The sequence below is a fragment of the Vulpes lagopus genome, chromosome 12 (assembly GCF_018345385.1).
Source record: "Vulpes lagopus strain Blue_001 chromosome 12, ASM1834538v1, whole genome shotgun sequence".
Taxonomy (NCBI): Eukaryota; Metazoa; Chordata; class Mammalia; order Carnivora; family Canidae; genus Vulpes; species Vulpes lagopus.
The window spans coordinates 26,736,024-26,880,202 of NC_054835.1; the positions used below are offsets into that span (position 1 = coordinate 26,736,024).

At 36.8% G+C, this 144,179-nt stretch overlaps 1 protein-coding gene across 2 annotated transcripts; it reads right to left on the bottom strand.

Annotated features, from left to right (window-relative positions):
- Nucleotides 1–1,127: 1,127 nt before the first annotated feature.
- MED13 (mediator complex subunit 13) lies at nucleotides 1,128–104,807 on the bottom strand. 2 transcript variants are annotated; one of them, XM_041724380.1, is made up of 30 exons: nucleotides 104,556–104,807; nucleotides 102,457–102,691; nucleotides 94,474–94,642; nucleotides 73,269–73,414; nucleotides 72,248–72,445; nucleotides 70,568–70,762; nucleotides 69,843–70,005; nucleotides 69,540–69,650; nucleotides 57,239–57,922; nucleotides 45,576–45,789; nucleotides 43,899–43,980; nucleotides 42,107–42,228; nucleotides 39,991–40,081; nucleotides 39,647–39,861; nucleotides 37,987–38,183; nucleotides 36,340–37,253; nucleotides 27,235–27,396; nucleotides 23,925–24,148; nucleotides 21,610–21,799; nucleotides 20,223–20,685; nucleotides 18,436–18,655; nucleotides 17,184–17,375; nucleotides 16,781–17,004; nucleotides 14,302–14,444; nucleotides 13,438–13,596; nucleotides 13,164–13,349; nucleotides 10,679–10,827; nucleotides 8,766–8,939; nucleotides 6,093–6,193; nucleotides 1,128–5,143 (listed from the first exon to the last, which is right to left on the bottom strand). In XM_041724380.1, the coding sequence occupies exons 1-30, from the start codon at nucleotides 104,619–104,621 to the stop codon at nucleotides 5,011–5,013; spliced, it is 6,522 nt and encodes a 2,173-aa protein (XP_041580314.1). In that variant the 5' UTR covers nucleotides 104,622–104,807; the 3' UTR covers nucleotides 1,128–5,010. The 2 variants fall into 2 exon arrangements, with proteins under 2 accessions (XP_041580314.1, XP_041580313.1); XM_041724379.1 differs by having other exon boundaries at nucleotides 36,340–37,256.
- Between the last annotated feature and the right edge of the window lie 39,372 nt (nucleotides 104,808–144,179).

The window sequence follows — 144,179 nt, forward strand, 5'->3', positions numbered from 1 at the left end:
AAGAGGTTTTGATGTTTTGTCTGTAGTCACCAGCTAGAAGATGGCAAACCTAAGAGCACAGGAATCCTAATCTAGTGATCCTAAACTATTTCTAATAGTGTGAAAATAGTCCTAAGTAATTAGAATTATAAAAGTTCATTTAAATTACTTGCAAAACTCAGGGCACCTAGGTGGTTCAGTCAGTTAAATGTCTGCCTTCGGCTTGGGTCACTGATCTCAGGGGTCCTGGGATCAAGCCCCACATGGGGCTCCCTGCTCACCCAGGAGCCTGCTTCCCCTCTCTCTCTGCTACTCCCCTACTTGCGCTCTCTTGCTATCCCCCTCAGATAAAGTCTTTAACAAAATAAATCACTTGCAAATCTCACACTACAACTAAGTACCATAGTTTGAGGTATTTACTACAAGAAGTCAACTCAAATATTTCAATGCTCTACTAATGTGCTAGATGTTGTATTGGATTCTAGATGCAATAGTAAGCTAAACATCCAATTTCTGTCCTCATGGGGTTATTTTGTAGGAGACAAATATTCATACAAACTGAAAAACACTATGAAGGCTTCATATGGAATATTATAATAAAGGGATATAGGGACATCTGGGTGGCTCAGCAGTTTAGCGCCTACCTTCAGCCCAGGGTGTGATCCTGGAGTCCCGGGATTAAGTCCTAGGATCAAGTCCTTTTTTTTTTTTTTTTAAAGATTTTATTTATTTATTCATGAGAGACACATACAGAGAGAGAGAGAGGGGCAGAGACACAAGCAGAGGGAGAAGCAGGCTCCATGCAGGGAGCCTGACATGGGACTTGATCCTGGGTCTCCAGGATCAGGCCCTGGGCTGAAGGCGGCGCTAAACCGCTGAGCCACCTGGGCTGCCTGTAGGATCGAGTCCTATAGCAGGCTCCATGCAGGGAGCATGCCTAGGTCTCTGCCTCTCTCTCTCTCTGTCTCTCATGAACAAATAAATAAAATCTTTAAAAATAAATCAATACATGAATAAATAAAATACTTCAGATGGAGAAATTAAAAGTCCAATTAATTTTTAGGTTACTAGCCCCCTTTCCACTTATGAAAAAATATTTTTACATGTGTTTAGGATAGAAATATTTTTAACAGAATGAGACACCACAATGAAGGCTTCATGAATAATTTATTCCATTTGAAGTTTTGTTTTTTGTTTTTTTTTTTTTTAAAAAGTATAAACCTTTTCATTTCCTCAATCACAATTTGTACAACTCAGTGTTATGGCATTCGGCAGCAATAGTGTTTGTTCCTTATTCTTTTTTTTTTTTTGTCACATTAAAAAAAAAAAAAAGCAATTGGACCATATTAAATGTCACTGCTAAACAACAACTTTAAAACGCCCCTTCATAAAGTGACCAAGCTATTTTGAGAGAGTTGATGCTGACATGTCCAGTAATGACGTTACAATTTGTAGTTTAAACTCAGTAACTTTACGGTCCACAAATCCAGTTTACTTTGAAAACTAAAGCTATTTTAAAACTTCATGAATACATCAACCTGAGGAGTATTTTAGGTCCCAAATCCAGTTTTTTAATTAATACTCCACAAAAGAGAAAACACATATATGAAATTTTAAACCACAGTTCTGGGCCCATTAAAACACCAAGAAAAACCGGAAGGTTAAGATTTCCAGCTGATTGGGGGGGGGGGGGGGGGTGTAAAAAAAAAAAAAGTATGCCAAAAACATTTTTCCTTAATTTAGACAAACTAAAATCTTAAGAGGAAACCCAGACCAAAACATTACTCATGCAACATTAAATGTATTAATAGACTGATATGCGATGCCATAGTGGATGAATAGCAAATTATATGATGCAAGAGCATTTAAAAACTTCCTTTTAATGTATTCAATTTGAACATTTTAAATAATGCAACATAGTATTTTGATATTACAGTATTAACATAGTGCTTGATTAAAGATCTGCAAATCTTTGTAGTAACACATTAAGTTAAAAAATTACCTCAGAAGGTAAATATGAAGACGAAAGGAGAATATTTTAATACAGTAATCTGTGCCATACTGACAATTGAGTACGAATACAGCTGAGGATAGTTGACTAAGTAGTAAGAGCTTAATTTTAGTGGTTTAAGAAAAGTTTAGAAAGATTTAAAAATTACAGCTACTTTAAAATTTAAGGATTACATATAAGTACACTTGGTGGCCTTCTGGCCAAACAATAAGGTGTACAGAAATTTATTCATACAGTGTTAATTCACAGTCCTGATAACTGAATGGCTTGCATAAGAAAGTATGGCTAGATGTTTCTCACTGGCTGGAAGCAGACATTATATAACTAATCTTTTTAAATGCCAAAATACTGAACTTCCACCCTGCTTTGTAATGGATAACTGCACAAAAAACAGACATTAGCACTGTAACAAAGAAGTCAGGTGTTGGTGACCAACTGGTATAAAGTATATATTACTTTGCTTACCATTTAAACAAACAAAAAAAACTACCCATACTTGTCTGTGACAGTACATTAGTAAGTCAGATCCATCATCCTGCATAAAAGGCTTAATTTTTTTTCTGAAATAAGTCTCTTGACCTTTTCTAATGGCTATTTTATAATTTTATATTTAAGTATGAACTTATATATGAAGGGCAGAAAAAAAACTATCAGCAAATCCTGTGTATTTGGGAACTACTCCCTGATTCCCAGATAAAAAGGAATTATTATACTGGGTTCCTTCCTAATGGCTCCATATAAAAGAAACTGTCAGGGAATAATTTTTTAAAAATCTATTTTCAAACTGAGGTGTGGTTACAATAAGCTAGTGATATTAAACAACTGAGAATATAGCTTTTATTTTTAAAAGTCACTACTGAGCTAAGTATATAAAAAAGAATACTTTTTATAGAAATTCCAAATAAGCATCTTTCCCTCAAATCTCAGACAAGTTTTTTAAAGTACAGAACAAACATGCCAACATAATCTGTAGTGTGCTAGCATAATTTAAAAATGAATGCAGAGATGTGATCTTTAAATTTTAATGTCAAAAATGCTGACCATTGGAATTGCATTATAATTTTGAAGAAGTGATTGAAAACCTTTGTCACCAGTTGTGTGTTCTTTATAGAAAAAACAAGACTTGCTAATGTTTAATATACACAATTTGAAGAAGTTATATTGTTCATAAGAAAGTGATATTTAAGCTAAGCATATAGTATTTACAAAACAAGTTTCAGTAAAAACAAAACAAAACATACCGAATTACAGTTTTGTAAATACAACTGATTTTGTCCTTGTGGAGAATTAGTGACTGTACAAATTCGGAATTTTGCTACACTGCTTCCAAGAAAGATAGGTAGACTTGGTGACTGTGAATTCAAGTCAGCAATATAGGTAGGAGGCTAACTTGGACTCTCTTGTGAGCAGCACTGTAGAAACATTTTAAGGGGGTAAAGCCTGCATAAAAGCATTTTTCTTGGCATGTGCAAACAAGAAGGGGGAAAGCTGTATTGAAGGAAGGGGTGAATTAAAGTCCCTAAAATTCAAGTCCCTTCTTTAGGGAGGTGAGAACCTCCTTGGCATATGCCCTGCCTTAATCTGAGCTGTGTTATAGAAAAGTACAGACTCTGGTGTTTGGGACTGCCATCTCCAAACCAAGAAAATTAAATAAATAAAAAAGGCAAAAGGAAACAGGTTAAGTTTAGAAAATGATTCTTTAACTAGTGGAATAGAGTCTGAATACCAGAATTCACTGAGAATCTATATACACCACAGTCTGATTGCACACACACACCCATACATATGCATACTCTCACACACATTCCCAATCTTTAATTTAAAAAACAACAAAAAAAAAGTCAAACAATCAGAGTGACTGTTCTTAAAATAATTTGTAAAATGCCTAGAGCTGGGCTAAATTTCAACCTCATAGCAGATCCTGAAGATAATTTTCATAATTAATAATATTCCCATGCCTAGATGTGCCACTGTCAAAACTGGAAAAAAAAAAAACAAAAACATTTAAGCATGTAACATTAAACACCAAAATTAGTTTAAGCATTCAGTAGCAAATGTTTTTCTTGTAAAACTAAGTTTCTTTCACTGGAAATGGCCTGAAATATTAGTCATAGCCCTAAACCATAGTACAAAATATAACTGAAGAATTCTCATTTTATTCTAAGTTAAACCACCCAACAATATCACTTGTATATTGCCATCATGTTATTCTGTAAAGGTGTGATATATAAAATGCTGTAAGACCCGGTACCTTTTCAATTTATAAACACAGTGAACTTCATTACTGTACATGTACTCTGCAACTACAGCTTAGCTGTAAATCCTCCACACACAATGGTATGGACATTATTCCCCCTCTATCCCCATTAAACTGTACATTGAGACAATACAAATTTACTGTCCCACCCACCCCCTTACAAAAAAATAATACTCTAAAAGCAACCCTACTGCAACTTTTTAATTAAGACGATTACATATATTTTAGACCAATTGCTTTAAAGCAAGAAGGCAGTATAAACCTTCTAGGAAAATTTTTATAAAAGAGGTTAAGAAATATAAGACAATTTATACATTTAAAAACTTACAATAAATAAGAGATGCAGGCATTTTTGAATACTAGATACTATAATCCAATACAAGAACATCTTGATGTTCTGAAGCCATATGTTGAAATTCATTGTTCCTCATGTTTCCTCTCCATGCTTTTAATATTCATTTAACATGACTGGGTACTATGGCTCATTACTTTTCACAAATACTGTGACTGGAAAAAAAAGGTTAATTTTGCTACGAAAATGTTATAATACGTTTTGTATGATCAGTCATCATCCTAAAGAGTTCAGTATAGTCAATGAAAAATATCAGGGTTATAGCCCCTCCCCCCAAGTCAAAACAATATTTGTTGAAGTAATAAGTATTAGACCCCATCACAGATGACTTTCACTGAGAAGATAACTTAATCTTGCAGCGAAATATCTTTTTTCCTTGTTCTTTTCTTGCACAGTTCTGTCGAATGAAGATCACAGCATATTCATGATAAAGTTATATAACTGATTCAGCACCACAAAATGAATTGGGAGACATGAGCGTCTGTCCTGGATTGCAGGGTCACAGGTTAGCCAGGAGAGTGCATTGTACTGTTCCAAAACAAACCTGAAAAGTAGAAGTCGTGTATTTACTTTCACTGTAGATTAAGGAAGCAGTTCCCAATGATGGCATCTAAGATTCAAAGTCACTTTAAAAAAATGGTGGAAAGTATGGAATAGAGTCCTTGGGGAGATTAAAGACTAATTTTCATAAAAAGTACTTTCAAAAGTAGATTACACATGCTAGAAAGGACTCATTCTTTTTTTTTTTTTTTTTTTCAAATTTTTATTTATTTATGATAGTCACAGAGAGAGAGAGAGGCAGAGATACAGGCAGAGGGAGAAGCAGGCTCCATGCACCGGGAACCTGACGTGGGATTCGATCCCGGGTCTCCAGGATCGCGCCCTGGGCCAAAGGCAGGCGCCAAACCGCTGCGCCACCCAGGGATCCCGAAAGGACTCATTCTAAATGACCTAATTCATCTAGAGATCCAAGGGTACACAACTGTAAATTACTGCCAAATGTGAGAATACAAAAGGATCGGTACATTCTTTCTTTTACAAAAACCAAAACTTTTTTTTTCTTTTATTTATTCATGAGAGACACAAAGAGAGAGGCAGAGATATAGGCAGAGAGAGAAGCAGGCTTCATGCAGGGAGCCTGATGTGGGACTCGATCCTGGGACTCCAGGATCATGCCCTGGGCCAAAGGCAGACGCTCAACCGTCGAGCCACCCAGGCATCCCCATTCTTTCTTTTTTTAAACAATTTATGAGAGAGAGAGAGAGAGAGAGAGAGAGAGAGAGAGAGAACACAAGCAGGGAGGAGGGGCAGAGGGAGAAGGAGAAGCACACCTCTTGGTGAATAGGGAGCCTGACATGGGTCTTGATCCCAGGGCGCCAGGATCATGACCTGAGTCATAGGCAGACGCTTAACCATCTGAGCCACCCAGTGCCCTAATATTATATTCTTTCAAAGATACAATGAAGAACCTTTAGTAGTAAAAAGATTTATACCTGAGGACATCTGAAGTCTGATTTGAGTCAAGTGGGTGGGAGTGTTTACTGTGAAGCAGCTCGTCAGATTGCACTGAAGGCACGTGGAGGTGCAAAGAGGCCTAAAAAAACAGGTAATCAGTCAGCCAAATGGAAAAATTGTTGGTTTTACCTTATTTTCCCATGGTCTCGTCCTTGATGAAATACATTTTAGACCTATGTGATGAATGGGCACCACTATAAAGATGCTTCTTGTTCTTGCTTACAGAAGTAATTTTCAAGTGCATAGCTTATATTCAATCTTACTTTATTTTCTTTAGCTCTATTTTCAAGATCACATAATAATCCTAAAAGAATTTACATAAAAGTCATTTAAAGTTATCTACTTTTTCAGTGTAACATGCCTAGATGTGTCAATGTTTAAGGAAGCACTAAGCTGATAAACCTCAAGAGTCTATCTACAGGTTACACAGAACTTTAGACTATGCACATCCACATAGGTCTAGCACTGAAAAATGTAACAGGAGTAAGCATATGCAAATATAATGCTTACAAAAGCTATACATTTTAAAGCTACCTGTGGTGGAACGGTGAGGACTCTAATGCAGTGCATAGAGTGCCTTCTTTTGCCCATGCAATTTCATAATGGAGGCTTAGTGACAACTGCCACACCCATTCTGGTATGACAATGAAGAGTGGAAGAAAGGAATTTCAATTAAAGCGAATCATTTTTTGTTTACGGAGTGCTAAAAAAAACTATGAAAGATGGAGAAACTCTTAGCAGATCTCATTCCATATACTGTAAAAGGTACTATTTTATATTTAGGTGATCTCTCCTCTATAACTGTAACATGTATATAAACTCTTGTGTTATATATTCAAGGATATAATCAAAGATATATATTTTTAACTGCCCATAAACTCTTAATTTATAAGTTATAAGCAAAAGTCTCGGCAGATCACTACAAATTAAATGAATATAGTCAGGACCAGAAATCACCATTTAATTTCTATGATAAAAAGATCTTTTAATCATCTAGGTAAAAATCTATTATTTTTCCAAGTAAACAGAAACACATCAGGTGGTATTTTTGCCTATGGTGCAGGAAATAAGATGGAATGTATGAAAACAAAAGGTGAACAAAATTATGGTAAATTATGCCTTACCTGGTAATTCAGACCAGAAGTCCTAATCTTGTTACACTGTATCTGAGGGTGAATGCCCACTTTACACTATCCTCTCTGCAAATAAATATTGAGTAGAAAAGAATCTGGATAGTCCCTTGGACTTTTTGTAAAGTGGTGTTTCCTAAAAAAATGTTCCGTGAAACACTAAGGTCATGAACTATTAATTGGTGTTACACAATCGCTTTCTTGTGTATTAAAGTAAGTTTGGGAAATAGGTATACAATGGTATTTGCTGCTGTTTTTCAGAGGCTTTAATGTGCATACATGTATTTTAACAACAAAAGGGGGTAGAAAGCATGTGCAACACTTCCCAAAGGACCAAAGAACCCTTTGTTTTGTAGAAACACCAAGGACTACTATTTTGCAGAAACACACTTGGGAATATGTTCTTGTAATGAGGTCTGTATAGACCACTGTACATATATTGGAAGGGGAAGAAAAATCTTATGATAAAACTTTATTACCTTGGCTGACACTTCCTAATATATTATCACATCAATAGTCAATTCAGATCAACAGCTGTTGTATTCTTTATGAATGTGCTACAGAAGTTCAATGCTTAGTCTCAAATGTCACTGACTCAATGATATGTGGGCCAAGGGTATCAAGATTTAATAGCAACAGGCTTAAAAGAGAGCAAGCCTATTGGTTCAAGTACCCACGAAAATATAACCCCAAGAAACTAAACCACAGTATCCGACTTTTACCCTATAGTAAAAATCAGTTGGCAAGAAGTTAGGTTACCCTGACTTCTGGAATACAATAGTCAACTTCTGTGCGTATATATAAAAATAAATGAATCAGATCTGAATTTCCTATTTTGGAATAGTAGTAAGAAGCAGCAGTAACAAACTCTGGATAGGATTTTCACATTTCATTTTACGATTTTATGATGTATTTCAACCTTGATATGTCACTTGCTAATGAATTTGTTTTGATAAATAAGTCACTATGGATCTGAGAATCTCAGTACTTGAAAACCACTTAATAGTTTTACACAGCAATTTACACAAAGCTAGAAAAAAAATTTAAGGAGGTAGTAAATGGACTACTATCAAATATTCTTACAAAACTATGAATCCTTTAAACCCAAAATACTGTGACATAATAGCAGTAGGATGTAATTCAAAGAACAGCACAATCATGAAAGGATCCAGACTGCAGTCCTGAGTCTACTACCCATTTATGACTTTGGAAAAATGAGTTTTTCTGAACTTTAACATGCTCACCTAGAAAATGAAAAAGGTTAGATTAAAAGTAATATAAGTTTCACCCAGCGCTAAATTTCCATATGTGCAGCTGCAAATAATAAGAACAAACGTCCCAGAAATATGTCCAAACTTAGTATCAATTTAAAAAGTAGAGCTGTTTTGTAATTAGAGAACTTCTTTGTGACTTTGTCATATTTCGCAGTGCATTTAATAAGACCTTAGACACTTCTCGATATTTCTTAGGAATTAAGCATCAATTAGCATTATTTAGGAACTGGCATAGAAATGGAAATACCTTAAGAAAAAGGGGACACTGATATTGTGCTTGAGGACATGCTGACCAGAACCAGTCAGGTAACGGACCCGCTTTGGCAGTTGATACAAAGTAACCGAGGGCCAATGGTTGCTGAAGAATATTAGTTACTTCATCATGAGATTCTGTTGAAAGTAGCCGATCAGTACCCTGACCCTTAAATAGAGAGAATTAAAAGTGTGTTAGTTCATTTGATATACCTAGGCGCTCGATACACAGAATGGTTTATGGCAACCAATCTCTTTTTATCAATTTAAAAAAATATTAAAGGATATTGAAAAATCAATCGCTATGTACTTAGTAAGACCATAATTAGTAACAATTTTAAAAGAGTTTTAAGGGTTGTATGAGGAAATTAACATACCAACTGTTTAACAAGTTGGTAGTATTATGCTGAGTCACGTTCAGTGTGTTCCAACCAAATGTTCAATGAAATTTCAACTTATTTCCTAATACTCCCTCAACTAATTCTTGACCACCACACCTCAATCCAAAAGATAATTTAAATTTCACTTTGTTCATCTAATACTATAAAATGTAGTTATTAGCGTTTGGAAAGCATTATGGCAATGTGAAGGGACATCTAGTAAGTGATGCTCATATCCTTTAGATTAGTCCATGTAGTTCTTGGTATTTATGTTTAGGAAATAGATAAAAAGAAGCAAAATGATATGCATGGAAAAGTTCATTGCAACATTACCTATAACAGATAAAAATAAAATATTTAAATGTCCAGTATTTTGGGACATAACAAATTATGGGAAAACAACATTAAAAAGCTGATTATACTTATTTATACATATTGAGAGCTGCAATATAAATATATGTGAAAGGAAGGTAATTTGCTAAAAGTAAAAATGGTTTTATTAAAGTAGTGAGATTACTGGTGCATATATATATAGCTTTTCAATAATCTCATTTTCCAAGATTTTTTTATTTTTATGTAATCTCTACATCCAATGTGGAACTCAAAACCCCGAAATCAAGAGTTGCATACTTTACTGACTGAGCCAGCAAGGTACCCCAATAATTTCACTTCATTTCAGTTAAAAAAAAAAGAAGGAAGAAAAGGATACAAGGTAAAACTGGACAAAGATCCTCCCTTATTTTAAAGACAGGTTTCTAAACATATGCATGCTATAACAATCAAATAATCACTATATATGGTTTCACTCAAATAAAGATGTAATTCAAATCAAGCCCAGTTAGTTTTGAGTTCAAATAGAAGGACAAGGGATCCCTGGGTGGCGCAGTGGTTTGGCGCTTGCCTTTGGCCCAGGGCGCGATCCTGGAGACCCGGGATCGAATCCCACATCAGGCTCCCGGTGCATGGAGCCTGCTTCTCCCTCTGCCTGTGTCTCTGCCTCTCTCTCTCTCTCTCTGTGACTATCATAAATAAATAAAAATTTAAAAAAAAAAATTAAAAAAAACAAATAGAAGGACAAGACAGCCTGCTTCCCAAATGCTAAAAATTAAGACAGAGGGAAGGAGAGTGGTCAGCATTTCTTCTGTTCTTCTGAGAAAAATCAGTATTTCTATTGTGTTCCTCCTCACAACTCTGATAATGAATGGCAGTTCTTAGAGCATAAACTAATTCTCAGATAATCTGATCCTATACCTGATCAGAAGCTACAGTAAAGTGGCAGGAAAACTACAAAAGAAGGACTAAAGCCAAGTAATCTAGAAAATAGCAAGTCAAGGACAGTAGAAACTTAGAGACCCTCTTTATAATGCATAATTCAAAATACTAACATCTGTAGACAGAAGTGCAAGAATGCACCATTAATCTCACTTCTTGCTCATTTCCAAGGAAAAAACAGTATTTCATTTCTCTATCCATTACACGAAGTTAATGAACAACATTTAGATTAACTAAGCTTTTATAACAGGGTTACCTTGCCAGCATCACCTCCATGGGGGTAATGAGATCCTGGAGAATGTACGGGAGACCCCGTTGGAGATGCAGGAAGAATATTAATAATATCAGGGTCAAGATCATCTCCGGTGTCTAACAAATCAAAGATACCCATTCCATCTGCTCCGTCTATACAGGAAAAAGAAAAATAAATACTCTATTTTTCACATCCCACGGTCATTTAAAGGAGAGGGTTAAAATAAATTAATGAATTTCAACCGAAATGGGTTAATTTAATTAACATCTACTGAATGTCTACCATCTGCCAGGTATTGTTCTAGGAGCCATATAAATAATTATACACATAAACAAGCATGTGGTAGTCTGAATAATGCCCTCCCCCCAAGATGTCCACATCCTAATCCCAGGAATGTGTGAATATGTTACCATAAAGAACTTTGCAGATGTGATCAAGCTAAGGATCTTGAGATGGGGAGATTATTCTGGATTATCCAGGTGGGTCCAATGTAATCACAGGGGTCCTAATAAGAGGGAGGCAGTAGTGTTAGAGTCAGTGATGGTGAGGTGATGATGCTATACCTCTGCTGCTGAAGATGGTAGAAGGGGCCATGAGCAAGAGGTGGTCTCTAGAAGCTAGCAAAGGCAAAGAAACAGTTCTTCCTTAGAGCTTCCAGAGAGAAGCAACCCTGCAGACACATTGACTATAGCCCAGTTAAGAATGATTTTAAACTTCTGACCTCCAGAACTGTAAGGCAATAAACGTGTGTTGCTTAAAGCTACTAAGCATGTGTTAGTTTGCTATAGCAGCAATAGGAAACTAATACAAAACATAGTATATGCTAGAAATGAAAATGTATTTAAAATGGGACTATGCACAATTAATACTCTACTATTATGTAAAATATTCAAGTTACCATATAACACACTGAAAGAAGAAAGTAATATATATTCCTTGTGACTTTGTTTTTTTTTAGATTTTATTTATTTCAGAGAGAGAAAGCATGCGCTAGCGCACACACGGGAAATCTGAGCAAAGGAAGAGAAACCCTAGCAGACTCCATGCTGAGCGCAGAGCCTGACATGGTGCTTAATCCCAAGACATTGAGATCAGGACCTAAGCCGAAATCAGGAGCAGGACACTCAACTGACTGAACAACCCAGGCGCCCATTACTTGTGACTTTTAGAAATGTGCAATTTTCTAAATGGAGTATCACTTATTCTCTTCTACTAAATTGTAATCTATAAACTTATCTACCGGCGTTATTCTCTAGCATGGCAGTTTATATAAATTATTTTGACAAATCAATTTATTTTTTTTTTAAAGATTTTATTTATTCAGAGAGACACACGGGGCAGGGGGGGAGAGAGAAAGAGAGAGAGAGGCAGAGGGAGAAGCAGGCCCCATGCAGGGAGCCCAACGTAGGACTCGATCCTGGATCTCCAGGATCACACTCCAGGCTGCAGGCGGCGCTAAACCACTGCGCCACCGGGGCTGCCCTTGACAAATCAATTTAGAAGGAATATAAAAAGTGCTGCAAAGTCTATGGTCTATGTACAAGTAGCAGCACAGGCAAAAAAACCTATGCATTTTATGATAAATTTTGCCTTTTAAAATAAGTAAATTTTTTTTTTTTTTAGTAAATTTTTTTTTAAAAGATGTTATTTCTTTATTCATGAGAGACACAGAGAAAGAGGCAGAGACACAGGCAGAGGGAGAAGCAGGCCCCATGCGGAAAGCCCGACGTGGGACTCGATCCCAGGACCCCGGGATGATGCCCTGAGCTGAAGGGAGACAACCACTGAGCCACCCAGGTGTCCCTAAAATAAGTAAATATTTATGAGATAAATATTAGTTCCAATATCAGTAAGGTAGAATAATGACTGTATTAGTTTCCTACTGCCTCTTTAGTCAATTACCACAATCTTGTTGACTTAAAACAACACACCTTCATTCTCTATAGTTCTGGGGGCCAGAAGTCCAAAATCAATTTTACTGGGCTGAAATCAAACTACTGGTCATTAGGTCAAAATCAGGCACCAGAAGGCTTATGCTCTTTCTGGAGGTTCTGTGGTAAATCTGTTTTCTTCTCTTTTCCAGAATCTAGAACTACATTCCTTGCATCCCTTGGTTCATGGCCCCTTCTTCCACCTTCAAAGTCAGCAGCATAACACCATTTCTGACTTTCCTTCCCTCTGTTTCCATCACATGACCTTCTCCTCTTTTGTGCATACATTATCAAATTTCCCTCTGCCTCCCTCTTATAAGGACACACGTGATTACTTTTAGGACCCGTCTGCATAACCCAGGATAACCTCTCCAACTCATGATCTTTAACGTAATCACATATGCAAAGTCTTTGGTCAACTAAGGTTAACATTCATAGGTTTCAGAAACATTTACTGGATACAGATAGGTTTGGGGAAGCACTCTTCAGCCTAAAATCAGCCACAATCATCAAGACTTACTTAGTATTTGCAAACCTTTAAAGAACAATTCACCTACCATTGTTGGGATTAAAAGCTAAGTCCAAATTTTCAGTGGTGTAAGTAGCTGAAGCTACTTGCACAGAAGCAGAAGTAGGGAACACAAGTATATGAGTACATGATGTATCTTGTGGGGTATTTAGCTGAGATGTCTGCATGTTTAGGGTGGTGCTTCTTCCAAATACAGAACCAGTTGATACAGAATCTGAAAATAAAGAGAATCAATCTCATATAATACTTAGAACCACAAGTGCATGAAGAAGTAAATCTGATATAAACTAAGGATAGCTAACCTGGCATTATAACAAAAGAGCCTTGGGGTTCCATTGCTACCAAGCAAGCACTGAGAATGCTGGGAGAGTCTGCAGCAGATATACCACACATTCTACACATGTCTTTGAGCCTTTTACTTAGAGACTGCAAGTTTCGACGACTCAGCAAACTGCTCCAATCTGTGGGTATCAATAGTTAAAACAAACAAAAAAACCCACAAAGTAAAAGCATTGTTAACCAAAGTTAAAACATAATAGTTTTAAAATTAGTGAATTCAGCAAATAGAAGTCCATTTTAATAAGCCGAAATATCTCTTTTTAAAAAAGATTTTATTTATTTATTCATGAGACACAGAGAGAGAGAGAGAGAGAGAGAGAGGCAGAGACACAGGCAGAGAGAGAAGCAGGCTCCATGCAGGGAGCCCGACGTGGGACTCGATCCCAGAACTCCAGGATCACTCCCTGGGCCGAAGGCAGACGCCCAACCGCTGAGCCACCCAGGCATCCCAAGCCAAAAATCTCTTATTGCGGATGTTACACAACATCCTTTATATCTCCCTAACTTTAATGTATGTCAACATTAATTAGTACCTGCTAAACAGGGGATGAGCTGAATAATAAGCAGAAAGAGGAAAAAATGGAAGACAAAAAGTAATTAATAGTAATAACACTGGTATTAAAGTCAAAATATAGAAAAATGTCCTTTTAAAATTGGAATTAGGCCAATTGTGACCTAGACATATGTGATTCCTCTTTGAAGACAGAACAATTAGTTTTTATAATCTCTGCGTTTTATTCAGTACATACACCTAGATGTGGTTTCACAGTATATTAATTAACATAAAACGGAAATTTAAGTTCTTAACAATCAAAGCACAATTTTACCTTTCAATTCTCCATGACCAATCCTTCCTAAACGGCCAATTACAACCCTCCATGGTAATGAACTCATTTGTACAAGTCCTAAGCACCACTCCCAAAGTTTCTGTAGACCAAACCTCCTAGCAGATCCTTTTTTCCGGCGAGCCCTGTTGTACAGAATAAAGAAACAATTAAATATTTCTAAAATTCATATGACAACATTTTAAAAGACCTCAAATTTGTGAAAAACTAGTCCTTTAATTTTAATGCTTGATATTTTTTACATTAAGTCCTAACCAAAGATATACATAAAGTCATAGGTTTGCCATGCTGCTTTGTGCTTTTCATATAACACATTAAAGCAGATTAAAATGAAAAACTAACCATGAACCACCAAAATTCATCAGAAACACTGTTCTACACCAGAAAATGACAAATTTTTTCTTTAAAAGGCCAATATAGGGATCCCTGGGTGGCGCAGCGGTTTGGCGCCTGTCTTTGGCCCAGGGCGCGATCCTGGAGACCCGGGATCGAATCCCACATCGGGCTCCCGGTGCATGGAGCCTGCTTCTCCCTCCGCCTGTGTCTCTGCCTCTCTCTCTCTCTCTCTGTGACTATCATAAATAAATAAAAATTAAAAAAAAAAAAAAGAATAAAAGGCCAATATATTAAGCTTTGTAGGCCATCAATATTCTGATGCAACAATAATTCTGCTGCTACAATATGAAAGTAGCCATAGGTGACACTTAAACAAATGCATGTAGTCAGATTTGGCCCACTGGTTGTGGTGTGCCAACCCCTGCTCCATACTTTAAGTTAAAGAATATCAAACAGGGGCACATGCGTGGCTCAGTTAGTTAAGTGCCTGCCTTCGGCTCAGGTCATGATCTCAGGTTCTTGGGCTTGAGCCCTACGTCAGGCTCTCTGCTCAGTGGGGAGTCTGCTTCTCGCTCTGTGTGCCGCTCTCTCTCAAATAAGCAAATATTGAAAAAAAAAACAAAACAAAAAAACACCACACTACACTTCTCAGGCCAAACAACAGTTGTGTTTTCTGCATGCATGTCCTTTACTAATCAAGTACATAACATAAGCACTCTGTGGCTGAGCAAATGGTAGCTATGATTTACTGAGTACTTAATACACTGCAAGCATTATACCCAATTTACATAATACCTCATTTTCAATGTAACAAACTGTATGAAGCAGTTATTTTCCCAACTTTACAGAGAAGTAAGCTGAAGCTCAGTTGGCTAAAGTAATTTTCTCAAGATCACATACCCAGTAAGTAGCAAAGTTGGGATTTGAACCCAGATCTCAACTCTATAGAACTGGACCTTTTAACCATTATCTTACTTCTACTTTCAGTAAAATGGCAATATCATCTTTGTGTTGAAAGGTAATTCTTTCCCTACTCTTTCTCAGATAAGCATACTATTCCCAAAGCTCACTCAATGACCATTTTTTAAAAAATCAAAATTGTGTCAAGGAAATAAGGTATATTAAAAATGGTCAATAAATCTTTATAACCAATAAAATTAATGTTTCTATATTTCGCTTCTTTAGCACCACTATAACCAAATATTCATTAAACATTTCTGCATATATTCATTTTTTTTAATTTTTTTAATTTATGATAGTCACAGAGAGAGAGAGAGAGAGAGAGAGAGGCAGAGACACAGGCAGAGGGAGAAGCAGGCTCCATGCACCGGGAGCCCGACGTGGGATTCGATCCCGGGTCTCCAGGATCGCGCCCTGGGCCAAAGGCAGGCGCCAAACCGCTGCGCCACCCAGGGATCCCTCTGCATATATTCAATTTCTGAACTGAAGAAACTGACTTTTATATAATAAAAAAAAAAAAAATAAAGGATAGAGCCAAACCTCAAAATGGAAAATTACTTCATGGACTTGCCTTTCAGGTTCTAATCTTAGGCCATGTTCACTATTCTTGAAACATGTTACTAAAAGTGTCTATTAGGTTATAACTTAATATGAGGCTTACCTGTTGTGATTTATTAGCCTTCATAAAAAACTGGGCATGATACCTAATTACTACAAAGAAGAATTCTAATAATTAGGCCACCATTTTCAGAAGACATTCCATTTAAAAGGTAAAATTTTCAGGCAACAATTTTAGTAAAGAAGTAAACTCAGTTAATTAGGGACTATATTTTAGATGGTACTTGAGAGAAGTTAAATGTTATAGAATACTCTACTAGATTTTTTAATTACAAAGGGCTCTCTCATTCCATTCTTTAAAACTTCTTAGGCTGAAATCATTGCCTCAAGTTTTATTATATAGAATTTAGGGACCTTAATCTCTTTTGTCTGTGTAACAGAGATCAATCAAAATTATTTCTAATTCTAATTATACAATATATTCACTACCCAAAAAAGTGAAAAGCACCCACAATCCCAAAACCCAATGTACGTAACCTTCCAAACAGTTTTTCTATTCATTTTTTAAATGGATGATATAATGATACACTTAAGGAAACACAAGTACCTATTTGGGACATCGATGTTAATGATACAAGTTTCTAAAAGTTCTCCATATAGATCTGTGCAAGATGCAAGAATCCATCTTTGATCATGTGATAAACAGTAGCCCACGAAAAGAACATTGTATTTCTGTCCAGCTTCTCCAAATGTTTCTCCTAGCTCTGTCTGTTTATCCTTCACTGGAGCCAGAATAAAAGGAGGTGTATAAAGTCGAATACACTCTGGTCTCTGTAAAACAAAAAATTAAGGTACTATGGTACTATACAATCATAGAAAAATCTTTATTGAAAATCTCCACCCAATTATAATTAGAAAGTGAGAATTAAACAGAGAATTGCACTTAGTTTTGTATAAAATAAAAAAATGTTTAGTCATTCAATAACTTTGGTCATAGAAAACATACTTACATCAGGACTTTTAAGAGCAGTTTCCATGGCTAAACCTGGACCAAAGCCAGTCAATGTTTTCACATTAGTTGATGTTGGAAGTGGTCGCCGACACTGGGTAAAGGCCGAAAAAGCCAGGGATTTTAAATGCTGGGTATAGATTTGTCTATCTTCGTGTTTCACAGGTTGCAACAGGTACTGACAAGGAACAATCTAAGAATTATAGGCAAATATTATAAAGGTTAAACATTCAAAAATAAAAATAAAAAGAATCGTAGGTCTAAAACTCTAAAAACATTTACTAGAAAACTTAAAAGTTATCAAAATTATATTCTAAAGAATTATATTTTCTTATTATGTAAGTTTTTAAAGAATCAATTTTACTAACAGGTTATGTAAAAACCTTTCAAAATTTTTACACATCAGTTACATAAATATTGCCATTGATTAGTCCTATTATAGTCTACAAAGAAAAAATCTCCGCAAACAAGTTAGTATCATTTTCTTTTTAAAATTTTTTTTATTTTTTTAAGAGTTATTTACTTTGAAAGAGAGCGAGAATGCAAGTGCAAGCAGGGGGAGGGGCAAAGGGAGACTGAAAGAAACTCTTGATCTTAGAGAGATCAAGAGATCAAGAAAATTCAAGATTCAATCTTCTTGATCAAGAAGATTCCCCGCTGAGCATGGAGCCCAAATGGGGCCCAACCCCAGGACCCTGAGATCATAACCTGAGCTGAAATCAAGAGTCAGGCACTTAACCAACTGAGCCCTAGGCCCCCATCCCCTTTAAAATGTAGGCTCCATGCCCAGTGTAGAGCCCAAAGCAGGGCTTGAACTCATGACCCTGGGATCAACACCTGAGCTAAGATCAAGATTCAGATGCTTAACTAACTGAGCTACCCAGGCACCTCTAATATCATTAATTTCTATTTTTACTTGTAATCTATCTTATTTAGAACTATAGTTTATAAAGATCCATGCTCTAGTCTTCTATTTAAGTTTATGAATTTAAAAACTGGCTCATAAAAATAGCACGAGAAATACGTAATGTACTTAAATGCAGTCTTTTTATTCTCCACTATTATTGTGGTATGATAATAAAGTTTACCTTTTATAAAATCCCTAACAGTTCTATTATAGTATCACTTAAAAGTAAAATGTAAAATATATTAAGAATCTGGCTTTTAAAAAAATAAACTTGTAGATTTTTGAAACTTCTGTCTACATCAGACTGTTTTACGTAAATTTAACTTGCAAAAGTTATCATTCTTACCTGCACAGAAACAGTACTCTTAATATGAGGAGGAAGAGTCTGGACCATTTCCAGAAAGCATCGAAGTAGCCCCAAAGTCCATACATTAGAAGAATTAGTGCTCTCATCTTTATTTTCATAGGTAAAAGGATCAATTATATAAACAACAATTGCAGGTGGATAAGTGATTGCATGTGAATCACCATCTGTGGGGATACCCACTTTATCCCGATCCATCGTGCTAAAATTTAAGATAGAAATATACAGTTAGGGGAAAAAATGTTGTACCATACCTTCTTTGAGGTATGGTACCTTTCACAAAGCAAGTTCTTGAAAACCTCTCCCCTTTTTCTGGTGTGGGGTGTCAAGAGAGGTTCTCTGAAAGTTACGGGGCATCTCTTTCTCTCCAAAGAGGAGAGTAAACATTATACACACATTTTCATGGTATACAAACACCCTTACATTAAGAGGTCTTGCATTAAAAAAGGGAATAGAATTTTTAAAACCACAGAATATCCACAGAGAGCATAGTGCTTAAGTCATAAACTAAAACAAAGATAGTTAACTGAGCTGCTAAAAATCACAAAGCACAGCTAAACCAGAAAGATGATAAGTTTTCAGGCTTAATTTTTTTTTTTTAAGATTTTATTTATTTATTCATGAGAGACACAGAGAGAAAGAGAGAGAGGCAGAGACACAGGTAGAGGGAGAAGCAGGCTCCATGCAGGGAGCCTGACGGACTCAATCCTGGGTCTCCAGGATCAGGCCTTGGGCTGAAGGCGGCACTAAACTGCTGAGCCACCCAGCTGCCCCTTAGTCAATGTTCTACTACATTTTTAGCCTATTTCATTTCATGGTTCATAACTTTAATAGTGCACAAGCTTCATTCGTTGATGGTGATACAATTTTTTTAAAGGTTTTATTTATTTATTCATGAGAGACACAGAGAGAGAGAGAGGGGGGCAGAGACATAGATAGAGGGAGAAGCAGGCTCCATGCAGGGAACCCGATGTGGGACTCGATCTTCGGACCCCAGGATCACACCCTGAGTCGAAGGCAGACACACTTAACCGATGAACCACCCAGGCGTCCCGGTGATACAATTTTTTTAAAACCTCAAATCTACTTAGATGTTCAAGATGAATGGATCAATCAGGGTAAATAATAGTTTGTTTTTACTCACATAAAATGAGTTTAACTTTGAGCAAAATGCATCTGGGTAGCTGAAAGATATTAACAAGCTCATGATAACCTAACCAATAAATCAAAAGAGAAGCTCACTCAATACCTTCAAGGAAAAGAGCTGCAGTCATCATTGCTGTCATTATATATAACTTATGTGTTTGGAAGCACTGCATAAAGTACTTAGTGTACATTATATCCTACTGCTCCCATTTTATACATAACATGCTCAGAAAAGTCAGACAATTTTCCTAAAGTCACATAGCCAGTAAATGGCAGAGCTGAAGAGTCAAATCTCAGTATGGCTCTTAATAAGATCTGAAAAGACTGGTTCAATAGTGACTTCTAAATCACTGGAGTGATTTGCAAAAGACAAAACTACGTAACAGTTATGTCACAGAAAAGATTCAAACATCACAGGATAATTGAACTAAATGGTTTTTAAGGTCTTAACTGTCACACTGAGATTTTAGGATTCTATGTTAAAGACTTTATGAAGAATCTGCACTAAAATTTTAAAGATAATCAACATTACAAAAACTACAATTTCAAGGATAAGACCAAAAAACTCTCTGTGTTCATTCACAAGGATTATCTTCTGCAAAGAATAGTATATTCAAAAGTACCTTTCAGACACATCAGGATGAGGCTGAGCAGGAAGTGAAGATGATTCTCCAGAAATCCCAGCTGTTTGTAGAGCTGATGACTGTTGCCCTCCTAGCTGGCCATTTTGAACTGTATTCCCTTGTGTAGACATGGATCCTGTAGCACTACTGTTCATACTGCCAAAGGGTGGAAATGAGGGTAGTTTATTTGATGATACTCCACTATTCAAGTTGGAGGATGATGAAGATGAAGTTGAAGTTGTGGTCAAAGTTGAATTAGCTGTGGCAACTGAAGAAGACATGGCAACACCTGAAGTCACTGTTATAGTACTGCTTGCTGCAGACGCTAGGGTGGCAGATGGAGTATTAGCATTTCCAGTATTTGTCATCTGAGGTGAAGTAATCAACGACTGACTTGCAGGGGCAACTAAATTTGGCTGGGAAAGTAGAGAGCTGTCCAAAGGCTGGGAAGCAAGATAAGGACCTAAAGATAATAAAAACAGGCAGGATATTTAATTATTTCACTGATTGGTTCTTTTTTTATCCTACTGTGTGAATAACGATGTAGTTGATGCTTTTCGTAATTAGTTGCATGCTAACAGTTGTAACAGATACAAGCTTTTCATTTCCCCCAGAACTGAAGAAATGGAATTGAAAAAATAAACCAGCATTTTCATAAAAAATAAATGGTTCCCATGGAAGCATAACAAAATTATATTTACTAGACATAATTAATTAAATGAAAATAATATCTAGAAAATTTTCATCAAACCACTGAAACGGTTCCTAAATCGTAAGTTGAATAAATCCTGATTAAACTAAGAGCTAACTAGATATAAAATGGAAAAATCTACCATGGGTTTATTATAGGGATGCCTAATGAGGGTCAATATTTTGGTTCTGTGTTTCTTTGGATTAAGTCTGAAGTCCATTGATAATTAATCCAGTGTTAATTCAAGGGTGTTAAAAGCAAGTCTAAAATAATCATTTTCTTAGTTCCAACAAAGAACTGTTTCTTGCTATTACAGAGAGGTAACTACAAGTTATCTCTGAACTATTAATAATTCAAGAATTTTAATGTTAATAAGCTTAAATAAAAACACAAATTCATCAGATCCTACAGAAGCAAAGCCAATTTTTATACCCCAAATTTCTTATCTGATGGGATTCCTATTTTAGGGATCAGCAAACTTTTTCTGTTGAGAGTCAGTAAATATTTTGGGTTTTCTGGGCCACATCATCTCTGTCTCAACTATTGTTCTGATCTTGTAGCACAAAAGCAGCCACAGACAGTAAGAAATATATGAACAGGGCTGGGTTCCAGTAAAATTTTATTTACAAAAACAACAGATACCTTGAGCTATACTTTGCTACCATTGGTCTTATAAAAGAAATACAAATTTAATACCTAGGTCATATCTGCAGACTTGTGCATAAAGCTTGAGTTTAGAAAATGCTTCATTGTTACCATCAGCTGCCTGAGAAAACCATTCTGCTACCAACTTTTCTGAAAGTTTCTTTGATGCAGTAGATCCAACTCTCATGATCCCATCTGTCAACAGTCGAGAAATAGGTCTATGTTGACCTAATCGACAGGACTATAGATATACATAGAAAGCAGAATTAGTGATTTTATTATAGTATTTGAGTATACACTATAAAATAAAGCATTTTAGTTATTTTTTTAAAAGATATATTTCTAAGTAATTTCTAAATCCAACATGGGCTGAACTCACAACCCCGAGGATCAAGAGTTGCACATTCTACCAACTGAGCCAGCCAGGTGCCCTAAGCATTTAAGTTATTTAAATTAAGATTTATAATTTATTATTAATATTTGGGATAAAAATATCAAATGAAAAGGTACATATTTTTCCTTTTTTTTTTTTTAAGATTTTATTGATTTATTCATGAGAGACACAGAGAGAGAGGCAGAGACATAGGCACAAGAGAAACAGGCTCCATGCAGGGAGCCCGATGTGGGACTTGATGCCAGGACTCCAGGATCGTGCCCTGGGCTGAAGGCAGATGCTCAACTGCTGAGGCACTCAGGCGTCCCTATCTTTTTCTTTTTACATTAGAAATCCATTAAATTTTTTTCAAAATTAAACTATCACTAATGAAATAAAACATCCAGGTTAAGAACCATGTGGTTTGAATAATGAAAACTTGAAGAATACCCATATAAGTGAACATAAATATGTACATACATCCAAATCAAGTCAAAATAAAAATTGGTATATAAATATATTATGTAATTGCCAGCTCTCCCTCCAATTCTGTGGGCCCCTGATGTTTGTTACAAGAAGCCCAATATCAAGTTTCTAACACTAAATTTAAAAAAATTAGACAGAGGATTTTTTTTTTTTTTAAGTACATTCCACACATAATGTGGGGGCCCGAACTCACAATCCTGAGATCAAGAGTGAGACATTCCACTGACTGAGCAGCCAGGCATCCCTGGATAGAGGATTTCTTTACTGTTAAGATTTTCAAAGGCTTAAAAAAGAAAACAACAAACTTTCAAAGGTTTTAATAAACTAGTATGAATAGAAAATCTCTTAAAAAGTAATATAATACATAATATTTCCCCCAAATCTGATTAATTATGGAATTTTTTCCAAAAAGATTTTGCAGAACTAATGTTCCAAGTAATACTCTTTGGAAAATACTTCTTTCTACAAAATACACTACAGATACCTTGTAATTAAGTGGAACACTTATTAGGAACTAAACCAACACAAACTAACAACTCAGACTATAGAAGAAATTAAATTTTAAAGACTGATTTCTAAGCATTTATGGGGAAAGGAAGTATAATGAAGTAAGTTAAGACTTGATGTCCTGTACCACTTAAAATCTGTAATCACTGCACTCAGTGATGGACACAACATGAGAATTATAAGATCAGTCAAGAATTTAAAAGAACAATCCAGAATTTCAGAAATGATACAGATCAAAGAGAAATCTAACACAGGCTTACTTTATGAAAGCAAGGCCTATTGTCAGTACCTGAGGTCCTAGACAATCAGAACTAGAATTTTTTAAGTGTAATTTTTTTCCTGGCTATTTAACAATGCAACTCTTTGTTTCAAAAAAAAAAGATGTTTAAAAAAAAAAAAAAGATGATCCTAAGTGGCATATATATGCCCTCAATGGTTTTTCCTCAATACAGCAATTTCTACTGTGACCCATGGCACACACACCTAATGAACAGTTTGGGTCAAATGCTGTGAAGAACACCACTGGCTAGCATGAGAACTACACAACCAGTTTCACATCATTATTACCCATCCCAATCAATTCAACTTTCCAGTATATTTCATACATAAACATACAAATTATAGTTTTAAAATGCTACCTCTTTTTATATCTTAAAGATTTTTATTTATTTATTTGAGAGAGAGAGAGAAAGAGTGAGTGAGCATGAGCCAGGGGGAGGGGAAGAGGGAGAATGGAAAAGCAGACTCCCAACTGAATGCTACTCTTATAAAATTTTCTTTAAATTCAATTAGTTAACATAATGTTTTATTGGTTTCAGAGGGAGAGGTCATTGGTTCATCAGTCTTATATAACACCCAATGCTCATTACATCACATGCCCACCTTAATGTTCATCACCCAGTTACCCAGTCCCCCTACCGTCCTCCCCTCCGGTGACCCTGTTTTTCCTATGCCATAAGAGACTCAATTATAGGAATGCTACCTCTTTTTAAACACCTACCTCATATATTGCAGTGAGGTCTCTAAAAAAGCTTTTGGCTCCATTTAACAAGGCTTCATTTTCTGGACATAATACAACATAGGCTATATCTCTTTGAGATCCATAGGGTTCCAGCATAAGTCTCTCCCAATAGGGGAGTGCAAATGGAGAAAGCACCAGAAAATCATAATCATAACCCAACAAAAACGTAGGGATTGGCAGTGGTTCAGGGGATTCATCAGTTCCTAAATAAGAAAAACATATTTTAAGAAAAACATTTAAGAAAAGTCATGTGTCTTCCTTTTATTTAAATGTCAAAGTTACTGAAATCATTATTATTAAAAATATTTTATTCAAGACAAAAATATCTAAAGCCAATCAATAATTGAGACTTTTCCACAGTTAGAAATTTGCTAAATGGTCTTTTCTTTTTCTTTTTTTTTTAAAGATTTTGTTTATTTATTCATTGACACAGAGAGAGAGAGAGGGGCAGAGACACAGGCAGAGGGAGAAGCAGGCTCGATGCAGGGAGCCCAATGTGGGACTCGATCCCGGGACTCCATGATCACGCCCCAGGCTGCAGGCGGCACCAAACTGCTGCGCCACCAGGGCTGCCCTGCTAAATGAATGGTCTTAATGGAACATATGACTTATACCTTCACATAGCTGTAAAAAAAAAATTAAGTTGAATGAAAAAACTTAGTACAAAAGAAAACATAGGGTAGTTTTATTTTCTATAATTTTGGATTGGAGAAAGACTTTCTAAGCATAACGCAAAATCTCATTTAAAAGCAGATTAATCTGACTATATATATTTTAAAACTTGGCATAAAAAACACTATAAAAAAGCCAAAAAAAAAAAAAAAAGCCAAATAATTAACACCAAATTGGGAGAAAGGTTTATAATGCATATGACAAAAAGGTTAATTTCCCAACCATATAAAGGTGACTTATATAAATCCCTAAGAAAATGATCAACAACCTAACAGAAAAATGGGTAAAAGATATGAACAAAACTCACAGAAACAGATATATCTGATATGTAAACAGTGCTCAATCTCTTTAAGAGAAAGCAATTTCAATAGTGAACAATTATAACATTTACTATGTGCTAGGAACTGTTCAAAGATCTTTATACATATTAACTCATTTAATCCTCACAAAAATCATATAAGGCAGATACTAATATGAATCTCATTTTAGAGATGAGAAAGCAGGAATGAAGAAGTTAAACAACTGGGACACCTGAGTGGCTCAGTGGTTGAACACCTGCCTTTGGCTTAGGTTGTGATCCCAGGTCCTAGGATCGAGTCCCACATTGGGATCCCCGGGGAGTCTGCTTTTCCCTCTGCCTATGTCTCTACCTCTCTCTCTGTATCTTTCATGGATTAATAAAAATTTTTAGTTAAAAAAAAAAGTTAAGCAACTTATCCAATATCATACAAGAAGTGATAGATATGGAATTAGAGGCCAGGAACTCTACTCTTACAGTCTGTACTATTATATTTCTCAAAGTATAATAAAACAACCATTTCCACCCATTCACTCAGCACCTACTGGCAAGGATTTGGGGAAAAAGGCATTTTGCTGATGGGAGTTTAAACTGTTATATAGAGAGTAATTTGGCAGCACTAAAAAAAATAATAATAAAATAAACAAACAAACAAACAAACACACAACAAAAGCATACATCCTTTAAGCCAGGAATGTATGCAATATAGAAAAACAGTTGTGATGATGATGACAGAAACAATATGTCCATAAACACTGGTAAATCGATTGGTAAAATATCACCATACATAAAGAACGATGAAATATGTGAACCCATTAAAAATAAAGGTAGATAGGACAGCCAGCCTGGTGGCTCAGTGGTTTAGTGCCGCCTTCAGCCCAAGGCATGATCCTGGAGACTTGGGATCGAGTCCCACGTCGGGGTCTCTGCATGGAGCCTGCTTCTCCCTCTGCCTGTGTCTCTGCCTCTCTGTGTCTCTCATGAATAAATAAATAAAATCTTTAAAAATAAATAAGTAAATAAATAAAGGTAGATCTATATGTACTGGTCAGTAAGGGGCAGAAGTGTGCATGTATGTGTCTACTTTTTTTTTTAATATTTTATTTCTTTACTCATGAGAGACACACAGAGAGAGGCAGAGACATAGTCAGAGAGAAGCAGGCCTCACACAGGGAGCTTGATGTCGGACTCGATCCCAGAACTGGTAGATCACACCCTGAGCTGAAGGCAGACGCCCAACCACTGAACCACCCAGGTGTCTATTTTGGTTTTTTAAAAAATGTAAAAATATAGTTAACCTGCATTCTTCACTGAATGTCAAGTTTTTTTTAATGATTATTTAGCCATTAAAAAAAGAAAAGGAAAATATGAGCAAATCTACTACTTCTGTGCATAATGCATTCTAAAACTATGCATGGAAGTCAAAGATTTCAAAGTTAAAAACTATTATTCCAAATATAACTTAAAAGCTTCACTTCCACCTTTCAGAGACAATCTTCAAAAGATAATTCAAGTATTTTGAATGTTCTTTGCCTTGATAGATGACCATAAATCTTAATAGATATAAAGATTTTATTATATAAAAAAGCTCTTTTTATTTTATAGAGAGAGTAAGCATAGGCAGCGGGTGGGGTAGTGGGAGAGTGAAGCAGGGTCCCAACATGGAGCTTCCATCCCAGGACTCTGGGATCATAACCTGAGCCGAAGACAGACGCTTAACCAACTGAACCATCCAAGCGCCCCAAGGATTTTAAGTAATCTCTATACCCAATGTGGAGCTTGAACTCACACCCTGAGATCAAGGGCCACATGCTCCAACAACTGAGCCAGCCAGGCACCCCTCTATAGTGCACCATATTAGAGCATGCATTTGCTACTTTTAATACCAGCAAATTTCTGCCTTTTCTTTTTTTTAATGAAGAACTAGCAGTCTTTCATCACTAGTATTATCCCCTCCTTTTTTGCCCCATTCTTCATTCAATTTTGTAAAATGATAATTTACAATGAAAGTAGTGTTCATTTAAAAAAATTGACAGTATGATTCTTCTTCATATAAAACCTTAACTGATTAGTCTAATCTGTAAAAATAGATTTAAGTGAAGCTGTTCTTTCTGAAGAAGAGGAGAGCCTAGGAGAGCCTAGTAAAGTGAATGTTGGAAATGTCTGAAGTAATGAAGGCTAAGATTTACCACACTAGTCTTAAGTCAAGTATATGCCATAAAAATATTTAAGGAAAACAAATGTGCTTATTCCAAGTTGGGCACAAAAATGGAGGGCTGATATAAAATCAGTCAACACACATTAATATAAATTACTTACCATAAGAGCCTCGGCCAGCCATTTTATGAAATTGTTGCCAAGTGAGAGGACCTTGAACTCCCCAAGGCCTTACTGTTCTTTTTTTCTGAATAGCATCCTGAAGAACTGGCTGAAGAAATAGGAGCATTCGAAGTATATCCTGTGAACACTGCATACTCACATCTACAACCATTAAAAAAAAAACTAAGAATTGTGATTGCCAACACAAAGAAATAAAACTTAATCATAACAAAATACATGAAAGCTCAACTTTTATCAAGATTAAGCATTTGCTTGTGCAAAGAACTACATTAAGTTCTATTTCAAATAGTCTGTAGAAATGGTTCTTTTGGGGCAGCCTGGGTGGCTCAGCGGTTTAGCACAGCCTTCAGCCCAGGGCCTGATCCTGGGGTCCCAGGATCGAGTCCTGCGTCGGGCTCCCTGTGTGGAGCCTGCTTCTCCCTCTGCCTGTGTCTCTGCCTCACTCTCTCTCTCTCTATTAATGAATAAATTAAAAATCTAAAAAAAAAAAAAAAAAAAAAAAAAGAAGAAATGGTTCTTTTAGATACTTACCTAGAACAGACATAATGTTATAACTCTTCTCCATAAAAATCATTCATTAGCTCACTAGCCAATCTGTAATTTTTTTTAAAATTTATTTATTCTTGAGAGACACAGAGGGAGGCAGAGACACAGGGAACAGAGAGAAGCAGACTCCTATGGGGAGCCTGATGTGGCACTGGATCCCAGGCCCCAGAATCATGACCTAAGCCAAAGACAGACGCTCAACCACTGGACCATCCAGGCGCTTCAATTTATAAATTAATCAAATTATTTCTTTTTTTTGCATTTGTTTTTATTGTTTTTGGTGCCTGTATTTTCCCAGAAAGAACTCTACCTCATATTGAAATGAGTTATAAACTGTGTACTTTAATAACCACCACTATGGTAAAATGATCAGATAGATAAGACTGGTTACATTGATTAAAGTTTAATTTGGGAAAAACAGACTGTAAACAATGCTGAAATACAGAACTTATACAGTAACGAACTTACTTGTCCTATAAAAAGTGTTATAATATCCATAAATATTTTATATATCTAGACTTACAGATTTATAGATATTATGACTTGTATTTCTGACCAACTATCAAAATGAATATAAAAGATACTGCTCTTAAATGTCAAATGGCTTTAAAAAAAATCACTAAATGTTACTGATATAATTAATCTGCACCCCCAGTTCATTCAGTTGTACCATTAAACATGTTTGAGCACTTGTACATTAAATTATTCAACTTTAATTATTATCATTGCCTAATTTGTTATTTCTGGCTTTCAATCCCTAGACCTAAATAATGTACAGAATTATAAGTAATTTAATTTCAGATATATTGCTTAGTAACTATTATGTTTAAATAAACTACTACTGTAGGGTCGCCTGTGTGGCTCAGCTGGTTGGGCACCTGACTCTTGATTTCGGCCCAGGTCATGATCTCAGGGTTGTGGTATCAAGCCTCATGCTGGGCTCCACACTGGGCATGGGGCCTGCTTAAGATTCTCTCTTTCCCTCTCCTTCTGCCCCTCCCTAAAAAAATACATAATAAATAATAGAATATGTAGTCATTTAAGTAATAACAGAGTTATCAGAAATGGACTAAGGACTTACACACTGGTAAATCAAAGTAAGTTACAAAACTATCTATATGGGCAGCCCAGGTGACTCAGCAGTTTAGCGCCGTTCAGCCCAGGGTGTGATCCTGGAGACCTGGGATTGAGTCCCACGTTGGGCTCCCTGCATGGAGCCTGATTCTCCCTCTGCCTGTGTCTCTGCCTCTTTCTCTCATGAATAAATAAATAAAATCTTAAAAAAAAAATAAACTGAATTCATAATCAAAATCTTCCCACAAAAAACACTGTCTATAGAAGATGGTTTACACAAATAGTATAAAATACAATTAAATGTATTCATATCTAAATATTCACATAAAATGAAGTCTACAAAAAGTTGCTATTGATAAGGTTGTTTATCACAGTCATATGGGAACCTTTTGAAGACATATATGCTGAGGTATCCTAAGAAATTCTGGCCTGGGTTTAGCTCAGAAATTTTTATTTCGATTTTAATTCAGAAAGATTCTCAAATACTTTTTCATTCTTTTAGAAAACATTTTTATTGAAAACCTACCATGGGCCAGGAATTATGCTAGCTGTGGGGAACACTGTGTAAATAAATTTTTATTCACGTCTTGAAGGGTCTTTATAATCTTGTGGGCAAGAGTGCCATGGAAAAGAAATATAACTCTATATAATGACAGGTGCTAGGTCTCTATTAAAACTGAAACCTGATTGGAAACAATGATAACAAGGTTACAAATGGGGATGCCTGGGTAGCTCAATTGATTAAGAGTCTGCCTTTGGCTAAGGTCATGATCCAGGGATCAAGCCCTATGAATGGCTCCCTGCTCAGTGGGGAGTCTGCTTCTCTCTGCCAATCTCCCTCACTCATGCTCTGTCAAGTAAATAAATATAATCTTTTAAAAAAAAGGGTTATAAATGATTTTTAAGAATGATCATGAAGGACAGACACATAGATCAGTAGAACAGAACTGAACATCCAGAAATCTCTTATTTATGGTTAATTTATTTTTGACAGGGTGTCAAGACAATTTAATGGAAGATAATCTTTTTAACAAGTGGTTCTAAGACTGTTGGATATCCACATGTAAAAGCTTATACCTATTAACACAAAAATTAGTTTGGAATGGATTATATACCTAAATATAAGTGCTCTAACTATAAAACTCCTAGAAGAAACACAGTAATAATTCATGACTTAGGGTTAGGAAAAGCCTTTTTAGATATGACACCAAAAGCACAAGCAACAAGAAAGTAAGTATGCGAAGTTCATTAAAATTAAAGACTATTCTGCCTCAAAGGATACCATCAAGAAAGTAAAAAGACAACCCAGAGAATAGAAAATATTTGCAAATCATGTATCTGATGAGAGACTTGTATCCAGAACATATAAAGAACTTACAATTCAATGATGAAAACAAAAAAGTCTCATTAAAAAATGCTACAAAAGCTCTGAAAAGACATTTCTCCAAAGATATACAAATGGATAATAAGCACATGAAGAGTCATTAAGGAAATGCAAATCAAAACCACAATGAGATGATACTTCACACTCACTATGATGACTATAATCAAAAAGACAATATGACAAGTGTTAATGATGTGGAGAAAGCAGAACCCTCACACATTGCTGGTGGGAATCTACAATGGTAGGGCTGCTTTGGAAAACAGTCTGGCAATTCCTCAAAAGGTAAAAGAGATCTAGGACCCAGTAAGTACACCCACGAGTAATAAAAACATATGTTCACATAAAAAACTTGTACACAAATGTTCACACCAGCATTATTCTTAATAGCCAAGGAGTGGAAACAACCCAAACATCCATCAACAGATGAATGGATAAAGTGTGGTATACCCAATACAAGAGAATATCATTTGTCAATAAAAAGCAATTAAGTACTAATGCATGCTACATGGATAAACTTTGAGAACACTATGCTAAGTAAAAGAAACCAATCATATGGTGTATGATTCTACTTATGTGAAATGTCCAAAACAATCTATATAGAGAGAATGTAGTTGACTGGCATTGAGGGGGAGGGTTTGGAGGGAACTAGGTAATAAATTCTACTGGGTATGGATGATACCCAGTAGTGGGTGACAGTGATGAAATGTTCTAAAACCAACAGTGGTGATGGGTATATAACTCTGTGAATACAGGCATATCTTGTTTTGTTGTTTCACAATTTCTTACAGGTTGATAGTTTCTGGCAACCACGTAACAAACAGGTCTATTGGTGTCATTTTCCCAATACCATCTGCTTACTTCGTCTCTCTGTCACACTTGGGTAATTCTCCCAATATTTCAGGTTTTTTTATTATTACTATATATGTTGCAGTGATCTGTGATCCATTAGTGATCTTTGATGTCGCTATTAGAAATTTTGGAGGACCCCACGAACCATGCACATATATATAAGATGGCATATTTGATAAATGCTGACTGCTCCAGAATTGGCTGTTTATCTCTCTCCCTCTCCTTGGGCCTCTTTATTCCCTGAGACACAACAATATTGAAATTAGACCAGTTAATAACCTTGCAAGGCCTCTAAGTGTCAGGTGAATGGAAGAGTTGTACATTAAATCAAAAGCTAGAAATGATTAAGCTTAGTGAGGAAGGCATGTTGAAGGCCCACAGAGGCTGAAAGCTAAGTTGCACCAAATAGCCAAGTTGTGAATGCAAAAGAAAAGTTCTCAAAGAAAATTAAAAGTGCTACTCCAGTGAACACGCAAATGAGATGAAAAGTCAAAGGTTTTGCCAATATGGAGAAAGTTTTAGTGGTCTGGATAGAACACATTTTCTTAAGCCAAAACCTAATCCAGAGCAAGACCCTAACTCTTTTCAATTCTGTGAGGGCTGAGAGAGGTGAGGAAACTGCAGAAGGAAAATCGGAAGCTAGCAGAGGTTGGTTCATAAAGTTTAAACAGTAAAGCTGTTGAAGAAGAATGGTCTTAGAGTGCTGTAATGGTATGAATGGGCAGAAATTTGGGCAATTTTTACTTCTATTTCTCTGCACTGTCGGGATTCATTCCTTTCAGCAAGTATGTATTTTTTCATAACTAGAACAAAGCTTTCCCTATTATGAAAAAAATAAACATTACCATTAAAATACACAAACTATAGCTTTTACGTTTGTAATTTCTTCAAATATTTTAAAACACCTTGGACATCTACTATTTGCCAGGCACTGTTTTAAGTACTGGGGTATATCAACAAACAAAACACAAAAACCCTAGCATGTACACAGAACTTGCACTGGGGAAATTTAATGGAGAGACAATTAATCAACAAACTAACACAGTATGTTAGAAGGTAATACAAACACTACAGAAAAAAGCAAAAGAAGGAGGATGGAGAACATGAAGAGGAGTTTCTAATTTTATACTAAGAAAATGACATCTGAGAAGATTTTGATTTTTTTACATTAGGTTCCATGCCCAGCATGAAGTCCAACATGAGACTTGAACTCACGACCCCGATATCAAGACCTGACCTGAGATCAAGTCAGATGCTTAACCACCTGAGCCACCCAGGTACCCTGACATCTGAGAAGACTTAAAGGAGACAAAAGATGGTTTACCCTTGTAAATACACGAGGGAAAGGTATCCCAGACAGGGGAAACAATTAGGGCAAAGGCCTAATGTAGGACCTTTTCTTTCATGAGACTGCTGTAGTTTAACGAAGTACTCCAATATTATCCAATATTACAGTATTTTTTTAAAAAATATTTCATTTATTTATTTGAGAGAGAGCGAGCTTGTGCAAACACAAACAAGGAAGAGGAGCAGAGGAAGAGGGAGAAGCTGACTCCCTGCTGAGTAGAGAGCCCTATCTGAATCCCAGGACCATGAGATCATGACTAAAGCCAAAGGCAGACATTTAACTGAGCTACCCAGGTGCCTTTTGAATTACTTTTTTAAAAAATATCTATTAAAGTAATTTGCACCCAACCAGGGACTTGAATTCATGACCCCAAGACCAAGAGTGGAGTGCTCTTACAACCGATCTAAGCAGGCACCTCTGTTTAGAATTATTTTTTTAAAAAAGATTTTATTTACTTATTTATGACAGGGGGGTGGGGTGGGCAGAGGGAGAAGCAGGCTCCGTGCAGGGAGCCGGATGTGGGACTTGATCCCGGGTCTCCAGGATCACACCCCGGGCTGAAGGTGGCGCTAAACCGCTGGGCCACCAGGGCTGCCCTGTTTTGAATTATTTTAACACAAGTTGTTAGGATGAAATTTATCTCTATGGCTGTAAAGTTTCCTATTTACATCAATGTTTATTGTTACACAAAACACGCTGAGGCTTCATATTTTCTTTCTGGCAAATAAGTTGGTCCTTTTAAAAATTTTTTATCAAGGTAAAACTGGCATAAACATTAGTTTCAGGTGTACAATGTAATGATTTAATATTTGTATATATTGCAAAATGACCACCACAGTAAGTCCAGTTAACATCCATCACCATACATAGTTACATATTTTTTCTTGTGATAAAAACTTTCAAGATGAGTTGGATCTTAAAAACAAATAATAGAAATAGAGTACCATTAAGGCTATTGCTTCTGCTATTACTACTAACTGCTAATACCTGAGTTCTTAGTTTGTGCCAGGCACTACTCTCTGTGTTACATAGAACACTGATCCTCCTCTCAAGCCTATTTGGGACAAATACTATTATTGACACAATTTAAGAAAATTGAGGCACAGAGAGATTAAATAACTTGCCCATGGTCACAGTATATAGTGATAAAGCAGTATTTCAAACTCAAGCAGTCGGCCTCCACAACATATATTCTTAACTACTACCCATGTTTGAAACAATCTTGCCTTTTGAACACCTATGACATTCATTTATACCTTTTTCTTTTTTAACTTGGTGCTTGAGTTTAAGTAGTTCAATGCATCATCAAACTACGTCATGAACAAAATATTAACCATTGGTCCAAGTACTGCCCTCCTATACCACAAATTTTCTTTAATAATAATATTATGAACAACTACGATCTCATAGATCAAGAGCTAGAACATCACCAGAACAATCTTATTAGTGCTTCTCCCTGTTCTATCCTTCCCTCAGCTTTTGAAAATTACCACTATCTTAATTTCATGAACATCTACGAAATATTTAGTTTTACTTGTTTTAAAGCTTTACAAAAAGGTAACTTTACCATTTATAATCTTCTAGGACTTGTTCCCACACTCCTTCCCCTCAATACTAAGATTCATTTGTTTGTTATATATAGTTTTATTCATGTTCGAACTATACAACCTATCTATTCTATCTGTACTACCGTAATTATTTATCCATTCTCCTGTCAATAGGCATTTAGGGTATTTTTCTTTCTTTCAACCCTGCATTATACTTTTGGTTCTCTGAGTAGTACCTAAACAATTTAAAGGTAGGGGATATTGTTTTGCACACGTCAAAAAAAAAAAAAATGACAGAATTAGTGAATGACACATGGACCAAAGAAAAGTTATTATATGGCACACATCACCTTAGAAAAGATCTTTACCAAAAACCACATTTTCAAGGAGGCTAATTTTCTGTACAATAACCAAAAGTTAGAAAAGGTAATCGTATACTGAGATATCTTTTTAAAAGTATTAGGTTGTTTGTGCCTGAAAGAAAAATATCTAGTTGATTATTTTAATAATTGAAGCTTTTATTAATTCAGTACTTACTATGTTCCAAGCACTGTAATAAGCACTTAATATGGATTAGCTCATTATATCTTTTTTTTTTTTTTTTTAAGATTTTATTTATTCATGAGAGACACAGAAAGAGAGAGGCAGAGACAGGCAGAGGGAGAAGCAGGCTCCATACAGGGAGCCTGACGTGAGACTCGATCCCAGGTCTCCAGGATCACACTCTGGGCTCCAGGCGGCGCTAAACCGCTGCGCCACCAGGGCTGCCCCTCATTAGATCTTTAGAACTCCATGTAAAGTATCCAACATTGTAACTGTATAACATTATTTGACACTGATGACCATTTTCTCCTTCAACCATTTCCCATACTTGGCTTCTAGAGCACCATACTCTCTTGGTTTTCCTCTCACCTCCTTGTTTCCTATCCTGGATCCTCCCTTTCTTCTCTACCTCTAAACATCAGTTGTATCCTTGGACTTCTCTCTAGTCATTCTCTAGGTTGTTTGATCTAACTCCCCAGATTTTTTTTAACTCCCCAGATTTTAATATTGAAAATTTCCAAAAAGAAAAAAAATGTTTTTAAAGATTTTATTTATTTATTTGATGGAGAGAGCAGGAGAACACAAGCAGGGGTAAGGCAGAGGGAGAGGGAGAAGCCAGCTCTCCATGGAGCAGAGAGCCCAATGAAGGGCTCAATCCCACCCTGGTATCATGACCTACCACTGAAGGCCGACACTTAACTGACTGAGTCACCCAAGGCACCCGACGAGAAAGCTTTAATCTACAACTCCAACCACTCCCCTGAATTAATTAAGATTTTATTTATTTATTCATGAGAGATACACAGAGAGAGAGAGAGAGAGAGAGAGAGAGAGAGAGCGCACACGCAGCAGAGACACAGGCAGAGGGAGAAGCAGGCTCCACGCAGGGAGCCTGGGTCTCCAGGATCAAGCCCTGGGCTGAAGGCAGCGCTAAACTACTGAGCCACCCGGGCTGCCCCACTCCTCTGAATTTAAAACTTGTATCTCCAAATGTGCACTTGAACTCCTCCCCCAATGTTTCCCTCCTCTATAATTAGACCCATCATTCACTTTGCTGCTCAAGCTATCCTTGATTCCTCATCTTCTCTTGTATCAGCAAATCTTGTAGGTTCTATTTCCCAAATATACCTAGAACCTACTACTCATATTTCTATTGCTAAAGGCAGACACTTAACTGACAGAGATACCTAGGTGCCCCAATCTTGTCCTTTTCCACACCTTTCCCCTTCCTTTTTCTTCAAAGCATTTGTCACTATCTAACATTATATAATTACTTCTCTTTTTTTGTTTACGTCTTCCCCACTAAATTATAGGCTCAAATAGGGCAGGAAGTATGTTTGCTTCATTTAATGCTGTACTTTATAAAGGAACAGTGTGTAGCACATATCAGGCGCTCAGTAAATATTTAATGAGTGAAAGAATGTTGAATAAAGCAGACAACTAGTAATTTTCTGCTAATTAACATCTGCAAAGTGCCTTTTATACTCCTACATAAGGACATAATTACAGACTTACAATAACCATACTTTTATTGGTGAAATTAAACTAAACTGCTAGGAAATTCTCCCTTTAACAATGTCATTCAAAAGGAGTTTTAAGTCTAAATTTAAATTCTCTATTAGCTACTTGGAAAACTGCCTTTAGTACTATTTCCTAAGAAAAACAATCCAAAAAAGACACAAAGAAACAAAAAACAAAAAACAAAACAAAACAAAAAAAAAACCCCAGAAATTTAAAACAGTCATACAACTAAGGGAAAGTAAACAGGAAAATTATTCCATTAGGATACTTACCATTTCTTTTGGACCAGGGATGTAGGCATGAACTTTTCACAAGTGCTTCATCAACTTTTCCACCTGACATGTTATCCATGAATTGACGCCCATGTTCTAATGCAAGGTAGCAGTCATTGCAACAGTCCCGCTCTTCAACACGTACCCAATTACTAATTACACCAATTCTAGGAAAGGGGTCTTGGTCTGCTGCTCCGAAGGGTGAAAATAAATTAGTGCACTGATCTTGTAGCAATAATATCAATTCATCTGGGAATTTTTCAGATTCCTTTAATCCTCCATTAACATGTTCAGCAGAAGTAGCCCTGAGAGCTTCAAAACGTTTTTCTGCTTCTTTGCCACATTCTGTGTTGCGTCCTATGATATCTAGTTCATCTTCAAGAAATAATCCTGAATTGTTTCCAAATTTTCTATTCATGACAGCACTGAAGCCACAGGTACACCTATACTGTGCTTCCTGCATTGGATCTGGAATGTAAACTCCAACATCGGCACCCTTGATATTCATATTGCAGACACAGATACAGCAACTATCAAAGTTACAGTCTTTAAACAAATTCATAACTGATTCTGAAAGAATGAGATTTACATAAAGACTGTGTGCTTCAGGGATGGAGGGAACAGTTGCAGGTTCAACAGAATTAAGGGGTCTGCATGTGGATGGGGTGGAAGCTGGTGAATACAAGTCTGAATTTTCATATTTGACTGAACCTTGAGCACTAGCAGGTCCACCAGCTCGGGGAGTCCTTGGAGTCCTTGGAGTCCTTGGAGTCGGAAACCTAGGTGTAGATGGAGAAGGAAGAATTCCTGCTCCACTGTTACTAGGAGGGGCGCTGCTCGGAGGCATCCCAAAAGAAGTATGAGTTTGAGGTGTGTAAGCAGGACCATATTCTTGATCAATAGTACTTCCATCACTACTATCACAAAGATAAAAGAAAATCAAACACATAGAGGAACATATTAGTAATATGAAATAGAACTAAAAATGTCCCAGTATTTTTCAGTAACGCTGAAAATTATGAAAACACAATTAGTGCAAAAATTACAAGTATAATTAAAGTATATTTCTGGTTAATACATCCACTCTAGGTGACCACTGTGGTCCAACCAACCAGTTCCAAAACTGTAAATAAAATCTGTTTACACTTATTCAAACCTAGGCATCCACATTTACTATCTATACTTCTTGTACAACAAATAACCATGTTTCATTGATCCTAAGAGGTCACTGTTGAAAAAAAAGAAATACCTGATTTTAGAGATGTTTACATGCAATAAGGGACAATGGTAATCTTAAGATGCTGCCAATTATAACCCAAATTTCAGAGATATTAAAATATGAAAAGTGTGTGATATGGCAAATACACTAATGGGATTTAGAATTTTACAGCAAAATAAAAGATGCTTCTGAAGTCAACCCCTCCTAAAAAGTGAGGCAAATAATCAAGGCATAATGGTCTTAAGTTTTCCAACACTTTATCCATACTCAACTAATAACATTATATTTATTGATCAAAAGCCACTTTTAGAATTTAAAAAAACTAGTATCTTTTTTTTTAAGTACTAGCAAAGTAGGTACTTCTATAAAAAAATTAAAGCTATATAAGCACACCTACACTATACCAATAACATAAATCTAAAGCATACCCCTCTTTGATGAATGGCACAGCAGGCCCTGAAGGAAGCAATTCCAATTTTCCAACAGTCCAACTCTGACGGTAAATACACTCTTCTGGCAACTTGATAGGAGGCAGACATTGGCTTGGGAGACTTTTTAGAGGTGCAAACATGGAACATCCCACCAGAACTTGACAATTTTCAGGCTTATAGACATAAGAAAAATCCTACAATGCAAAGACCATGACATTCAGCATCTTATCTTCCAAGGGAAAAAAAGGCCAAACTAATTCTAGCCTTTTCCCCCTCTCTTCAAACAAAACAATAAAATGTAAATATAATTCTATTTCTTTTCTTTTCTTTTTTTTTTTTAAGTACGCTCCGTGTTCAATATGGGGCTTCAACTCACGACCGGAAACCATGGGTCACATGCTCTATTGACTGAGCCAGCCAGGTGCCCCAATGTAATTCTATTCTTAAATGCATTCTATTTTAATTCTAGTTAATTAACATACAGTGCTATATTAGTTTCAGGTGTGTTAATATAGTGATTCAGTAATCCTATACATTATCCAGTGCTCATCACCAATGCACTCCTTAATAATCCTCATCACCTATTTCATTGATCTCCTACTAACTTCCCCTCTGGTAACCAACCATCAGTTTATCTTTATAGTCAAGTGTTTCTTGGTTTCTCTTTTTTTTCCTTTGCTTATTTCCTTTGTTTGTTATATGTCACATACGAAATTTCTTTCTCTGACGTATTTTGTATTTTGCTTAGCATTATACTCTCTAGCTCCATCTATATCATTGCAAATGGCAAGATTTCATTTTTTATGGCTGAATAATATTCCTCTCCGTGTACATACATCTTCTTTATCCATTCATAAGCTCAACATCATTCATCGTCAGGGATAGGCAAATCAAAACAACGAGAGAGGTGCCTGCCTGGCTCAGTTGGTAGAATGTCACTCCTGATCTCAGGATCTTGAGTTTGAGCCCCATGTAGGGATGGAGCTAACTTAAAGTAAACAAACAAACAAACAAACAAAAAACTACAGTAAGATCACCTCACACTTGTAAGAATTGCTAAAATGAAAAACACAAGAAACAATAGGTGTTGGTGGAGAAAAGGGAACCCTCTTGCACTGCTAGGAGGAATGCAAACTGGTGCAGCCACTGTGGAAAACAGTGAAGGTTCCTTAAAAAGTTAAAAAATAGAAACTACCCTAAATTTCAATAATTGCACTACTGGGTATGTACTCAAAAACTACAAAAACACTAATTCAAAGGAATAGATGCACCCCTACATTTAAGGCAGCATTATTTACAATAGCCAAATTATGGAAGCAGACTATATGTTCTTAACTACATTCTTAATAGTGTCACCACTAGTCTTCAAATCTGGTAACTACAAAATGAGAATCACTAGGAATAGATTTTTTAAAATACAGCAACAAACTCAATCTATAAGAAAATATTGGAAGGGGTGCCTGGGTGGCTCAGTTGGTTGGGTGTCTGACCCTTGATTTTGGCACAGGTCATGATCTTAAGAGTTGTGAGATCCACACTGGGTGTGGAGCCTGCTTAAGATCCTCTCTCTCCCTATTCCTCTACCTCTCCTTTTCCCCTTCTCTTAAAAAAAAAAAAATGGAAATGAATTGTTTTTCTAGAAAAATAAAATACTTACTTTAATTTCAGAAGGTTTTGGGCTACAGAATCCTTCATCAACCTCAATTTTGAACTGTGTTCCCATACTCGAACTATTTCCTTCTAGAACAGTTCCTCCAGGTGTTATATCCATACTACCATATTCTTTATTACTCATATTCATTGGAGAAAATCCCATAATATGTTGTTCCAACGATGGTGGTGTAGGATACATTTTATGAAGATCTGCAGTGCCTATAGTTAATAAAACACACATTTTAACATAAGACTAAAAAGAAGTTAATCTGTGTGTAAAAGTAAGGGGTGGGGAATTTTATTCAGATTAAAAATTTATAGATTTATCTGGAGATTTGGGAAGCTTACTTATGCAAGATAACGGGTCTAGATTTCCTGTCTTTGATTCCTTACTGCTGGATTTATCATCTGTTCCATTTGCTGACTTTTTAGATCCAGGCTGTTAACAAAAACAAAACACATTATTTACCTGAAATTTAAAGTTCAAGGTGATCCAAGAGGGTAATCATTAAGATATAACTTAAAGGTCAAAACAAAACCATTTATCAAATATGTTATTCTGGTTGTACTAGAGCCAAATATTAGGTATTAGATACAATTTATGAAGATGTAAAATACTTTTTCGGCAATCAGTGAAACAGATTATTTATCTGATAATCCTGCAAATTAACAGAGGGAAAAGTTCTTCCAAAAAACATGACCAATACTTTCAGGACACACAGAAGCAAAAATAACCAATCATTTAAAGCCTATAAAAATTAAAAAAAAAAAAAAAAAAAAAAGAGGAAACCTGCAATAAGAAGGATTTGTAGTATCAGAACTACTTCTTAGTAAAAGATACTCAAAAAGCATCTGTCCCCTTAAATAAAACACATTAAAGTTTCCTATATAATCAATCACCCCTCTGAATTCTAATTTAATTTACAATTTTACCGTATTTAATAACCTCCTCACTCTTACAAAAATGCTACAACATGTAAAGCAAAGCACAAACTTCAGAAAGATCTCATATGAAAAACAAGATACCTAACTAAAAATCAGTTTTAATACATTGAACAAATCAAGTTTTACCATCTCTAATCTGTCACCAATGTTTTTAGATCTGACGACGTGGTTCCAAGTCTGTTAGCCATTTTGTCATAAACATGTAGACTGAGTTCTAATCACAACATCTTACCTCACTAGAGTCACAGCTGATACATGAATGGTTACAAAGAGAAAGCATAAAAGTACCAAAGTATTTAGGGATATAGAATGTAAGTTTATGTATAGCTATAGCTGCCTTACATCACTTTATTAAAGAATCAAATGTACATACAAATGTGTGTGTATATATATATATATATATATATACAATAGAGAAGATTAAAAATATATATTATATAGAACAAGAAAGACCAAATGTACTATATAAGTTTCCAAGCTGGGCAGCCCAGGTGGCTCAGCGGTTTAGCACCGCCTTCAGCCCAGGGCCTCGTCCTGGAGACTTGGGATCAAGTCCCATGTCTTCCTGCATGGTGCCTGCTTCTTCCTCTGCCTGTGTCTCTGCCCCTCTCTCTCTCTCTCTCTCTCAATCTGTGTCTCTCATGAATAAATAAACAAAATCTTAAAAAAAAAAAGTTTCCAAGCTACCCTTGTGCAAATGAAAATGGAATTCCCTTTTATGATAATGTAGCACTCAGCTCATTAATTTACTAAAGACTTGACATTCTAGCAAATCTCATTTTAAGCTTTCTTGTATAATCACCTTTCCCTGCAAATGGACGTTCAAAATTAAATATTTCTTCTTCTTCCTCTTTCATTATTATAGCATACAGCTATCTTATAATAATGGCTATAATGCCAAACATAATCAAAATAAGTAGTATTCCTTAATAAATTGACAAGGTATACAATTTTAATATTAATTACTTGTTATTTTATGTATGTGAGTCAATGCCAGAGTCATTTTTCAAGTGACAGGATCAAAGAACAGGAAAATAATTGTGCTTCCTAAAGACTGCAGAAAAAGAATATATGTAGAAATTAAGCTTAATCACACATATCCTTCAAATATTTTTATAAAAAAAAGAAAAAAACCCGCATAATTTATAGGCAACACTATGCCACGATTGCTCAAATATAGGTTTAAAAAAAAAGAAACCGGGGCAGCCTGGGTGGCTCAGTGGTTTAGCGCCACTTCAGCCCAGGGCCTGATCCTGGAGACCTGGGATCGAGTTCCACGTCCAGCTCTGTGCATCTGTCACCCCCCCATCTCTCTCTGTGTCTCTCATGAATAAATAAAATCTTTAAAAAAGAAAGAAAGAAAAAAAAAAGGAACCAACTAATAAAATTTTATTCCAAAATATTTCCTGTTTTTCAGAGCTAAAACCTATTATTCAAGTCACACATTACTTCTGAAAAATGAGTCCATATAAAATCAAGAAAAACAAACTATAACTTTAATCATTAATAGAATACTCACTGTTAGTTCATCTTCATCAGAATTGAAGAGATTATCAAGGTCAGTATAAGAGACAGCCAGGTCTGAGTCATATATCAAACTGGTTGATGGCGGACGGGCATGACTAGTAGGGCGTGGAGCATCTATATATGTCAATCAGAAAAACAAACTAAAAAATTCTTCTATTGACCAAATAGTATTATTCTATTTATTTAAGCTAGATAACTAACTTTCAACTTATAAGGGTATTATGCAATAAGAAATTGTGATTTGCTTAAAATCTATAAATTTTTTTCATAGAAATAAAGTTGCAAATAAACGGTAGTAACTTCTCCAGGAAACTCATCAAAGGCTATGTAATCCATACATGGCTAAGTATTCTGATTTTTATATAGCAAATAAAAAGATAAACACTCTTAGGACAAAAGTACACACACACACTTTTATTTTTCTATCTTCCTGAAATGTGAAAGAAGCATAGTATAATGACTAAAGTGCTCTGGCTCTTGAGTCAGACAATTATTGAATTATCAACTCCAACAGTAATAGAATGACCCTGAGCAAATAACTTTAACCTCTCTGAACCTTAGTAATGGCAAGAATTAAACATGAAAGGATGTAGCTAAAGCAGTTTGTCCAATGCTAGGCACTTAAGTACTCAATAAATGTTACCTTATGGTTAAGCTTCATTTTAGTTCTACAATTTTATTTTCCTTTTTCTCCAATTGTAGGGGAGAAAATACATGATTACTTAAGAAAAAATACAAATACCAATGGAAGCTAAACGGCTTTAGCTTCAACAACAAATTTGCAGTTTGGTATATAACCTGAAGCATCCTTGGAATATCAAGTGACCTGAAACAGTCATTTTCAAAAAAATAAAGGTCACTTTCCAAGTGCCTCTGCATGTCAGTTCTAAAAATTCACTGGAGCAGTTCTGAAATTTGGTGTAAAAAATCATTTAGAGTACTTATTAAAAACCAAGATTTCCAAGCTCCACCTCAAAAGATGCTCCAGAACGTGGTATGTGGTCCATATTTTGAGAACACACAAGGTAAGATTATACATTCCTTACATTCTAGGGTAGGTAAATATTCAAAGAACACAAACTGTTAACTTACCAAGTTACTTGGAATTATCAACTGAATTTACTTCATGAAAGACCATCTCTTCCTTATCCTTGTTTTTGGCTGCACAGAGCCTGACCTGACCCCCTATATTAAAACATAACTTTGCCCCTAAAAAATATCTACAGAAGGACAACCTCCTTTGCCTTCGTCAGAAATTAAATAGATTTTGAAAAAGAAATAACATGCCGTGTCTCTCTATTCCAAGCACAACAAGCCCTAGCCAAGATACTTTGAAAGTGGAGCCTTGGCCACAGCATCCTCAGTGTCAAGAACAGTGCCTACATGTATCACCTGCTTGGTAAATATTGGTTAAATTAATAATTTTAGCAACGGTTCTAATTTGAGTGAGAAAGGACAACAAAATTACAGTCAAGACTAATTTATAAGTTTTCAGATCTAAGAAAGACCTTAGGCTATGATTTCTTTAAATCTAATTTTACAGATGAGAACTATTTTTATTTGTGGGAAAGTAAAGTTCCAACAATTCAAAACAGAATTTCTATCACCTTAACTTGATTCTCTCAGTACAAAACAAACAATAAACCCATCATTTTAAGATAGGTACCTCCTTATGAAACATATGAATTATTTTTAAAGGATCACTGTTAAATCCAATAATACCAAATTACTTTGTAGTAATAATCCTGGAATGCAACATTTTGATTAGGATACGGAAGTTTTACCTTGCTTGATAGAGGGACTAAATAATGACATAGCATCTTCTTCATGTGATAACACTGTTACACTAGATGGCCCATCTTCTACCTGCAAAAAGTATTACATCTTAGATTAAAATATATAATTTAACAAAATCTTCCAACTTTTGAATAATTACATGTCAAGCATCCCACTAGGTGTTCTACAGACATACTAATTCCCACAACTAAACTATATGATAAGGAAGTACTATGTTCAATTTATAAATACAGTTCTAAAGATAATCCAGGAAATATATCTGATAAATAAAAAGAGGAACTGGGATTCCAACCTAAATCTATGAAATTCCAAAGTCCATGTTCTTTCTATAGTACCTATAGCCTTCCCAGCTACTACTGTTTTCATATTTACCAAAGGACAAAATTTCAAGTACCAGGCACTTAGTAAGGTTAAAACTTTGTGAAATGAATTCTCTGTACTAAACTTGTAACTGAGTCCTTTTCACAATTTTTTAAATTTCCATATTTTGTTTTATTTTTTTAAAAGATTTTATTTACTCATGAGAGACACAGAGAGAGAGAGAGTGAGAGAGAAAGGCAGAGACACAGGCAGAGAGAGAAAACAGGCTCCATGCAGGGAGCCTGATGTGGGATTCGATCCCGGGTCTCCAGGATCACACCCTGGACTGAAGGCGGCGCTAAACCGCTGAGCCACCCAGGCTGCCCTCGATATTTTATATTTAAGGCAAAGTTCTTATCCAAGAGTTACCTTGCGCTTAATAGCTCCTCTAATATTTAATTTTTAAAATTTAGTAAATACTTCCATATCCTACATTAAACATATTACTTCAAGAGACACTATAAGTTCTTAACGCACATTCAAAAATATGTATTTTATAAACTCAGCAGTGTATTTTATTATATTTCTGAAAATGCAATTCACCTATACCATATTTTAACTCAGTGTCAAAATAGTTTATCTACTTAAATGCCCTGACTTCAATATCACAGAAGTTAATGTACTCTTTAACACAAAAACTCTTGAACAGTAACAATCTTTTCAGTATGAGAGAGACCAGCTATGAAGTCCACATAAGCTCTTAAATTCTGTATGCTGTGCCTGATTCACCTATTTTTTTTTTTTAAGTTTTCCTGAGGCACATGGGTGGTTCAGTCAGTTAAGTGTCCAACTCCTGATTTCTGCTTAAGTCATGATCTCAGGATCACAAGCTTAAGCCCCATGTCAGGCTCTGCACTGGGTGAGGAGCCTACTTAAGACTCACACTCTCTCACACTCTCCCTCTCCCTCTCTCTTTCGAAACCTGGGTGGCTCAGTCGGTCATGATCTCATGGTCCTGGGAACTAGCCTTCAACTCAGGTCATGATCTCATGGTCCTGGGATCTAGCCCCATATCAGGCATCCTGCTCAGCAGGGAGTCTGCTTTACTTTCTCCCTCTGCCCTTTCTCCCCACTCCTCCACTTCTCTCTCAAATAAATAAAATCTTAAAAAAAAAATAACCCTCTCTCTCCCAGTCTCCCCCACCTTGCTCCCCCTTGTTCTCAAAAAAATTTTTTTTCCTAATGATAAATCTCTTCTATTTTTTAAAATCTATTTTAAAAGAAAAAAAAAAGAGAAGTATGGTACTATATGCAGTGTTACAAATCTTCAGTGACCCTGTGGTATACTGATTTCTTTTACTCACCTTGTGTTTTTTTACAGCTTCTCTCTCACTATTTTGTCTATCTTTTTTATCAGGAAAAAGGAATTCCTCATCTCCTTCAACAAATGCATATGGATCGATTTTAGATTCTTGCTCTGCATCAGATGCTATTGCTGAAAGATACTGATTTTTAATTTGATATTGCTGTACTAATTCATCAGAAACTTTTAAAGGTTTCTTACATTGCACCATTAACCTGCATAAAAAAAAATTAGAAAATTAATTTTATTTTCCATAAAAGCAGAAAAAATCCAATATGACTTAAGAATCATAAAGTTTTCAGGATTAAAGTGATCTAACCTGCAATCCTTCATTTTATAAATGAAGAAACCAAAGTATAGAAAGATTATGTGATTTATTAAAGCCTCAAATTCAGCAACAGAGAAATGAAGCTAAAAGCTAGGCCTCCTCTCTCTATATGTTCTTTCCACCAAAATATACCCTTTTGGTAATCCATTCTGTTCCCAAATCCTAAAATGTACTACCTTATCCAAATCCATTAACTTAAAGGTACTCTTAAATCAAAACTGCTCCAGGACAGGAACTCTCAAAATGTGGGCTAAATGGTTGAGACAAGAGTAGCTTTATATAATTTATACTACAACAAAGGCGATTATCCTTTTCGTACTGCATGAATGGAATCAGTTTAAAATTTTTAAAGATCTGATTTGTTTCATGAAAATAACATAATAATTATTAATTCTGACAAGAGGCTTTATAATGGCAAGTTTCAGTGCAAGTACCTCAGAGGTTTTTTCTGATCATATTGGAAAATCTATTTTTATATTATCAGCCTTATGCTTTCACATGGGGACTAATAAACATGTTTCTTTGTACTCTCCTAAAATAACCAGTAAAATGACAAAGGACAACAGAACAAGACAGGAGATAACAGTGAAGTTGGAAACACAAAATAGTAGAAACTGACACCAAAGAAAGCTGAAATCTTAGGTTAAGAGAAGGAGAAATCACAACAAGCTGATCTGCACCACCAGAATCCTGGAAAGCATCAGGACTTTTCTCTTTCTGAAGACCAGGGTGCTGGGTGAGTGTGAATACTGAATGATTTGATTTTGGTTTGTGTAAGATACTTTTTGACTCCCAGATTCATGTTTTCTGTGGTTTATAAAACTGAGTTTCCCATGCTGCCAGAAAGAAGCAAACCATAGTCAAAATCTTATAAGGACTATTTTATTCTGAATAAAAACTAAAATCCTACCAAAGCTTTCCATGATCTTTCTCTTCTTTTCCTCTCCAACTTCATCTTCTGTTACTCTACTTCCCCTCTCACTCTGCTTCCAAGAATTTGCTTGATGTTCCTCTAACAGACCAGACACATTCCTGGCTATTCCCTTTTGTTTGGAGCATTCTTTCTCCAAATATCAGCATGGCCATCTTCCTCACTCGCTAAAAGTTTTAAATGTCACTTTATGTACGAGTTCTTATTTAAAATTGCAAAATGCCCAACTGCCTCAACACTGAACTCCCTTGCCCTGCTCTATTTTTCCCTCTATAGCACTTATAACTTGCTTATGTTCATAGTTGATTGTCACTCTCACTAGGATATAAGCCCCTAAATGATGGGGAGCTTGTCTTTGTTCACTAAATTAACTCAAATGCCTAGAACAGTGTCTGGCATGTATAAGTTACTCAATATATATTTCCTAAATGAATATCTAAAAGCCACATAGGATAGAGATGTTGTGGTTGCATAATAACCCTAAAATACAATAGCCTGTACTTTGAAATAAACCATCTTTATTTGTCAGAAAGGGACACTGCTGCCACTTATCTGTCCTGTAATTTAAGACAGAAAGTCGTTAAGAGATGTAAGATGTGAGAACGATGAAGGCATTTGCTAGCTCATAAAATCTCTGAATGAGAGGGATATCGGATTTTTAAATCTATTCACCAATGCCCAGCACGAGAAGCACTCTATACTCTTGCAAGCTAAGGTTGAAATATAGGCCATCAAACATAACTGATATTTCCTAATATGCTATCAAATATCATATATGCCATTTTTATTCCCAATATGCCCTAGATTTATCACCAAAACTAAAATCCCAAGTCTACAAAAACTTTTTTCCATGAGAACATGGTGCTAACTAGTCAATAGGGATATGTTTCACAATTGTTAGAATAGTTCTGTACTATAAATGAATATTTAAGAGTAGCTTTTATACCTTACCATGGTAGACCCTAAATAACTGTTTTTTGAACTATTAGCTTCTAACAAAAATACTCTAAAACTGGTTCTTCCATCTACTCTGACAGATTTTAATACTTAAATTAACCTTTTAAGATAGGAAATAAAGGGTATGTTCTCTGACTTTGATGTGTAAATTATGGGGAAACAAACGGTTTGCTAAGGTAATATAGCAAGGTTGGGGGCTGCTAGATGGATTTTAAGTATGTATATTCAAGTAACTATTCATAAGGGAAAAGTGTAAGATTCCACTCCCCCTCCCCACCACCAACCTGAAAAACTCTACTACTCTGTGTAGGGCTGAATAAAACAAATCTTTTTCATATTAAGTTGTCCTCTGGCGGAAGCAGGAAAACTGCCACACTGTTTACATAGGTAGTTAAATTAGTGCGCAGTAACATTAAAAGAACATGCAATGCTACTGCATAGGGCTCTGTTAAGAATAAAAATGAGTAAACCAAATGCAGTGCCTAAAGACAACTTGTTATTTTATTGAATGATTCTCACAGACATTGGGATATGCAAAGAATTTAAATGTAGTTAATAATATCAAGAGTATCAAGTCACAACAAATTTTAAAATTTACATTACACATCCATCTATATTTAAAAATTATAATAGAAAAAACTGTGATTTTTAAAAGATGCTGGATTAAAAACTCAAAGTTATTTCATCACTCTCCAATTATTTAGTATACATGTACTTTTGTGAAACAGAAATAACACCTCTCCTTTTCTAAAAGAAACTTTCACATATAGCCAAATGGTTAACTACAGAGATAGTTTCAATAAGATAAAAAGCTAAATACAAACAAACTGGAAGAGGACTAGGTACAGCCATGTACAGGAAGCTTTGCAAACCCCAAAGAAAACTGAAATTACTTTTTTATTACTCATCAACTGTAATTTATTTGAGAGAGAGAGAATGCCTGTGCACGTGAGCTGGGAAGGGGGAGTGTGAAAGGAAGAGAATCTCAAACAGACTATCTACTGACACAGAGCCCAATGAGGGGCTTGATCTCACCACCCTGAGAGGTCATGAACTAAGCAAAAATCAAGAGTCGGACACTTAGCCAACTGAACCACCCCTCCTAAAATATTTTTGTAGAGAATTTAACATAGCTTAGAGTAGCACATGCTTTTAGGCTTTTATTCAATAAAAATTCTTCCAGACAAGATATGACAATATTACCTAGAATTAATTAAACTAAGTATTGCTTTCTTTTGTTTATCCACCTATTATGGAAGCACAGTGGCACCCCTAAATAGCAATCAATGGAAAACTTTATTTATACCTAATGGAAATTGAGTTTTCACTTAACATAAATAAATGTCCAAATTTCTCCTTCCTCACTTTCTAAAATGGCATACACCTGGTAAAAGTCAACTTTCATTTTAAAAGTTGTTCTTTTTATACTGATACATTCTTGTTGCTCTTTGCATTATACATTCCAACTGGGTTAACAGAAGTTTCCTCTCCTAAGTTTCAGACACTTGACAACTGCCTGATTGAATCTTTAAGCAGACTTATAAAACTGAATTCACTAATTTATAATGTATATGTATTACAAGCACATAGTTAAGCCATATTGTACACCAAGGCATAGCTGAAACATTTAAATTTCCCAATCCCTCTCCTTCAAGATAACAAAGGATTAACATTTCTTTAACTTTAAAAAAAAATCATAGAAATTAAGCTTAAGATTTAGTCTAAAGTAAATAAAAAGGTAGAAGTGTTCAAATCTGTTTTTCCTCCTCTTTCCCTCATAAAATAAATATGGTCTTTAACTCTCCGGTTACTCCTCTACTTTACCATTCCTTTACAGCTCTTCACTCTACTCTACAACCACAAAAGCCACACATTCCTGGGACGCCTGGGTGGCTCAATGGTTGACTGCCTGCCTTCAGCTCAGGTTGTGATCCTGGAGTCCTGGGATTGAGTCCTGCATCAGGCTCCCAACAGGGAGCCAGCCTCTCCCTCTGCCTATATCTCTGCCTCTCTCTCTCTCTCTCTCCCTGTCTCTCTCATGAATAAATAAAAATCTAAAAAACAAAACAAAACAAAACAAAAAAAACCTCCACACATCCCTAACAATCTCTTTCTAATTTTCCTTGGGCCTTCAATCACCTTATACCTGAGCTATTCAAGATGTCCAAACTAATGTCCTTTCATAAATATATGTATCTCTTCATTCCAAACAATCTTTCAATAATGCTATTTGATTAATATTTATAAAATGCTTATTTTCTAAACCCTGTTTTTATCTTCCTCAAAAAAACTAGTAACAGTGCCCCTATCATCTCAAGGGTAATATATATGCTTATAAACAATATTTTGCTACTCCATTATATAGCCCTACTCCACCTTTCAGGTCTAATTTCTTATCATGACATACCAAACTACTAAGCAACATCTGGGAATCTATCCTTACCCAACTATATAAACTTCTGGATCTTCATAAATGGAATTAAACTCTTCTTCACTCTGGTTCTCCATCCCTAACATATTTTATATGTACTTCTATCAGAGAATTGAATTTTATTTTCCATTATATTACAGTTTCATTTAGGGCCAGGAGCAAATTTATTTTATACTGACAGTGCCTTACAGCATCTTGCATACTAGAGAAACTTCAGTTTTATTCAAACTGATAAAATATATCTTTGAGGAATATGAATTTAAAAAGAAAGATAATGGGGATGCCTGGGTGGCTCAGCAGTTGAGCCTTTGGCTCAGGGTGTGATCCCGGAGTCCCGAGAACAAGTCTCACATCGGGCTTCCTGCATGGAGCCTGCTTCTCCCTCTGCTTATGTCTCTGCCTCTCTCTCTGTGTGTCTCTCATGAATAAATAAATTTTTAAAAATTAAAAAAAAAAGATAATGTTCCTAAGGATGAAATAATTTAGAGGTTACAACAGCCCCCTAATTAACTGTCATATATTTAAATACACTTTCATATCAGAAAGGGAGACAAAACATAAAGACTCCTAACTCTGGGAAACGAACTAGGGGTGGTGGAAGGGGAAGAGGGCGGGGGGTGGGGGTGAATGGGTGATGGGCACTGAGGGGAGCACCTGACAGGATGAGCACTGGGTGTTATTCTGTATGTTGGCAAATTGAACACCAATAAAAAATTTATTATTAAATAAATAAATAATAAATAAATAAATAAACAAACTTTCAAAACTCAACTATGGGGACACCTGAGTGGCTCAGCAGTTGAGGGTCTGCCTTTGGCTCAGGGCGTGGTCCCAGGGTCCTGGGATCAAGTCCCAAGATCGAGTCCTGCATCGGGCTCCCTTCATGAAGCTTGCTTCTCCCTCTGCCTATGTCTGGCCCTCTCTTTCTGTGTCTCATGAATGAATGAATGAATACTAAATAAATACAAAACTCAACTATGGAAAAAGATTAGAAATAACAATGTCTAGGTAGTAACTCAGAAACTTATTTATATATAAAACAATCTAGACTTCTGAATGGATTATTCTATGACTAGAAAAGATCATATGATATCTTTAAAGCTATACAATGCTTCTATAAAGAATTTAGGAAGGTTGTTTAAATGCCACCAAGAGAGAACATTAATTCATAGAATTTATTTTAATGATGGGATATCTGATGATCCTCATGACATTATTGTTAAATCAAGTAACATTAATAGCAGGACCTGAATTACTAAGCTATCCAAACAAGATCCTTTTAACATATGAAATAAAAAACCAAAACTTTTGCTTTAGCATAATGCAAACATCAAGGCCCATGCCAAGTATTTTACTGAATAATAGTATGGGACATCTCCCTAGTAAAACTAATCAGTAAACAGGTTTGGCCTATTTTAATAATTTATTCTAGAGTTCAAATTTCTGTTAAAAGTGATTCATGATATTAAAGCACCCCAACACTATTAACATTTTGGGCTCTGTTGTTAAGGACTGTCCTATATATATTGTAGGACATTTCATCCCTGGCCTCTACCTACCAAATAGTGGCACACTCCCAATTATGATCATCTAAACTGTCTCTAACACTGTCAAATGTCACCTGGAAAGTATGAGTAAAGGAATAAGAAACTGCCCCAATTGAGAACTTTTGCCACAGAACAGTTAACTACAAAAGGAAAAGAATCATCCAGATAATTAAAACATAAAACCAAAAAACTTGTAACCTATCAAATATAGAACAATTATATTCCATAAATGTTTTCGTTCATATTTCAAGTAGCTAAGCAGCTGAAGTGATATTTTTCCATAGTCGAATCTACGATAGTAATAAAAAGGATTCTATCTAAAAGTAAATTGTGAGACAATACCCATTTTGGTAACTGATGTAACCAAAACAATACTCACATGAGACACAGAATTTAAAAAAAAACACAAAAAAACCTTTTTATTCAGTCTTTTCTTTTTATGAAGAGGGAAAAAGGGTGACCAGGAACAGACAAAAGCATGTTATTTCCCTAATTTACATAGTCATGACCCAGCACCATTCTACTCTGCATGTTACCATTCTACATTACGCTTCTTCCTTCTCATTCTTATTGAATGAGGAAAATGTCAAATAATTTCAGAAAAGATTCTAAAGTTAAACTGCATTAACTTTTAAGAGATCTTCATTTCATTTCACTTATAGATATTCACGCACAGAAGCAGCTAATATAGTTATTTAAAGTTATGGCTAGGATTTTTGGTTCTTATGAATATGATATGCCCATAAAAACTTACCCTTTAAGTTTGTAAAACTAAATATATTCAAAATGCTATATTTTATATACATTAGGTAAGAAAATATCATCTAGAAAGGAAACAAGTTCTAAAATCCTAAAATCATAGGGCCATACTATTGTTTAATTTATCCAAACATTTGCTGAATGTCTACTATGGGTCTAGATTTTTGGGGGGAGGGGGGTATATACTGGAGGAATGCAGCAATAAACAAGACCGAGAGTCCTTGCTCTCATACAGCTTACATTTTAATACGGGAAAGATAATTAACAAATATATCATGTAGTTTCAGATGTTATATATAAAGGAAAAAAATGAAAGCAGTGTACAAGATAGGTAGTGATCTAGGGAGTGAAGAAAAGCCATAGTTTAGGATAAAATAGTCAAGAAAATACTTCCAGAGAAGGTAACTTTTCAGCACAGCTGAATAATAAGGGGCCAGCTGTTTCCCCATCTGTAATACAATTCTAAAGGCCATTAGGAATGAGCTTGGCTTTCTAAAGGGAGAGCAAGAAAGCTGAAGTCATTAAGTCAGGAAGCACATAGGAGTAGTAGGTAAAAGTAAAGAGCTAGGTAGGAACTGGGCAGAATCTTACAGATGAGGAAAAAGAGTTTGGATTTTTTTTTTTTCTTTTTTAAGATTTTATTTATTAATGAGAGACCGAGAGAGAGACTAAAACACAGGCAGAGGAAGAAGCAGGCTGCCGGCAGGGAGCCTGATGCAGGACTCAATCCCAGCACCCCGGAATCACAACCTGAGCCAAAGGCAGATGCGTGGGCAGCCCAGGTGGCTCAGCAGTTTAGCGCCGCCTTTAGTCCAGGGCCTGATCCTGGAGACCCGGAATCAAGTCCCACATCAGGCTCCCTGCATGGAGCCTGCTTCTCTCTCTGTTTGTGTGTGTCTGTGTGTGTGTGTGTGTGTGTGTGTCTGTGTGTGTGTGTGTGTCTGTCTCATGAATAAATAAATAAAATCTTTAAAAACAAAAACGAAACAACAAAGGCAGATGCTCAACCACTGAGCCACCCAGGTATCCCAAGAGTCTGGAATTTATTCTAAACGTAAAGGGAAACTACTAAAGAGTTTTAAGCAAATGAGTAACAATGTTTAACAATGATCACTCTACTGTGTAGAGAATATATGCAGAGAGATATGGAAACAAGGAAACCAACAGTAGTTTCAGACAAGAGTTGGACGTTTATATTATATTCAGCACAAATAAGACTAAGATCTTTTAAGACTTATTTCTAAGACATCATTTGCTTTCAAGAGACCCCCTGACTAGTTATTAAACAAGCTAGTTTTCTTCCATGATCCTAAGGGTATCCTGAAGTTCCTAAATTTCATATCCAAATTAGTTTTAATTAAAACAAAACAAGACAGGGCGCCTGGGTGGCCCAGTTGGTTAAGCGCCTGCCCCTTAGGTTCATATCATGATCCTAGGGTCTTGGGATGGAGTCCCGCATCTGGCTCTCCGATCAGCAGGGAGTCTGCTTCTTCCTCTCCCGCTCCCTGCTGCTTGTGCTCTCTCTCAAATAAATAAATTAAATTAAAATCTTAAAAAAAAAAAAAATTTAAAATACTTTTAAGATTCAAAGAGCTAGATAAGTAAGGCACTCAGTTTTGTTTACTAAAATAATAAGGAATATTAAAAGAGAATAAGTCTTTAACAGTAGAGAAAGTAAGAGAGGCTACAAATGGGTCAGACATTTTAATTTTGCTTAGTCTCAGGGAAGCTCAAAATCAATGAAAATAGAGGAGAGAAAACACATAGCTTAGATATAATATGCAAGAGGGGACTACAGGCAACCTATATAAACAACAGGGGAGCCAAACTGCATCCCCAAAATAAGAGAAAATCTGGACCTGTATCTTTAGACAGAATTGAAAATAAAAGCTGAAAATGGAAGGGAAAAGAAGGGTTTCTTTTCTAAGAAAAATGAATAAGCTACCTGGTAAAGACCCAAGACTTGACATCCTCTTCATTCTGGAATTTAGGCACCAGGCCTCCTCTCCAAATCATTCCCAACACTGTTATCATAGAACAGTACACAGAACTGATAATAACTAAATTATTTACTAAGGCCTGCCAATCAGCTCCCCTATTCCTTCCTTGATTCTAAAATGTGTATGAAGAGAGATGCCAGAGTGGCTCAGCAGTTGAGCGTCTGTCTGCCTTCAGCTCACGTCATGATCCTTGGGTCCTGGGATAAAGTATCACATCGGGCTCCCTGCGTGGAGCCTGCTTCTCCCTTTGCCTATGTCTCTTCCTCTCTCTCTGTGTCTCTCATGAATAAATAAAACCTTTAAAAATAAATGAAATAAAATGTGTATGAAGAGGGGCACCTGGGTGGCTCAGTCAAGTAAGCATCTCTTCATTTCACCTCAGGTCATGATCTCAGAATTGTGAGCATCTCCCTCACCACCACCACTGGGCTTTGAGCTGGGCATGGGGCCTGCTTAAGTTTCTCTTTGCCCCTCTCTTCCTCTCAATAAAAAAAAGTTTATGAAGAAATAATTATTTAATAAAGTGATGAGAGGGATCCCCGGGTGGCGCAGCGTCTTTGGCCCAGGGCGTGATCCTGGAGACCCGGGATCAAATCCCACGTCGGGCTCCGGGTGCATGGAGCCTGCTTTTCCCTCTGCCTATGTCTCTGCCTCTCTCTCTCTCTCTCTCTGTGTGTGACTATCATTAAAAAAAAAAAAAAAAAAAAGTGATGAGAGGCAGGATAGTAAAAAGATGAAAATAAAGTAATTCTAAAGACAAAAATTGGGACACCTGGGTGGCTCAGTGGTTGGGTGTCTTATCTTTGACTCAGGGCCTGATCCCCAAGTCCTGGGTTCGAGTCCCATATTGGGCTTCCTGCATGGAGCCTGCTTCTCCCTCTGCCAGTGTCTCTGCCTATCATGAATAAATAAATAAAATCTTAAAAAAAAAAAGGGAAAGAAATATAGAACATTAAACAAGAAGAGGATGAACTTTTTAAAAAAAGTTCAGGAATAAAACATGAGCAATAAATTTTAAGACTTCAAGAAAGGCCTAGAAGAAATCTGAGAAATCCTCTTAGAATATAAAGGAAAAAAAAAAAAAAAAAAAAAGAATATAAAGGAAAAAAACAAATGGAAAATGAGAGAAAATACAGAAGCTCAACACGTGAATTACAGAGGTTCCACAGTGAATGAGGAAAAAAAAATGCAGATATTATACAAGAAGAGAACTTCCCAGCAGCAAGACACGGGGGGGGGAAAAAAAAAAAAAGACTTCAAACTGAGCCAGCTGTCTGCAAATGCCCAATATAAGGACTGAACAAAAGATTACTATATCTGCACATATTCTTGTAAATTTTTAAATTCTAAGCTAAAGAAAAGACTCAGCAGTTTAGTGCTGCCTTCAGCCCAAGGTGCAATCCTAGAGACCCAGGATTAAGTCCCACATCAGGCTCCCTGCATGGCACACCTGCTTCTCCATCTCCCTCTGCCTGTGCCTGTGCCTCTCTCTGTTGTGTCGCATGAATAAATAAATAAAATCTTAAAAAAAAAAGAGAGACTCAATACTTTTGCTAACATCAGGGTAATACAGAAGAAATACAATCTTTGCATACTACTTGGTCTTGAAATGGTAAGAAGATACTTTTAATGATTATAATGGTGTTTTGTTGGGTGACTTTCACCTTTCAGAAAAGTCTATAGCTAAAAATGCAAAAGGCTTATGGGACAGAATATAAATGTTATCAGAATAACATAGTAAAGGGAGACCCAAAGAGCTTACCACCTAAAGTATGTCACAAAGGCAAACCATAAAATGGGGGAAGATATCTGTAGCACATATAACTAATATAAGATTAATAGCGAGAACATGCAAAGAATTGGGGGAAAAAGGAAAAGAAAAATGGAATAAAGGATATCTTTTTATATAGAGGAAATCTAAATGTTCAATGACATTTTAAATGATGCTTGATCTTGCTACAAATCTCGAAAACATGAATTAAGACAGTAAGATGCCCTTCAGCACATAGAAAATTAGCCAAATTAAAAGTCTTGTAATACCAAACACTGAAGAAAAAACTATTCTCATACACTGCTGGTCGATGAGGGTTTAAACTGGTATAGGTGGAAAGCCAACTCGGCAACAACCCTTAATACTGAATATGGACATACCAATGGCCCAGCAATTCCACTTTTAGATTATTACCTAGGGAAATCTTACACAAATATACGAGGAAATGTGTACAAAAAAGTTCATGGCTATATCCTATGTAACCAGAAAAAAAATGAAAAATACCCCAACATGTCCATCTTTTAAAAAGTAAATAAACTATGTATGTTCATAACAAAGAAATACTATAGAGCAATCAAAATGAATTGACTGAGGTACGTGTATAAAAACATTTATAGAAAGGATATAAATACTAAATTTAGGACAGAGGAAAGAAAAACGGAGGAAGAAAAATAGTACACAGAAGTTCTAATTATATGCAAAATCCTTAAGTTGGTTGATAGATAAACGATATTATTTTCTCCACTTTTTTCTGTGACTAATATTTCACAATAAATAGGTTTCCTGAGGAAAAAAAACCACAGTAAAAAAGCTATGAAAAACTAATATTTAAAGGATTATTATAAATCCTACTCCAAAACTAATCTGGAGTTCTAGTATCAAGAACTTACATCATTTCTACTCTTAAATTATAAGTAGTGACTATTAAAAAAATACATACTCTGTAACTGAAGTTACACTTTCCTGTCCAAAAGGTCCAACTGGATCATCCTTGAATTTATCACTTGGAAGCTGAGGTGGTAAAAACTCTACATCTTTTTTCTTTGGGACTTTGTAATACTTCCAGGCTATATTAGCTTCATCTTCTTCCAAGTTTACTGCTGTACCAACATATACTGTAGGTTCTACAGCTTCCTGGAATTGAGCTGGAAAAGACTGGGATAAACTGTCTATCCTATCTTCCATTGGTTTAGAAGGAACCAGGGGATCTGGTGTTGGCATTTGATAAAAATGTTGACTTTGAGGAGTTGAAGGTGTTTTAGTCACTCCTTCATCAACCACGTCACATGGGTGAGGACTAAGTGGGGGTGGTTGAGGTGAATTTGCCATTTCGGTGCCATGCATCTGAGGAGTCTTTGCTACATCATTAGTTCGGATGTTTGAAAATCTCACTTGACTGTCTGGGGCGGATATCACAAGTCTTTGGCTAGCTGAATCTGTATCCATGCCAACATCATCACTAACAGATACACGATGGTGAAAAGGAGTCAAGGGGCGTTTCTGTGGTTTTTCACTCTTTTCTTGTTTTTCATTGGTTTTGTGCTTAGGAAGTACTTGTTGTTGCTGACTTAAAGATGGTGCCTGTCCTTGTTGTCCAGGATTTCTTGGTTTGAGACTTTTGTGCCTGAAAAATTAAAAGAAAAGGTTTAATGTTCACAGTATCATTATTATATCAAAGCACACAATTCACTTAGACATTTCATGTGTTTTTTTAATGTAGTTTGAATTTACATGGAAAAAAATACTTTGTTCAGTAACCTAAAATGAAGAATTGCAAAAAGATTCGTAAAAGCCAATTCTCTTCTGCTCATTTAGTAGCTATGTGATCAGATAACCAAGATGGCTTACCTTAAGTAACCTAAATATTTTAGTATCTGAATAAATACAGAGATAAAATTCTCTCTATTTTAAGATAAAGTAGAGAAAGAGCTGAAATTCATTCATTTATGAATATACCTATTTCAGAATAATTGTTATAAATAAAAGGCTTGGCTGAGCTCAATAAACATCTACAATTTTATAGCAACCAGCTAGAAAACTTACCCTACAAAGAAAAAGTTAAATCATTCTGGATAGCATTTCAACTGACTGATGGGCCCTACACAGTCAGTACCTTCCTTCTCCTAAGGCTTACCATTACAAAGAATCAGCTAACTGGAAAAGCAAAGGAAAATGCCTAAAAGAATCATGTTCCTCATAATGTGAAGCAAATTTGAAACCAAAAAACTTAAAATTATACACCTAAAAACCTAGTAATTTTTGTTCAGAGTTTAAGATTTCTTTAAGTGTAGTAAAAATACTGTGCACCTTGAAATAAACTGAACTGACAGTGATGTATATAACATTTTTTTAAACTAAGAAACTAGGCGGGATCCCTGGGTGGCGCAGCAGTTTAGCGCCTGCCTTTGGCTCAGGGCACGATCCTGGAGACCCGAGATCGAATCCCACGTCGGGCTCCTGGTACATGGAGCCTGCTTCTCCCTCTGACTATGTCTCTGCCTCTCTCTCTCTCTCTCTGTGTGTGTGTGTGTGACTATCATAAATAAATTAAAAAATTAAAAAAAAATAAACTAAGAAACTAGGCAAAAAAAAAAATGTAGAGAAATACGAAGTTGAAGGATTCAGTATTCATTAGATTTTTTAAGTTTTCTTTTAAAATTTACTTTATTAATGGTCTTGTTATATAAGAGATAACCACAAAGAGTATGATAAAGCAATTGTATGTACTTCTTTGAAGAACCCTGTCTACTCAGGAAACATGCTGAACATCCTTCTGTACAGAGTCTCAGACGTATGTACAGGGTGGGGGGGGAAGCATGAAAGTTATCAAAGAAAACTGGAATTATCTCAAAAAGACACAGGAAATATCCACTATTAACCTGATAACAAAAATCAAAGATATTATAAGAAAAGGAAATCATAGAACAATATCCCTCAAGAATACAGATATAAAATATCAGCAATCCAATAATATATAAAAGGATAATACATCATGACTAAATGAGAGTTGTACCGGGAATGTACGGCATAACATTCAATAGAAATCAATATTATTTACCACAATAATATAATAAAACCATATAATTATCTCAAGTAAAAAAAAAAAAATTCTCTCCTTAAGTACAGAAAAACATCTGGCAAAATTAAACAGATAATTCATTGTAAAAAAGACTCAAAATGCAAGGACTAAAACTTAATCTGATAAAGGACATCTATGAAAAACTACAGCTAATATCCTATTTAATGATAACAGACTGAATAATTCATCCCTAAAACTGGGAACAAAGCAAAAATATTAAGTCAACATTTATATTCAATCATTTTTTGAAAGTTTTTTTTTAATTTATTTGAGAGAGAATGAGTGGCAATGGGAGTGGGAGTAGGAGAGAATCCGAAGTAGAGCCCACACCGTGCACAGAGCCCAATACAAGACTTGATCCCATGACCTCAAGATCACCACCTGATGACTTGAAACAAAGAGTCGGATGTTTAACTGACTAAGCCACCCAAGCACCTCTTTATTCAAAGTTTTAGCCAATGTAATAAGAAAAAGAGATCAGAGGTTTCAAAGAAAGAAGAAAAATTGTCTTTTTTTTTTTTAAAGATTTATTTATTTATTCACAGAGAGAGAGAGGCAGAGACACAGGCAGAGGAAGAAGCAGGCTCCATGCAGGGAGCCCGACGCGGGACTCAATCCCGGGTCTCCAGGATCACACCGTGGGTTGCAGGCAGCACTAAACCGCTGCGCCACCAGGGCTGCCCAAAAAACTGTTTTTAATCATTGTAAACTTTAAATGAGGGGTCAGGCTCATCACCTCAATCTCAACCAATTATTAAAAGTGGAACAATCTAACCAATTATTAAAAGTGGAACAATCTGACCTGTGTTTTCTGATGTATCATAATACAAAGCAACACAGCCCCACTCATGAAGTAGTCTCATCAAAAAAATTGAACCTGAGGGGCACCTCAGTGGTTCAGATGGTTAAACGTCCGACTCTTGATTTCAGCTCAGGTAATGATCTCAGGGTCCTGAGATCAAGCCTAGTGTCTGGCTCTGCATGTTGGGTGTGGAGCCAGCTTAAGATTCTCTCTCTCCCTCTGCTCCCACCTACAGCTCACACATATGTGTGCTCTCTCAAAAATGACAAAAATAAAATTTTAAAAATTGAATGTGAATGCATTAAGCCTCTAGATAGTACTGTCCAACAAAATTTTCTGTAATGACAGAAATGTTCTGTAAGTGGCTACTTACTTAAGACCTGATATGTGGCTAGTTCAATTGAGAAACTGAATTTTTAAGTGTATTTAAATCCAAATACTTGGCAGCCCGGGTGGCTCAGCGGTTTAGTGCTGCTTTCAGCCCAGGGCCTGATCATGGAGACCTGGGATGGAGTCCCACGTCAGGCTCCCTGCATGGAGCCTGAGTCTCCCTCTGCCTGTGTCTGTGCCTCTCTCTCTCTCTCTCTCTCTCTCTCTCTCTCTCTCTGTGTCTCATGAATAAGTAATTTTTCGAAAGTTTTTTTTTACTTTATTTGAGAGAGAATGAGTGGCAGTGGGAGTGGGAGTAGGAGAGAGAACTTTAAATAAAAACTTTAAATAAATTCAAATACTTTAGCCACTGGTGATTAACATAGCTGGAACTGGACAGCACAGCTCTAGAACTAACTTCCTTTACAGAAACGTAAAGGATAAAGGAAGAAATTAAATGACACTAAAAGAACAAGTTATAATATATGACAAATTGAGAAACCCAGAATGTGGAACATTCCACAGGACAACTGACGTAGTTTCTCCCACTGAGGCAATGTCATAAAAATGGAGTAGGCAATTACAAGAGAGAGAAGACTTAATAATCATATGTATAGCCCTTGTCCATATCCTTGTCAAGCCAACCAACTACAAAAAGACATTTATGAGACAAATCTGTAGAGGGGAGGAGATGACACTAAGAAAATATTCTTCTTCTTCCTAGGTGTGATAATGGAATCATAGTTATGTAAGAAAATAATAAAATATTAATAATTAACAAAATTAAAATATTCAAGTTGCATACTGAAGGACTGAAATGATATTTAAGACTTGCTTTAGGGACGCCTGGGTGGCTGAGTGGTTGAGCATCTGCCTTCGGCTCAGGACATGATCCTGGAGTCCCAGGATCGAGTCCCGCCTTGGGCTCCCTGCATGGAACCTGCTTCTCCCCCTGCCTATGTCTTTGTGTCTCCCGTGAATAAATAAAATCTTAAAAAAAAAAAAAAAAAAGACTTGCTTTAAAAATCTTCAGCGATGGGATGCCTGGGTAGCTTAGTGGTTGAGCATCTGCCTTTGGCTCAGGGCCTAATCCTGGGGTCCTGGGATCAAGTCCCACATTTGACTTCCTACATGAAGCCTACTCCCTCCCTCTGCCTATGTATCTCTCTCTCTCTCATGAATAAATAAAATTTTAAAATAAAATAAAAATCTTCAGGAAGAGTGCAGCATAGGGAACACCCTAATAAAATGTTAAATCTTCATAGTATTATGGAGTAGTATAAACTTAAAAATAGAATGGGATCTATACACACTAACATAAAAAAATACTCATGATTACTGTTTATCAAAATAAGCAAGTTGCAGAACAGTATACATAACATGATTCCATTTGTATGAAAGAAAGCAGGCAGATCTAAATACATATATTAGAGAGGGAATTCAGTTTTTAATTTTATTTCATGTGCATTATTTGAATTATTCAAATAGCATTCAAAAACTTTTAATAAAAAAAATTGATTAAAAAACAAGTAGTATATTCCAATATAGGAATAATCTCTTCTCTGATCATCCTGTCTTTGAATATTTTCAATGACAAGGCTCACATTACCTTATAATACTCACTGTTAAACAGCCCTAGTTGTTAAAAAATAAATTTTAAATTTTTTAAAATTTTAAATAATCTATCCCCAATATGGGGGCTCAAACTAACAACCCTGAGATCAAGAGTCCCACACTCCTCAAACTCAGCCAACCATGCACCCTGTTAAAAAATAATTTATATTGGGACACCTGGGTGGCTCAGCAGTTGAGCGTCTGCCTTTGGCTCAGGTCATGATCTGAGTCTCAGGATCGAGTCCCACATCAGGCTTCCTGCATGGAGTCTGCTTCTCCTTCTGCCTATGTCTCTGCCTCTCTCTGTCTGTCTCTCATGAATAAATAAACACAATCTTTAAAAAATAATAATTTATGTTGAAGAGAAACTTCCCTTTTCTGTATCTTCCAGTCATTAGTCGTAGTTCTATTTCTAAAGTTGTGCTGTCAAAAGAAAGAAAAGAAAAGAAAAGAAAAGAAAAGAAAAGAAAAGAAAAGAAAAGAGAAAAGAGAAAAGAAAAGAGAAGAAAAGAGAAGAGAAGAGAAGAGAAGAGAAGAGAAGAGAAGAGAAAAGAAAAGAAAAGAAAAGAAAAGAAAAGAAAAGAAAAGAAAAGAAAAGAAAAGAAAAAGTTGTGCTGTCCAACAACAGTATCCAGAGTCGTATGTGGCTACTGAAAACTCAAAATATGGTTAGTCCAAATTGAGATGTGCTACAAGTATAAAACATACACCAGATTTTGAAGACATGAAACAAAGGGCCCCAAGCCCTACTTTATACTGATAGGTCAAAATAATAATTTTAGATGAATCAAAGTCAATAAAACATTCAAATTTTTACAAATATTTAGTAAGAGAGGAAGTCCAGATGAAGCAAATGTAGTAATATAGATGGCTGCTATCTAAGAATGCACTATCCAACTTTCTTTTCTGTATGTCTGAAATTTTTCACAACAAGGTAGAACTGAAATGTAAAAAAATAGTAACACAGAAAATAATTGGAGCAAAATTAAAGTGTCCAAAGGCCCTTGTCTATTCCATAAAGAAAACAAAGACATAAAGATTACCTTTAGACTTTACAGAAAACAAATGCATCAATGTTTGATTCAATTTACAAAAGAAGAGTATGTAACTTCTAGGCTAAAGAAGTAAAAAAGGACAATAGTCAACAATAACAGCAGGCAAGGGGAAGGAAAGCAAAGAAAAAAACAGGGAAAAACAGAAAGTAGGAATAAGTAGATATCATGACAGTTTTTATTCATTTAATTCAAACATTTTAGCATCTACTAAAGAAGTCCTCAAAGTATGGCCCATAGACTCTTTCAGGGGTTGTACAGGGCTCAAACCATTATCATAATAGCATCAAGACATTATTTGTCCTTTTCATTATGTTGGTATTTATAATGATGTTACAAAAGCAAAGAATAGTAAAATTGCTAGTAACAAAACATGAATTAAGGCAGTGGTACTATTAGTAGTATACTATGTTATGACTACACACTCAATTTTTCTTTAAAGCCAGTTTCACTCAAGAATATCCTTCAAAAGACACTAAAAGGGAGTAATTTTTATTTAATTTCAGTCTTTGCATATATATTCTATATAAAGAATTAGGAAAAGCATCTAGCTGACTCAGCTGGTAGAGCATGCAACTTGATCTTGGGGCCATGAGTTCAAGCCTCACTTTGTAGAGTTTATTTAAAAAACAAAAACATCCTTTAAAAATAAGAAACAGGAAATACACATAAAGCATTTCTGCCACAGAATAAAAACAATGGCTGATTTACAGGAAAGTCCTTATTGAGTTGCAAGCTAAACTAGCCATATTTTTATAGAACACTATCTTCATTTAAAAAATTAATTTGTCACTTTAAGGAAGAACAAATAATTAAATATAAGCTTTTAAGCAAGAATTAAAATTTGGAAACTATCTGCAACAATAAGGTTCACAACTTCCCAATATTAAAAAGATTTTTCTGATGAGATCATCAGTGATATTAATGAATGCACTTTTTATACCACATAACAAAATGTGTCAACATTCAAAGGATCCACATAATGCAGTGACTTTGTATTTTCCAAATGATGAATGATGTTATAAAATCATGCATAAGTAAAAGATCCATTTAGTTATTATGAAGTACAAGAATTTGATTAACATGGTTTCAGATCACACATTAAGACTTTTTAAAGATTTTATTTATTTATTCATGAGAGACACACAGAGAGAGAGGCAGAGACACAGGCAGAGGGAGAAGCAGGCTCTCTGCAACGGCCCAATATGGGACTCGATCCTGGATCCTGGGATCATTCCCTGAGCTGAAGAGGCACCACCCCGGTGTCCCCCATTAAGACTTTAGATTACACTTTATTTATTTTTTTAAATTTATTTAAGATAGTCACACACACACACACAGAGAGAGAGAGAGAGAGAGAGGCAGAGACACAGGCAGAGGGAGAAGCAGGCTCCATGCACCAGGAGCCCGACGTGGGAATCGATCCCGGGTCTCCAGGATCGCGCCCTGGGCCAAAGGCAGGTGCCAAACCGCTGCGCCACCCAGGGATCCCTAGATTACACTTTAAGACACTACCATTTGTCAAATTTTGGTGTAGTATCAAAGTATATTCACAATTACCTGAAAAAGGTATTTAAAATACTCTGCCCCTTTCCCAACTGCATAGCTATAGCTATGTGAGGCTGGATTTTCTTTACATACTTCAACTAAGACAATATACACAAGACTGGTTGCAGAAACAGATGAGGATCCAGATATCTGCTATTAAGCTCAACCACTGAAGAGAGTTGCAAAACTCTACAACAATGGCACCCTTCTAATTTTTATTTACTTTGGAAAATATAGGTGATTTCTATTAAAGTATTTTATTCTTGTTGGTATGTACTGAGTTTATTGGTATTTTTTAATAAATTAAACAACTTTCAAATTCCACTAAAATAGACATATATAGATGTAACTAACCCACACAAATAAAAGCACCTTGGGGTACTCAATAATTTTTAAGAGTGTAAGACCAAATTTTTAAGAGTGATGAGACCAAAAGTTAAGACTTAAGTTATGCAAGGCAATAAGGAGAGATAATATCTCCAATGATCTAAGGGAAACTATTAGGTTATATTCCAAGTATATAAGGGATATGAAAAGTACACAGCCATAGATTCATTTACCCTTTTATAAGGGTAACAAACTATTAATTTAGGACATATACTAATAGCAGTGGCTCTCTAAAATTTCATTAACATTAAAAAAAAGCCCTTTTTGTCTATATGGACACTTTCCTTAAAGCTAGTCTCCTTTAGGGGTGCCCTGGGTGGCTCAGTTGGTTGAGCATCCAACTTTTGGTTTTAGCTCAGGTCATGATCTTGAGGTTGTGAGATCAAGCCGCGGGGCTTCCCATTCAACGAGGTAGTCTGCTCAAGATTCTCTCTCTTTCCCTCTTCTCCCTGACCCCATACCTCGCTGTCTAAAAATAAATACATCTTAAAAAAATAAAAAGCTAGTCTTCTTTAAGATAAAGCAACTGAATTTCATAATAGAACTCAACCAATTTGGAGTATTGTCCTAAAAAAGAAGTTGTGTTCTTAAAGTAAAATCCAACAGAATGATCCCCTTAGATTTTTTTCCCTACTGATTAAAGTTCCTAATATCTTAGTGTTAACATTTGATATTTATTGTATCACTTTCTGTTTAGCTTGCTAAGTGCTAATTTTCTTAAGAACACTATCAGACTAAAGCTTAATTTCAATACATGCAATATTAATCTCATTAGTAACTAAAAAATGCCAATTAAAACAATTTTAGTCTTTTCACTTACTCTAATAGCAAAAGATAATTTTGAGGACTGTTCTCAGATCAGTTAAAGCACCAAAACACCCAGCACTCCCATATTTAGAAAGTGGGAGTAAAATAGGATCTTTTTGAATTCAGAAGTATTTAAACAGCCCCCTCTCCCACAATTCTGTACCACATCACCCACCTAATTATTTTCTTTCCTAGCACTCATCACTCTCAATATCTAAAAAGATTAAAAATAAATTAATTTAAAAGATTAAAAATTCTTTAAAATAATTATCTACCCCATTAGTGTACAGGGCTCATAACAGCAGGAGCCTTATTCACTAGTGTATTGGAGCCTAGGACATCATAGAATAAGTGTTCAAAAAATCTAATAAATAATTGATAGTCATAAACGTGTTATTTTTTTAAAAAGTAAACACAAAAAACTTCTGGAAACAACCTATTTGTCCATCAAACCCAGAATGATTAAATATACTACGGTACTTCCATTTAGTAGAGTAACAAGAAGTTTTTAAAAATAATATCATAGAAAAACTGTGGAAAGATAATTGACAAGTAGTCAATTCTAGGGAAAGGTAGTAGCATTTGAAAAGAGACTGACAGTGGTCAAGGGTAACTTCAGCTCTATCTGTATAATCTAAATTTCTTCAATTCATAACATTATATATTCATGCAGATTGCTTATATAACTATGTAATATTTTTCAAATCGATTTCCACAAGAAATTAACACAAAATAGTCAGGGTCCAGCCCTGTCTCACACAGAGGAAATCTACTATAGAGAATCCACTACAAAAAAAAAAAAAAAAACACACAGGAAAGTGAGGCAACTTACAGACTACTAATAATGACTTCTAGAACTAAAAGGACAGTTAAGATGAAATAGTATCACCATCAATGAAGCTTGGGATGGTGTTAGAACCATCCTGAGAAGTGTTTAGTTAGAATCATAGTGGGACTACAGAAGAAGGGGCCACGAATGAGACGCAGAACTGCTGATGGAATTAGCTCAAAAAAGGGGTGGGGAAATGCCCTGGCTTCTTTCCTCATCTCATTAACCAATCTTCTATTATTGCCTCCCACAGCCAAACCAGATAGCAAGTGGGACTAGACAGATCACCATGTTGTATACTTTAAACTTACATAATGCTATTTATTAGTTATATCTCAATAAAGCTGGAGGAGGAAAAACACAACAAACACATGTAGAAAGGAAAGCAAAGGAACCTAGGAAATGTAATCCTCTGCAATACAGAACAGAATAGGGAAAAAAGCAGGGATAGATATGATAGCAAATTGGCTGACTAGCACAGTCAAGTTATCAATATGTGCTCTACTTCCTATCTTCTATGGCAGCAAGATAATACTCACACATGGTGGCTCAACATCTATTTTAAGCCTCATGTAAGAATTAAATAAGAGAACCTAATTTGAGGGAAGTGGAAGAGGAATTAGAAGTACAAAATGCAATAGTGGGGCAGAAAACGTAAATGATTATAAACATATTTGCTAGAGGAGCAAATCTACCAAAATAAGTCACACAGAGAGATTATACAAAATTTCATGATATCAAATTTCTCTATATCTGGGAGGAATTTCTGGAAATATGAGATACAGTAAATTTTGAAAAATAAAAGTTCAGCTTAGAAACCAAGAATTTAAACTTAAATTTGTTTACCAATCCATATGCATTTTGATGTCTTCCTCTGAACCATTTTTTAAAGTTTTTATTTATTAATTTAATTAATTAATTTATCTATCAGAGAGAGAGAGATAGAGAGAAAGCAAGTACAAGCAGGAGGAGTGGCAGGCAAAGGGAGAGGCAGGCTCCCCACTAAGCAGGGAGCCAGATGTCGGACTCAATCCCAGAACCCTGGGATCATGACCTGAGCCAAAGGCAGACACTTGACCATCTAAGCCACCGAGGCATCCCCTCTAAAACCATTTTAAACAAATAAACTCGAAACTGCTAAAAGAATAAATCAAGATTCTAGGTTAGGAACTAAAAAAGAGCTGCTTGATAAAAATGCCAATATATGGAAAGAAAAGCCTAATTTCATTTAAGCATTCTACTGGTCTTAAGACTAGGAACTGGAAAACTTCTGTAAAGGACAAGATGGTAAATACTTTAGGCTCTGGAGGCCATATAGTCTGTGTCCCAACTACTCAACTCTGTGAAAGCAGCCATAGTTGACATGTAAATAAACAGATGTGGCTCTGTTCCAATAAATCTTTATGGACATTAAAATTTGAATTTCATGTAAGTTTCACATGTCACAGAATACTCTTCTTCAATTTTTTCTAATTAAAAATTTAAGTCATTTTCATCTCACAGGCCATATGAAAATAGGCAGTGAGCCAAATTTGGCCAATGGATCATAGCTACTGATCTCTGGTCTCAGACAAATAATGTCATGGAGTTCTACATTTCAAAATAAGGTTTGGGTCCCTCCCCCACCAACCCCAGCCCGAGTACCTATGATGTTTAACTATTTTCAACTATTAAACAAGAGCTAATCTATCCAAATTTTTATTCCAATCTGTCAGCAACAGAGACAAGTTTTTAACACAGTTATCAGACTTTAAAAAAATTATACAGTCTCTAATCCAAAGAATCTATGTAAGTACACTTAACCTATGGAAAAACAAACCGAACACTTGAGAGTCCGTCACTGAATTCAATCAAACTAAGCCAATGTAAAAAAAAAAAAAAAACCAAAACCTGGCCCTAACACACAAGCACTCCATTCTTGCACTCTAACACACTTTCACTCACATCTGTGACAAAAGAGTAGCCAACTATTAGCTCATAACTTCTCTTATGGGATGTCAGTGCCATTACTTGTTTACAAGATTGCAAAAGTGTATGATTTAATAACCTCTAGGCAATATAATCTGAATGCCTCTAATAACCAATCTCTGATAACCAAGTCTCCAATATAGAAATACAACTGCTGAAAGAATTCCAAGTTCATCCATTATACCAATCTTTTAAGTAATTCAGTCTGTTAGAAAGCTTGTATTTTTACAGTGCAGCTTCAATCTATTGTAGGATCATACTTTCTGAATCTTATTTCAGCATTTCACATACAGTTTGCCCAGGATGTTATAATAAGAAATTGCTGCACAAAACCTAATACCATATTTACTCTAAAAAGGACTGCAGAGGGGCACCTGGGTGGCTCAGTGGTTGAGCATCTGCCTTTGGCTCAGGTTGTGATCCCGGGGTCCTGGGATTGAGTCCCCCATCAGGCTCCACACAGGGAGCCTGCTTCTCCCTCTGCCTATGCCTCTGCCCCTTTCTCTGGGTCTCTGAGTAAATAAATAAAATCCTAAAAAAAAAAAAAAAAAAAAAAAAGACTAGAAATTTTCATCTAGCATATTACATATATCACCTTTTCTAGGAGAAATTTCTCAGGCACAGTCCCATCTATGAACTCTTTTCCTTTGAAAAAAACCCTCACACACTGTATTTAGGTAAGCTAGCTCAAAGTGAGCCATTAAGTATTCAACAGCATAAGAAGCTACCACACACACACACAGACATCAATCAACTGGGAAAAAACAAACAAACAAACAAAACTACCTCAAACAGCTGCAATTTGTTCTTTGTGTGGCTTCAACAAAATCCCAGGATGCTACTTTATCAGGTATCTCTTCTTCAGATAGACCACCTGATGATGCTGAATATTTCCTCCTAAGATTTGAAATCATAAAATTCTTTAGAATTTATAAGGTGTTCTACAACTATGAATTAATCATTAAAACTGAAGTTCAAAAAAATCAGTTTTTAGAAGTCATACAAATGACTCTTTATACTTTAACTATCTCCTATGTACAAGTAACTACCAACATGCAATATTTTAAACCTGAAAACGAAAACACGTACTTGTTCTGTGCCCTGTTCATATTGCATTCTTGCCAAACTCTATCCACCACATGATTTGCTAATTTTCTGGGTATTTTCCCACCATGGTGGCTAGTACTATCAGAGCTGAAGCCATCAGATACTGAAGAAAATTTGACCCACTTCTGGGCAGACTGAGGATCAACTGAAAACAAACAAAAAAGAATAGGCTATAGGAGAATAAAAGTACATTTAAAGTAACATTATTTGGGCGTGGGATATGTTTTTATGTCTTTTGCTTGTTAATTACACAATGTACTCCACAGCTATCTGGTATCCATCCATACATTTTGAGGTAAAAAGCATGTTACTATATTTAAAATACAGAAAGCAAAAAATCCAAACAGATGATGTAAACTTGATCATAGTGTTATAGTAATGCTGACTTCTTGATCTGGAGGATTAAAATATAGTTATATAGGAGAGTGTTCTCAAGTTTGGGAAATACACTGAGTACTTGGGTGTAATGGAGCATTATGTCTGTAGCATGTTCTCAAAATGGTTCAGAAAAAGACCAGTGATAATGAATGTATACATCTAAAGAGGGTGATGGAACAAATGGTTCCAACAGTTGGAAATCTGGATGAGGGAGTTCTTTGTATTGTATATGGAAACTAAAATTACTTCAAAATATTTCTTTTTAAAGTGCTGATATATTCAAAATAACAGATTTACAACTAGTGCTAGAAAAAATATTAATATAATACCTGTTTGGACTTCCTCAGGAGACGTAGGTGGTGTAAGAGTAACCGAAGACATAGCAGGATCTCTTGTGGAAGCAGGCACTTGGTGGACACCCAAGCAAGAAGCTGAACAGTGAGAGGATCCTACAGAGCTAGGAGTAGGAATGTCTGACTGAGGGACTAGAACAAAGCATGCTGGGTAGATCATTCGAACACCAGCTGAAAGGAAAAAATAATGGACAAGAAAATAAATTACCATTGTGATTATAGTGGGTTTAGTTTCACTCAAAAGTACTGTAATGAAAAAGTGCATATGATTATATTTATTTAAAGAAAATGAAAATATATTTAATGAGTTTTTAGAAATATATGCTCCTTTTGGCATAGGTTTTTCTGGAAGAAACCACGAGAAGCTGTTAATACCTTTAGTGGTTGCCTTCAGTAAGAGACTTAGAAGTAAGCGGCTTTCTCCTTTCATTTTTGGATTTTCTAACCAAGAGTGTGTATTACTTTTAAATCTTTATTTGTAAATTTGACAAACTATAGTGTGTATTGCTTTTTAAAAATTTTTAAGTATAACAAAGGTAAGCTGGGCACTAGAATTACAGACCATTTTCTGCTTCTTCTTTATAGGTCTCTTTTTATGAAAGCCTAATATATGTTTGTGTTTTGTTTCTGGTTTTGTCATAGCTACCCTAGTAGTAATGCATTTACTGAAATTCAACACTGGTATTTTTTTATTAAAAAAAAATAGCTGAATAAGGCTATTTTCATATATATATATATATATATGTATATATATATATATAAAACGTTGCTATATGATTCCATTAAATACTGTTGTAGATTCTAATCCTAATTATCTGCTCAATTATACATTCCCCATACTTCCCTCATCTAACATAGAGTATATGATGTATTCACTCCATTGTTAGGCTTGGCTGTGTGATCTGCATGTGAAATACACCAGACCCAACAGGAGCATTAATTTAAATGTGCTTGCAAGGTCAGTGCATTCTCTTATTTTTGTCCTTTCCCTCAAAATTAGCAATGTTCCAAATACAGTTTACCTTATTAATCTGGGTCCCTGAATGAGAAGACACATAGAGAAGAGCCAATATAAAAAGAGCTGACCTAGGCAGAGCAGATCAAAGCCACAAGTTCTTTAGGTGCATTTTCTACCTTTTAGAAGTTATCAGAAGCAACAGTTTTACCAAATTTTAAAATACCACATAATACGATTGTCAACTTTCCAGCTTCCAAATGTTACTCATTCATAGTTATCTTCTCCCCACCTTTAGCATGCTTACCTCTAGATGAATATATTTCCTTGCCCCAATGACTTTGGCATCGCAAAGGGACTAGTTTGTCTAATAGAGTACAAGCAGATGTAATATACATCATATCCTAGCAGAAGCTTCAAATACACTTACATAGTCACACTCAGTCCTTATTATTCCTCTGTTCTTATAAGAACAGCATGTCCCAGATAGTGAGTACTCATTGAACCTACGTTGCAGAATGAGAAGATACAAGGAGCCAAACCACAACCAAGCTGCAGCCCTTAAGTAATGCGAGGAAAAAATAAAGAAATAAATGTTTAATGTTGAAAGCCTCTAAGGTATTAGAATTGTTTATTATTCAGCAAAATCTAATAAACACTCACATATTTTCCCCCTTAGAATTAATACTCAGAATCCATACCAACAAGAACTTCTACTGCAGCTAAAGAATCATCTTCCCAATCCATATCTTCCTGTTTTTCTTCAGACATCTCCTTTAAGCAAGATGAGATAGGATAGAATTGTTTCCATTCACCAATCAATTTTTTGGTAGCTGAATCAGACATCTTGAATGCTTGTCCTGTGAGAGTGCCATTAAGTCCAAATGGGCTTAAGATTACTAGAAACCCAGAAGAGACATCAAGTAAGTAATTAAAGACTGGTACACCAGATAGGAATACACTGAATAGTTTGACAAATAATTATGCAATCTAAAATGGAAAGGAAACCTCAGTCATTCCAGAGAAAAATAAATTTATCATACTTCATTACTGTGAAGATAAAGCACAATACTGAATTTATTATAAAATCTTAAAATTTTGAAAAAAAAAATCTTAAAATTTTGTCCACAAAAATCTCACATGGTTAGAACTTCAACACAAGTTGGAATTGTACATATATCCTTCAACTTCTCTTGATTTCCAGTAAGAAGCAATTTGAGGAAATACTGTGTGTGTGTGTGTGTGTGTAAATCTAAGTACTTTTACTATGTACCTCCATGTAAATTTTTAAAAAGCAAATACTAGGGTTAGAATTAAACAAGAACACACTATCAGTCCTTAAAAACAAATCAGCAATCTTGTATAAATATCCAAGTCCCTGTGTACCAATGTTAAAAATGGCATTATTTATATGATCGGACACAAAAGATGACCTTGAAAACAGAAACATACATATATCTGCTAAATGCTATTTAAAAGAACACTTGAAAATATGCTGTTATTCATGTACAAAAATCTTCTAAAATAGTATTTGTATTACAAAACTTATTTCATGGAGTTAAAACTCTAATAGGGGAAAAGAAAATAAATTACATCAGAATCATCATTAGGTTAAAGATCAGGGGAAATCTCATTAATACTAAAATTTAAAATTACCAATTGCAGTAACAGTTTTCTTGGAACAATAAGAGATCAAATATGTAAGCCAATAAAATAATCTACCTTGAAATGGGCTATTAGACTGTTGAGCAAGGGTGATATGCTCTTCACTAAGAAGGTATACAGGTTGATGTTGGTTAATTTCCACACTGGTACAAACATTGCTGTCTCCATGCAAGAAAAACGTGAAAGAGCAGGACAAGTGTTCACTAATAAAAGAGAAAAAAGTTCTATTTTAGTGATGATTAATAGCCAAAATATAAGTTAACTTGCTTTTATTAAGCAGTTATACTACAAAAATGCACATTTCTCTTTAACCCAGAAATTCTACTTCGTCATTTGAAGGAAAAAAAATTCAGATATAAGCAAAGATTTAGTTTTTTTTTTTTTAAAGCTAAACTTTTTTTTTTTAATTTTATTTATTTATTCACAGACACAGAGAGAGAGGGGCAGAGACACAGACAGAGGGAGAAGCAGGCTCCACGCAGGGAGCTCGATGTGGGAATTGATCCTCGGTCCCCAGGATCACACCCCAGGCTGCAGGCAGCGCCAAACCGCTGCGCCACCGGGGCTGCCCGCAAAGATTTAGTTTTAAGAAATGTTCTTCACAGCACTATTTATAGTACAAAAAGTTGCAAATAGAGGAACCAGTAAACAAGTTAGGCACACCCACACATATGCTTATAGCACAGCCATCAAAATACGGTAAGTATTTTTGAAAGGTAGAGTAAAGGGGAAATGAGTTTAATGGAAAGGGTAGGCTACCAAAATAGTATAATCTCAAAAAATTGAGTAAAAGAATCTAGGTGTGCAATAGAATTAAGGATTACCTAATTTTTATGTTTATTTTCCCTTATAATTAAGAAATTAAATACAACCGTATTTTCTCATTTACTGTTTCTAATATTGGGCCTCATCCAGTCAAGCATTTAATCTACTGCCCTCCTCTCACCCCCAATGGTAAGTTATTTTAAAGCAATGATAGATCTTACAATTGAAGGCATCCTAGAATCAAAGTTATATGCAAAGCAGAATATCTTATGAAATTTAGATACGGCTGGGAAAATAAAAGTTCCCAAGAGGAAAGCATAAGGATCCTTAAGATAAAACATAGAAAGGTCAAATGGCTCAGAAGAGGAGATTGTACACTAAGAAGAATCTATTTTTTTCTCCACACATTTAAGAATGTCTTAAAGAACCAGTTCCTTTTTTTAAGATCTTATTTATTTATTCATGAGAGACACACAGTGAGGGAAAGACATAGGCAGAGGGAGAAGTAGGCTCCCTGTGGGGAACCTGATGTGGGGCTCGATCCAAGGACTCCAGAAAAATGACCTGAGCCAAAGGTGGGCAGATGCTCAACGTGAGCCACCCAGGAGTCCCAAAGAACCAGTTCTTTAGAATATAACCATTAATAAACTAAAAACCTGTTGCATCTATCTATAAGCCCTCTCAAATTATTTCTGGACAAAACAAGGGCACAATAAATTAAGTTATAGTAAAAGAATACTAAAGCTAACAAAAGTGGGAAAACAAAAAGCGAAAAAGAGATGAAGAGTAGTACAGAACTGAGAATTTCCTCATTTTAAATATATGTATCAGGGAGCCAACAGATTGTCAGAAGTTGATAGATCAACCAATTAACTGAAATTTAAGCACATCACTCAAGTTAAAAAGATAACCAAAAGAAAAACTGACAATATTATCACTAATAAAGCCAATTTTATCCTTCATGGTAAAGAATCAGGAGATACTGTCTAAAGTTGGTTAATCAAGGTCTAGGAGGTATAAGCATCTGTAATTATGGCAGTAACCACCAGAAGTAGTAAGCAAAAAAGTTAAAACACAAATGATAGAAAACTAAACCTGATTTCTTCTAGGGAATGGGACTAAAGCAATTAAACAGGAATCTTTCAGGCTTTCAAAATCCATAATATTCTGTACTGCTTAAATCATATTACTTTTACATTTTTTAAAATTATAAGCTATTGGGTGCCTGTGTGGCTTAGTCAGTTAAGCATCTGCCATCGGCTCTAGTCATGATCTCTGGGTCCTGGGATCGAGCCCTGCATGGGGCCATTGGCTCAGCGGGGAGTCTGCTTCTCCCTCTCACTCTCCCTCTCCCTCAGTGCTCTCTCTCTCAAATAAATAAATCTTTAAAAAATTATGACTTCTATAATCAATGATTACTATATCTTTCCCAACCCCAGTAGCCTTTCTTGCTTTAAAGCAAGACAAAACAAAAAATATCCTTTTGGAATAACTTGAAATTTACAGAAAAGTTGCAAAGGTATCATAGAGAGTTCCTATATACTCTTTACCCAGTTTCCCCTGAAGTTAAATATCTTACAACCATGCTTCATTTGTCAAATAAGTAACTAACACTGGTACATTAATTCCAGTCTTTATTTGGAATTCACTAAATTTTCCATTTAGCCATTTTTCTGTTTGAGGATCCAATTCAAGACACTACATTGCACTTAGCCAATGGTTATTTCCCCCAGCCTCACCTGAGACATAACTGATAAAGCCAAATAGTTTTAAATAGGAAATAAAATTAATTAAATTATTTACTAAATATATTAAGGTTGTTAATCATCTGACTGAAAGGCTAATCCTACTGGAACAACTATTGGTTGAGTAATTACAAAGCCTACAGACATTTGCTTTGGTATAAAAGTGAAATCTAAAAAAATCACCGAGAGACAAAATTTAACTAATAACTTTGAGAACTGTCCATTGAAAAGCAAACCATTGCTAATGCCCTTTCAAAATAAAGACAATTATTATTGCTCTTCAGCAGTAGTAAAGACTCTATAGTGTAAAACAGAAAAAAAAAAGCATACCAAACACAAATCTAAACCCAAATGTGGGGATCCCTGGGTGGCTCAGTGGTTTAGCGCCTGCCTTTGGCCCAGGGTGCGATCCTGGAGTCCTGGGATCGAGCCCCACATCAGGCTCCCTGCATGGAGCCCGCTTCTCCCTCTGCCTGTGTCTCTGCCTCTCTCTCTCTATCATGAATAAATAAATAAAATCTTTAAAAAAATTATCTTAAAAAAAAAAAAAACTAAACCCTAAATGCTTAAAGCAAAACACGGACACACATTCAGAAGAACCCTTCATTAAACTTAGTATTATATTCAGATCTAAATGAACTATATATACTAAGCCACCAAGTGAAAGCAAGTATTATTCCTTTATTCAACAAGTACTTTATGGCTAAGCACACGGCTCTATACTAAACACACATTTAATTATAGTTAAGTGTTGGGCACCCCCGGTGGCGCAGCAGTTTAGCGCCGCCTGCAGCCCGGGGTCTGATCCTGGAGACCCAGGATCGAGTCCCCCGTCAGGCTCTCTGCATGGAGCCCGCTTCTCCCTCTGCCTGTGTCTCTGCCTCTCAGTCTCTCTCTCTCTCTCTCTGAATAAATAAATTTTAAAAAATACTTATTAAAAAAAATTATAGTTAAGTGTTATTAAAAACCAGGTACAGGATCTAGGAGAATGTCTTAACAAAAATAAACTTTAATTCTTAAGTGGAAAAGATCAAACTTGTTGGCATCTCAGCTCTTAACAAATAAACAGTATTGAGTTGACAGGTTAAAATAAACTAGAAAAAAAAAAGAATGAATCAAACTTGGGTAACAACATAAAAGTTTACTCTTATGTCTCATGATACATTATATCAGCCTAACCCCAATACCTATTTCTTCTCCAATTTCATCTCTTACTAATCTTCCTTTAATACTTTCCCTTCTCAACTGGCCTCTCTGCAGCTCCTTAAACACAGGCCTTTGTACCTACTGTTACTCAATCTGAGACATTCCTTGTATCTACATTAACCTTCATTAGGTTTTTGTTCAGATACCTTGTGGGTGCAATTTTCATCAATCATCCTACTTTAAATTGTCCCTTAATTCCTCTTCAGGGGTAGGTTTCATTTGGCTAAATAATCACAATCTAAAATATTACACAGTTCACTTTTTTCTTATAATCGCCCTAGGATGTAAGCTAGGTAGAGGAATCGGTCTCCTTTGTCAATGTCCGCTTTTAAAATAGGTCCTTGACACATAGTATGTACACACTAAATACTGTAAGATATAGTCTATATCTAAGTAACTTATTTCTAATCAAACACTGCTTTTCTTATCAAGTCTGTATCTATAAAGTGGTCCAAAGCTAGGAAAATTAGTCATCCTCAACTTCATCTTCCTAAACTCCCTATCATCCACTAATCCATCACCAATTCCTACTAATTCTAGTTTTTAAATATCCATGATTTGTCATTTATCTTTTTAAGGTCTGAATAACTATTAAAATCCCTAGTTTATCTTGCTTTTCACTGCTGCCAGCACTCTTTCTAAAAATTAATCCTGATCATCTAACTGGCAGGCTCAAAATCAACAGTTGCCCAACGCCATAAAGACTAAATAAAAAAACCAAAACAACTTAGTACAGCACTTTAGACCCTTCATTATTTGATCCTTGCCTAACTCTCCAGGGAGAGGTACTTAATCCACCAAGAACTCCAACTTTGTTTAACTAAAATTCCTTCCCACTATCTTAATCATTCAATACTTCTTTATTTTTTTAAAGACTTATTTATTTTAGAGAGAGAAAGAGCATGTATGTATAACATAACATACACATAACAAGTGTAGGAGGGACAAAAGGAGAGAGAGAAATCTTTCAAGCCCACTCACCACTGAGAAGCCCTTCACTGGGCTTGATCTCAGGACCCATGAGATCATGACCTGAGCCAAAACCAAGAGTTGGACGCTTGACTGAGCCACCCAGGTACCCCACTTCAACATTCCTTTAAACAGCATCTCTGTGCTCCCCTAATATTCTGTGCTTATCATAATATTTATAACACTATTATTTATTTAACTAAATGAACTCCCTCCCAAGTTGTAAATTCTTTGTTAAAAAGAATTACAACTAGGGGAAGCCCAGATGGCTCAGCAGTTTAGCGCCGCCTTCAGCCCAGGGCATGATCCTGGAGTCCTGGGATCGGGTCCCAAATCGGGCTCCCTGCATGGAGCCTACTTCTCCCTCTACCTGTGTCTCTGCCTTTCTCTCTGTGTCTCTCATGAATAAATAAATAAATCTTAAAAAAAAAAAAAAAATCTTAAAAAAAAAAAGGCAAAAGAATTACAACTTTAATATTGGTAGAAAATTGAGTTATTGGCCCCAATTCTTCACCCCCTTCTCTCTCATTTCTTTAATCATGGTAGAAAACACAACATAAAGTTTACCATCTTAATAGTTTTTTTTTTTAATTTTTATTTATTTATGATAGTCACACACACAGAGAGAGGCAGAGACACAGGCAGAGGGAGAAGCAGGCTCCACGCACGGGGAGCCCGATGTGGGATTCGATCCCGGGTCTCCAGGATCGCGCCCTGGGCCAAAGACAGGCGCTAAAACCGCTGCGCCACCCAGCGATCCCTCTTAATAGTTTTTTAAAAATTTGTGAGAGAGAATGAGAGCAAGCACAAGCAGGGGGGAGGGGTAGACCCAGGTACCCACCATCTTAATCATTTTTAATTGTACTGTTAAGTATATTCACATCATTTTGAAGCAGATCACCAGAACCTTTTCATCTTGCAAATCTGAAATTACATCCATTAAACAATTCCCTCTTTCTACCTCTTTCAGGCCCTGGCAACCACCAGTTCCTGTTTCTATGAATTTGAGTACTTTAGATCTACTTCATGCAAGCAGAATCATACAGTTTGTGTTTTTGTGACTGGCTTTTCTCATTTAGCATAATGTCCTTAACCATTCATCAATGGACATTTGGGTTGTTTCCACCTCTTGGCTATTGGGAATAGTGCTGCTATGAATATGGGTAAGCCAATCTCCTCAACATTCTGCTTTCCTGTAGTCAAGAGAGTATGGTACCAGCAAAAAAATAGACACACAATATATCAACGGAACAGAACAGAAAACCCAGAATCGGACCTACAACTAGAGTCAACTAATCTTCAACAAAGCAGGAAAGAATATCCAACGAAAAACAGACAATCTCTTCAACAAATGGTGTTGGAAAACTGGACAGCAACATGCAGAATTAAACTGGACCACTTTCTTACACCACATACAAAAATAAATTCAAAATGGGTTAAAGACCTAAATGTGAGACAGGAAACCATCAAAATCCTAGAGAACACAAGGAACAACCTCTCTAACATCAACTATGGCAACTTTTTACTAGACACATCTCCAAAGGCAAGGGAAATAAAAGCAAAAATAAACTACTGGGATTTCATCAAGATAAAAGGCTTTTGAAAAGGAAAAAAATTTTGAGAGAGAGAGAGAGAATCCTTAAGCAGACTCCTTCTAAGTGCAGTGCCCGACTGAGGGCTCCATCCCAGGACTCTGAGATCATGATGTGAGTCGAAATCAAGAGTCAGTTGGTTGCTTAATCCTCTGAGCTATGAAGGCATCCCAAGATAAAAGCTTCTGCACAATTAAAGAAACGATCAACAAAACTTCAGAATGCAAGAAGATATCTGCATATGACATATCTGATAAAAGGTTAATATAATATCCAAAATCTATAAAGAACTAATCAAACTCAACACCCCAAAAAAATAAATAATCCAGTTAAATGAGCAGAACACATGAACAGACTTTTTTTTTCCCAAAGAAAACATTCAGATGGCTTAGAGACACATGAAAAGATGCTCAACATCACTCATTATCAGGGAAACAGGAGTCAAAATTACAATGAGATGCTACCTCAAACTAGTCAGAATAGCTAAAATTAACAACAAAGGAAACAAGTGTTGGTGAGGATGCAGAGAAAGGGGAAATTTCTTTTACACTATTGGTAGGAATGCAAACTGGTGCAGACACTCTGGAAAACAATATGGAGGTTTCTCAAAAAGTCAAAAATAGAATTATACTATGACCCAGCAATTACACTCCTAGGTATTTAGCCAAAGGATACAAAATTACTGATTTGAAGGGATACATGCACCCTGATATTTACACAGCAACATTATCAACAACAGCCAAATAATGGAGCCCAAATATCTAGACTGTGAATGGATAAAGAAGTTGTAGTATACATATACAATGGAATATTACCTAGTCATAAAACAGAATGAAATCTTGCCCTTTGCAACGACATGGATGGAGCCAGAGTAGATGATGCTAAGTGAAATAAGTCAGAGAAAGACAAATACCATATGATTTCACTCATATGGGGAATTTAAGAAACAAAACAGCTGAATGGGGGTAGGAGAGAGAGGCTAATCATAAGAGACCCTTAACTATAGAGAACAAACTGAAGGTTGCTGGAGGGGAGGTGGGCAAGGGGATGGGCTAAATGGGTGATGGGTATTAAGGAGGACACTGTGATGAACACTAGGTATTACATGTAAGCAGTGCATCCGTAATTTATACTTCTGAAACTAGTATTACACTATATGTAACTAAAAACTCAAAAAAAAAAAAAAAAAAAAGATCCTGCTTTTAATTCTCTTAGAAGGAGGACTGCTGGATCATACAGTAGTTCTAGTCTTAACTTTTTGAAGAACTCCATAATGTTTTCCATAGAGGTTGTACTATTTTACAATCCCACCAATAGTGATAAAGGGTTACAATTTCTCTATCACTAACACTTGCTAGTTTGTTTGTTTTTTTTTTTTTTTTGATACTAACAAATGTGAGGTGGTATCTCATTGTGATTTTGACTTGCATTTCTCTGATTGGTGATGTTGACCATCTTTTTATATGCTATTGGTCATCCCTATATCTTTGAAGAAATCTTTTCAAGTCTTTTGCCCAGTTTTAAATTGGGTTACTGGACTTTTTATTGTTGGGTTGTAGTTCTTTACACATGCTGGGTATTCACCTTTATCAGATATATAATTTGCAAACATTTTTTCCCATTCTATAAATTGCTTTTTCACTAATAATGTCCTGTGTTGCACAAAGGTATTTGATATAGTTCTATTTGTTCATTTTTGCTTTTGTTGCCTATGCTTTTGGTGTCATAATCAAGAAATCACTACCAAAACTAACATCATAAAGCTTTTCCTCTATGTTGTCTTCTAGGAGATTTATTGTTTTGGATTTTACATTCAGGTTTTTAGTCCAGTTTAATTTTTGTATATACTACAAGATATAAAGGCCAGCTTCATTCTTTTACACATGGATACGAAGTTTTCAAACATCATCTGCTGAATCATCATCTTTTCCTGAGTAGTCCTGGCCCCCCTGTATGTATGTATTGAAACAATGTTTGATGAGTTTATTTATAGACTTTCCTAAACTCCATTGGTTTACATATCTGTAGTCTAGCATCACAGTGATTACTGTAGCTTTGTAATTATGTTTTGCTCACCCTCTCTTTATTCAGGATCTTTGGTGTGACATTGTAGTTCCTCCCATTAGAGGTGAAATATACTTCCCCAACCTTCACTCAGGCTTGCTTTGTGACTTGCTTTGGCCAATCAGAAGCTTAAAACATGCTTATGCAATCTGGTTTGTTCTCCAGTGCTTCCTTCATTGCCATGAAAACCATATGAAATATAACTTTACCCAACCTAGTTTATGGTGGGACTAGACTGGCTAACCCCAGCTGACCAGCAGATACATTAATGAGAATACAGAACTGCTACTGTGTTAAGCCTCCATGTTTGGGAGTGCTTTGTTATACAACAGTGACCAATACAGAAGTTGGCACAAAAAATTGAAGTGCTACCATGACAAAAATCTAAATATGTGGCATTGGCTTTGGGACCAGATGACTGAAAGCAGAGAACATAAGACACTGAAAAGTGATAAGAAAATTATTATTGGGGGCTGAAAAAAGGGTGACTTGTTATGTACTAGAGATATACACCATATCAGGTGTATACACCATTTTCAGGCTGTTGCCTGAAATAATCTAGAAGGCAGAAAATGTGCCTAATGAATTTATAAAGCTGGAAAAAAACGGATCAAAGTCAAAATGTAATTTGACTGTTACTAGCTATACTTGATAAGGTACCAAAAGAAAGATGAACTTGGAAAACCCCTTGATGGTTTATAAGCATAACTGAGAGAGAATACAGGTAGCCCAGAAACCTTAGGCTAGAAAATAAAACTACTTCTCAACAAAGTGATGGTATGACCTATATGTAACACAGCTTCAAGGAAAATATCAAATCAAGAGTATGATTCTAATACCTTTTGTTAAAAATACATGATTCTTGATACCAGCTGAAACATTAGGATTTTCAAAAATTATTCCTAAGCCTCCACACATTTTTCTAAAATAAGATATCTAAAATAAACAAGTGTATATGCAGTAATTTTGTTACTATATGTAGGAATGCATATGTAGTCATATTTGTACTTTTCTTTCTTTGAAGGTCTTCTTTTCTGACACAGTTCTTCTTTAATTGTTAAGGTTGAGTAGTAAAGCATATAAATATAATTCCTAAATAGTGCTTTTGTCTTAGCAAACCACTAATGTTTCATTTCTGAGAAGGATATGCCCATTTTATTTATTGACATAAAACAGGCAGAAATCAATTTTCAAAGCTTTTCTCTAACAAAAAAAAAAAAAAAAAAGGAGAATTTAAAAGCAAGATAAAATGCTAAAAAAAGTTAAGAAAAATTTATATTCAACCAGCTAGAGTAACTATATGTTTTTTACCATTACAAAGACTTTTAAGCTTTCTCAGGAAACTTTAAAAGACAAATATTTCTCAATAAAAAGAACAAATTTAAAGAGTTTAAAGAGGAATGACTAAAAATACTTTTGTCAAAAGTATTTCAAAAAAATTTTTTTTCTTTACTTGACAGAGAGAAGAGAGAGCACAAACAGGGAGCAAGAGAGGGAGAGAGAGATGCAGGCTCCCCTCCGGGCAGGGAGCCCAATGTAGGACTCAATCCCAGGACCCTAGGATCACAACCAGAGCCAAAGGCAGATGCTTTACCAACTGAGCCATCCAGGCACCCTGAAAATCTCTATTAAAGAAGTGACTCCACCAAGACTAATCCATTACATAAAGAAATTGTAACATGATTAGTTTTAGGAATCAAGTAAATATTCTATAAAAATGAGTGCTGTGTGCTTATTCAGGAACTGAAAAGCAGATTTTAAAATCTGAATTGCAAATATTATCAAGAACATTTACAAGTACAGGCAACAAACTAAAACAATCTCAGGTTCTTTATCTTTAGAAGAGAGTAGAAAACTTGAATTTTATATCCTCTATTTACTGTTTTTTAATCAGTGAAGTATAGTTCTTAAAAATATAGTTTCCAACTGTTTCATTTCATATGTAGAATATTAAATGAGATTAAAAAAGGATACTCAAGATGAATTTTTGCCATGACATAAAAAGCAAATAATGTGACTAAAAATCTTCCTAAAAAGAGTACCATAATCTGAAAAAAAAAATTGTTTAAGTACATTATTTATAGTCTATTAAATATTTAGGAAAATAAATGCAATCTGGTATATACGAAAACCATGGCCCTTAAAATAAAGGCCCAATAATGTCCTTTCCATATGCCCAATGAGTACCTGACCATCTAAACTTTTAAATCATAAAAATTCTTGGGATCCCTGGTTGGCTCAGTGGTTAGTACCTGCCTTCAGCCCAGGGCATGATCCTGGAGTCCTGGGATCGAGTCCCACGTCAGGTTCCCTACATGGAGCCTGCTTCTCCTCTGCCTGTGTCTCTGCCTCTCTCTGTGTCTCTCATGAATAAATAAATAAAATCTTAAAAAAAAAAAAAAAAAAAAGACAAATTCAGCTGGTGTAAAGTGAAAAATTATATACAAAAGTTAGTATGTATACTGTTTTTGGAGAGGGCCCATCTAATTTATTTTTAGCACTTCTGTTAGGTAGGTACAGAAAGATATCCCATTTTGCTATTTGGGAATTCAAAGCACAAAGAAGTTAAAGGCCTTATCTCAAATCATAACACTAAAGCGAATGTTGACTCGAAACCCTAGTCATCCTGGGGCCTCTAGGTGGCTCAGCTGGTTAAGGGTATGACTTTTGATTTTCAGCTCAGGTCATGATCTCAGGGTCTGAGGTCCCCATCTTAGGCTCCATGGAGCCTGCTTAAGATTCTCTCTTCCTCTCCCTGTGCCCTCAAAGCCTTGCTTGTCTGTTCTCACTCTCGCAAAAACAGAAAAACAAAACAAAACAAAAAACCTTGTCATCCTAACCAAAATGCACAAAGGACTTAAAACATTTCTCCAAAAATATACAAAGGCCATCAAGCATGTGAATAGGTGCTCAACACCACTAATCATTAAGGAAACACAAATCAAAACTATGATATACCATTTCAACCCATAGGATGGTTATTATTAAACAAAACATTTTAGAAAAGTGTTGGTGAGGATGTGAAAAAATTGGAATCTTCCTAGTGGAAATGGAAAATGGTATAGCTATGATGAAAAAGTATGGCAATTCCTTAAAAAAAGAGAAAAAAAATCAAACACAGAATTACTATATGATCCAGCAATTCCACTTCTAAGTGTATTCTCCAAAGAACTAAAAGCAGAGGGGACACCTGGGTGGCTCAGCGGTTGAGCACCTGCCTTTGGCTCAGGGTATGATCCCAGGGTCCAGGACTGGGTCCCACCATTGGGCTCCTTTCAGGAAGCCTGCTTCTCCCTCTGCCTATGTCTCTATCTCTTCTTTCTGTGTCTCTCATGAATAAATAAAATCTTTTTAAAAAACAAAAACAAAAACTAAAAGCAGGGATCTGAACAGATATTCACACACCAATATGCAGAGTGGCATTATTCACAACAGACAAAAAGTGGAAAAACACAGTTGTCCACTGACAGATGAAAAGATAAGCAAGATGTGGTATAAAAATAAAACAGATTATTTAGCCTGAAAAAGAAATGAAATTGTGGGGCGCCTGGGTGGCTTAAGTGTTTGGGTGTCCAACTCTTGATTTCGGCTTGGTTCATGATCGTGGGGTTGTCAGATCAAGCCCTACATCAGGCTCTGTCCCAGGGCTCCATGCTGGGCATGCAGCCTGCTTGGAATTCTCTCTTCCTCTCCCTCTGCCCCCACCCCCCAAAAAAAGAAAAAATAAATGAAATTGTGGTGCATACTACAAAGATGAGAACCTGAGGACATTATGCTACTAAATGAAATAAGCCAGACACAAGAAGACAAATACTGTATTACTCCACTTATATAAGGTGACTAAAACAGACAAATTCATAGAGACACAAGGAAGAATGGTGGTTTATCAGTGGCTGAGAGGAGAAAATGAGTTATTTAATGTGTAGATTTTCAATTTGGGATGATGAAAAAAGGTTCTGTATATAGTGGTGATAGTTGGCACAACAAGGTGAATATACTTAATGCCATGGAACTATACACTGAAAATGGTGTATTAATTCCATTAGTCAATGGTTTCCAAATCTGCTTTTTATAACAATCATCTGGAGATCTTTTTAAAATTCCAAAGCCCAGGCCATACTCCCAAGTTAAAACATAGGCATCAATATTGTTTTAATCTCTTAAGGCTATTCCACATCCAAACAAGTTTCACTACTGCATTAATCTATATTTCTGTAATTCTCATAAGACACTTTTAATGTCTTAAATGAATAGGTATAACTTCAACATTAGGTATTCTGAACATATCTCCATGAACCAGAGACCTTTATTAAAATACAGAAGATAACACCTTATCCGTGAATTGTGGATATATTTCTGCCCACTTAGTGAATACATTACTTACACTATATAATAAAGAATAAAGAGCAATGATATTCTGGTTTACAGCTTCAAGTAACTATGCCCAGCTGGGCAAATAGTGGGTACCTTGACAGAAGGTGAAAGTTTCCTCAATCTTTGAGATTCTAGGGCACATTCAAAATTTAGCATATAGGGTGCCTTGGGTGTCTCAGTTGGTTGAGTGAGCGACTCTTGGTATTAGCTCAGGTCATGGTCTCAGAGTCATGGGCTCAAGCCCCATACTGGGCTCCTCATGCTTGGTGCAGAGGCTGCTTAAGATTATCTTCCCCTCCACCTGTGCCCTCCCCACTGCTTGCACACTTGCTCTCTCTCTAAAATAAGTGGATAAACAAAATCTTTTTTAAAAATTAGCATACAATTCCAAGAGGATTTAGAAGACCGTTAGAAAATATTTTTTACCACTAAAACACTCTACCAAACTCAGCTGGGCTTAAAGCCCTAGAACTGTGCTGTTAATTCAACAGCCAATATATACATGTGACTACTACTACATGTAGCCAGTCCAAATGGAGATGTACTCTAACTATAGAACACACATTAAACTTCAAAAACTTACATTAAAAAAAGTAAAATATCTCATTAATATTCTTTGCAAAATTAAATACATTCTAAAATGATATTTTGGATATACTAAATTAAATATATTACTCTCACCTGGGTTTTTACCTTTTTTAATGTGCCTACTATAAGATTTAACATTACACAGGTGACTCACATTGTATTTCTATTGGACACTGCTACCTTAGAAGGCAGGAAGAAAAAGAGTCCTTAGAAAACATAATAATGATAGCTTTTAGCTTCCCTAGAAGTTCAAGTTTTCAGAGGTACTGAGGGACCCAACCAAAGGACATACTAAAGCTATAAAAAATGGCTAGTAATGTATCTCCCACAGGAAACTTAAATTTGCATTGCTCACATTTAATTAATAGAGATAAAAAGACTATATAAAAGCTACAAGTGCAGTGGAAGATAATAGTTTTATGGGTGAAATTTAAAGTATATTCTTTCATCTATTGCCTTAAAAACAAAAACAACCTAGACCAACTTCTTTAGTAAAAGCTCCTAACGTATTACCTTAATTATTAAGTGTAAAGGCTCTCGTGTAAATAACACCATCCAAAGGAACTTTCTGCAATGATGGAAATACTCTATATACCTACATTACCCAATAAAATAGCCTCCAGTCATAGGAGTCCTTGAAATGTGGCCAGTGAAACTGAGAAACTGATTTGCAATTTTATGTTTTCAAGTAACTGCAATTTAAATAGCCACAAGTGGCTAGTGGCTACCATCCTGAACAGCACAGTTTCAAAACATCTTTAGAAGAGGGAAAAAAAAAAAAAAAAAAAAAAGGATTAAATTTCCTTATTTTGCCCTAATATTCTAGTTACAATTAACCTATAAGTACTTAGGGATATACTCTTCTTTCTGTGAACTTTTGCCTGCTTCATCCTACAAAACCAAAACCTCTTTCTGTGGCCCAGGGTTTTTGCTAATATTTAAATCTTAATTCCAGAACCCAAAATAAGGGCCTAGAACATACAGACCTAGAGGTGCCTGGGTAGCTTAGTCAGGTAAGCATCCAACTCCTGATTCTGGCTCAGGTCATGAGCCCAAGGTCATGGGATCAAGCCCTTCGTCAGGTTCCACATTCAGTACAGTCTGCTTGAGATTCTCTCTTGCCTTCTCCTTCCACTCACGCACATACACACACTCTCTCAAATAAGTAAAATCTAAATAAATAAATAAAACCTTAAAAATAAAAAAAGATGTACAGAACCAGACATTTAAACCAATCTCCTTTATATTACACAAAGATTTATTCTATCCAGTGTATTATATATATATGTGCTGATTATATACACATATATATACACGATATATAGATCTCCTATACTGGCTTTTAAAATTGAAGTTAAATAGTAGAGTAAAAATCTCAAAGCAGATTTACCAAGTGAACAATATATTTTTCCCATAGAAATTATATGGCTATACCTGTAGTTGAGGGAACAGAGTAAAATTATATAATTCTCTCCTATACAATCTCAACTGCCACTTAATTAGCAAACCTCCTTATACATACTGTAAGATACTAGACTAGCAGTCTTAAGAAAAATCCTTACCAATATCTTTCTACTCTGTATACCGTCCTACAAGCATTTAAAACTCTTAGTAAATATACAAACTTAACTGGCCACTCAGCTAACCACTAACCAAGCACAAAATTAGGTTCTTATTCAAAATACTCTTATTCTAATGCACACGCAAACATCACAAATTTGTAATGTCTTTTTACTAAGAGCCTATTTAAAACCTAGAGTAAGGCATTGGCACTTATACCCATTTGCCTGTGGTTTCACTAGCAAACACATCGACTGTCATCTGATCTAGTTTCCTACACTGTAGGAAAACACCTAAACTGTGAAGACAAAACACTGGTCATTCTTTTAATACCTGAAGATGGTAGATTTAAAAGTAAACCTTTTAAATTTGTGTTAATTACCCTAGTAACTTCTTAAATTTCTGTAATTACCTATAGAATTGAGGAGTTCTTTACAGCTAGCCTAGCTATACCACTAGATTTAATTCCATTTCCTCTCTTTCCATCCCTGAAGATTATTACACTTAATCAGACAGTTAATGACATTGAAGAACAGATTATTAGAAGTTGAGAATCTATATTTAAGGGGAATAAAGGGAGGAAGAATAAAGAAAAAGTCTGGAATACTGTTTTCTCCTTTGTTCAAATCAAACCAGTTTCATAGTACCAATTTCCTTGACAATTATGTTAATTTTTAAAAGATTTTATATTTAGAGAAAGAGAGCATGAGAGAAAGCACATGAATGGGGAAAGAGGCAGAGGGAGAGAGAATCTCAGCAGATTCCCTGCTGAGCATGGTGCCGTACACAGCTGACCTCACGATCTGAGTTGAAATCCTGCGTTGGACACTTAACCAACTGAGCCATCCAGGCACCCCAAGAACTTGTATAAACATTCTTAAAAAGAATTAACACAATTGTCTGAGGCACCTGGGTGACTCAGTCAATTGAGAGTCCAACTCTTAATTCGACTCAGATCATAATTTAAAAAAAAAAAAAAAAAAAGATCATAATTTCAGGGTCATGAGATGGAGCCCTGTGTCAGGCTCCACACTGGGTGCAGAATCTGCTTAAGATTCTCTCTCTCCATCCCCTGAACCCCACTTGCTCTGTAATATTCTTACAATTAAAATTTTTTAAATGCTTATATAAATTCAACAAATAGGGAATTGAGTGATAAAAATAGTATACATGATGCTTAATGGTTTAGTTTCATAGTAAGCTAGAAATGCAATTTATAATCCAATATTTATCTAACTTCCTAATATTCCATTAAATTTAATGGAAAAATAAGTACTCCCAAATCATAAAAGCAGTTGAGACTTATCTGCTTGATTTTTCTACCAGCTTTTCTATTTAAAAGGGAGGGGAGATAGCAGTGAAGTTCCTATGAAAAATGATTTGGGGAACAGCACTTATCCTTCCTGGATAAAATCAGTTCTGTACCACGACTAGAGTAACTCAAAAGAGCATATATTATTTCTGCTACTACTCCATTAATAAAACACAATTTGAATTTAGTTCCCCTTCTAAATGGGTCAGCCCACAGAAAAACACTAGTGCTCAACTACATAATTAAATAACGAGTAGAATCTACGGGGTTCATGGAAATCTCCAATATGAAAAGTTGTATTTCCTATTAATAGCCCATTAAGAGAGCTTCTTTCATGAAGAGAAATAAAGATATATCCAGTATCTTACACTGCTCATTGAACACATTCATTTACCTCTACACCTCTTTGTGAAATACCTTCCACTAAAACAGTAAAAAGCAGGGGGAGCACAAAGAGAATGATAGAAGTGAAGGCAGCAGATAAAGTCTGGCTACAAAATTTGGGGAGCAAAAAGAAATTGGGGGAGCTTAACAAGCAAAGGCAAAACAGTAACTTAGTAGAGAAAGGCTAAAGGGAAGAAACCATGATGCAAACTGAATCAAACCCACACAATTCCAGAAAGGCACAGAAGTTGAAGACACTGGTAGATCTCTAAAGGTGGATACATAGTGTAAAACAAAAGAATGAAAGGTCAAATAAGTAAGTCAGACTTCTAGACCCACTTCTCTATACTATAGACAGGCTTCTTTACATTATTCCAGATCAGTAGAAAACTTAGAAGTTCACTTTGAATTGGATGAAAAGAGAGGAACTCTGCACTTAAGGGATACCAGAGACAGCTGAAATGATGTATGTAAAAGAGAAATCAAGTGAAAATCCAAATACCATACAAGTATAGTATTTCCCCAATATAAATATACAGATAGCCTTCTTTATCCAGTAGGCTTCCTAAACATTCACAGCCAAGCTTATACTCGCTAGTCCGGAGACTGCAGGACTTCTCTGGGGAAAATAATTAACTCAAAGGGATGGAGGTGGGGAGGAATACATACAGATATGTAGTTGGGCAACAGGCACCCAATAAAATGGCCAATCACCGTACTAAAGCCTGCAACTTCATAGCTACTTACATACAAACAATTTCCAGTTACCATTTTAGTGCCCAGAAGCCTCAGAGTTAGAAAAGAAGGTAATTCATACATTCTGGATCCCAAAATACTACCTCTCACTTATTCCCTTCCCAGAAAACTACTGGAGGATGGGCACTACCAAAATAGTGAAAAAAAAAAAAAAAAAAAAGTGAACATGAGATCTAGGAAATAAGGGATCTAACCAAAAAAGGCAAAGGGAACAAGCCTATAAAACAACCAGTCCAAACTGGAACAGAAGAATGAAAGGCTCAAACAGAGATATTAATTAACAAGAGAGAAAAAAGAAACTAGTAGATTACACAAAATAATAAAGATTGGGGGGCAAGATTTGTACTTCTGGTAGATACTCCAGGAGTCAATAACCAATAGGTATTTAGATGAGAGGTCAGCAAACTTCATCTGAAAAGAACCAGTGAGTAAATATTGTAGGCTAAATATTTTAGGCTTTGTGGGTCATCTGTCCTATTACATCTGTAGGATTCTGCTATAGTATGAAAGCAGGCATAAAATAATCTATAAGTGAATGAGCTTAACTGTGTTACAATAAAACTTTATTTATAAAAACAGGTGGCAGGCTATATTTACCCCGTGGAGTGGTAGTTTACCAACCCCAGACATGAATAATTAAATGAAAAAAGAGATAAATCATTAACACTGAAGAAAACAAAAAGATACAGAGGAAATGGGATATAATTCTAATATACTATATGGCTGGGCTACAAATAATATTTAAATAATCATAATATAAACTATATATATATATATATTTTTTTTTTTTTTTTTTTTTTTTAAACCAAGTCTTGTAATCTCACCAACAAGATAAAAAAGAAAACAGGAAGAGTATATACAAGTGGCTGGTATGGAGGGAGAAGTGTAAAACAGCTAAACCATCAATACAAACTCAGTAAGTTAGGGGCACCTGGGTGGCTCAGTCAGTTAAGTGTCTGACTTGATTCTGGTTTGGGTCAGGATCTCAGGGTCATGGGATTGAAACTGTATTGGGCTCCACACGCTTGGCAGGGAGTATGCTTAAGATTCTCTCTCCACCTCCCCCCGGGCACTCCTCTTGCTTGCACACTCTCTCTCTCTAATAAATAAAATCTTAGAGTCAACAGATTAATACTGGGTAACTAAAATAACTGAAAACTCAAGAATAAGCATGTTATCTGCTTTTAATTTTTAAATAGGTATATTAAAAGAATTAAAAGGGAATGCCTCTGAAGAGCATATCTAGTATTTAGTACTTAGATCGCAGCTTTTTTTTTTTTTTTTTTTTTTAAGATTTTACTTTTTTATTCATGAGATACACTGAGAGAGGCAAAGACATAGGCAGAGGGAGAAGCAGGCTCGCCTCAAGGAGCCCGATGTGGGACTCGATCCCAGCATTCCAGGATCACGCCCTGGGCCAAAGGCAGGCACCAAACCGCTCAGCCACCCAGGCATCCCAGGTCGCAGCTTTTCATCATTTTAGTCCTCAGTAATTTGCTTGACTTCTTAAAACTGTATTAATGTTTATGCTAAACATTACTGATTACCATCCTGATATTTATTTCCCCTTCTTCTAATTGTCTACCTAATGTCTCTTCTCCATTTCTTCTTACTAACAAGAAGATGACATGGCAGAAAACTCCTGGGAACCTGAGTCCTTGACATTATTGAACAGACAGCAGTATTGGACTCCTACCTCCAGACTCCTTGCTATAGAGAAAAATCAATTCCTATATAAGCCAAGTAGTTAGGTCTTGTCTTTTGCAACCAAATTCATCCCTAACTTGTACAATTTTTTTGTTGACAATAAAGGTTTATGTTCACTTTCAAAGAGGAAGAAAATGAAAGAGATTTGATTGTCCAGTCTTATCTACTCGTCCTTTCTACTAAAACTAAAAAGAGAAGTTTGAAAAGGTTCCAGGTGTACATTGAAAACAATGTGTACATAAGACATAAAAGATGGGTATGCCTGGGTGGCTCAGCTAGTTAAGTATCTGCCTTCAGTTCGGGTCAAGATCCCAGGGTCCTGAGATGGAGCCCCTCATGAGGCTCTGTGCTCAGTGGAGAATCTGCTTCTCCCTCTCTCTCTGCCCTTCCCACCTCTGCTTGTGTTCTTGCTCTCTTTATCTCAAATAAATAAAATCTTTTTTAAAAATACAGGAAAAAAAAAAAAGAACGCATAAAAGCATCTCAACAAGGATACTACATAACCAAATGTTTACTTCATATCCTCAGATCTTTCAGGAAAAACTAAAAAAATTTTCCTTTTCTCTCACATCCTATCTTACGGTTTCATCCCTCTTGAAGCCTCACTAATTTAAACAGTGCTTGGAACCAAATCTTCTAAGAAAGTGTGCCTTAATCATATTTAAACTAAAAAGAACTGGGGCACCTGGGTGGCTCAGTCAGTTGAACATCCAACTCTTGATTTCAACTTGGATCACGATCTCTGGGTTGTGCAATCCAGCCCAGAGCTGGGCTCTGTACTAGGAGGGGCGTCTGCCTGGGATTCTCTCTCCTTCTTCTTCTGTCCCTCCCCCTTCTCATGCATTCTCTCTCTCCCTCTAAGTAAATAAAATCTAAAATAAAGAAATCACAGAGAACTGTAGCAGCCTAAAGCTTCTAACTGCACAGGAAGTTATCTTAAAGTCCTCTATCTGGGGATCCCTGGGTGGCGCAGCGGTTTAGCGCCTGCCTTTGGCCCAGGGCGTGATCCTGGAGACCCGGGATCGAATCCCATGTCGGGCTCCCGGTGCATGGAGCCTGCTTCTCCCTCTGCCTGTGTCTCTACCTCTCTCTCTCTCTCTCTGTGACTATCATAAAAAAAACAAAAAGTCTTCTATCTGTAACTCCTCTAAAAATGTGTCATACTGCTGGGGATTTACCCCAAAGATATGAAAGCAATGAAACGCCAGAACACCTGCACCCCAATGTTTATAGCAGCAATGTCCACAATAGTCAAACTGTGGAAGGAACCTCGGTGTCCATCGAAAGATGAATGGATAAAGAAGATGTGGTATATGTGTACAATGGAATATTACTCAGCCATTAGAAACGACAAACACCCACCATTTGCTTCGAGGTGGATGGACCTGGAGGGTATTATGCTGAGTGAAATAAGTCAATCAGAGAAGGACAAACATTATATGGTTTCATTCATTTGGGGAATATAAAAAATAGTGAAAAGGAATAAAGGGGAAAGGATAGAAAATGAGTGAAAATACCAGTGAGGATGACTGAACATGAGAGACTCCTAACTCTGAGAAACAAACAAGGGGTAGTAGAAAGGGAGGTGGGTGGGGGGGTTGGGGTGACTGGGTGACGGGCACTGAGGGGGGGCACTTGACAGGATGAGCTATTTGTTGGCAAATTGAACTGCAATAAATAAATAAATAAATAAATAAATAAATAAATAAATAAATTTGGTTAACTCAAAGTTCAAAAGAATTACATTCTTTTTTTTTTTTTTTTAAGAATTACATTCTAAGACTAAACATGTCTTACACAGAAAAACACAAATTTAAATTACTTTAATTAAAGCAAAATTAGAAGTTTGGGAAGAAGAAGGGTTAACCCAATTCAAAACACAACTACAGATCACTATCTTCAATAAGTATCAATATTACTTAATTTTAACAGATTATTGTAAATATATTTGCACTACAACTAAAAAAGTGTACTTCAATGCTTAAGCCTCTGCTTTCATCTCACATTTTTTCTATCATCCCAAATCAAAATTTAGATCACTAAATTGACACACAGCCTATTCCCACTTCACACGTAAATTCTCAAAATGAATAAAAGGGTGAAGCAGTCGAACAAAATTGAATGCTTTATAGTACTTTGCTGCATATGTTTGTAAGATAGATTGTTTTAGTACACATTTTCTGTAAAGCGGTAATTAACAAATCTAAAGAAATATTAAGAGTTTAAATAAGATATCTTACCTTTTATTTATAGGTTTTTCATCTTTTTCATAAGGCTTTACAAACCATTTGCCAATGCGTACAAAGTTCCGGTTCATTAAACACCGTTCCAACAAATTGTGAACTGCTTTAAATAGCAGAGTTCGACATTCATAGGAAAGTCCATTCTCCCACACTCCATCTTCCTCTTCTACAAGAAAAATGAAAGAAACAAAAAGTAAAGTAGTGGCACTATATCTACTCAGAGCCAAGTAAAAAGTGTGACAGTTTAAATTCATAAGCCCAGGGCAGCCCAGGTGGCTCAGCAGTTTAGTGCCACCTTCAGCCCAGGGTGTGATCTTGGAGACCCGGGGTAGAGTCCCACGTCGGGCTCCCTGCATGGAGACTGCCTCTCCCTCTGCCTCTCTCTCTCTCACGAATAAATAAAATATTTAAAAAAATAAAACATAAAAATAAATTCATAAGCCCTACTACATCTACTACATAAACCCTACTAAACCTTAAAATACTGAGCTACCATTACTTCTATATATCTCTAGACATTAGAAGATCAGGTTTCAAAGTTAGTCCATAAGGAGTAAAACATCTAAGTGTCACGTATTCCATTAAGGTACCTGAAAATTATCTTCCCACTGAATAAAAAGTCAATGATACACTGCAAACATACTGATTTGGTTTTTGTACCAATACAAAGAACATTTGTATAAGCCGGGAAACATTAAAGACACTCTATATCTAAGATGCCAATTTCGAAGCTGGCTTGTTACTTTGTCCTAATTCCTCCAGCATTCAGCCTGCCAAAAAAAACTAGCCAGTTAATAATTAACTAAAAATATTTTATGTCCATCAGCATTCTAATCCACAACTCAACTATAAAAATAAGTGATGAATAAAAAGGAAGCTTTTGGCACAGAGCCTAACAAGCAATGCATTATTAGCCACCTTAGGTCTCTTCAACCAAATGATTCCCACAATTACTATTCAATACAGGATCCCTCTACATGGGGAAGAAATTTTAAAATACAAAGGCTTAAATTTTAAATAGAACTTCCAATACAAAGTTATAACTACCTTCACTAACTACAAAGCCTCAATTTTGCCAACACATCTATTAACCACTCCAAGTTAATTTACCAAAAACTGTTAGCATAGTTATTTCTGGATAAGTCTAGATGTAGTTCAAAAAATTTTTTTATTCTCTATCCACTTTTAATCTTAAACAAAGCATCCAATGAATTCTGCTACAAATAATTGAACTTTTATTATTTCAAACATAATTTAGTATAATTCCAAAGCCTGTATATGTTTACAAACATTTTATAAATATGAGTCATCTTTAAATATAAGTAAAAAATAAATGATAAAAACTTTCTCAACTCAACACTAAAAATATCTATGCTATACCCTTAGAAAAATATTATGATACTTTTGAATAAAAGCAGAAGCATGTATTAAGAGGAACACATGGTTTATATTCATAACCTACAGAACAAATGGGTAGACTAAACATTAACTAAAAAGCATAATGACAGTGGACTTTAACTGCACTAGAAACTTGTGTCACTACAAAGGTTAATGTTGATTTTATGCTGTTCTTTAAAAGTGTTTCATAAATTAGCCAAGTCTTTCAAGTCAATTATTTTTTCCAAAAAAGTAAGACTTTAAAAAAATGAGGTAAGCTTTAGAAAATGACAATACTTGAGACCTGGAATAATTTTAAATAATTAATATTAAAAAGAAAAAAGTTTTACATTCTACATATTTAGACAACCTTATATATGTCCATTTAAAGCCAAAACTTCACAAATTTCACTTTAGAAAACAGTAGACTAGAAGAAAGGGAAATGGCACACAGTGACTTCACTTTAATTATTTAGGGGTCTAATCACAATTATATCTTTGAGTTCCTGAGAGAAAAAAAGTAAAAATCAATCTGCTTTCAGCCTAATCAGATTCTGTCATTTCAAAATTAAGTAGTCACATCAAGAGTTTTACCTCAACTCACGATTTATGATTACTGAAAATATGCATGCTTTTAATTCCCAGTTATGCTACGTATATCTCCCAGTTCTTCACTTCTTTGTAATCTATTTAGTAGATTTTATTTTTATTGTCGTTGATCTCAAAAATCCTTACCTTCTGAGAAGCAATAGTTCTAACATTTGTCCTGCACAAGAAACCTTTACTAAAATCTTAACTAGTTCTAAAGTTGAAAGCCAGAAAGATCCAAGACACAGAGTTACCATTACATATCAAAGTTGTACAGTCGCTATAAACTTCAAACATCAGAAAATTATTCCCTTAAAACTTGAGAATGAATTGCCTTCCTTCCACAAAGAGTAAACAAAAAAGTCTTTGGAATAGTAAAAGCCCATAATACAATAATTTACATACTTTTTTACATAAAATTCTGAAGATTTTTATTTTAAAAAATCTATCTCAGTTAAACCTGAAGTTAAAACGATCTAAGAATACTAAATATAGTTTAGAAATTTAGTCAGTACTTATTTTCAAACATTTCTCCCCCATTGCTCTGAATTTTATCTAGGGAAACTCAGGTGAACTTAATCTTTATTTTACATTATACCCTCAAATGCCCACAATTTTCATTAACACTAAATGGGAGTTTATGCATGAAACAAAGAACAGACCACTTGTTACGGTTTTCTAAGCCAACAAATAACTAAAGTATATCTTCACCTATACAGCAAATAACTAAGCAACTATCACACTAAAGCAACAATTTTACTTTTACTGCTGAGGAAGTAAGTCCTAATAACACTCAATGAAAAGTCTGAAGGTTTTTTTATTTTGGTGGGAAGGGGGGAATGTCACCTAGAAGTAAGAGCCTCTTCAGTCAACCTTCTAAAATCCTGATGATATAATAACGATAGCAAAATGCTGAATACTTCTTGTGTATTCAGATATGAAAAGTGAAATGGTACAATCAACCCACCGAAGACAGTGATATGCACCTCTTACACTAATTAAAACCAGTCCTTGAGTCTCAACACCGTATTTTAATAGAGAAGGGAGGTAGTAGGGAAACACATGGCAAATCTTTACCTAGCTCTTTTTAATTTAATCAACCATAGCCTAATGGAAAAAGTCTGCTTAATGCATTTAAATAAATGTTTTTCTCCACTTGTACCTATATCCCCAGAGAAAATAGGTTCAATTTTGATTATAGTGCTTTTCCATTAGAACTCTATTATTGCTTGAACATTTTTTACAAAATACTTGAAGAAAATGCAACAGTTCAAATGCTAAATTTAATTCCCATAATTTTTTTTTTCCTGAGGACACAGATTATAGTGATGACAAACTGTGATTCGTCATCAAAATATTTCTGAATGGAGAAAAATTTGAAAATACAAAAAAGCTGATAACACCTAGTACTCGTATTCAACATTTTTCTCAAAACTGCCATCTTTAAATATCTCCATAGTAATAAACCAGTAAAAAAGGAATCTTTTCCTAAATAATTCTGCCAAGCTAGTAAAACACAACATATACTAATGAATAACGAATGGGTCAAAAATGATGGTAGAAAATACCATGAATTTCCTGAGAAAATAAAGAGAAACATTTAAATGTCTAATTCAGTGTTTGTCTTAAATAATAATTGCCCATTCATAGCCATTCACTCAACAAATATTACTGAGAACCTTAAGCTGGCAGCAGCATTGACCTACAGCAAAACCTGAAAAACTCTGGTTTAAAAAGCCCCTGAATATATGTTGAGGAGTATCTTTGACGATTTAAAGATACACTTCCTTGCTCAAAACAGGTAGTACATAAAAGAAATATGACAAAGAAAAATGGCCCTAGAAAACCAGTTAAAATAAAAAGCTGGGTAACAAGTAAACTATGGAAAAGAAGACAGAAATGAATGAACTCCCTTCAGGATAGTTGGGAGTGCAAAACAATTTTTTTTTAAAATTTGGCTGACATTAGATTCCTATACTTGGCTGCTGTTTATGTGTTTGCCAATCCTGTTAAACCTGCCACTTAAGGTTAAATTCCACTATAATTAATATCCTTTAATAAAAGAATCTAAAATTAAATTCTAGGACTAAACAATGGCCCACTTAGTTTAACAGTATTATGATGAAATTCTGGTATAATGAAAGTATTTGGACAAGATGCTAAAATCCCATATATACACCACAGGAGCCAGAAAAAATAACAAATATTTTTAGCCCTGACTGAGTCTGTTTTTTTAGTTCTCCAGGTATCAGTTTTCTCCAAGAGTCTCATCACAGTCTAGCCTACTATGATTTTTTTTTTTTTTAAAGATGCAACCTCAGGAAAGGGAATAGTTTTTATTTTGATTTTGATTCAAGGGAAAGATGAAAGCCAATAATGACGACAATAAAATTCCGAAAAGGTTGAGGCACAAAAAAATATCCAGAAAACTCTTCTCCTTCAAGGACACATTAATGGTAATAAAACAATCTTGCTTTAATGTAAATAGTACACTTACAAGAACCAATCAGCCCACTATATAGAGAGACTTGTGACTGGAGGAATTAAGCTAAAATTTTTTCAGGACCAATTTTATAGCTCTATCACACAACTGCTAAATGAGGTGTGCTACAAATTTTAAATAAATAAATAAATAAATAAATAAATAAAATTTAAAAAGCTGTAATCAGAGTTTTGTTCCCTAATCCTTCTTCTACTGATTCAAATATCTATTCTCTTAGAGGAAGCAAAGCACAAAGTTTTAAAAAAAAAAAAAAATGAGTTTTTGGCTTTGGGATTCAAGGGATATTCTGAACAAATCTCTTCCTGGAATGTTACAGTTAGGCCAATAGAAGTTAGCAAAAATCCTAACCCCAAAATCATTAGGTCTTTGCAAACTACTAAACAGTACTGACCACTGCTACAAAACAAGTAAACTGAAGGTCTAAAATATGTATCAAATTAGATTTGGTTTGCTGTAAGAGATTTTAACCAATTAGCAATAAGGTGAATTTACATTCTGTTTCTAGACCTTATCTACACTGGAAAAGAAAATGACCCAAACCCATGCTACGTGATATTCCGAAAGGCAAAATTCAAAATGCACTATAGAACCTGATCAGACTCTTCAGAACTACCAAGATCATCAAACAAGGCAAGTGTAAGAAAATATCACAATCTAGAATAGCCTAAGGAGATATGACAACTAAATGTAGTGTCCTGGATGATAACATAGGATAGAAAGAGAATTTTAGATAAAAATAAAAGAAATCCAGATAAAGTACAGACTTTAGTTAATATCAGCATATCAATATTGGTACATTAGTTGTGAAAAATATTAATAGTAACAACAAGGAAGCTGGGTGAGAGCTATACAGGAACTCTCTATAGCATCTTTGCAAATTTTATGTACATCTAAAACTATTCTAAAATTAAAAGTTTATTATTTTAAAATACACTATGGAAAGAAATAGAGGAGGATTAAGCAAAGGCAATTCTGTACTTTTATTACTGAATATTTCAGTTAGCAAGAAAAACAGAATTCTAATCTTTGTTTCTTTTTGGTTTTTTTTTTTTTTTGAATTCTAATCTTTGCAAAATAGAATGCCTTCCCTCTTTCCCCCACCAAGAAGGGAAATACCACCATAATCAGAAACATTTTAATAACAAGATGTGGTAGGTGCTGAACCAAACAGAAGGGCACTGCCTGTGCCTGCAAAAAGCAAGCTCAAACTAAATTAACCAGCTTTTAGTTACCACCTGGGTCCTTCCGGTTCCCCTTTCCTCAGTGCTACACCTCCACTTGGAACTCAGGATTGCCTCCTGCAGCTGATGCCACCCCTACTGTCCAGCTGCTCTCTTCTCAGGGGAGCTTAAAAGAAGGGAATAGAGTGCCACAGATGGGAAGAAATGAAAAAGGGGTTAGCTAGAGAGACAGAGGCAGACTAATTATCCCAAAAGGGAGGCAGACGGTGTCCCTGGAGCAAAGAAAAAGGCGAGACAAATATACTCCATCTGAAAAGACCTTATTATTCTTTAAGATATGTCTGATTTTAAGTAACAACATTCTAAAGTAAACGACAAGTTGGGGGGGGGGAGCTAAAACATTACATAAATATCACTGACTACACACATTGTTTAAAACAGTATAGAACAGGCTTTGGAACGGTCATTATAATTATACATACTACTCTTAATACATTTTGCTTTGCCATTTCGATTGCTTTCACTGGTAAGTTTTTTTTAATTAATTACCATTCAATGGCATTCAGCAAAATCTAACAATTAAAACCTAATCTTCCAAAATTATATCCATTCACATTCAAGATCAGCATTTTAAACTACAGGTATTACCATTTAAAAAATTATGCAAAAAAGCAAAGTTAAACTACAGAAGCAGTTTTTTTAAACTGTAGCCCAGTTTACGAGAAAATATATTTAGCTCATAACATGAAATTTAGGGGGGAAAATCCACACAGTGTTTTAATATACATCAAAACAGCTCACACTTAACCTTAACAGGCTTTCAAAACATTAGTCCCACTATAGTAAAACTAAATACTACACATCTGTTAAAATTATCTTTGATTCTACAAACTGTATTACACGGAATCTGGGGGGGGAAATGGTGCTCTGCCAACCTTATTAATAAAACCCTCAAGTGAGCTTAATAGTTTATCAACTACTTTGTATCTGTATAGTTTATAATTTATCAATAACATTAAAAGTCTCCAAACATTTTAGTAAGGTGGTTTTTATGACCACTTAAAGATTAAAATCCAGCATATCAAAGTCAACTATCAAAACAAATATAACACATGCATTCCTACAGAAACGTTAGTGTTACTAAGAACTTATTTGAGACAGTCACCTGGATTACATTACATCCAAAAATAAAATAGGTCTTATAGGTCAAATGGACAATATTAGAAACCTCAGAGTACTCAATTTCAAATGAGATTGTTTTTTATTAATCTAAAATTCCTAAATTTACCTGTTAAGAATTATGACCAAACATCTGCTGAAGTTGTTGGTACCTTGCAGCAAATAACTAATCATTTACATTCCTATCATCAAAGATCCACTTAACACTGACTCTTACAATGTAAAGTAAGCACAAGCTTCAATGATTATGTGAAAAACTAGTTTCTCTTTCTAAAGTAATATTTGGTCCCAAAAGTCAAGAAAATAAGAATTGGTCTTCTAAAAGTAGTCTTATTGATAGGTTCACAATAAAATTATTTCTGTGTGACTTTTTAGATTATGATCCCAATGTCCTATAAATGAGTTGGCACTAGTCTCATTTTAGTGACAGTCTTTGAAAGAACACTAAAAGAATCACTGTCCAAGAATAACAAAATTAACATATGCTTTCATATGTTAATAACCACAATTAACAAAATATACACCTTGAAAAAAAATACATAAGAAAGTTACATTTCTAGAAACTCCTACCAAATGTCTGCATATTGATACAGATGAGAGCAGTGGCAGAATGGACTCAAATAGTGAATTACACATGCCTGCAAATTACTTCTCCCTCATTCCATTTTTCTTAGGTAACATGCCTTCCTTATGCCCCGTTCGCAAGAAAATACACAAGGATGCTGGGTGGTTAAAGAAAAAGTTAGGGATCCCTGGGTGGCGCAGCGGTTTGGCGCCTGCCTTTGGCCCAGGGCACGATCCTGGAGACCCAGGATCGAATCCCACATCGGGCTCCCCGTGCATGGAGCCTGCTTCTCCCTCTGCCTATGTCTCTGGCTCCCCCCCCCTCCCCCGTGTGTGTGACTATCATAAATTAAAAAAAATAAAAAAAAAAGAAAAAGTTATTCAAGGCTAAAGCCTGCCATAATATGGATAATTCAAGTAAAATAAAATAACCACAATGAAACATAACAGTAAGCTAACTTTTTTATCTGGCTTCACATCTAACAGTGTTTCACACACAAGAAAAATCTTAATTTGTAATATAAATGATTTTTAGGAAAAGTATACAACGCTGCTATATATCATTGGTTAAAAATAAGTTGCCTTCACCTGACAAGTCATGGTGAATAAGATCAGCAAAATTGGGGTCTTCACCCCACCAAAATATCCACAATTCTCTTCTTCCAGGTCTTTGATCTCGCCGCCAAACACCAAGTACATCTGCCTTAAGGCAGCGACTAAAACTGCTCAAAATGGGGTCTTCCTCTGTCACCGGAAACAGAATAGGGGCAGAAGTTGGGCCTTGCCATACATATCTTTTCCATTTAATTCCCGTCAAGTCAGCCTAAAGAAAAGAAAGCATGAGTATTACAGCACATTCACTCAAAGTCAATAGTACTCTTAAAGCCCTTTATTTCATTAAGACATTACAATTTTTCAATATATACTGAAGATATTAAAGCAGATTGACCCAAAAAATGACTCTTTGATAATTCAACAACCCAAAATTTAAGGAAAGGAACTAAAACCATGAAAATATTAACACTGACATGTCACTGAGTAGCAATAAATAGATGTCCCTAAGAAAAATAAAAGACTTAAAAATGTTTAATATAAACATGTACTTTAATACTGCACACTTAGTAAACATTTCCTCTAAGTTCTCTGTTCCAACTGGTCACGTTTGTTCCCTGGTGTCACACTGTAACAGAAAATTTTTAAAGACTTATGATTCCATGTTTATAAATTGATGGCTCCAATGAAATGAGAACTATAGTTGAAAAAAGTGTTCACATATCCCTTTTAGGCAAAGTGAAATAAAAAATGCACACAAAGAACTGTCAGATTTGTACTAGTCTATTTTCAAAGAACCTGATCCTAAAAGTACCAAAAATAGACGGAGTCAGAGAAAACAGAAATGTAAAACCTGATGTTATGTTTTATTGCACCCGAAGAGATGCTGATTAACGGGCATTGTACAAGAAAACATTTTATAAAAGGAAAGAGCATTAAAAAAAAACAATTTGCACCGTGAAAAAATTCGACAGGGGGAATTTAGTAATTCTTTAACTTAGAGGTGCAAAGCATAAGGTGCCAAAAACGAAACTGCTGATACATGACTGGCAGTTTACACTTGCCAACTAGTTGTGCTCCGCCCACTCAGTTCACTTACCTATCACATACTCTTAGTATTTCTCCTAGCACACAAAAAATGAAAAAAGTCAGTCACTGAAACTTTAAATCGTGGACGAAGCTAAGCTACTGTCCAACTGAGGGCTAAATATTTGCAACAGTTGGTAGTTTTCAAAAAGTCTTAACTGTGGATGTTACCAGAACTGGGCCAACCTATACAATACAACCTGCATCCAGCTTCCCTAGACTTTTCAATATAATGAGAAGCAGCCTGTTCAAACCAATCTAAAAATGCAAGTAAAACAAATAACAGCAACAAAAATTAGTGCAAAACCATAGAACCTCCTCCACTAGTCCCATTTCACTCTCACACAAACATAATGTTCTATTAAAAGCAAGACGGCTAAAAATTGTCAAAATGGCAAACTGTTTTCAAAGTTCAAAGACAAAACATGAAACGGTATCTACTGGTTTTTACAGAGATCTGAACTCATCAAAGGGAGAAACTAATCTGTTAGTTTGACTCATCAGAAAACGTAAAACGAAAAGGGTTTTTTTTTTTTTTTTTTTTAGTACATAAGTTCCGGTGTCCTGTTTATGGGGGCGGGGGGGGGGGGGGGGAACCGAATGACCAGAGTGTGGCATAAAGGCACTGGGAGAATGAGCAATAATGTAAAGTGTTAAGAAGAGATACATAGTCAATAAGGAGAAAAGCGATAGTTAATAAGCAGGACACATAGGGAAATGGGAGTATCCTGCCAGATAAGGAGCACAAGTTGAAGACAAGACTACGGTTGAGGAAGAGTCGGAAACGGGGGAGAAGGAAAGGGGGAAAAAAAAAAAAAAAAAAAAGCCAGCAGTCCTAAAGCAGAGCTCAGGATGGGGGCTGAGCGAACGCGTTTCCCGGGGCTGGTGCGGGGCCCGGCCGCCGCGCCGGCTCCGGCTGGGCCTAGCCTGGGGACTCGGGCATCTGGATCAGACCCGGACCCCCTCCCCCACGGCCCAAGGGCGCACCTCGCGGCCCCCTCCCCCACCGCCCCGCACGCCGCGGCCCCCGCCCGCGGCCCCTCACTCACCAGGCAGAAGAGGTTACAGTGACAATCTTCCAGGCTGGCCCCGTTCGGCACGAAGGAGGAACTCATCGTCCCTCACAGCAGCCGCCGCCGGCGCCACAACCCACCATCCGCCATTACCGCCGCCTCCGACCAGAGAGAGAAACACAGACACCGGGGAGGGCGGGGGGGTGGTGGTTGGGGGAGCGGTGGAAGAGGAGGCCGCCGGGCCGCCCGCCCTCCCCGCCCACCCCCCCGCCGCCGCGAGCAGCCCCCGCCGCCCGGCCGGCACCTAGCCGCCCGGGGCCCAGGGCCGGCGGGAGGGCCGCGCCGCGCTCGCCCCGCGGGCCGGACTGCGGCCGCCGCGGAGCCCGCGGACGCTTGCCCCTCTCGGGGGGACAGAGGAGATATGTGCTCCTTCCACAAGAAAAAAGAAAAAAACCAATAAATTACACAATAAATAATTAAAATCGAGTCCGAGAGGGCAGAGCCCGAGCCGTGGAGGGTGCTCCCGGGCGGGGAGGCGGGGAGGCGGGGAGGCGCCCGTGGAGGGGCAGGAAGGGCAAGAACCGGGAGAGAAGCCCAGGCCCCCGGCCCGGCAGCGGCGATGTCCTTAAGCCCAGAATCTCCTCGGCGGCGGAGGTGGTGGCGGCGTCTGCGGGCTCAGACCATTCTCTGGCTGTGTCTTCGTGTCGTCCCTGGGCCAGGCCGGCCTAACGTCTGCTCTACTGCGGCCTCACCGCCCGGACGCCGTAGTCTCCCCCATTTTGTGGGCCCAGCGGGCGGCGTTTTTCCCCCTTTAATCCGAATTCACGGGTTTTCCCTTCGCTTTAATGGCGGCCACAGGGACCAGCTCGCCCTCTCTGCTCGCCCATTGGCCGCCTTGAGGTCACGTGGGCCCGGGCTCCGTGGGGAGGAGGAGAGAGAAGGGAGTGAGAGAGGGCCGGGAAGCTTTCGGCGGAGGCGGTGAGCCCTGGGGACCGGACAGCCAGCTGGCGGCTACTAAGACAGCGCCATCTGCTGGGTGCCTCGGCCACTGTAAGATGACCCGGGCCCAGGCCCTGTCTTTCTCCTTGCCGGGGGAATCTAGCGCAAGAGGGTTCGCATCACCGATCTGAGAATTACATGGAAAACAGTTTGATTTCGTCGGAAAAGAAAGTGTTGCAAAAATCCCCGGGCATTCTCACTTGCAAACCCCCCCGAGCTTGGGAGTCAGACGATCTGCGATACAACTTGGACACTTAAAAAGTTGTGATATTAAGAAAGAAAGAAATGCATGAGAAACAGTATAGCCTCGTAGTGAATAACCTGGGAGTGAGAGCCACGCTTCCTTGGGTTCAAGCCTTGAGCCAGTCAGTTCTTGGGGTCTCAGTTTCCTCATTTTTTTTTTTTTTTTTTTTTTTTTTTTTTAGTTTCCTCATTTGTAAAAAGGGGGAAACATAACCCTATCTCATAGGGATGCTGTGATACTGGAGTTAACACAAATAAACCAGGTAGGCCAGTGCCTGGCACAGACACCCATTGCTAACAGTTATCTATTATTGTTGTCATCGTTACCTCATAAGATTATTGTGAGGAGTTGAACCAGTGTATGTAAAGTGCCACCACTGTAACCTCCGTGAGAACCAGAACTTTGTTTTGCTTACGGCTGTATCCCTAGTGCTTAAAAAAAGGTTCCTAGCACACAGTGGGCACCTGATATTTGTAAATTTGCAAACGAATGAATGGTAAGAAATGGAAACCAACTAAAACGTTCTGTTCCCTTCCCTATAAAACACTCAGTTCTTTATTGGATTACACTTCAGTGTAAGAGTTCAAACATTTTCCCTGAAAATTTTGGAGAGGAGAGAGAGAGAGACAGCGGGGAAGAAAGGAAAGAAGAAAGGAAGGGAAGAAAAGAAGGAGGGAGAAGTAAAGGTGATTCAAAAGTTAGAAATATTAGTGAGTTAGCATTTACCATAATTTTACATTATAGTTGTGTCTGTAATATAAATGGAAGAGTCACTTCCTGGTCACTTCTTCAGCTATGAAATGAAAAGCATTCCTCATTCACCCATTCGTTCATCTATGATGATTAAGAGTCCAAATCTTGAAGCCCAAATCCTGTAGAAAAAGTTCTGCCACTGTTTCATTCATTTCAAAGTAAAATTTAATCCAAGATTAAATTAGTTTCTCTTACTCTGGGGGATGCCTGGGAGGCTCAGTGCTTGAGCGCGTGCCTTCAGCTCAGGGCATGATCCAGGGGACCCAGGATTGAGTTCAGCTTGGGGTTCCCCACCGGCAGCCTGCTTCTCCCTCTGCCTATGTCTCTGCCTCTCTGTGTGTTTATTTATTCATGAGAGACACACAGAGAGGCAGAGACACTGGCAGAGGGAGAAGCAGACCCCAAGCAGGGAGCCTGACATGGGACTGGATCCAGGAACTCCAGGATCACGCCCTGAGCCAAGGCAGACGCTCAACCGCTGAGCCACCCGGGCGTCCCAAATAAATAAAATCTTAAAAAAAAATTTTTTTTCTCTTACTCTCGGATTTCTTATTGTAAAATGAGGATAATAAAAGTATTTTTCTCCTAAAGTGTATGGTAAATGAAACTGTAGGTATATGGCTTGCCACAGTGCTTTCTAAGTGTTAGCTAATAAAAAAAACTTTTAAAAATCATTATTGAGCACCTGCGTGCTCAACTGATTGTGTTCCTGGTCTTTGCTAGGCCTGGGATACAAATATGAATAAGATACCTGCCTGTCCCTCAAGATTCCTGAAGAGAGGCAATAAAGGAGACATTTCCCACAGAATAAGATAAAAATACAATAGAGGTAATTGCTTGAATAAGGTATGTATCAACTATAGCACAATAGGAGCTCTGGAGGAGGAGCCCCAAAGTCAGAGAAGGCATCTTAAAGTAGGTAGCATTTGAAATCAGATTTGAAGGATAAAATGAATTCTTATAAAGCCCTTTGAAGCAGTTAAATCTTATTAAGCCCAATTCAGATCCAAAGGCCACATATCAAAGTCAATTATACAACCAAGACTAATTTAATCCAGGAGCTCAAATCAGTTGAAGTCCATATCCTTTCTAAGTGAGTGCCAGCACCAGGAGACAGCAATCCTCAGACGCCCGTAAGGTAAGATACCCTCTCCTCATCTCTCTTTCCCTGAAAGAATCCTCAGACCTTTGTTCCAACTGCTTCTGTCACTCTGGAACATCCTCCCCCACCTTTTAGTTTATCCAAGAAGTAGCCATCCTCTTTAGAAGTCTTGCCTTCCATTGCTCAGTCTCCAACCTGAGGACCTCAGGACTCCAGAGGCCAGTAGAATCTCCCAGAAACCCACAAGGTGCAAAGTAACATTTGATTGGCTTTTCATTTGACTAGTAGTCTTCTCAAAAAGAAGAGAGAGATAGGAGATAGGAAGAAGACACAGGGGAAAAATGTCTCAGAGAGGATCATGAAAGGAGCAAGACAGAAAGAGAGGAGTGAAAAGGCAAAAGAGAGAAATAGAGAATGGAGAAGCTAGTGGAGGAAAGGGACCCCAAATATGAGAGGAAGGGGAACATCAATGGTGAGAAGAGAAAAGACCAATATAAGCACACAGAGAACATGTGAGTAACCACCTACCTTCTCTTAGAATGAGATTTTGTGCAATTTTAAAAGTAACAGAAATAAATTAAAACAGTATACACACATTGTCAAAAAGATACAGGAAAGTATCTTCTGTTTGGAAGATACAGGAAAGTGTAAAGATGAAAAAATTTACATGTACATTATTTTTTAAATGCCCATAATGTCACCATTCATAATCAACCATCTTTTAATACTCTGATGTTTTTCCTTCCAGACTTTTCCATTGATATCTATGTCTATATCTACCTATCTACCTATCTCCCACAGTTGAAGTTATATATACATTTTACTACACATATTTACTATCTAGGATGTGTCAGGTCATGTATGGACAAGGCATAGGATATACAAGGAGCACATAATCTTGCTAGATGTGGTAATTGGATAGTTGGATCAACTGGGATCAAAACTCCACACCACTGCCTGCTAGCTCCCTAACTTTGAATTGCTCATTGGTAAAATGTGTATGCAGCAATAGCACCTAAATGTTAAAGTTGTGACAATTAAAAGAGATAATCAAAGTAAAATAAGAGAGCCAATCAGGAATGTTAAGATGAATGTTAGACATTGCCTTGGACGATAATCACCTATTGTCTTTCCTCTTTGAAACATGGATTTGCTCAGTGATCTACATTTAAAATTGTTCTTTAACTCCTTCACCGTTTTAAGGACTCCATTCTCAATAGGATAGTGGATGTACCCGGCCTTCAGGAAGGGTGAGAGTTACATCATCTAAATAGAGAAAGGGCAATGTCTGACCTAAGGACTAATGTTCCCCACCTACTCTGCAAAATCACAGGATTGGGGCACCTGGGTGACTCAGGGGTTATGCATCTGCCTTTGGCTCAGGTCCTGATCCCAGGGTCCTGAGATTGAGTCCCTCATAGGGCTCCCTGCGGGAGCCTGCTTCACCCTCTGCCTGAGTTTCTGCCTCTCTCTCTGTGTCTCTCATAAATAAATAAATAAAATCTTTAAAAAAATTATTGAGATAGTTTGCCTTTTTTTTTAACCAAACCTTTCAAAATCCATGTGTGTATTTTCACTTACAGCATGTTTTATTTAGAATGAGCCACATTTCAAGTGCCCAATAGCCACACATGGTTAATGGCTACTGTGTTGGATGATACACGTCTACAAAAGCTGTAAGTTAAGGACCAATTAAGCTGTGGAGTGAGTGGTCTTGAGCCTGGGGACAATATTGATTTTCTTAAGGTCATGTTAATGGTTTAATGTTGTACTTGATTCAATTAAAAAAAAAAAAAAAAGGCTGAGGTGAATGCACAGACACTACTTTGTTGAATATAGAAATAAAGTATATTAGCAAATTGAGCCAATTAAGAAAACATTTCAGTTCTAAGTGTCAAATATCCTGAACTGTCTTAAAAGTTGACCTGACTTGCCATTTTTCTTAGTACTGTAGCATCTACTCTTAAACTCAATTTTCTCAATAAGCATTTTATTTTAATATTAAATTTGAAGCCAATTCTCCCTAGTTTCCTCACTTTGAATTTTTTTTTTAAGATTTTATTTATTTATTCATGAGAGACACAGAGAGAGACAGAGGCTGAGACACAGGCAGAGGGAGAAGCAGGCTCCATGCAGGGAGCCGGATGTGGGACTCTACCCCAGGTCTCCAGGATCACACCCTGGGCTGAAGGCGGGGCTAAACCGTTGAGCCACCGGGGCTGCCCTGCCCGAAATTTGGTTTGTAAACCCTCATAAGCAAATCAGATAATCCCTTTCCTCCTTATCTTTATTCTACTTGAAGTGGTCTTTAAACTGCTCTGGATCTCAGTTTTCTCAATTATGAAGAGGTTGGATTAAATAATTGCTACGATTTAATGCCTAATATGTAACACTTAATGGATGTCAGGCACTGTGCTAAGTATTTTGCATTAATTATCTATTATCCTTTCCACAGGCTTCTGAGGTAAGTACTATATTATCCCACTTTTCCCAATTGGGATACTGAGTTTTAGAGAACTTGCCCAAGGTCTGTAGAAGTATGCTAATAGAGCCACGTCCACAGGGAGGGGCTCATGAGAAACTTCCTGCAGGGACAGCTGAAACTGAATCTTGAAGGATGAGTTGAGTTAAGCTAGGAAAAGATTCAGGTGAAAGGAGAAGGAGAAGGACAAAAGGAAGAGTTGGGGTGGCGTGGGGGAGGGGAGATGATGACTGGAAAGTTTGGTGTTGGTAAGAAAAGGTATTTGGCTGAAGAAGTAACCCCAAGGCCAAATTATGAAGAGTTTGGATTTTATTCAGAAGAGAATGAGTAACCACTGAAGAACTTTAAACATGAGAGTACCGAGCTGAGATTTGTTTTTAGAAGCAACATGCCAGACGTGTTGGGGGCATTATGAAAATCCAGGCGGGGAGGGAAGAGGCCTGAACTAATTAAGAGGAGCTTATCTAAAAATGTCCTTTCTGGGATGTCTGGATGGCTCAGTTGGTTAAGCATCTCTTTGTTTCAGTTCATTTCCTGATCTCAGGGTAGTGAGATGGAGCATGGCAAGCTCAAGTTCTGCATCAGGCTCCAGGCTGGCTGTAGAGCCTGCTTAAGATTCTCTTTCTCCCTCTCTCTCTGCTTGTCCCCTGCCCTTCTTTAAAAAAAGACAAAGAAAAAAGAAAAAGGGTGCCTGGGTGGCTCAGTCAGTTAAGCATCTGCCTTCAGCTCAGGTAATGATCTCAGGGTCCTGGGATCAAGTCCTGCATCAGGCTTCCTGCTCAGTGGGGAGTCAGCTTCTCCCTTTACCCCTCTGCCCCCCTCCCCCACTTGTGATCTCTCTCTCTCTCTCTCTCTCTCTCTCTCAGATTCTCTTTCTCTTCAAATAAATAAATAGAATTGAAAGAAAGAAAGAAAGAACCATCCTTTCTGATTCACATTTATTCCCTCTATTAAGGCATCAGCAAGGAAGATAGGGAAGTAGAAAAAAATCACTTTTGCAAAATTCTGAGCATTCCTTTCTCTCTAAGCAGATGATTTTTCTCAGAACAGCCAATGTTGAGAGAGGAGACAAGTGCAGTTCTCTGAACCTACTCCTCCTGCTAAAAAGTTCCAGACAGGACTTTGATCTCACAGGATAATTATTCCTACCCAGATATAAACCGGCTTGCAATTTTATTATTCTCTTCCCCCAAGGAAAGGTTTACAGGAATTTAAAAGATGTAATGAGCCAATAAAAATAGGAGATTATTCTAGAATCTCTTATTTCTACTATGTAGAACTTACATGTATGTAAGGGATTTAATAGTAACATAGACAAATATAATAGTTTCATACCATATCTAGCACTAGCTTTGACATTCACTCATCCACTTATTCATTTTATACCTAATGATATTTACTATGAGCAGGGTTCTGTGATAGGTGCTATAATGATGAGGCAATATGCAACAGTACATCAGAAATAGATCTGACTCTGAAGAAGCTTACTAATTCTCAGACAGTAAGATACATTAAATAAATGTAAGTTGTGTTTGAAAATGTCTAAAATGGGTGTAGAACAAATATTGTGGAATTGAAAGAAGATGGGGCTACCCTAAGTAATAAGGAACAAAAGGCTAGTGGAGTAAAACTTTGCATTTAAACTGGACAATAATTTATGCATAAGATTTGGACTTGTAGAGATTTGGAGAAGAGCAATTTAGGCCACTGATTCCCAAACTGGACTTGGAAAACAAGGTTCTGAAGAACATTGGAAATTCCACATAAAAATGGTTCTTGATTTTGCTGGAACTGACCTATTCTTTCTCAAATTGATTTCCTTCTCTCCCTCTGCCATGTTTTATATTTCAAGAAGTTGCTCCTTGCAAATGACATTTCTCGGGATCCTTTATCAATTTCCTTGTGGTTTGGTTTGGCCAATGCAGGCAGGGGTGGCAGATGAGGGGCCATGGAGAGACTAGGTCTTTCCTTCTCCCTCTACTTCAGACAATATCTCCAGTAGTGGCTGCATCCTTTTTGTGGTTCCAACTGCAGATAGACAGTCCCTCTCTCGCTGGTCCCAGCTTCTGCTGGCTAGTCCTCACTCTTGTGCCATGTGTTTCTTATCTACCGATGCATATTAAATTACCTTGAAACTTCAAGGCTTAAAACAACAAATATTTAATTATCTCCCACAATTCTTGAGGTTTAGTAATCTGAGAATGACTTAGCCAGGTGATTATGGCTCAAGGTCTCTCAGGTTGAAGTTAAGATTTGGTTGGGGCTACAGTTATCTCAAGGCCAGAATAGGGCCAAAGAGTTCACTTCCAAGTTCACTCTCATGGCTGTTGGCAGGAAAATAGCTCCGAGCTGGCCACTGGCCAGAGACTTCAGCATTCTGCCAGGTGGCCTCCTCAGAGCTGCATATAACATGGCAGCTTGCTTTTCCACCAGGAAGCTACCCAAGAGATAGAGATGCCAGAATAGAAGCTGTAGTCTTTTTAATAACCTAATCTCAGAACTAACATACCATCACTTTTGCCACAGGAGTTGGTAACACAGACCAACTGTGATACAGTGTGGGAGGGGCACACATAGGGGTGTAAATACCAACAGGCAAAGATAATTGAGGGCCATCGTGGAGGCTGGCTACCATAGTCCATTCTCTCTCCCCAATGACTCAGGTTCCTCTCACATGTAAAATATACTTACTTTCTCTCAAAATCAGCAAAAGTCTCTTACAGCATCAGCTTGAAGCTAGCATGTCATCATCTAAATCAGGTCCCAGTACAGTTGAGGCTCCCTGGCTATCTTTCCTTAAGTATAGCTCCTTGAGTCCAGTCTCTCTCCCCTACAGAAGCTAAGTGACAACCTAACTGTCCTCCATTTACCCAACATATAATGCTGAGACAGGCATTATAGGGTAACTGCTACAGATATTCCTGCTTAAAAAGAGAGAACAATGCAGGCACAGAGGAGTCACTGGTCCATAGCAATTCCTAAACCCAGCTGAGCAAATGCTAAGGGTTCCTTGATTAAGTCTCAAGGTCTGGGAATAATTCTCCCTGGCTATGAGCTTCATGTTCTGGGGTCTTGTCTTGGTTCTGACTTCTGTGTCATCTTCCCTTTTTGTGAAAGATAGCCTATGTTTATAGCTGAGGAATTTTCTCAGCCTACTTTTTGCCAGTAGAACTTTGAGAGACTCATGGCTTTTTTTCATTTTGTACCATCTCTATCTTTTTTTGGTCCAAGATGGCAATGTTTCTGCATACACACTTCCTTTAAAAATTTTGTGAGTTTTCTGTAAATCTTATTGGAGTCCAATCTATTAGACAAAAGCTATACCTACAAATATTATTCTGATGAGATGCCTGAGGAATAATGATCTTTAGCTTCCTAGATGCTTTATCATTTCATTGAGAGACTATGTGAGACATACCTTTAATCTCCTTAGAAAACCTTTTACCTGAACAAAATAATACTCTGATACACAACCTTAATCTTTCTGAGACTTTGACAAAAAGATTTACAGTCACATGATTGGCTTCATCTTTGGACTGTGTTTTACTGGCAATGCCCTGGACTTGATCTTTTCTAGAAGCTATATCTTAATATTAGCATTGTTTACCATTTGGAGAGGCTGAGATTTCCAAAACCAGCAAATTCCATCTCCTTTTTGTTGAAAGTTCTTCCTCTATTTTACCTCTCTCCTCCCACATGTTACTAAAGGTAACAAGAAGAAACCTTTGCTTGGAAATCTCTTTTGCTAGATCACCCAGTGCATTAGACACATTTTCTACCTTTCAGTTATGGTAGGCAAGAGTGTTGCTGAACTTTTTGCCACTGTATAATAAGGATCCCCTTTCCTCTAGTAGCCAATAACATACCCTTATTTCCTTGCAAGCCTTCACCTGAAGCCTTATCAAAAATTGTGATATCTCTATTAACAGTTTCTTCAAGTACATTGGACTTTCATTAATACTGTCTCCAAAATCCACCACCCAGTTCCAAAGTCACTTCTGCATTTTAAGATTCTGTTACAGGAGAATACCATTTCCAGGCAGCAACAGCTACAGTAATTATCTTCTTCAATGTAACATATTATTCTGAAACTTAGCAGTTTAAAATAAATAATATTTATTATCTAACACACTTTCTAAGGATCAGGAATCCTGGGACCTGCTTGGTTATGTGGTTCTGGCTCAGGGTTTCTCATGAGGATGCAATCAGCCAAGATGTCAGCTAGAACTTCAGGTATCACAAGGCTTCACTGGGGTTGGAGAACCTGTCAAAAAATATATTATATCTGAGCAACACTACCTCCTCTCTTAGTCCCAAGAGCCCTAGAAGGTAGCATCTCCCTCATATTGTTCATCTACAGGTTGTCCCACGATTACCCTTTGAATTCCTCTAAAATGTTAAAAACTAGTTCTCATGTCAGACTCCCTTTACTGAATTCCCTGCCATAGGTCTGTTTTCTGTTCTGGGTCTTGTTTCATATGTTAGTCAACTAAGTCTTGTTGAGTTGAACAAAGTTTTGTTTGAGGTGAACAGATTTCTTTACAGTGGGACTTTTCAGAGCTCTTAATATGCTAAATATTATCAATCTCCCTGAGAAATCTACAACAGACAGCATTTCCCAAATTCTTTTGATCACAGGCCCTACTTTTGTTTTGTTTTGTTTTTACATGAACTACCAGCTAGGATGCAAAAACCATGAATGAGAAACATCATAGTTCAATTGGAACAATGAGCCTGTAAAGGAAAGCAATAGGAAACATGGTGAGGAGAGGGTGGAGGTTAAATCACATAGGGCAAGGTGTTTGACCTTGGTCCTATAGGCACTGGGGAGTCACTGAAGGTTGCCTGCTATTGGGTGCAAAGTTGGAATTGTTGAACTAAACTGTTTAATCATAGCAATACCCTTTATTTTTCTTTTATATGCAGAGTTACCTAGTACAATTAATGATAAAGAGAAAAGAGGATTACATTTTAAGCCCTTTTCTTTCTATTGCCTTTATCTTTGCTTCAAAAGAGTTGAAGAAACTTGGCCCAAGCTTTAGATGTCCCACATTGTTTGGCTTATGCTTTCAATATGGTAGATGAATCTGGAAAAAAAAAATGGGGAAACCCTTAGAAGGAAAGAAAATGCTCCAACATATTCCCTAAAAAACAGTCTTGTCAGAGAAATTAAAAGATAGAGGAATTCTTTTGAAAAGAATTGGTGATAAGAAAAGAAAACAGAAGTCTATCTCAGGTAAATAATGAGCTAGTAATTAGGAAGAAAACAGACATCTTTTCAGAAAAGCAATATTTAAGTGTTAGTGTGTACATGAGTTGCCTATTTCTGCAAAACAAATTATCCCCAATCTTTGTGGCTCAAACAATAACATTTATTATCTCTCATAATTTCTGTGGCTGTTTGGTTCTAGCTTAGAGATTCTCATGAGGTTAAGTCAGATGGTGATTGGGGTTATAGTCACCTGAAGGCTTGAGTTAGGCTACCAGATCTGCTTCCAAGGTGGCTCACTCACACGAATGGCAAGTTAGTGCTGGCTCTTGGCAGTAGGCCTCAGTTTCTCTTCACACAGGTAAATTTTCAGAGGTCCTTGCACTCATGGTAACTGCCTTTCCCCAGAGCAAGGGACATAAGGGGCCGTGGCAAAAATTATAATGTCTTTTATTGTTTAGCCTCAGAAGGCCTACATTGTCACTTTTTTTTTTTTTTTTAAGATTTTTATTCATTTATTTGAGAAAAAGAGAGCACAAGTTGGGGGCAGAGGCAGAGAGAAAGGGAAAAGCAGACTCCCTGCTGAGCAGGGAGCCTGACACAGGCTCAATCGCAGGATCCCAGGATCCCAGGATCATGACTTGAGCCAAAGGCAGATACTTAACCAACTGAACCACCCAGGCACCCCTACACCGTCACTTCTATAGTAATCTATCTGTCACAAAAATCAGCCCTGACTCTATAGAAGAGATTACCAAGATATGAGGATCACTCTAGGTTATCTTGGAGGCTGGATATCTTTCTTTCTAGATGTCTCTGTTAAAACTCTTTCCCTCAATAAAACTAATTTTAAAATAGATACATCTTGGATAGTCAGTCATGTATGCCATACTGAAAACATCATATTATCTGGTCAAATTTTAAAGAATTTCAGTTCAAATGTAGCCAATTTTCTAGATTCTGGTTATAAAAAAATGTATGAGATTTCCTACTGCAAAAGTTAAGCAAGTCAGGAGTCTCTCAAGAATAAGGATTTATCCCAATGCTGAAATTCATCATTGATGAAGAAAAGTAGTTTGTGGTCCTGGTTTTTTATTGTTCTGCTCATTGTAAACAAATTCATCTTTTTTGGGGTGGAGGGATTGGGTATATATAATAATTGACATGCTTGATTTTACAAGGTCTCTTTTTAAAAACAGAAAATTATATAAATAATCAGTAACTTTTTTTCATTTCAAAAGCCCAGGGATACCTAGGTGGTTCAGTGGTTGAGCATCTGCCTTTCGCTCAGGTCATGATCCTGCGGTTCCGGGACTGAGCCCCACGTCAAGCTCCCTGTGAGGAGCCTGCTTCTCCCTCTGCCTATGTCTCTAACTCTTTCTCTGTCTCTCATGAATAAATAAATAAAATCTTAAAAAAAAAAAGCCCAAACTGTATTCATCCAAAATCTGTATCTTTTAATGTGGGATGTTACTAAAAGTATGTGACCAGAACAAATGCTACATTTTAATTAATAAAAAGACTTATATTCTTCTTATAAGAACAATCTTGACCTTTATATAGTTTTTTTCTGAGACTATTCCAAAAGTAAACCATTGCCCTTTCTACCTCAATGATTTGCCAAATAGAGGCAGGATGATACATGAAAAGCACAAACTTTGGAATTAAAGATTCGAATCCTGACTGCTAGCTCTGTGTCCTTGTGCAAGTCACCAAACTTCTCCAAACCTCTGTTTACAAATCTGTAGAACAGGGGTAACATAACCAAACTGAGGATTAGATGATGTAATATAGTTATAATACTTAGCAAAGTGCCTGTCAGAGTGAGGGTTCAATGAATAATAGCTACTATTAGCAATTTGGGCAAGCAATGCTACTTCCCATGAGTTTACCTTTCAGTCTTCAGTTTTTATCTACTTCTAGTGCTACATAGCATCTGTGATTAGTGAATTTTTAAAAGTTTTAATTTTCATTTCAGTTCATTAGCATACAGTGTTTTATTGTTTCAGGTATATGATGTAGTAATCAACAATTCCACACATCACCCAGTGCTCTTCAAGACAAGTGTCCTCTTTAACCTCCATCACCTATTTAACCCATCCCCCCATCCACTCCCCTCTGATAACCATCAGTTTGTTCTCTATAATTAAGAGTATGTTTCTTGATTTCTCTTTTTCACTATTATTTTTCTCCCTGTTTGTTTTGTTTCTTGAATTCCACATATGAGTGAAATCATATGGTATTTTCTTTCTCTGACTGACTTATTTCACTTAGCATTATACTCTAGCTCCATCCACATGGTTGCAAATGGCAAGATTTAGGGGTTTTTTAATGGCTGAATAATATTCCAGTGTGTGTGTATGTGTGTAACATCTTCTTTATCCATTCATCAATTAATGGACACTTGGGCTGTTTTCATTATCTTGGCTATTGTAAATAATGCTGCTATCAACATAGCATGTGTCCCTTTGAATTAGAGTTCTTGTATTCTTTGGGTAATACCCAGTAGTGTGATTGCTGGATCATAAGGTACTTCTACTTTTTAAAAGTTTTTTTATTTTATTTAATTTATGATAGTCATACAGAGAGAAAGACAGAGAGGCAGAGACACAGGCAGAGGGAGAAGCAGGCTCCATGCACCGGGAGCCTGACGTGGGATTCGATCCCGGGTCTCCAGGATCGCGCCCTGGGCCAAAGGCAAGCGCCAAACCGCTGCGCCACCCAGGGATCCCTACTTCTACTTTTTAAAAAATATTTTATTTATTTATTTGAGACAGTGCGAGGGAGCACAAGCGGGGCGGGGGGGCGGTGGCAGAGGGAGAGGGAGAAGCAGGTCTCCCCCTGAGCAGAGAGCCCGATGTGGGGCTCAATCCCAGGACCCTGAGATTATGACCTGAACTGAAGGCAGACACTTAACTGACTGAGCCTCCCAGGCATCCCAAGGTAGTTCTATTTTTAACTTTTTGAACAACCTCCATACTTTTTTTCATCGTGACTGCACCGGTTTGCATTCCCACCAACAGGGTACTAGGGTTCCTTTTTCTCCACATCCTTGCCAACATTTGTCATTTCTTGTGTTTTTTATTTTAGCCATTCTAACAGGTGTGAGGTGATATCTCATTGTAGTTTTGATTTGCATTTCCCTGATAATAAGTGATGATGAGCATCTTTTCATTTATCTGTTGGCCATCTGTATGTCTTCTTTGGAGAAATGTCTGTTAATGTTTTCTGTCCATTTTTTAACTGGATTATTTGTTTTTTGGGTATTGCATGTTATACCTCTATTGGATGTGTCATTTGCAAGTATCTTCTCCCATTCTGTAGGTTGACTTTTAGTTTTGTTGATTGTTTCCTTCACTGTACAGAAGCTTTTAGTTTTGATGTAGTCTCAAAAGTTTATTTTTGCTTGTTTCCCTTGACAATATATCACTAATATTGTGATTAGTGATTTTAAAATGTTGAAATGAAGGAACTACCAAAATAATGATTTTTTTTTTTTTAATTTTATGATAGTCACAGAGAGAGAGAGGCAGAGACACAGGCAGAGGGAGAAGCCGGCTCCACGCACCGGGAGCCCAATGTGGGACTCTATCCCGGGTCTCCAGGATCGCGCCCTGGGCCAAAGGCAGGCGCCAAACCACTGCGCCACCCAGGGATCCCTCAAAATAAGAATGATTAAAAAGCTTAATTTATGGTTGTGCTGCTCCTTATTTTTCAGTTTTCTCTGGATGCAAAGCAGTCAATTCAATACTCAATTCAAATATGAACTAGACATGTCTAAAAATCTACTTTTCCTCATAAAAATGACCTTCAAGAAAAATAAGACACTGCAACACTACAAAATGATCACTAGATTGTAAATCTGGGCTTAATTTTCCCAAAGTTGGACTTTGGAAAATGAGTTTTATAAATCTTGAGACATTTTGAGAAGTATTGAATAAACTTTGGAGGTATTCACCTTTGTAGGACTCTTTCCCTCTACTTTCCAGATGCAAAGGGGAGAATAATACTTCCTCAAGTCTTTTTTATATATTCAAATGCAGAATAGCCATGACCAAAAGGATGAATTACAAAGAATAATCAGGAATCTAAATATGTACATATTTTGAATCAGCACTAAATGGGCTTGACAATTTCTGATGCGAAACTATTTTGTACTTTACATATATTCATATGTTAACTGTTTTATATACTTTAAAAAACTTAAATAACACTTAGAAAACACAAAATGAGCAGGTCTGCCTTATAAAAAAGAAAACACAAGTAAATCAGATTAAGAATATGAGATTTGGGATCCCTGGGTGGTGCAGCGGTTCGGCGCCTGCCTTTGGCCCAGGGCGCGATCCTGGAGACCCGGGATCGAATCCCACATCAGGCTCTCGGCGCATGGAGCCTGCTTCTCCCTCTGCCTGTGTCTCTGCCTCTCTCTCTCTCTCTCTCTGTGACTATCATAAATAAGTAATAATAATAAAAAAAATAAACCAATGTGTTAAGCTGCTCTATATATATAAAAAAATATTCTGTGAAAAAAAAAAGAATATGAGATTTTTTTAAAACATAATTTACAAAGCAGCTACAGATATTATTTTTTATTAAAAACTGTTAACACAGGGATGCCTGGGTAGCTCAGCGGTTGAGCATATCAGGGTGTGATCCTGGAGTCCCAGGATCCAGTCCCACATCGGGCTCCCCACAGGGAGCCTACTTCTCCCTCTGCCTATGTCTCTGCCTCTCTCTGTGTCTCTCATGAATAAATAAATAAAATCTTAAAAAAAAACTGTTATCACAAAATATTAGTATCGGCTTATATTCCTTTGTGCAACTCAGTGATGATTCATAATGGACCACACCTTATATGGATTTAATGGAATGCCATATAGCTACCAAAAATGGTAAGAGTCTCACTTATGTCTGTACATGGAAATGTGTATAGAGTAATATAAACAGGAAAGAAGAGACACAAAATAGCATATATCCTGTGATTAAACTATGAAAAATATATGCCTATATAATGTAGTACAGTGGAAAGGACGGTGGGAATCAGAAGAGCTGAGTTCTACTTGAGACACTTGGCTAGGTATTGATAACTCAGCAATTTATCTGCTTGTTCTCAGCTTCCTCAACCGTGAAATGAAGAATTTGACCTAGAATCAGTCTATAAAGAAGGCCATTCCCAGTACTAAAGTTTGTGATTCCAGAGTTCAAAAATTTGGAGTGACATAAGTATAGTTGATTGTTTACTACCTTCTTTCCCATAAAGTTGCCTAGGTTAATAATAATTTTAAAAGGACACCACATGTCTTCAGTAAGACATAGGAGGGACATAATATTGATCAAAAAATAAGATTAAGTAACAGATAAATTACACGATTTTATTTAAACTTCACTTAAAAAAAAAGAAAAAGGCAATAGGAAGTCACTGAAAGTTTTGAAATAAAAAAGTGACATGATAGGGGCAGCCCAGGTGGCTACTGGTTTAGCGCCGACTTCAGCCTGATCCTGGAAACCCGGATCGAGTCCCACATCAGGCGCCCTGCATGGAGCTTGCTTCTCCCTCTGCCTGTGTCTCTGCCTCTCTCTCTCTCTCTCTCTGTCTCTCACGAATAAATAAATAAAATCTTAAAAAAAAAAGTAACATGATAAAAGTAGCACTTTAAACCAGACAGTGGTGTACATCATATCTGAAAACAAGAGAGAATAAAGGCAGAATGATCCATCAAAGGGTGATTGAGAATAAATTAAGTATGAAGTGGGGAGGGCTTGAACTTGGGAGGGCACATCATTTATTCATTTACGTATTTGGCATTTATGGACATTCAGTGGGTTAAGTGCAGGGGGACCGAAGATATTGTGGATACACAATCATTCTCCATCCCCTTTCCCAATTTAATTTCCTTCATAGAATTTATCATTATCTGAAGTTGTATTGATTTGTTTGTTTTTTTACCATTTTGTTGTCTATTTCACCCTCCAGAATATAAATTCCTCGAAGGCATAGAGTACCATGTATATAGTTAATAAATACTTGCTGAATAAAAGAGTAAGTGAAAATTATATTGAATCTTACAGATAGAGTCAAATATATTTTCTGGCATATGTGTATGGCTTAGTAGATTCAGGCTAATTTAGCAGGAAAGGCCCTCACAGACCCTCCTGCTGTGTTTATGATACAATTAACTTAAGAAATTATTCTTAAAAAAAAAAAGAAATTATTCCTATGACTGCCCTCTTTTCAGCCTACTACTAAAGTATTTTCCAATAAATTTTGCTTCCCTTCTGTTCAGAAATCCTTCTTTCTTTGATACAAATGAAGCTAGAAGAAAGAGATTATCTGTGCTTTACTCTCAGTTCTTTCTGAATTATTTATGTCCAGATATTTGATTATTAATTTGATACAGTGATTAAATACCTGCTAGCTCATTTTTTTGCAACTTCAGTTTACAAACTTGGCTGAAGTTAAAGGATACCAAATACCTCTCTCAAAACTGTTGGGAGATGGGACAGAGGTGAGGGTCAGAGGCAGGGAGAAGAGTTCACAAGGCCAACAATTAGCAATGTATTCTCTACCCCAATATCTGTGGTTTTTTTACTGGCTTTTGAACTTCTCACTTCAGCCATCAGACTCCAACACTCCTTTCTCTGAGCAATAATACTTGAATCTGCTTCCCTTAAAAGTAATAGCATTTCACCTTTGTAGAGCACTTGAGAGTTTACAAGATTCTTTCTACCCTCATACCCCCGTGATCTTGCTTAAATCTGATTTAATCTCTTTATTCTCATGCAGGTTATTTATTACAAGCTTTCCTAGGAGAACTAAGGGGAAAGCTTGAGTAAGATGTGGGAAAAGGAAGTTCGTAAACAGTGAGTTATGAACTGATGAAATGGTAACACCATAACCATGATGAGACTGATGCTGTTTCGACTGGCCCAGGTTCTTTACATAGAGCTGATTTGTTACCTTCCAAGGGCTGAGGTTCTCTTTTGCCCTCTGCAGCCTGGCATCCATAATTAGTTGTGTTGGAAGGCTGACACTACTACAAAGGACATGAAGGACCTTCTTGTCTCTCAGTTTAGCTGGTACCTGGCTCTGTCTTCCTTGCAAGCTGAAAACTGGCAGTTTTTCATCTCATTTCTCCCCTCCAGGTAATCTTTCCATTAGCCTGGCCTTATCACCTATTAGGGACCTTGTGCTGCCTGAGAAAGAAATAACTCTTCCTTTTGTGCTGACATCTCTTCCCTAAGTTATTTTTCCTATTCTGACCTCAGACTATTTCTAAATTTTCCTTTTGTTGCTTCTGTTTTTCCAATATTTCCTGCAACTGTACTTGTTGATTCTCTTCTCATCTTGTGTGTGGGCAGCTGATAACCTGTTCTGTCCCATTATCTCAGCTTAATGATTCCACCCACTTTCTTGGATATTAATCACTAGGTGGCCTGGGAAACCATGACTTCGCAAAGTCATCTCATTACATTTTTACCAAGGCCAGCCCAATACCTTAGGAACCCTGGTAATAAAATAATAACAACAATTACCATTATTAAGTACTTACTGATATGTACCACCAGGCAATTTACACAAATGATTTTATTTAATCCTCCACACAACCTTATGAAGTTAAACGGGTAGGTCAGCAGAGGCTTTATTTGCATAACTGTAAATAAATACCACATATAAAAGATAGTGATCAGATATGTTGAGGTATATGACTAGTCCTATACAGTAAGACTCCCATGCTCTCAGGACACACTTAATGGAGATTGTACCATATGTTGAAAAAACTTACCCTGAGTGGAGGGAGACAAATCCTGGGGTATGTTTACTAAATCTAGAGACTGCAGATAAAACCTATACTAATATTTCTTATGGAAGTTAGTAACATTGATAGCCTTCAATCAACCATCCCTCCTGGCATTTATATCCTTATGTAGTCCCTCCCCTCAGGGCTGGGCCTATCACTTGTTTTTAAGAATAGAATATTCTTAAATGTAGAATAGTAGTAGAAGTGACACTGTGCCTGTTCCAGGCCTAAGCCTTAAGAATTTTGCAGCTTCCACTTTTATGCTTTTAGGAGTCCTGAGTCACCATTTGATAAGTTCACATGGAGAGGGAAAAGCCCTGAGACTACATGGTAGGAAAGAGAGGTCTTACCTCATCAGCATCCCAGCTAAGTTTGGCCTTCCAGACATGCCCAGTGAGGTGTCAGATACAGGAGTGAAGCCATCCTGGAGATTTCCAGCCTCAGTTGCTATCTGACTACAGCCATGTGAGAGATTCAAAGGAGACCAGCAGAACTGACAAGCAGAGCACCAACTATATAATCATGAGAAATTAAAAAAAAAAAAAAAGAGATTGCTGTTTTAAGCCACTAAATTTTAGGGCAGTTTATTAAGCAGTAATAGATAACCAAAACACTATTAAGTTAATAATGTTAAAGATTGTGGTTAGTAAAAAAAAAAGATTATAGTTAGTTTGGAGTCCCATTAGATAATATTCAGTCAAGAGGCTAAGAATACTAGAATCTGGGCACTTAGGTGGCTCAGTCAGTTAAGCGTCTGCCTTTGGCTCAGGTTATGATCTTAGGGTCCTGGGATCGAGTTCTGCATTGGGCTCTCTGCTCAGTGGGGAGTCTGCTTCTCCCTCTACCTCTCCCCCTGCTTGTGCTCTCTGTCTCTCACGCTTGTTCTCTCTCTCTTTCAAATAAATAAATAAAAATCTTAAAAAAAACAAAAGGCAAACCAGAATCCTACCTTAAACCATAGCCACCCCCTCCCACCTCCAAGGTCTGGAGGGAGAAATATATACAGGAGACAGTGGCAAAAGAAAACAACACTTGCATTTTAGCTATTCTTGCTCTCTCTGATAAGGTAGTCTGAGAATACATGCCTAGAGCTGGAGGTTTATAGGGCCTTTTTTTCCCTTAATTTTACAGGGTTAAATGAAAAATATTTAGCTACCAGGAAAGCCAGGAATCCAACTAATCAAAATAGACACTAGCTGAACCAGGCTGTACCTTCACAGTGTAACTACAATTTGTCTATTCCCTCTCTCTAAGCCTGAGGGCAGGCCTGGGTTGGAGGGTCACTCAGTACTATGGGAACAAAAATAGAAGAGCCTAGAGAGATCCATACCCATGTGTGATCCAAGCACATCGTGCATGATCCTGACTGCATGGGAAAATGACCTTGTCAATGTCTTGGAATCTAACCATCCAGGTTAGCCACTTTTGTCAATGGAGGATGGGGGAAACAAGAAGGGTGATAAGGAAGAAACTATAGAAGTGTCCCTTTCCCTAGACCCTTTACATACTATCTCATTTAATCCTCATAGTAACTCTGAAAGGTAGAAATTTTTCTTGCTATATTACCCGTGAGAAAATGAAATACTAGAGAGGTTGAATGACTTGTCTTAGGAATTATAGGGGTGGGTTGGAGTTGGTTGAGAAGGAGAGATGATTTTTGAGTATGGCACATTGTGAAATCACTTACATTGTCATCTCAGTTGTTTTCTGTTCAAGTGAAAAACAAAGTCAAAGGAAACTGCTGTACTCTTAGAGGCACCGAAGGAAACAGGGCCCAAAATCATCCTTTTTTGTGGCTTGATCATAGCACAGGTGGGAAGAAGTCATCTCTTTCTACTCTAGCAGAGAAGTAGCTGCATTTCAGCTGTGGTTGGTGATATGAGTCAGTGAATAGACACTCAGAAATGCATGTGAAACCTCCCCTTTCCCCAGAAATCCCTGAGAGATACAGAAGGGACCTGAGGTTCTAATGATCTCCTTGCAGAGGCTGCTACTGTCCATGTGATCTGATTGTATTGTTAAACTAGATTGGCCTGGAGAAATGTCTGCTATGCAAACATCACATCTCTGACAGAAAACTCTATGTTTGTTCCACCCCCACATTCTCCATTCAAGTTCCCAGAAGCTTGCACTTATCCTCAAAAGATATTTCCAGACAAGGCTTACTCAACTTCGGTTTTTCAGTAGGGTAAGATTATTTTGTTTTGTTTTGTTTTCATTTCTTTAAACTTGGCTGACCATTCTCATTCTACCCTAGGCTGGTGTATAAAAGCCAGTCATGGACAACATACCTGTTCCCATTCACTTTTCACCTTCTTGTTCTTTCTCTCCTAATCTTTGATTCTTGGCCCTCTATGCCAATTTGACATTTGCATCTCTCTTTCTTTGTGCCAACCCCACTTCATTCTCTGCTGGGTTATACTTTCTCCTTCAGGCCACTTGTACTTTGACCACTTGCCCAGTTTTCAGTTATATTAATTCCTCTGGCTTGGTATCCTATATTGACTTAGCTGAAAATCTTAATATTCAGGCCCTGTACTGCAGAATTCCACCAGCCAATGGGTGGCATGTATTGTCCAAGCTCTGTGCCTGCAGAAAGAAAACTATCTGATAAAAACAATGGCAGAATAGGGGAAAGAGTTGTTTTTAACCTGCACTTGCTGCCACTGCAAGCCAAATTTCTACCTGCCCGCCTCTGCACCATTTTTCTTCTGGCTCCAAGAGATTTAGGAAGGATAAAAAATATATATATAACCCTTGGTTATGACAACTTTGGAAACTGTTTGGCAGTATCTACTAAAACTGAACATATGCATATACTTTTACTAAACAATTCTACTTCTAGGTACATTCCCAACAGAAAGGCATACATATGTTCACCAAAAGACATGTACAAGAATGTTCATAACAGGACTATTCATGGGAGCTAAAAACTGGAAACAATCCAAATGTCCAATAGCAGTAGAACAGATAAAGAGTAGTATATTCATACAATGTGCTAATATAACAATGAAAAAGAACAGACTACTGCTATGCATGACAGACAACATGGATAAATCTTACATACACTATGTTGACCCCCCCCAAAAAAAAACCACACACAGAACACATAATATATATCTAATTTATATAAAATTCTAAAACAGACAAAACTAATCACTGTTGTTAGAAGAGTGATTATCGTATGGGGAGTGGTAACCAGGTGGGGACACCGGATTGGACGCTGATAATGTTTGTTTCTTAATCTGGGTACTGATTAACTAATGTGTTCACTTTGTGAAAATTCATCCAGCTGTACACTTGTGATTCACAGATTTTCCTATATATGGCCTACGTGAATAAAGTGAATGACAGAAAGAAAATTTTCCTTGCTTTCTCCTGAAAATGTAGTTATAAAGAACACTCAAGTTTAGTGGCTGAGTAAATGGGTCTCCTTGTGTTCCTACTTGTCATTTTGAAAAACCTAGCAATTCCTATTAACCTATAAAACTTATATATTCCTCTGCTATAATGAAGACATCTCTCACAGCCTCCTACCTCCAAGTGGACATCATGGTATTTGGCAGGACATGATCAGAGGTATGGCACACAGCCAACATTATACAGATCTCCACGTATTGGTTTCCAGGCAGAATGGAAGAAACATAATTTTGGGCCTATCTCTAAGAAGGAGTTGGGGGTATTCTGGGACAAGTTAACCAATTGGCTGGATAAGACAGCTTACAGGCTGCAGAGCATAGGGTCACAGCAAATTTGGATGCTGTCAAGGGTTAAACCTGTAACAGATGATCATAGAGATTATCTTAATGAATTATATGGCCAATGACACTAGGCAGAGAATCAGAGGGTAGATGTAGGACAACAGGATGAAAATGGAGACCATCAGGACAGAGCAAACAGCTTGGTTAAAAAAAAAAGAGAGAGAGCGAGCATGGGAATAAGCAGCCAAAGGCTTTAAAAAAAATTATTTATCTAAGTTGGGGAGGGGTAGAGGGAGAGAGTCTTAAGTAGACTCTGCACTGTACACAGAGTCTGACATGGGGCTTGACCCTCTCATGACCCTGAGATCAGGATCTGAGCTCAAGAGAAGAGTCAGACACTTAACTGACTATACCACCCAGGCACCCCTACAACCATGGGCTTTTAATAGGGCCTTTACAACCTGTATGGATTGGGATAGAAGTATGAAAGAGCTGAGCTGTTCTAGACAAAAATCCTATACACTTTCTACTACTATCTAGCTTCCCTTTCTGGGCTCTTTGTTTTGGTGACATTCTTCACTCATGTCCTACCTCCTAGTTTCTAGGATTTTGGTTCTTTGAACATTTCTCAGCCCTGCTGGCTTCTATAATTTGGGCATCTCCCATCATCTGGGGTGAGAAATCCCACACTTCAGCCAATAAGCTCCTGCCCCCAACCTCTGAATCTCCCAGCCCCTCATAGGTCAGCAATATCCTCTCCCTCAGTCACCATCACCCTACGAGGATCCTGGATAGAAAGAGGGTGAGAATCCTGGATAGAAAGAAAAAGAGCAGCTGGAACCAAGCAAGGCTATTTCCTCAGAACTCAAGATCTTATCTTTGCTGCTAGAGTCATCACACACCTCCTCTGAAACTCCATCCTGGTACAGTCTGTTCCCTTTTGGACCATGTTGCTGTACTTGGCAAACCTATATAAATTGGCATGGAAATTTGTAATGAGGTCCACTAGTGTCTGTCTTCCATGATGGGAATTCCTTTCCTTCAACTTCTTCATTAGCTCCCTGTTTTCCCATTTGTACTGGTTCCAAACCTTGGCACCACTCTAGGACAGTAAGGGTCATAGGCAATCTATTCTGGTCTCTATAGGATGCTACCCTACTAGGCCACCTTTGTCTCATTTTATCCAATCTGGATAGAATAATCAAAATTCTCTTTGCTTCTATAGTATTTCTTGCTGTTTATGTGGCTATTTGACATTCTTTTTCTTAAAAGATTTTTACAGGATGAGCACTGGGTGTTATACTATATGTTGGCAAATCGAACTCCAATAAAGATATACAAAAAATAAAAATAAATTAAAAAATAAATAAAATATTTTATTTATCTATTCATGAGATAGAGGGAGATGAGAGAGAGGCAAAGACATAGGCAGAGGGAGAAGCAGGCTCCCTTTGGGGAGCCTAATGAAGGACTCAATCCCAGTATCCTGGGGTCATGCCCTGAGCCAAAGGCAGATGCTCAACCACTGAGCCACCCAGGTGCCCTGCAACCTAAGATCTGAACCAGCAGCAGCAATACAGGGTAATGGAAGTCTATATTTTGGAAACTGATAAAATGGGATTGAATTCCTGGATCCATCTATCATTTTCTAGCTAGAAGACTTTGGACAATTTAATCGACCTTTTTAAGCCTCAGTTTTCTCATCTGCAAAATAGTGCTCTAGTCTTGAATAGTTGTTGGTAACGTTAAGTAATACTGTATGAGGATAAAATCTACCTTGTACAAACTACTAAATAAATACTGGTTGTTATTGTTGTAAGATTTGTCTTAAGAACAGGCATTAATTACCTTCCAGTTTCTGAATAGTGTTAAGGAGTCTAGCTGATCTGAAAAAGAAAATGCATTTGCTGAGAAGCACACAAATGAATCCCTCTCTATGACTGTCTACCAAGAGAAGCACAAACAGTAACTTCTGCAAAGAAACACATTCTGAAGAATGTGCAGAAGAATGCAATTCAAGAATACAAACTAAGCACCAAAATTACATTATTCATTAAAAAACACAAATATTAAGAAATTGATAGGGATGCCTGGTGGCTCAGTGGTTAAGCATCTACCTTCAGCTCAGGGCATGATCCCAGAGTCTTGGGATCAAGTCCCACATCACGCTCCCCACACCCTCTGCCTATGTCTCTGCCTCTCTCTGTGTGTCTCTCATGAATAAATAAATAAAATCTTTTAAAAAAGAGAGAGAAATTGACAAAATCAAGAAAAAGTCACAGTCCTAAAATATTATTGATCTCAATAAATGGCTTTTGACTGTGGAAGGACCTAAAAGACGCTGGCTCCAACATAGTATATGTTTGGTCTACCTATAGAGAATCCTAGAGAGATACAGTATTTATGTTGAATGTTGCAGCAGATCAAGGGTATGAGAGAACTAGGCCTCAACAAGAAATGTAATGGTTTGGGCAGCAATAAGACAAAAGCCAATTAATCAACAAAAATCAAGAATGAGTAAATAAATTTCTGAGCGCAGAACAAGATAAGATGACCAAAGTACATACAGTCTGCAGGGGGAAGATCTATTGATCAATGAAAAACAGTTGGCCTCAGAAAGGGTCACAGGAAATGTGGCAGAGGCAGAGTCAGAAGAACAGACAGTCCCCAGACCCCAGAGAAGAATTCTCAGTATAGAAGCAACATGCTCTTTTAGCCTCAACAAAGCCATTACAGTTCTCTCACCCTAGCAAGAATACATTTTTTTGTGTGAGAATACATTTTTAGTGAACCTGGTCTGTAGCCTTGCTGGTAATTATAACTAGATGGTTAGGAGTGGGAATGAGACTTGACAAAGTTCCCTGGGCTGTCTTGGCTAGCTTCTTGAATACAGGTATATCTGAGTGTCATTGAAGGAAAGAGGACTTGATGGATCATGGATCTGATCAGTAAATCTCCATGGGCAGTCCTCAGGTCCATAGCCTTTCCAGTTAATAAAATGGTCAGATTATCTTTCTAAGAAAAATATTTAGTGTGTCTAGCAGTGTCTAGCAGTCTTCCTGGTTATACACCACAGTGGGGGAAATAGAAGCAGCATTCTGTCCTTGGAACATCTTTTCCTTTTAGATGTGCAATGCCAACTACATCTTTATAGAGTTCCAGAAAGTCAGTCTTAAAGCCCCCGAAGGAATCTTTTGTCGATGAGCTAAGTTAATTTCCACAGAAAATTTGGGAGGCCACATTACATACTAGAAAGAGTATGAGTTTTAGTGTCTGAAAAATCTATTGTGAATTCCAGCTTTACCACTTATCAGCTGGGTGACTTTGCACAAATTATATAATCACTCTGAGTCTCAGTTTCCCCAATATGAAATGGAGATAATATCTATTGGAGAGTTGACTAATATGTATCTCACTATACCTGACACATTGAAGCTAATGGCACTCAGTAAATGATAATTTTTTTCCTTTATGTTGATTTTTAAAAAAAGATTTTATTTATTTATTCATGATAGACATAGAAAGAGAGAGAGAGAGAGGCAGAAACACAGGCAGAAGGAGAAGCAGGCTCCATGCCAGGAGCCTGACATGGGACTCGATCCCGGGGCTCCAGGATCACGACCTGGGCCAAAGGCAGGCGCCAAACCACTGAGCCACCCAGGGGTCCCCTTTTCTGTTGATTTTTAATGGACAAAGCCATATCATTTCTTATAGTAAGGTTCCCTCCATCTAGCAATACTTGTGCTTTTTATAAACATACTTGACTCCTATCTTGATCCTAGATGTTCTTATAGGAACATAAAAGGATTTGTAACTTGAGTGTGTAACTACAGAATAATTGTTCCCCCAAAATGCCCATCTCCTAATCCCTATAACCTGTGAATATATTACCTGGCTTGGCAAAAAGGATTTGGCAGATGTATTAAGGTTAAGCACCTTGAAATGGGGAGATTATTTTGGATTATATAGGTGGGCCCAACTTAATCACATGAATCCTTAAAAGCAACAAACCTTTCCCAGCTGAAGTCAGTGAAAGATGTGACTATGAAGAAGGGTCAGAAAGATTTTTTTTTTTTTGTCAACACACAAAAATCAATTGTATTCTGTAGACCAACAAGGAACAACTGGGAACCAAAATTAGAAAAACAATACCACTTACAATAGTTCCAAGAAAATAAATACTTAGCTATAAATCCAACAAATCTTGTACAGGATCTGTATACTGAGGAAGGATCAGAAAGATTTGACGTGAAAAGGGCTCAATATACATTGCTGGTTTTGAAAATGGAAAAGCATGGAGTGTCTGGCTGGCTCAGCTGGAGGAGTGTGGGGCTCTTGATGTCAAGGTTGGTAGTTGGAGCCCCATGTTGAGTGTAGAAATTACTTAAAAATAAAATCTTAAAAAATAATAATAAAATGGAAAAGCATACCATGAGCCAAGAAATGCAGGGATCCTATGTAAGCTAAAAAGGGCTAGGAAACAAATTCTTCCCTAAAGCCTCCAGAAAAGAACAAAACCCTTCTAATATCTTGATTTTAGCCCAGTGAGGCCATGTCTAACTTCTAGCCTATAGAACTGTAAGATAATAAATTTGTGTTGTTTAAGCCCTAATGGCATGGTAATTTGTTATGCTAACAATAGAAAACCAATATATACAGACATTGGAAAGGGCTCAGGACCATGGGAATAATGGACAGTATGGCTGCTCAATTAACCAACTGCTGATGCCTTTGGTGCAAAAAAACAAAACAAAAACAAAAACAAAACAACTGCTGAACCATAATAACTAAGTAATAATAATTATTGATATGGTGAAAATTACCTTCACAACTCCTCATAATATTATTCTAAAGTATTTCTTTCTAATCTTCAATTTTATTTATTTTTTAAAAGACATTTATTTGAGAGAGAGTGCACGTGGTGGGGAGAGGGGCAGAGGGAGAAGGAGAGAAAATCTCAAGTAGACTCCCTGCTGAGTGTGGAGCCCAACGTGGGCTCAATCTCACAACCCTGAGATCATGACCTGAGCCGAAATCACAATTTGGATGCTTAACCAAACCACCCAGCTGTTCCAAGCCATTTGTCTAATCTTCAATTTTAAAAAGCAGATGTGGCTAAGTGAATCTGGTTATCATTGCTCAAGAGTAATAAGAGGATTTTCTTAAAATGTGAGGAAAAAAATACGACATTTATGGCTGGAGTTCTAGATAGAGCATAAGCTTTGTTTCCACTCTGAATTCAATCATGTCAGGACATCTCCATCACTGGCCATCACTCTGTTCACAGAAAGAAATAATGTGCTTCATGGGAAAAATAACTAGATTCCTTAGAGCTCATGTGCTTTCCTCAAACCCCCAAAGCTTAGACTCTAAAGAGCAGCAATTCACTCGTTACCTTTAGTAATAAATGGTTTATTGTAAAGATGCATATTCATAAAATCCCAGGGAAGGATGAGCAATCAGGGTCAGAAAGAACAGGAATAGGAGGATGGCAATGGATTCAAGGAAGTTCCAAGAACTCAGCCAAAGGGTTTTGTGAATCTTTACTTTCAGATGACTCAGCTACTCCTTGTATGTCTGCTACACTCTCCACTCACTACTGTCTGGCTTTCTTACCATCTACTCTGTGTGCCTTCTCTGCATCATGGGTTCTGTTTACTCATAACTTGGCTTACTCATAACCTGACTTAGTCAAACCTGACTCATTCAAGTCCCCTCCTGACTTCCCCAACTTCTTCTAACCCCATAGCCTTTCTGCTTTATTCATGCAATTATTAATTTGAAAAATACCTATTGAGCAATTACAGTGTGCTCCCATGCAGTTTATTATCTAGTCAGAGAGAGAAAGACATTAATCAGATTATCACAAAAGTGCTCCAGGCACATTCTAATTGCCTCGGTTTATTTGTTCAAACCAGGCCTCAGTTGCTAAACTCTCCCTGAGCTGGCCATCTTCAGAAGCAGCAGCAATAGGCTGTCAGGTCTACATGTCCACAACATCCAGACAGTGCTGACTGGACTAAGGGTTGGCATTTGACCAAGGACAATTAATACATGGCTGATCAGCAACCTGCAGTTTAACTCAAATTGATAAGCTTCCCTTGGAAGGAAGAAATTACAATGCCGCAGACATTATACAGAATTGACAAGTTTACTTTTGAGAGATAAACCTTACACGCCAGAGGAGTAATCTAAATGCAGAAGTACTTCACCCACAGGGAACTTTCTTATTCATTGGATAGAAAGTTAGAGGGCACTTGTTTGATTCAGGGACTCTGAGTAGGGTACAGGGCATAGAGCAGGCATGGTTTTGAACATAGCATAGGGCTATGTTAATCACTCAAATGATAACCAGAGTGAGCGTCAGGAAATTCTACCAAATCCCTTGCAGGAAAGCAGCATAGCCTTAGATAGGGGTAAAGCAGTGATAGTTTCCAATAAATTTGCTTCCTGGGCTGACAAGAACAAAGTGGCAGGAGCAAGAGGCCTTTGGGTTCTCTGGTCCCTAGTCTGGGCCTAAGTGCGACAGGTTTCAGCATAGCACTAGCTCCTTATGCCAATCTCAGAACCATTGTGTATACCTTAGGCAGTTCTCAGTGAAGCTTTCTAGACAAGCCATGGTATGCAAAGGCATCATGGCAGAACTATAACACATGACCTTGACGTCCCCTGCTGGAACCCACTGATAGGAATATCACTGTGTAGAAAGTGATATTAAGCAGCAGCTCCCCATATTGTTGATTATGGGTTAGCAGCAAAGTTGGCATGACTTGGTAATCTATAGGTGCTGTGTTGCATTACTGATGTGGTTTAAAAGGAGGTCAGGACCCAGAGATGTTGAATAGTGACAGCATTTTCTAGAAGGCGGATTGACTAAAGTGCTAATGGTTCCTGAGAGTTGATGTAGTTTGGTTTTTGGAACAGGATGTTACCACATTTGTTCTGTTGTCTGAAGATAGGCTTGATTTTGAAATAAAAACACACAGAAAGCTGAGTTTTCTCTGGGACCATCTGGTAGTGTGTCCCAAACCTGACTTGGACAGTATTTGGTGGTGGTCCAGAGTTACTTGGGGTTATGGTGGTTCATGCAGACCCTCGTCATGGCCCTGGAACAAAGAAGCAGAAATCTAAGAACCACAGATCTGCCAGAAGCAGAAGAACACTGACCAACAAATGGGATGTGTTAGTATTCATTGTGAAAGCCCAGGAATTGGGAAGTGACAAGTATGAAGACTATTTAAGTATCTGGAAGACCTCTGGCAGCTAGCGATCACAGCATCCCGTCCTCACTTTGTACTACATATTAGAGGTCTTCTGGTTCAGCATTCTTGTATTACTGGTAAAAATACTAAGGCCCAGAAAAGCCAAGTAACCCTGTCTACTTCAATTAATGGCTGAAGCAGGAATAAAACTCAGGGAATGAACTCCCTTTAATCAATGTCTGGCAGGAAATGATCATGGTCAGAGCTGAAAAATAGGCAGTGACATGTCTTTAGTGTGAATATCACATGTATAAGCATGCTGAGAATCTATGTGTTCAGGAGTTTCTTAGCAGGTAGTGATGGTGTTGATAAAATGGTTCTAGATCCTTGTACCAACTGTTGAGTGACATCATTTAATCATCAAGTTGGGCAAGGCAGTAATCTCATTGGCCCTCAATCCCCAACCTGTGTCACCAAGACTTGTCAATACTACCTTATATCCACTTCTCTCCTTTTCCTCTCATAGCCACTCTGGCCTGAGCTACCACCTCTTCTCACCTGGACTTCTGAAGAAGCTTTTTAATGGTTTGCCCACATTTCTTCTGTCTCCAGTGTACTTTCTTTGCAGGAGCCAGTGGTCTTCCCCATCCCTCTTTATTTAAAAAAATTAGCTAGTAGATTTTATTTTTTAGAGTAGTTTTAGGTTCACATAAAAATTGAGCACATAAGTCCAGAGAGTTCCCTTATAACTCCCTCTCTACTCCACTTCCAGTTTCCCCTATCATTAGTAGCTTGCATTGATGTGGTATATTGGTTACAACTGATGGAACCAGTGCTAATACATTACTATTAACAAAAGCCCATAATTCATATTGGGCTTCACTCCTTGTGTTTTACAGTTCTATGGGTTTTGACAAATGTATCCACCATTACAATATCATACAGAACAGTTTTAGTAACCTAAAAAAGCCCATGGGCTCCACCAGTTCATCCCTTGCCAGTGATCTTTTCAAAATGCAGATCTCACCCTGTCGTTCACCCTGTCACCTCACTCAGTCTCATCTTGTTCCACTCTCTTTGTAGTTTTCTGTCTTCAACCATATAGGTTTTTGTTTCATTTCCTCAAACTGCATTCCATTCTGCCCCAGAGTTTTGCTTACATTGTTTCTTCTTCCTGAAATGCCCCCTTTCTACCTCCCAGCCCTACCCACAAATCTTATCATGGTTTATAATTATTTATGAGTGTGATTATTGGATTCAAATCCGTTTTGGTTGTGAGCTTCTCACTGCCAAAGCTGTGCCATTGTATCCATGGTACCTGGTACAAAGTAGGTATGTAATGAATATTTGTTGAATAATGTTAATTAATTAATTAATTAATGATGAGAGAGTTTCATCTGATTATGTAGAGCTTAAAAAGAGTAGCAAAGGTTTGCAATGACTGTAGGGGATGAAAGGAAAAGCTGATGGGAAACAAGTAAAAATTTTATCCGATAGGCTGAGAACACAGTTGAAAATTTGTAAAAGCCTCAATCCATTAGATTGTGTCAGCAAAGGGGGCTAGATGGATAGTTATAGTGATAGACAGTTTAAGTTTTCCAGGGTAGAACTGTTTTTGTGGTGACAAAATACAAGGTATGACCATTGGAGGACACTACAGTGGATTGGAAGTGAAGATGCTGAGTTTGGAAGGTCAAGGAACTAACTGGGCCTTTAAATGGATGCTTTACAGAGTCAACAAAATCCCCTTCTCCACAGGATGAAGTTATAAGACAGGCATTTAATAAATACAAAGGTGTAACCAGGTTGGTAGATGACAAGAAAGAAGGTGACTAGTTGAATAGCATAAGCTTCAGTGGGGCAGATGTTTTTCATACTAGAATAGACGAGAAATTATTTAGAAGGGTCTTGGGGAGGGATCCCTGAGTGGCGCCTGCCTTTGGCCCAGGGCGCGATCCTGGAGACCCGGGATTGAATCCCACGTCGGGCTCCCGTGCAAGGAGCCTGCTTCTCCCTCTGCCTATGTCTCTGCCCCTCTCTCTCTCTCTGTGTGTGACTATCATAAATAAATAAAAATTAAAAAATAAATAAATAAAAAAATTTATAAAAGGGTCTTGGGGAGCTAGAATACTGCTGCTATTGCCTCTCTGTATGTGGGGTATGCGGGAATAAATAGCTTCTACTTGAAAGGACTGCAGGGGAAGTGGTAACCTCAGGGGAAAGCCAGGTTTCAGTTCAGGCTAGAAGGTGGAGAGAGATTAGCTAGGTCTCTGGTTGCATGTATCAGAAATTATCTCTATCTGTGGTCAGTAGGGAGAGTGAATGATTGGGCAGATGAACATAATGATAGCCCAAAATCCACCATTATGGGTCAGGAGAGGTGCTATGAAAGTCTTTGTGAGCTGGGAAGATACTCCAAAAGGTGTCTGTTATGGATAGTTCTATGAATAAGTACAGGAAGTAGGGGAATTTGTTCACCAACAGACAGGGGTTCCATAGGACACAAATAGAAATGTCTGGTGGGATAAAGAGAAGCAGAAGCACAGAGAAATATGAGGATTAGAGTGGCTTGTGGGTTCCAAATGGTGGTGCTAAGAAGGTGGTATCTAAAACGATAACTAGGGATCCCTGGGTGGCGCAGCGGTTAGGCGCCAGGCACAATCCTGGAGACCCGGGATCGAATCCCATGTCGGGCTCCCGGTGCATGGAGCCTGCTTCTCCTCTGCCTATGTCTCTGCCTCTCTCTCTCTCTGTGTGACTATCATAAATAAATAAAAAATTAAAAAAAATAAAATAAAACAATAACTACAGGGTAACCTAGGTGGTGCAGTTGATTAAGCATCTGAAACTTTGTTTCAGCTCAGGTCATGATTTCAGGGTCATGAGATGGAGCCCTGCATTGGGATCAGTGCTCAGTGCATAGTCTGCTTAAGACTCTCTCTTCTTTTTCCCCTCCCCACTCTCTAAAATAAGTGAAATCTTTTAAAACACTTTTTAAAAAATTAAATAAAAAATAAAATGAGAGCTATAGGAGGTCCTATAAGCACATGGTGACAGTTGTCCCATTTGTCCACTGCCTGAACTCCTGTTCCATTCCAGATACCTGTCTGCTCCTTGATTCATCATTACCCATTGAATTTGAATTTCTGATCTCCCCCATTTCATCCCTTTCCTTTGCCCCTGGATATCTCTTAGATCCTTCACCAAACCCTCTGCTACCTCCCTAAGAAGTTACATCGTGGACTATTTATTAAACTAATGGCCAGTGTGTGGGTCTAATGCTGACCTAGCCTCCCCTTGAACCCTGTCAAGCCCCATCTTCCAACTTACCACATTATATTGTAATTATTTTTTTTATATTTTTTTAAATTTTTATTTATTTATGATAGTCCAGAGAGAGAGAGAGAGAGAGAGGCAGAGACACAGGCAGAGGGAGAAGCAGGCTCCATGCACCGGGAGCCTGACGTGGGATTCGATCCCGGGTCTCCAGGATTGCGCCCTGGGCCAAAGGCAGGCGCCAAACCGCTGCGCCACCCAGGGATCCCTATATTGTAATTATTTTTATATGTCCTCTCCTCTTCTAGTGAATGTCTTCAAGACAGAGGCCATTTTTCGTTTTTGTTTATATTCCTCCCCTATAATGCTAAACATGTTGCCTGTGACATAAATAGGGGTTAATTTGTTAGATGAATGACTGAATGAGTAACTGAGTGAGTGAATGGACTTTGATCTTTATTGCCTTGTTCTCAGACCCTATAAATGTTGGGCTCCAGGAGGTGGCCTCCCTGATAAGACTTTTCCATTCATGCCCACCCTGTTCTATAATTATCAATTTCCTAGCCTTTATGCCTAGCCTTTATGCTTGCCAGACATAAGCCATCACTGGCTTAGACAAACCCAGCTCATGAGATACACTGGACCAATTCTTTCTGGTCTTCTTCTCAACATCCCTCAGAATATGGGCCTGACACATACTGAGTGTTTTCTCCATTTCCTACCTCTACAACATAGCTTAAGTCTCCATCCCCGAATTCTTGAATCAGGGCCAGATCACCTGGTCCATATTCCCCAGACTCATTCTTTTCCCAATCTTTACATCTCTACCATTCCAGCAGAGGAAAAGCTCAGGGTAAGTGTATAGAATGACTGAGAATTTACATAGCATAGTAATCAGTGAATTCAGTAAAGTGATTACTTCTGGAATTAGAGGTAGGTGAGATGAGACCAGGGACAGTCTATGGGGGCTTCAACAGTATAAGTTGTAACTTATTTCTGAGGATGTGTACATAAGCATTCATTATTCTTTATACCTTTTTGTAATTCTGAAATGTCTCCATTAAAAAATCTCAGAATTAGAGGTCCTCAACTTTTATCTTAGTGGAAGGCCTGCAGATGGATCTGGGGATAGAGACAGCACTGGTGATGGACTCTTGAAACTAGGCGGAACTCAAGCAAAATGTTCAGCAGAAAGAGGGCAGCAACAGACAAAATAATTAAGAGAAGTGAAGATGTTTAAGGGACCTATGAGACAATGTCAGGCAGGGTAACATTCACATTATAGAGGTCCCAGAAGAAAAAGAGAAAGAGAATGGGGCAGAAAAGTTATTTGGAGAAATAACGGTTGAAAACTTCCCTAGCCTGGGGGAAAAAACGGATATCCAAGTCCAGAAACACAAAGAGTTTCAAATCAGATGAACCCAAAGAGATCCACAAGACACATTATAGTCGAAATGTCAAAAGAATCTTTAAAAAAGCAAGAGAAAAACAACTCATTATGTACAAGGGAAACCCCATAAAAATATCAGCTGATTTTTCAGCAAAAACTTTGCAGGAAGTGGCATGACATATTTAAAGTGCTTAAAGGAAAAAAAATACCTTCCAAACAAGAATACTCTACTTGGCAAGGTTATCATTCAGAATTGAAAGAGAGATAAAGAATTTTCCAGACAAGCAAAAGCTAAGGAAATTCATTATCACTAAGCCAATCTTACAAAAAATGTTAAAGGGCCTTCTTTAAGTTGAAAATAAAATGTACTAATAACAAAGAAATATATGAAAATAAAATCTCACTGATAAAGATGAATATATAGTAATCATAGTTGTTTAACCAGTTAGAAAGCTAGCATGAAGGTTAAAGGACAAGAGTATTACAATTAAGTATAATTACAATAATTAGTTAAGGAATACACAAAATAAAAAGATATACAATATGATAAAAACAAAATGTGGGAGGGGCAAAATGTACAGTTTTTTAAATGCATTCAAATTTAAATTGTTATTAACTTAAAACAGACTGTTATGTGAATAGGTAATTGTATGTGAACCTCATGGTGACCACAAAGCAAAAACCTATAGCAAATACATGCAAGGAATCTAAACATAACACTAAAAAAAAGGCATCAAACCACAAGGGAAGAGAGAAAGAGAAGAAGAAAGGAACAGAAAGGAACTACAAAAACAGCCAGAAAACAATTACCAAATGGCAATAAATACATACCAATCAATAATTATGTTAAGTAAAAATGCACTAACTTCTCCAATCAAAAGACAGAGTGGCTGAATGGGGAAAAAAAAGCAAGAGTTATCTCTATGTTGTCTAAAAGAAACTTACTTCAGATCTAAAGACACACAGACTGCAAGTAAAGGGATGGAAAAAGATGTCCCATGCAGGGATCCCTGGATGGCGCAGCAGTTCGGCGCCTGCCTTTGGCCCAGGGCGCGATCCTGGAGACCCGGGATCGAATCCCACATCGGGCTTCCGGTGCTTGGAGCCTGCTTCTCCCTCTGCCTGTGTCTCTGCCTCTCTCTTTCTCTCTGTGTGTGTGACTATCATAAAAAAAAAAAAAAAAAAAAAAAAAAAGATGTCCCATGCAAATGGAAACTAAAGAAAGCTGGTGTAGCTAAACTTTTTTCAGATAAGATAGGCTTTAAAACAAAGACTGTAATAAAATACAAAGAGAGGTATTACATAATAATAAAGAGGCCAATCCCATAAGAGGATATAACATTTGCAAATATTTATGCATCCAACATAGGATATCTAAATATATAAAGCAAATATTAACAGACCTGAAGAGAGAAACACACAAGAATACAGTAAGGGATTTTACTATGATTTTATAATAATAGTAAGAGACTTTAATACCCCAATACATCAGTGGATAGATCACCCAGAAAAAAAAAATCTATAAAAAACATTGGCCTGGGTGGCTCAGTGGTTGAGCATCTGCCTTTGGCCTAAGGTGTGATCCCAGGGTCCAGGGATCGAGTCCCACAGCGGGCTCCCTGCAAGGAGCCTGCTTCTCCCTCTGCCTATGTCTCTGCCTCTCTCTCTCTCTGTGTCTCTCATGAATAAATAAATAAAATCTTTAAAAAATTAGTTTTAAATGACATATTAGACTAGATGGACTTAATTGATATATACAGAATATTCCATCCAAAACCAGAATACATTCTTTTTGAGTGCACATGGAACATTCTCCAGGACAAATCACATATTAGGCCACAAAACAAGTCTCAAAATTTAACACAAAATCATTTCAAGTATCTTCTCCAAACAATGATATGAAACTAGAAATCAACTACAAAAAGAAAATAGGAAAAATCACAAATATGTGGAGATTAAAAACATGCTACTGAACAACCAATGGGTCAACGAAGAAATTAAAGGGGAAATTTAAAAAAACTTGAGACAAGGGTACTGGGATGGTTTAGTCGGTTAAAAGTCTGCCATTGGCTCAGGTCATGATTCCAAGGTGCTGGGATCAAACTCCACATCAGGCTGCCTGCTCTGAGGGAAGCCTGCTTTTTCCTCTCCCTCTGCCTGATGCTCCCCCTGCTTGTGCTCTCTCTCTGTCAATAAATAAATAAATAAATAAATAAATAAATAAATAAATAAATATTTAAAAAAATAACTTGAGCCAAATTAAAATGGAAATACAACAACCCAAAATATATGGGATGCAGCTAAAACAGTTCTAAGGGGGAAGTTCACAGCAATACAGGCTTACTGGCAAAATCAAGAAAAATCTCAAATAAACAATCTAACATTATACCTTTATACCTAAAGGAACTAGAAGAACAAAAGAAACCCAAAGTTAGTAGAAAGAAAGAAATAATAAAGATCAGTAATGCCTAGCTGGCTCACTCTGAAGAGCATACATACGACTCTTGATCTGTGGGTTCAAGCCCCACATTGAGTGTAGAGATTACTTAAAAAATAAAATCTTAAAAAAAAGAAATAATAAATAACAGAGTGGAAATAAATGAAACAGATACACACACACACACACACACAGAAAAGATTAATGAAATTAAGAGTTGGCTCTTTGGAAATATGACCCAAATTGACAAATCTTTAGTTAAACTCGTCCAAAAAAAGGGTGGGGGGAGCTAAGTCTCAAATAAAATCAGAAATGAAAGGAGGTGAAGTCCAGTGAGAATGGTGAAAATTAACAAGACAGGAAACAACAAATGTTGTAAAGGATGTGGAGAAAGGGGAACCCTCTTGCACTGTTGGTGGGAATGTGAACTGGTATACCCACTCTGGAAAACTGTATGGAGGTTCCTCAAAGAGTTAAAAATAGAGCTACCCTACAACCCAGCAATTGCACTACTGGGGGGGGATTTACCCCAAAGATACAGGTGCAGTGAAACGGCAGGACACCTGCACCCCAATGTTTATAGCAGCAATGTCCACAAAAGCCAAACTGTGGAAGGAGCCTCAGTGTCCATCAAAAGATGAATGGATAAAGAAGATGTGGTCTATATATACAATGGAATATTACTCAGCCATTAGAAACGACAAATATCCACCATTTGCTTCAACGTGGATGGAACTAGAGGGTATCATGCTGAGTAAAGTAAGTCAATCAGAGAAGGACAAACATTATATGGATTCACTCATACAGGAAATATAAAAAATAGTGAAAGGGATTATAGGGGAAAGGAGAGAAAGTGAGTGGGAAAAATCAGACAGGGTGACAGAACATGAGAGACTCCTAACTCTGGGAAATGAACAAGGAGTAGTGGAGAGGGAGGTGGACCGGGGGATGGGGTGATTGGGTGACAGGCACCAAGAGGGGCACTTGACAGGTACGAGCACTGGGTGTTATACTATATGTTGGCAAATTGAACTCCAATAAAAAAATACAAAAATAAATAAACGACCTTTGAAATGATACTTTTTTAAAAAAGAAAAAACTATATTTCATTTTGTGTACTAGTTTTTAAAAAATCTTATTTAAGTTGAATTTTACTTAGTCTGACTCACCCTCCCCCAATCCCAGTATTACTTTGAATTGATCTTTAATAACTTTTCACTTGAAAATTTCCTTTCTCTCAGCACTAAACAAGATAAGAGAAATTGATAGTTACAATTGAAATAATCTTTCTCTAATATGTATATGAGTGTCAATTGTCACCTATTTGATTTACATAAAATGGATTATATTACCATTTGGACTAATACTGTGTAACTTGGCTGCAGTCAATGAAAGTAAATGTTTTACCTAAAATCAAGAAAGAAAGAAAAGAAAGAAAGAAAGAAAGAAAGAAAGAAAGAAAGAAAGAAAGAAAGAAAGGAAGGAAGAAAGAGAAGTTGCAGGATCCTTGGGTGGCTTGGCAGTTTAGCACCTGCCTTTGGCCCAGGGTGTGATCCTGGAGTCCCGGGATCAAGTCCCACATCAGGCTCCCTGCATGGAGCCTGTTTCTCCCTCTGCCTGTGTCTCTGCCTCTCTCTCTCTCTCTCTCTCTCTGTCTCTCATGAATAAATACATAAAATCTTAAAAAAAAAAAAAAGAGGTGAAATTGCAGTTGATACCATGGAAATACAAAGGATCGTAAGAGATTATTATGAACAATTATAGGCCAACAAATTAAACTACCTAAAAGAAATGGATAAATTCCTAGAAACATAATCTTCCAAGACTCATGAAGAAAGAAGACTCAAGAATTATGAAGGAGGGGGCACCTAACTGGCTCAGTCAGTAGAGCATGCAACTCTTGATCTCATGGTCATGAGTTTGAGCCCCACATTGTGTATAGAGATTACTTTTTTAAAAATTAAATAAAGAAAGAAAAGAAAAAAGAATCATGAAGAAATAGAAAATCTAAATAGAAAAATTACTTGTAAGGAAATTTAATCATTAATTAAAATCACCCAACAAGCAAAAATCTAGGACTAGATGGCTTCACTGGTGAATTCTACCAAATAGGGTAGATTTAATACCCATCCTTCTCAAACTTCCAAAAAAAATTGAAGAGGACAAAAATGCTTCCAGACTCATTTTATGATGCTGACATTACCCTGATACCAAAACCAGACAAAGATACCACAAAAAAAAATGTACAGGCCAATATCACTAATAAATATAGATGCAAAAAATCCTCAACAAAATATTAGCAAACTAAATTCAACAATTCATTAAAAAGAATCATACACCATGATCAAGTAGGATTTATTATAGGCATCAAGAGTTGTTCAACATCTGCAAATCAATCAGTGTGATAGATCACATTAACAAAATGAAGGGTAGAATCACATGATCATCTCAATAGATGTAGAAAAAACATTTGACAAAGTTCTACATCCATTTATGATAAAAGCTTTTCAACAAAGTGGGTATAGAGGGAATAAACCTCAACATGATAAGGGCCATATGACAAATGCATAGCTATCATCATATTCAACAGTGAAAAGCTGAAAACTTTTTGTTTAAGACCAGGAACAAGATAAGGATGCTCATTCTCACCACTTTTATTCAACATAGTATTGGAAGTCCCAGCCACAACAATCAGACAAGGTAAAGAAAAACATCTAAATTGAAACAGAAGCAAAACTGTTATTATTACAGATGCCAATATATATGTATATGGAAAACTAAAGATTTCACAAAAAAACTCTTAGAATAAGAATGAAATTTAAGTTTCAGGATGCAAAATAAACATACATAAATCTGTTATGTTTCTATACACAAATAACAAATTCTCAGAAAGAAAAATTAAGAAAACAATTTCATATACAATTACATAAAAAAAAACTATGAATAAATTTAACCAAAGAGGTTAAAAACCTGTACTCTGAAAACTAGAAGAAATTGATGAAATAAATTGAAGACAATGCAAATAAATGGAAAGATATGCCATGCTCGTGGATTGAAATACCTTTT

Bases quoted from the DNA above. Each gene is read 5' to 3' on its own strand.
- MED13 (XM_041724379.1), bottom strand. From the start codon at position 104,621: ATGAGTTCCTCCTTCGTGCCGAACGGGGCCAGCCTGGAAGATTGTCAC. The intron at 69,651-69,842 runs GTACGTGTTTTC...TTCAAATCTTAG, and splicing joins ATGAACAGGGCACAGAACAA to GAGGAAATATTCAGCATCAT. The intron at 27,397-36,339 runs GTAAGTATCCTA...TAATGGTTGTAG, and splicing joins TCCCTGGTCCAAAAGAAATG to ATGTGAGTATGCAGTGTTCA.